The sequence below is a fragment of the Beta vulgaris genome, chromosome 8, assembly GCF_026745355.1.
Source record: "Beta vulgaris subsp. vulgaris cultivar EL10 chromosome 8, EL10.2, whole genome shotgun sequence".
Classification (NCBI taxonomy): Eukaryota; Viridiplantae; Streptophyta; class Magnoliopsida; order Caryophyllales; family Amaranthaceae; genus Beta; species Beta vulgaris.
The window spans coordinates 37,699,628-37,815,131 of NC_079209.1; the positions used below are offsets into that span (position 1 = coordinate 37,699,628).

At 36.0% G+C, this 115,504-nt stretch overlaps 3 protein-coding genes and 1 long non-coding RNA gene across 5 annotated transcripts; 2 read left to right on the forward strand and 2 right to left on the reverse strand.

Moving 5' to 3' along the window:
* The first annotated feature begins 37,368 nt into the window (after positions 1–37,368).
* On the forward strand, positions 37,369–39,252 carry LOC104901405 (mitogen-activated protein kinase kinase 5). Its single transcript, XM_010688977.4, has one exon. It carries the CDS (start codon positions 37,946–37,948, stop codon positions 39,059–39,061), a length of 1,116 nt encoding a protein of 371 aa, XP_010687279.1. The 5' UTR covers positions 37,369–37,945; the 3' UTR covers positions 39,062–39,252.
* An 11,928-nt stretch (positions 39,253–51,180) lies between these two features.
* LOC125492576 (uncharacterized) lies at positions 51,181–66,365 on the reverse strand. Its single transcript, XR_007269219.1, has 2 exons — positions 66,276–66,365; positions 51,181–51,440 (listed from the first exon to the last, which is right to left on the reverse strand). It is a non-coding gene; the product is annotated as an uncharacterized LOC125492576 (long non-coding RNA).
* An 8,142-nt stretch (positions 66,366–74,507) lies between these two features.
* On the reverse strand, positions 74,508–79,806 carry LOC104901406 (hypothetical protein). Of its 2 annotated transcripts, none has more exons than XM_010688979.4 (11): positions 79,661–79,806; positions 79,267–79,421; positions 78,914–78,974; positions 78,712–78,837; positions 78,455–78,549; positions 77,432–77,516; positions 77,261–77,320; positions 76,597–76,652; positions 75,323–75,428; positions 74,922–74,990; positions 74,508–74,816 (listed from the first exon to the last, which is right to left on the reverse strand). In XM_010688979.4, exons 2-11 carry the CDS (start codon positions 79,398–79,400, stop codon positions 74,754–74,756), a joined length of 855 nt encoding a protein of 284 aa, XP_010687281.1. In that variant the 5' UTR covers positions 79,401–79,421; positions 79,661–79,806; the 3' UTR covers positions 74,508–74,753. The 2 variants fall into 2 exon arrangements, with proteins under 2 accessions (XP_010687281.1, XP_010687282.1); XM_010688980.4 differs by having other exon boundaries at positions 79,657–79,759.
* An 8,233-nt stretch (positions 79,807–88,039) lies between these two features.
* On the forward strand, positions 88,040–91,393 carry LOC125492785 (uncharacterized). Its single transcript, XM_048635508.2, has 3 exons — positions 88,040–88,575; positions 89,226–89,282; positions 90,809–91,393. Exons 2-3 carry the CDS (start codon positions 89,253–89,255, stop codon positions 91,391–91,393), a joined length of 615 nt encoding a protein of 204 aa, XP_048491465.2. The 5' UTR covers positions 88,040–88,575; positions 89,226–89,252.
* Positions 91,394–115,504: the final 24,111 nt, after the last annotated feature.

The window sequence follows — 115,504 nt, forward strand, 5'->3', positions numbered from 1 at the left end:
TGAGACCTTTACGTCCCTAGATGTTGTGTATGGGAGAGCATCTCATATTTATGGTTTACAGTCGAGGAGGGATAACTAAAATGGGGTGGTAGGTGAGAAAAGGAAAGACTTCAATGCTGGGGGAAACCAAGGGAATTTCAAGAAAAACCGAAATGACAATGGATATTTCCAAGGGAGAAATAACCAGGATAACCATAACCAGGGTAGACCTGAAAGGACTTACAATTGTAAGAAGTGTAACAAAAATCATCCTGGGAAAGATTGTAAGGGAAACCTAGTGGTTTGCCAATAATGCCAAAAGAAGGGTCATAAGGAGTTCGAGTGTTATGCTAAGCATGGAAAAGATCAGAAGAGTCAAGGGAAAGATAACCAGGTTAGGTCATGGTCCAACTAGTCAGGAAACCAAGGTCCTAAGCCTGGAGGGCAGCAGAATAATCAGGGGAACTATAGTAAACCTGCAAGTGAGAACCCTAATCAGAATAAGCATGCGGGAAAGATGTACGTGATGAGTCAGAATGAAGCTGTGAAGTCTGTCGACGTAGTTACTGGTAATTTTTCTATTAACTCAGTCCTTGTTAAAACGTTATTTGATTCGGGAGCGACTTATTCTTTTATAACGTCATATGTCCTAAAGAGTCTGGGGTTAGTGGATTTTTTTTTTTTTTGGTAAAAATGTAAGCAATATATTACCAAAAAGAAACCCAAAACAGGGTCCTCAGATTTTTTACAACCTATTGAGCACCAACTCAATTTCTAACTACACATCATCATTCACAACTGTATTTTTTGTATCCAGGTCCTATCTTCACTCGACCATTTCATGTCTATACATGTTTGCACTTTTATTAAAACTTCATTTTGAATCTCTCTGATCACCAATTCAGGTCTTCTAATAGACTCCTTCCATAGTGCATGATTCCTACATCTCATATGTAGTATACACAGAGCAGCCAATACAGCATAGCTCACCTGCTGTTGTTTCTTCCTTCTGAATTTCCTTCCCCATCTCTTCCAGCTCGTGTATAGGTTTTCCTGGGGGTATTTTTTCACTCCTATCCATCTCATAACCCCTTGACATATGATGCTACTTACAGGACATTGAAAAAACAAATGAGAGCAGTTTCAGTGTCTTGTCCACATAAGAGGCACAGATCATCAGCACATACTCCAATCTTATACATCCTATCCTTAGTCTTCAATTTTCCTAACATAGCCATCCAGGAAATGAAAGCATGTTTAGGCTGGTTGAAACTGCTCCATACCCATTTATGCCATTCCACAACTATCTGTTGCCCTTTCAACCAGTGATATCCCTCCTTTATAGTGTATTTCTTCGATCCATCCTTCTGAGTGCCATTATAAGCTACCTTGAATTTTCTTTCATTTTACAGATAGTTTTCCACACCCAGCTAGCATTCTCAGGAGCTTTGTACTCCCATATATTCCATCTTTGATGTAAATGTTGTGAACCCATTTTATCCAAAGAATCTTCTTTCTGAGCCACTTGCCATACATACTTCCCTATTGCAGCTTCATTCCATACTTGGCAGTCCTGCACACCTAAGCCACCATATTTCTTAGGTCTGCAAATTAATTCCCATGCTACAGCAGGGCTTCTATTCAGAACAGTTTTTCCTTCCCATAAGAAAGCTCTACATAGTTGAGTAATCTTTTGCATCACACTTCTAGGCAGCAAGAAGACCTGAGCCCAGTATAGGTGAAGGCTCATTAGGACAGCATTCACTAGTACCCCTCTAGCTGCATAGGATAAGTGCCTTGTACTCCAGCACATGATTCTTTTCATAATCTTATCAATCAGCACATCACAATCAGCTCTACTAATCCTCTTTGAGGTGATAGGCACACCTAAATATCTGAATGGGAACTCACCCTTACTGATCTTTGTCATTTGAAATATCCTTGTCTGCACTTCCTCCTTCACATTGCCATAGTATATTGCTGATTTTTCCGGACTTGCTTCCAATCCAGATGCTCTAGCAAATGCTTTAAGAGATCTCACAAGCATTACAACTGATTTAACTTCCCCCTTACTAAACAACGTAAGGTCATCAGCAAAAATCAGGTGTGTTAATCTAAGCTGTTTACAATGATAATTGAAATTAAACATCTCTTTTTTACACATCTTTTTCATGATTCTAGTAAAATATTCCATAGCTAATACAAATAACAGAGGAGATAAGGGATCTCCCTGCCTTAACCCTCTTTTGCCTGCAAAGTAGCCACAAGTATAGCCATTTATGGTTAGTGAAAATGAAGGACTAGTTATGCATTCCATGATCCACTTCACAAACTGTTGAGGAAAGTTGAGGCCCTCTAACAGTCCCTGAATGAACTCCCAACTGAGGGAATCATATGATTTCTTCAAATCCACCTTTAGAGTACATCTTGCTGGTTGATTCTTTCTCTTATAGTGCTTGAGCATATCCTAACAGATTAGGATATTATGCATGATCTTCCTGTTTTCTACAAATGCACTTTGCACCTCATCCACAAGGCTAGGTAACACTACCTTTAACCTACTACATATCATTTTTGAGATAATCTTATATAAGACATTACAACAAGCAATAGGTCTAAATTGAGAAACATTGCTAGGTTGTTCTATCTTAGGAATAAGACACAAATTTGTTGCATTGATTTGTTTCAGCATTTTCCAGTTTGAAAAAAATTAAGAATAGCTTGACTTACATCTTCCCCTATGCATGACCAAGCTTCCTTGAAAAATTTGCTGTTATATCCATCAGGACCTGGGCTCTTATTTTCATCAATGGCCCATAATGCACTTTTCACATCCTCCTTAGTAAATCTCTCACACAGCCCCTGCCCCTGTGTATCATCTAACATAGGGCCCTCTTTGATGATTGTCTTACTGACCTTAGCCCCAGTAATATAAGTGCTACCCAGTAACTCCTTATAGTACTGAATAAATGCCTCTTCAATATCCTCCTGCTTCTCCTTCCACACCCCATTCTTATCTTGTATTCTACAAATCTGTTTCTGCACTCTTCTCTTTCTCAGGCAAGCATGGAAGTATCTACTGTTTTGATCCCCACTACTTATCCACTCTTGCTTCACTTTTTGTTTAATGAAGCTCATTCTAGCTTCATGCTTCTCCATGTAGTTCCTCCTAGCTTCAGCTTCTATTTGCTGTAAGTTACTGTGCATAGGCTCCTTATGTAATTGTATTTGAGCATCCACCAGCATAATTCTAGCCTCATCAGTAGCTTGTTTTATGTTTGAATAACGATCCTTATTCAACACCTTCAATCCTTTCTTCAACTGCTTCAATCTAGTGACCACCTTAAACATAGGCACTCCATTAGTCCTCTGTTGCCAGGCTTCTTGTACAGTGTTTAAAAACTCAGGAGCTTTAGTCCACATGTTAAAAAACCTAAAAGATCTAGGTCTCTTAGTAACTGCTTTATCCAGCTGAACCACACAAGGATTATGATCAGACACTCTCTCTGGCAAAAAACATGCAAGAGCATTCTCAAATTCTTTGCCCCACTCTTCATTTGCCATCACTCTATCTATTTTTTAGCATACTCTATTATCTCCCTCCTGATTATTCCTCCATGTGAAGAAAGGGCCAGTAGTACAGTGATCACTCAGCCCACACTCCCTCATACATTTCTAAATTTATCACTCCTCTAACATGACAGCTGATCCTAGTCTCTCATTGAGATTAAAAACATTATTGAAATCTCCACCTATTATCCATGGACCCTTCATTCTCTTGTGAATGGTTATCAACCCATTCCATAAACTCTCCCTTTCTTTAGCATCATAAAAACCATATATCACAGTAAGACTGAACTTCTTCCCAGTAGCTTTGTGTAGAATCTTTCCATGAATATACTGAGCATTACATTCAAGGATATCTACCTCAAACTTACTAGGACACCATATTAACCATATCCTACCACCCTGATGACTTTGGTAATTAGTCACAATACTCCAACTTGCACACACACCTCCATACACTTTCACAAAATTACTTTTCCTCACCCATGTTTCCAGCAATCCACACAACACATTATTGTGATTGAGAAACATTCTCACATCACTGTGTTTCAGAGGACTATTCAATCCTCTTACATTCTAGAATGCTATACTATCCATTTGGAGGTAATTGGTCCCCCTCTACCTGCATTGTACCTTTTCCTTTCTCAGGAGCAGCTGCTGTTGATGGAGCTGCCTTATCCTGTTCCCTCTCCATTACCTCCTGATCATTTACTTCTTCCTCTATTGTACCCAGCTCAGAGAGATGTTTTTTGTTATGCCCCTCCCTTGTTTCCGTCCTCTGTTGCCCCTTAGGCTCCTCCTGCTGATTCTCCACCTGCACCACATTAGGCTGCTGTACTATAGACCCTTCTCCACATCTTGGCTCTGCTTCTCACCAGATCTGCTTAGGTTTGATCTTCTTTGTTGAACTCAAACCTTTTTTGTCTACATTCTTCCTTGTTGTGTCCTATTCCTTTGCAATCATACAAAAAATAGGTTTAAACATTCATGATTACTGTTGTGCTGTCATCTTCGCCTGTTCATTCATGAAAATATCTCCTTTGGAAATTCCTGGTCTACTTTCACCTCCACAAGCACTCTTGCATATTCTAAAATTTCTTTTTGAGTTGTAGCTCTATCTGTTCGAATAGGTTTACCTATCCTACTAGCCAGTTTTGTCAATGTCTGTTGCCCCCAATATTTCAATGGCAGACTTGGAAACCTCACCCATGTTGGGACAATCTTCACATCCTCCGCTATCAGATCAAGCTCAGGTGACCATTGTTTCATAATGACTGGCTTCCTGCATATAAAATAGGTCCAGCTTCCTTGCCTTCACTTATCTCATTGTTCCTAAATCTCACCACAAACACTCCATGTTCATATTGAAACTCTATCAATCCCATATTTACCCCATACACGTCTTATGAATCCATCAATAATCCTGAATGGAGGTTTAACTCCCAGTATGTAACACACTATTGCAGATTTCCAATAGTCTATTTCAGGTTGAATCTCTTCAGCTTGAAATTTTAAGGCATCTCATTCTCCCCACTTCATCTCTTTCATTCTGATTTCCAATTCCACCCACAGTTAAATCAACACCCTCCTCCCTAATATTCTCAAATAACGTTTTACTCCATGGATTAGGATTATCTGGGTTACTTTCAAGTTGTTGCATCGGATGAGGAGAGGGGTTCACCATTCCACTACTAGTCGGTCGTTGTGGAGTTCTAATAGAAGCCACCCAACTCTCCATTCTACTCTGTCCAGCTTCAAAGTTAGCTCTATCCTGATTCGATGCCGCCTCATCCAAAGACGCAAGTGATTCTACTTCCTCTTCATCATCCTCCGATGTCCAACTTAGAGCTGAAACATCCTCAATATCATCCAAGTTCTTCTGCTTCCTAGCATCACCTGATTGTGGTACTCTCTTACTCTTATCTTGCTTTCCTTTATTCTTACTAGATTGATGAGTCTTCTTACTACCATTACCCTTCTTTGAACCCTTTGCCATAGCTTTAGCTTTACGCTGAGATTCAATGGAACAGTAACGCAGTTTTTTTAAAAAGCTAGAGAGAAGGAGGAGTTTCTCTCTCTAACACTCATCTTTTTTTTATTTTCCCGTGGGGTTAGTGGATTTTGAATCAATTGACTTGTCTATTAGTATTCCTACTGGAGAAGTCATAAGGTGCACCAAGATGTTTAAAAACCTGCCCTTGAAGATAAGAGATTATGTCTTTCCGTCTAATTTAATAGAATTTAGTTTGGGAGACCTGGATGTGATTCTTGGAATGAACTGGTTGAGTCTTTACAAGGCTAGTATCGATTGTTGGATTCAAAAGGTAGTGTTGAGAAATGCTTTGGGAAAATTAACCTCCTATAGACGTTTTGGGAAACCTAAGAAGTTTGGAGTTATCTCTACTATGCAAGTGAGGAAATTGATGAGGAAAGCGTGTGAATTATTTTTCTGTAGTGTGCAGGATGTGAGTAAGGGAGTCGAAGTAAAACTTTAGGATTTCCCAATTGTGAACGAGTTTATGGATGTGTTTCCAAACGAGATTTCAGGTATGCCACCTGCTAGAGCTGTTGAGTTCACCATAGACTTAGTTCTTGAAACTGCACCTATATCTAAGGCACCCTATAGAATGGCACCTCCTGAGATGAGTGAGCTAAAAATGCAATTGCAAGAGTTATTAGATAAAGGTTATGTTAGACCTAGTGCATCACCTTGGGGAGCTTCTGTGCTATTTGTGAAGAAAAAGGATGGAAGCATGAGGCTATGTATTGATTATAGGGAGTTGAATAATGTAATCATCAAAAACAAATACCCTTTGCCTAGAATAGATGACCTATTCGACCAATTGAATGGAGCGAGTGTGTTCTTAAAGATTGACTTACGTTCAGGATATCATCAACTGAGGGTAGGTGATAAGGATGTAACTAAGACTGCCTTTAGAACGTGTTATGGTCACTATGAGTTCACTATAATGCCATTTGGGTTAACCAATGCTCCTGCTATATTTATGGACTTAATGAATAGGATCTTTCATGAGTTTCTAGATAATTTGGTGGTTTTCATTGATGACATTCTAATATATTCGAGGAATGAAGCTAAGCATGATGACACTTGAGGATTATTTTGGAGACTTGAGGAAAAACCAATTATATGCCAAGTTCTCTAAGTGTGAGTTTCGTTTGGAGAAAGTAGCGTTTTTGGGTCACTAGTGTCTAAGGAAGGAGTCTCATAGATCCTGCTAAGATTCAAGCTGTGAGTGAGTGGCCAACTCCAAAGACGTTCGATAATTAGAAGTTTCTTAGGTCTAGTTGGCTATTATAGGAGATTTGTGAGAGATTTCTCGAAGATAGCGATGCCTATGACCAACTTGATGAAAAAGGAGTCCAAGTTGAGTGGGGTGAAAAGTATGACGAAGCTTTTCAGATTTTGAAGGAGCGTTTAACCTCTGCACCTGTTTTAACCCTGCCTGATAGGAATGAGGGATTTGAGGTATATAGTGACGCTTAGAATAATGGTCTAGGATGTGTGTCACAGCAGAATGGGGAAGGTAATAGCGCATGCGTCGCGTCAATTGAAGCCTTATTATGAGGCTAATTATACTACCCATGATCTAGAGTTAGCTGCCATAGTGTTTGCATTGAAAATTTGGAGACATTATCTTTATGGAGCAACTTGTAAGATATTTACATACCATAAGAGCTTGAAGTACATTTTCACCCAAAAAGACCTGAATATGAGGCAAAGAAGATGGCTAGAGTTGATTAAGGATTATGATCTAGATATCCAGTATCATGAGGGGAAAGCAACTATGGTTGTTGACGCCTTGAGTAGGAAATCGAGTCATAGCTTGAGTGCTTAGATAGTCCCCAAGGAGTTTTGTCGAGATATGCAAAGGTTGAGCCTAGAAATTTTAAATCCTGGGGAAAGTGAGGCAAGACTTAGTACCCTTTCTTTAGGTTTGTCAGTTTTCGACGAGATCATAGAGGGTCAAATTGTTTATGAGCACCTAGAGAAGATCAAGGAGAAAATGAAGCAAGGAAAGGAAGCTGATTTTAAGATTCATTATGATGGGAGTCTAAGGTTTAAAGGGAGGTGGTGTGTACCACATAAATGTAATGACCTTAAGAGACGCCTTATGGATGAGGGACATGATACCCCATATTCTGTGCACCCTGGGGGCGATAAATTGTATAAAGACCTTAAGGTTATCTATTGGTGGCCAAATATGAAGCGAGAGGTAGCAAAACATGTGTCTAAGTGCCTAACCTGTCAGATCGTCAAGATAGATCATAAGAGACCCATAGGGAAGGTTCAATCTTTAGAGGTTCCTGGATGGAAATGGGATTCTATTTCTGTGGATTTTGTGACTGCCCTACATAGGACGAGAAGTGGAAATGACACCATTTGGGTTATTGTGGATAGATTAACCAAAACTACCGTGTTTCTACCTATTAAGGAGACATGGAAAAAGAAGCAGCTCGCTAAGACTTACATTCAGCATGTGGTGAGACTACATGGAGTTCCAAAGGATATTATGTCAGACCGTGACTCTAGGTTTCTATCGAAATTTTGCAAAAAGGTCCAATTAAATCTTGGGACAACACTGAAAATGAGTACAGCCTTTCACCCTGCGACTGATGGCCAGACTGAGAGGACTAATTAAACTATGGAGGACATGTTAAGAGCTTGTGCGATTGATTTTCAAGGTAGTTGGGAGGACCAATTAAATTTGATTGAATTTTCTTACAACAATAGTCATCATGCGAGCATCAAAATGGCACCTTTTTAGGCCTTACATGGACGGAAATGTAGAAGTCCCATTTGTTGGAATGATTTTAGTGAGAATATCATCTTGGGAACAAAATTCATTGAGGAGACCGTTAAGAATGTCAGACTAATTCAGGCTAGAATTCAAGCTGCGCAAGATAGGCAGAAAAGTTATGCTGATTTGAAACGACACGAGGATGAGTTCGCTATAGGTGATAAGGTGTTCTTGAAACTATCACCCACTAAGGGCGTTATGAGATTTGGGGAAAAGGGCGAGCTAAGTTCTAAGTATGTAGGCCCATATGAGATTTTAGAGCGCATTGGAAAAGTAGCCTATCGATTTGCACTACCCATGGAGTTTGAAAAGATACATGATGTATTCCATATTTCCCAACGCTATATCCCTGATGAGCGTCATGTCCTAGAGCCTGAACGAGTTCAGATCGATAGTAGCCTCACATATGAGGAAAGACCTGTCAAGATTCTCCACAGGAAGGTGTGTAGTACACGCAATAAGGTTGTCCACATCGTGAAAGTACTTTGGTCTAACCACGAGTCTGAAGAGGCAACGTGAGAAGCCGAAGATGAAATGAGAAAGAAGTATCCAGTTCTATTCCTTGAGGTGAGTTACGAGGGCGTAACTCGTTTTCTTTAAGGGGGGTAGAATGCGATAAATTTCGTGCTTTTTGTCTATTTTATGAAATTTTCATTCATTTGTATGCCTATGTTGGGCAATTTGCACATGTTAGTGCAAAAGAAGTAGATTCTCTGCATAAGAAAAGGAGTTCATAAGTAACACGAGTGTTTTCAGACTGGGAAAAGTGCACAAGTGGCACAATTTTTTTAAAAAACTTCGGAAAAGATGAGTTCAAAATTTTGAAATTATGTGAGTTTTGTGTCAAGTTTCGCAACGAAACTTCTTTTAAGGGGGGCAGACTGTAATCCACCATAATTTTAAAGGACTTTATAAATATATTTTAGTATTTATATATTTATATTTAAACACAAAAGTTTTAAAATGATTTGACTATTTAAAAAGGTTGACTATTTTAAAAGTCAAATGAAATTATTTTCATGATTTAATAAAGTTGAACATATTTTAATTAAGCATGCTTTGGTAAAAGTTTTAAATACTAATTTATATTGAAAAAGAAGTCTAATGGAATTGGGGAACCTAAAAATCCTAAAAGGATGAAGGAAAAAAGAGTCATATTGATGATTAAAATCCCAAATCATTTATCTTGTTCATCATCAATTTTCATTAAACTTTATCTCTTTTCCCTAAGCCCAAAAAGGAAGCCTTTTTATAATATCCTAATACCCAAATTATTTTACCACACACAAGATTATTTTCTCTCTCTCTTTTTCACACGCCATTCACTTCTTCTTTTCGGTCTTTCTCTCTCCTCTTTGGACGTTCTTTTCTTCTCCTCTCAAACTCTTTTCTTCTTGTTCAAGTAACGTTTCTTATTCAACAAGAAACGTCACCAATTGTTCGAAAACACCCCTGCCACCGCCGGCTGCTGCTACTTCTGCGTCCTTTTGCTCGGCGCCTCCTTGTTCTCCTCCTTTGTTGGTTGTTTTCTTTTCTTCTTCCTCAAGATTCCATTAAAGACTATATTTTTATGCTTTCTTTTAATGTTAATCATGATTATTAGTTTAATTTTCTGTTTTAATAAGTAATCTTGATTTATATATAGTTTATATTATAAGAATGAAAATTCAGATTTGTTATTATGGTTAGATTGTAGTTTTAATCATGAAAACATGAATTTTTAGGGTTTTAATTGCTAGAAAACCATAGTAGCATATTAGATACTATGAGATTGATTTAGAATATGATTTTAAATATGTTTACATATGTTTAAAGAAGGTTTATTAATTTTTAAAGTTGTGGAATTTCAGAAACGTTTTTATTAATGGAGTTTTAAGAGTTTTAATTACTAGTATGGTAGTACTATGCTAGGAATTAAAAGTAATTAAAGTTTTGATATTAAAATCAACTTTTGAACATATTTAAAGGGGATTTTAAATATTTTAGAGTTGCTGTAATTTTTATTTAGGAGTATTAATTTCGGTTATATTGAATTCTAGCCGGAGAATATTTCGTAGGGGACTTTTAAGGGATTAAAAGTGGCCTGCAGACTAGTTTACACGAAGTACGTACATAATTGCGTGCTATGTGATTAGTATCATGATTTAAGGAGAAAGAATTCTAATATCATGTATAGGAACTTGTTATGTTCATAAATATATGATTTCTAGTATTTGATTGTTAGATGTTTTATGCCTGTGTGCAAGCATATGAATTGAGATTTATTATGAATACTAGATTATATGTTTGTATGGAATGTTTGATGCAAGCATGTGGAAGGGAATTGTTATTTATTATTTCGCTTGAGGAATTAATAGTTGTTGTAAGGATTGAATCATGGTTATTCATATGTTCCCTTATTTATTGTTTTCACTACTTTATGAGGATCGTGGGCCTTATTTGGTAAGTTAAAATTATGCCTATGTAAAGATAAGTTGGATTGTTGGCTGGGTTCAACAAATAAGATGGATTGGATTAAAGGAAAAATATTCTTGGGTTGTAAGTTGTGATCACTTATCAAATCCTAAGATAAAAGAAGTTCATTTGTGATTATCTGATTATTTCTGTGTTCTTGTATGTGTGTGTTATCACAAGTAATAATTGGTAATTAACGTAAAGTGTGACGAGAATAGTTGTAGACTTTAGACTAGTGCACGTCTAGAGTTGGACATTGGGAGTTGAAGTACATGGTGGTAGCCCATGGCTTTATCTAGGAATAGATTGATCACCATCCCTCTTTTATTTCAAAGGTTCCCCGATATCGCAGGTTATTCTGAAATACGTGGTAGCTCCCGTATTTCGTCTTCTTAGTGAAGGCACTATTGGTAGGACATCTCGGTCCAATAACTATTCCATTTAAAGTAATAAAAAGATGTTTAGAGTTTAGTTCAGTAAAAGTTGTCTGCAGAATGTTATATGATTATACTATTATTTATTCCTACATGTTATTTATTAGTATCATGTTAGGAATGCTTATGTTTTATTATGTAGTACTCGGCTTTGTTGATTACGTTCTTTGTGTGTGTGTGATCATGGTTTTGCCTTATTGATCATGTGATGATCCATTCTGGTGAGCAGATTTAGTATAGCATTGACATTCAGGTTCGCAGATGTACATCATTGGGAATCTGGAATGGAGGGGATGTGTAACTAGTATAGTTTACTTTCTGCATTTATTAAGAACATATTTTACTAAGTTTGTTTGAGTTGACTAAATTAGATTGTTTAAACACTTATTTACTTATTTATGGAGTTATAATGAAGTTAAAGGTTACTTAATTGTTTTCCGCTGCAAAATTCTGAATAAGCCGATACGTTATCACACGGGCGATAATACTTGGGCAATTCTCTACTTGTACATTATAAAAGTATTTTCTAAAAAGAGAGAATTGTCGGGGTGTTACAAAACAAATTTCATTCAAAAATTTACCTCCCATATCATCTAAAGGATGTTGATTTTCAAAACAATAGTCAACAGCCTTCCTTAAGAATATTGGAAGATCTTGCATCACATCTTCAAAATCCTTCATCATCTTTGAAAGATGAGTGAAAGGACCCTCAACTGCATATTCATCCAGTCTTAGAGTTGACTTGGCTGGACCCCTAGACAAAGTATTTTGGAAAACAGTCTGTGTATTCTCCTCCACGGACATCTCCTCACTTGCATCATAATAAACGTTGTTGACAACGTTCTCGATGATCTCATTGGTCTTCTGACTCATTTGAGTCACTATAAAGCTAGGGAACGCAGTAGTATAAGGATTAAACACCTCTTCCCAACCAGCTGGCAAATCCTTCACAACATATGCAATTGATACCATTTCATCAAAGTACTGATGATAAATTGAACTTGACAAAATTTTGTCAAGATCATCTTGGGAAGGATTATCAGAAGGAGGATTGCCAGCCACATAAGAGTCCTTCCAACTCTTTAATGAATCTATGTGGCAATGGGAGACAGATTCCAAATCCCTCTTCTACAGCAACCACATAGCATGAAGCTCCTACAAAAATCAAAACAAATTACTAATTTATAATACTCTATATGTAAACACTAAAAATACACTAGATGAAAAAAAAGACTAACTATATGAAAATAACACCAATTATATGAAAATAACACCAACTATATCATAACAGAAACACACCATCAGTACAACAGAACACATACACTATATCATTCAAAACTACACTATATCAAAACGGTACATTATTCAATTTTTACAACTATCAAATATTAAAACCACACACTATACCACATACATACACTATATCATATAGACCAACACTATATCAGTCTAAAATACACTATATTAAATTGTTCTAAATTTTTACACAAGTAACACACTATAGTCACATTATATCACATATAACACCACTATATCAAATACAACACCACTATATCAAATAAAAACATAATATCACATACCAGCATCACATAATCACACAATCACATAAAACCACACTATATCACATAAAACCAGACTATATCACTCAAAACTCTACTATATCCAAAATTTGAACTTACATCTCTAGCTTGAGTAGTAATTTCTTCATCAGTGAGACTTCCTGGTGGAAGCTCAAACTGAATATGAAGCTTGCGTTTCACCTTCCTCTTGGGCGCAGCCTTCTTTCCTACATCACTACCACTACTTCCACCACTTCCTGTATCATCACTCAATACAAGATGTGGTACATACTGAACTTCAATTTGTTTTCGAACCGGCTTCATCCAGCTCAAATCAACTTGCCCATCATCAGTGAAGTAAAACTTAGAACTTATTGGATAAGTTTCATCAAGCAAAACACTGCCAAAATTATCACATAATACTTCACAACGAATTCTCTTGGCTATTGACTCATTATCCCAATGAGCCAACAGAGGCAGTTGCGTTGGAGGCACCCCATAACCAATATGTAGGTGATGGAAGTAAATCAACTGTAACAAACTTATACAACCAGTATAATGCCCCCGAACACCTTTAGCAAACAGTGAATTCTTGAACGAACCATTCGCATGCATCAACCTATCAAAAATATATTTACACCAATTCAAACGAGGAATTCTCCGAACCTCATTTACAGCAAGAACAAGCCTCAAATCCAGTGTGCTATTTGCAACTGGAGCTAAAAAATAAGAAAGGCAAATAACACGTACAACTTTTTAAAAACCTCCCCACCATCAATAAAATTCCTTAACACAGAATAAACAACATTCAAAGGAATCTGCCCTTTCTCTCGATCAACTCCAAAGTACTCCCTCTAACTTGCTTTCAACTCAAAATGCGAATTCTCCGCATTAGGTCCCCTAGACACATCCACCACATCATGTCCTTCAACTAGAGGGAACTAAAGCACATCATACACATCAAATTGGTTAACCCTGAACTCTTTTCCATGACCAACCTTAAACATGCCAGAACCACCATCAAACCTCTCCACCAACCATCCACTCAAAGAATTATTAGTCCTAGAAATCTTTAAATCCAACAAAGATTCAAAACCAATTTTAATAACAACTTTTTTCTATTCAACAATAAAAGTTTCATTCAGCTCACAAAGCCTTTTACCACAGCAACTAGTTTTGAACAAGTTTACCCTCTTTCCTTGAGCATTAGTGCATATTTTCCTCTTCTTTGGAGCGTGGAAGGTATCCATCTAAGCTACACCTTTTACCCTCTTCTTGCTTTTTGCTGGTTCTTTTGTTACAATAGGATTACCAGCATCAGTTCCTTCATTACCAGGTTCTTTAGCGAAATCAATTCCTTCACTAACACCAGTATTAGCAGCATCACTTCTTCCATCTTGTTGTTCAATAGATGGATTACTAACAACTTGTCCAATGTGCTCTGCAACAAAAAACAATTGTACAGAACATACACTATATCAGCCTAATACACACTATATAATGTCAAAATATACTATATCATGGCCAAATACACTAACACAACACTGACATAATATCATGTAAAAATACACTATATCATCTTAAAATACACTATAATGTCAAAACACACTATATGATGTCAATATACACTATCATCCAAAACACTATCAAAGAACTATCACAGCAACGCTATCATTTCAAAATACACTATATCATCACAAAATACACTATATCATATCAAAATACAATATATTATATCAAAATACACTATATCATCTCAAAATACACTATAATGTCAAAACACACTATATGATATCAATATACACTTTCAAAAAATACACTATATTATTTTAAAATACACTATATCATATCAAAACACAATATACCATTTCAAAATATACCATCATTTCAAGACTAATAAAAAGTAGTATAATTACAATACACTATATAAACACAAAATAAACTATATCATGTCAAAATATACTATATCATCACGGGAATACACAATTATAAAGTATTAGAAATAAATAAACCTAAAAACATTCAGAACTCCAAATATCGCACAAAAATCAACATAAATTTATCATGTAAACAATAAAAATCGCACAAAAAGTGAACAAAGAGTAATTCAAACTAAAAAAAATCAGAACTCCAAAGATCGCACAAAAATCAACATAAATTTATCATGCAAACAATTAAAATCGCACAAAGAATGAAAGAATAATTCAAACTAAAAAACATCAAAAATCAAAAAATTATAAGAAACTATAGTAAAAACAAAAATCAACAACATAATTACCATCAATATGAGCAGTTCCACTAACACCTGTAAACTCCGATTCCTTTGCACGATCACCAAGAGAAGAACACAAACCTCTACGTTTTGGCAAATTCTGATTACCGATCGTCTTCTTTCCCATTGTTAAATTCAAGCGAGAAAATTACATAGAACTGAAAATGAAGAAGTTAGGGCTGAGTAGATTACACAAAACTGAGCTTGAAGAGAGAGAAAATGAAGAACTTAGGGCAAAGAAGATAATAAGTTACTAATGAGAGACAAAATGCAGAAGCTACAAGAGAACGAAGTAGTGCGAAAAAGTTATGATGAGAGAGAAAATCTAAGGAAATCGGAGGAGAGAGAAAATCTAAGGAGAGATAAAAACTGAAGGCGCCAAAAACTGGAAAGCGTAATCATTACTATCATAAACTCACGTGATATGGATCGAGTGCACACTAATTAGTGTGCACCGGGTTCGTATTAGTTTTTTATTTTAATAATATTTAACTTTGTGTGTGACTTTACTTGCTCATGGGATCAAGGTTTGACGACATATTTTGTGCGTTTTTGTATATGTTCATGGGAGCAGATTTAAGACTTTAATTTGTGTGCTCATTCTGCTTACTAGGAGAAGAATTTTCGAAACTGGCCTTTGCTTCCGCCAAAAGAGGCAACTTTTATGATATTTGCTTATTGTGGCCTATTTGTGTATCACTATTCTGCTTTTGGGAATAGCTTGTGTTTATGTGTTTTTGTCTCATGCATACATGTTATAGCAAACTAAAACGTCGACCCGTTTTGAAGTTGCTTTTCGAAACCACATTGTTTTCTAACTATTGTGTTATTGCCTTAATTTACATATATATAGAACATCTAGACACTTGTATTGTAAGTCAGATGACTTTAAAATCGGAATACCTTTTGATTCGTTCAATATCATTCACTATAAAATCACATGCATGTCAATATAATGTTAAATGATTCCAAAAATTCAACTACGTTATGAAAAAATAATAGAGCACCTAGGCCTGTTTCTTCCAATTCAGGTGCACAAAAATAGAAGCACCTCCCTAATCCCCCTCAAAAAGAGAAAACATCGATCCTAATTAAAATGGTCATTATCTTCCGATTCTTCTTCATCCACTTGTTTATATTCATCCACATATTTGATCCACAAGTCTCTGAGCTCATCAAGCTTATTTTGAGAAAATTCAATTATAACTCCGCCAAACTACTGCAAAGTATAAAACATTAAAAAGATAAACATACAAGCTGCAAAATATGCTACAACAAAATAATTTATCTACCCATCTAGGACTGAAATTTTTATCAGCTGACAGCGAGTCTGCAGTTGGACCATAAAGATCCTTTTCCAATTCTTGAGCTGCTCAAATGTATACGACAATAAAATTACATATTAGGTTGATAAGATAAGAACCGCAACAACATATGATTTTTTAAAAAACACCGTAGAAAAGGCTCAAAAAATAACGATTAACAGTAGAAAGCAGATAGCGCAATATAGCCCCAGAAGCAGGCTTTAGAAGAGCCAACCAATTATGCCAACTCTTATACCATAGCTTACTCATACCCTCGAGACAAAATTTAGTAAAGAAAACACCCATATCATTTCCCGTTTAAGGAGGGAGATTTAGAAGCAAATAAACTAAGTGAGTTTATTCTAGAATAATGGAGTAGATATAGGACATAGAGAAGAAACCTGACATAAATGAAGAGGAGAACGATAAATTTTAAACTAAAAAGAAGTAATTTTTCATACTTCACAAGGATATGCACATTTAGAGCATGAGCTTTGAAAACTAGATCATGGAACCAATTCACATAATCTTTACAAATGGGGCTAATAAATTCAGATACATTCAGATAATGACTGCAAGCTAATAAATTCACAGATAATGACTACAAGCTAATAAATTTGCAGTGATTTACACGATGCATTCACATATAGTTGTTGCTATAAAAAAAATTATATTCCTGTTACTTAGCTATTAAAAAAATATCTTCGTGTTACTTAGCTATAAAAAAATTATCCTTACACTTGTGCCTCATATTACTTAGCTATAGTAAGTCACTTATAGTTGTTGCTATGAAAAAAATTATCTTCCCGTTGTCTGATTTGTCTGATCTTTGGCTTGCATGATTTTTTATGGTTAATTGGCTGCAATTTATTTTTTGAACGGATAGTTTTCCAGGAAAAAGGATCTCCGGAATGAAACCATGTTTCTTAGTGCGTCTCCTTGATCAGTTTTCGAGCAAGGGAATGTTTATAAGTAGGAAGAACTTACAACTACTTGGCATAGCCTGCCTGACCTTGTCCATGAGAATTGAAGAGAATCAACCTTACAACAGGTGGTAATTGATGAATTTGGTCATCTAGGTGAAACAGAGTGATGTGTATCTGGTTTCCCATTCTTTAATAGCAAAGAACTATAACACTAGTAATATTCAAAAGAAAGAAGTCTTTTGAGGATGAAAAGGTAGCAACAAGGACAATAAGTTGGCTAGAGCTAAACCAAAATCTAGTAGAATGAACTGGAGGCCTGAGAAATCTTACTACTCAAGATCTTTTCTTTGAAACAGGCTCATCCTGCCATAGTTTTATTAAGAGGGTTACCCTTAAGAAAGATTCGATAGCCATAATAAAAAAAAATGCAGTTAGAGGGATAGAGCCATGTTTTCGTGTGTTGCTTCTTTGAGCAGAAGAAAAGTCCATTTTTAAAAGCAGAAGGATACTACCTAAATGCCAAAGACATCTATGGATCTACCTAAATGGAAGCCCTAAAAGGCACAAAAAATTCTAGTTGTGTAGCGAAATAGCACCAACGAATAAAATCCCCTGATTTCACAAGAAATTAAACTTCAAATTGATACAACTTTGTAGAATTTTCATTGAGAAGAGGTGAGAACATAGGGATAATAGCAATGACAGTTGGAGTTGAGGACGAGTCATGGTGATCATAAATCATGACATTTTTCCGGCGTAAAAACAAAGTAACAAGAACATAAAATTCAAGGTCACTGAGCTTAAATTCACCAAGTAACAAGAACATACAATTGAAGGTTACTGACTGTAAAAAAAATCTAGGAAGCAAAATCTTCAACGAATTTCGGAAAACACAATAAAATATCAACACCCTAATTCAACACGAAAACAAAAACACTTAAAAGAAAACAAAATTAGAACTTCACCAAAAAAAACCAACAAAAGTTTAGAGAAGAAATTGATACCCAGTTACTAGGAATTAGGATTATTAACTACATCCATATGACAACCTACAACTTTTCCGGGTTCAACCCTCGACTTCAACACCTCTAAAACAAATAAAAACACTATCAAACCAACGAAATCAGTCAATTACAAATCTAAATGAAACAAAATCGATTGATTTGACAGAAATTAATAAAGAGTAAAGAATCGCGGACGTAGATTATAGCAAACATTGTCGTAATTAGAGCACCGACGCTGAGTTCAACATTAAAGCCGGAAAAAGTTCGCTTTTGCTCCATCGTCGGGATTGAAAATGGAAAATGATGAATGTTTATTTCAGAGGAGGGAGAGGAGATGAGGAAGGCGTGTGAGATAGAGGATTGTTAGGATTTGTTCAAATTTCAGAGAGATAGAGAGGGAGATTGTTGAGAACAGTCGAATGAAAAAAAAAATATGGGTGCAGATGAAAGATGGTTCTTTCTAATCATTAATAATCTTAATAATGTTAGTTCTTTTCAGTTTGAGTCAAAAACATTTTCTCTCGGGTTTTATTCTTGGCGCAATATCGCAAAGGAAAATATATGGGTGCAGATGGTAGTCGTTGGATGTACTTGTGCGGTTGCAATAGGACGGTGTATGTTATTGATCCGTGTATTATTTTAAGTAAAGAGTAGTATATTTAGGGTTTTACTAGGTCACAAATGTGTGTGTTATTTTTTATAATTAATAATTAGTAATACAGTTATTATTGACTACCTGAAAACACGTATATAATATATGGAATTTTTTTTTAAAAAAAAAGATATAAAATAAAAATCACCAGTTAATAGGAATAAGTGATTTCTTTAATATTGAAAACTTTTGATAAGGTTGAAAAAATCACCTTTTTAAAGAAGATGTCTCCTTTATCATGTTATAACAGACCACCTTTCGAACGAATTAGGTTCTTTTTGCTGAATAATCACTTATTTCATTAAGGAGGTCTCTCATAGGTGATACTTTTGCACATATTTGTAGTAGTGCTCTTAAATAATTGGCATAACTAGCAAAAATATGATAGTTTATAGTTGGATAATTTAAATGAATTGCAACATTTTATTATAAAAACTCGAAGATTACAACTAATAAATAAGAGAAGTAACTTGCTTACAAAAAATGCTCTTCGAAAGTAATGGCAAAGTGCCTTAGTTAGACATCACAATCTTGTCAAATTGGTGTTTTGCTCCTTATGTTACCACTCTGAAATTGCCTTACTCTTGATTACACATGTTTGAATATGGTCCAATTCAAATTCCTTTTTGCGTTGCTGCATCCATATCTACCTAAGGAGCTGCTGGAAAACTTATCAAAGAGGTTGCTGAAGGATCTTGCCTAGGAAGTTGCTGGGAGTACTTGCTTAGGAAGTTGTTGGAGGGTCTTGACTAGGAACTAACCGAAGGATCTTGCCTAGAAAGTTGGTTCTGATGTGTCAGCCCCTTGTAAGATGGTTTATTAGACCTGGACCGTTGGTGTTCCGTCAGTCCCTCCGATACTTAAGTCAGTAAATCTTTATGGAGGAAAAGAAATAAAAAGCAAATTAATAAAATGACAATTTAGATTAAAAAGTCATAATGTTTCAGATGAGTTGCATTCCAGCTGCATGGAATTTGCACACCATTAAAGGTGATCAACATGTATGCTCTGTTGCCTACTACCTTTTCGATTTGGTATGGCCCTTCACAGTTTGCAACAAGTTTGCCTACCTTGGGATCTTTTGTATTCTGATACGTCTTTCTGAGGACCCAATCTCCAACTTGAAATTGCTTGACTTTGATGTGCTTGTTGTACTTTTGGCAACTGCTTATTGATAAGCTGTCATCCTTATTTTGGTGCGATCTCTAATTTCGTTAATGGTGTCCAAATCATACTTTAGTTCTGCATCGTTCTAATCTGCTGTTATCAGCCCATATCTTACAGTTGGAATGTACACTTCAGCTGGGATAACTACTTCACAACCAAAAACTAAAGAGTAAGGAGTTTGGTTAGTCGCATTTTTGGGAGTTGTCCTATCTGCCCAGAGGATTAGGGGTAACTCGTCATCCCATCCGTCGCCTACTTCATCAATCCGTTTCTTGATGTTGTTGACAACGATTTTGTTACTAGATTCAGCTTGCCCATTAGTTTGTGGTATCTTAGTGTTAAAGTGTCCAGCCTGATGTTCCATTTTTGGTAGAATTTGCGCGTCTTGCCACTTATGAATTGCGATCCATCGTCACAAATTATTTCTAAAGGGATGCCAAACCTGCATAATATGTTGTGCTTAATGAGAGATATTACCTTGGAGTCGGTGACGTTTTGGTATGCTTCTGCCTCAATCTATTTGGAGAAGTAATCTGTCATGGCTAGCATGAATACTCGTTAATCTGGAGCTTGCGGAAGTTTGTCAATGATATCCATTCGCATTTCAGGAATGGCCAAGGTGTCAAGATTGGGTGAAGTCTCTTAGCATGTTGATGTGAGACTTTAGCATGTTTTTGGCAAGCATCGCATTTCCTAGCATATTCCATGGCTTCTTTCCTCATAGTGGGCCGGACTTAGCCCATCCTGAGGGCTTCATTGTATAGACACCTACCTCCAGCGTGGTTGCCACATTCACCATCGTGTACTTATTCTCACAAGACAATTGGTACATCTTGCTTTTTGAGGCATCTTAAGTAGGGACCTGCAACTCACTTGTGAAATAGTATAATATCAATTAAGATGAAATCGAATGCTTTTACCTTGAAGGTTCATGAATCTCTAAGTTCTTGGGGTAAGATGCCTTCTTTTAGCCATTGAATGTACTCCTCCGTCCAGCCTGCGTCGTCACGGGAAACTTGAGCACTTTCTTCGTTTATTTGTTGCCTGTCTATTATAGGTTGCATGATGTGCACGATAGGAATTTTGCTGAAGTTGAGTGCTGCTGAGACCGAGCCTATGTTGGCTAAGGCGTCCGCTTCAACATTTTGCTCCCCTGGTATTTGCTTTATGATAAACTAATCGAACTTGCTGGCAACACTATTGGCTATGTTCGAGTATTTCGCCATTTTCTGATCTTTTGTTGCATAGGATCCATTAAAATGGTTGACAATTAACAAAGAGTCTCAACTTACCTCGATACATTTTACTTTGAGTTCTGCCGCAACATTGAGGGCAACAATCAAAGCTTCATATTCTTCCTCGTTGTTAGTTGCTTTGAATTAGCAATGCACAGCTTGGGCTATGATGTCCCCTTGTGGCGATTTTAGTACAAACCCAAGTCATGCTCCATTTGTGTTTGATGCTCCATCAGTCATAGTGTCCATTTAAGACTTGCAGTTTGTTCCAGTAGTTGCAAAAGTTCTTCGTCGGCCTCAGTTTGCATGTTTAAACTAAAATTTGCCACAAAGTCTGCCAAAGCTTGCGACTTAATAGTCGTCCTTGGTTTGTACCTGATTTCATAGCCATTGAGGTGCACTAGCCATTTGGCCATACTGCCTGACGACTCAGGTTTGTTCATTACAGATCTTATAGGATAGTTAGTTTTAACGCAAATAGAATGACATTCAAAGTAAGGGCGCAACTTAGTAGAAGACATAACCAAAGCAAGTATAAGTTACATCATCTTCTCTTACCAAAACAGCACTTATAGTTGCAATTGCTGCGGCTAAATAAAGTTGCAATTCTTCTTTGTCCTTTGGCTTTGCGAGGAGTGGTGGCGCCATCATGTAAGTTTTCAGGTTTTGAAACGCTTACTCATGTTGACTGGTCCATCCGAATGATTTGGTCTTCCTTAGCACATCATTGAATAGTTTGCATCTGTTTGACGACTTGGATATAAATCTGTTAAGCGCTGCAACTCGTCCGGTTAGTTTCTGCACATACTTGACTCATCTTGGGGACTATAAGTTGACAATGGCCTTAATCTGCTTTGGACTTGCTTCAACGCCTCTTTGGGTTACAACATATCCCAGTAATTTGCCGGAGGTGACGCCGAATGAACACTTGTATGGATTTAGCTTCATTTGGTAGCGCCTTAGGATTTCGAAAGCTTCTTCAATGTACTGGATGTGATCGCCGACTTTTTTGGACTTGACCCGCATGTCATCAACGTACACCTCCATGGTGTCCCTAATCCGCTTTTCAAACATTTTCTTTACCAACCTTTGATACGTTGCGTCGGAGTTCTTCAAGCCAAAGGTCATTACTTTGTAGTAATAGATGTCTCGATATGTGATAAATGTCATTTTTCTTGATCTTTAGGGTGCATGAAAATTTGGTGTACCCGCTAAATGTGTCCATAAAGGTGAGCATATCGTGGCCAGCAGTTCAGTCCACCATGGCGTCAATGTGAGGCAAGTGGAAATGGATCCTTTGGGCAAGCTTTGTTGAGATATGTGTAGTCGATGCAAACTCGCCATTTTCCATTCTTCTTTGGCTCTACTACCACGTTCACAAGCTAGTCGGGGTATTTTTCCTCTCGTATCTTGCCTGTTACTAGGAGGTTTTGCACTTCATCTTTGATAACTTGGTTGCATTCAGGTGCAAATTTCCTGCATTTTTGCTTGACATGCAAGTGATTAGGACTAACATTTAATTTATGTTTATTACCTCAGGGTTGATTCCAATCATGTCCGCATGGGACCAAGAGAAGCAGTCGGTGTTTTGCCTCAAAAATTCAATCAATCACTCTCGCAATTCGCGTTGCAAGTTTGCTCCAACCCTGACAGCTTGCTTAGGCTTAGACGGTTCAAGGATGATTTCATCATTTGGCTCCGCCTCTAGTTCAGCATATTCTTCAATGGTCCATCGTTGTTGTAATTGCTATGCAAGCATCGTGCGAGTTGCGGAAGGCTTCAACGCTATTTTGTAGCATTCCTTTGCCAACTTTTGATCATCTTTTATCTCTTGCACTCCCCATTTGGTGGGGAACTTGATGGTTTGGTGATAGGTGGATGGCACTACCTTCATGTCATGAATCCAAGGCCTGCCAACAATGACATTGTAAGATGATAGGCAATCAATTACTAGGAATTTTACCTGAATGTTGATGCCTTATGCATAAGTGGGCCAACTAATTTTGCCAAGTGTATGCTTGGCCTCGCCGCTGAAGCCTACGAGTACGGTAGATTTTTTGGTGATGTCTCTTTCACTTAGCCCCATATCTTTGAGCACATCTAGCATGATGATGTTCGCCGAATTGCCATTGTCCACGAGCACTCTTATAAGAAGGCAATTTCCAATTGTGAGTGAGGTGACAAGTCCATCATGGTGCGGATCTGCTAAATCTGCAGCATCTTCTTCATCAAAGGATATGGGCATGCAATCTGCCTTTAGTTTTCTGCATATGCCGACGGGTTTCTCCATTGTGCTCTCCTTAGCATGACGCTTTGCAGGTGAATATGTTAGGCCGCACACATCCGATCTACATGAAATAAGATTAACAATTCTAGAGGGTTATGAGGGAGTTAGCGACCATTCGGAAGTTGACGTTTCTTGCTGTATAGTTGCTTTGGCTTTATCGATAATGAGACCCTTCAAGAATCGTTTTCTGAGCAGATGGGTGTTTATGCTAAAATTTATCACTTACGGCGAAATTAAAGTTCGGGACGATTTAACCAGATTATGTTTAAGACAATGAGACAAACGAATGCAATGGGGATCAAAGGGGATGAACACACAAAAATGGTGACGCGGAAAACCCCAATGAAGGTGGGTAAAAACCGCGGGCGGATGGAGATCCACCAATCTACTATGGTTCACTGTCTTTCTTAGTGAGCGGCTGACGTTACAAAAGTACTTTTGTCTATAGTGTTCCTTCGATAATGATGCGTAAAAAATGACTAATGATCCTCTACCCCCTTTTGTATGCCTCTTTTTCCCCCTTGGCTTTTTCTCCACGAATACATAATAAATTCCCTAATTATTACATTAATTTCAGTCCTTCAATCGTGGGAGATCTTCCTCACTTACGCTCCAACGTCATGATCCTTGCTCTTTAACGGCTGAATTTATGCCTCATTACACTCCTTCCTTATTTAGAAGAACCGTTACCACTTAATGCTCTGCTTCAATCTCGCGTCCTTCGCTGTGTCTTCAAGTCATAATTACTTCGTCATCATGTCAGATGGCATCATGTCATCGAGTCATCACGTCATTGCGTCAGTGTCCTCCTGTCAAAAAATTCAGCCATAACAATGGGCAACTTCTCTTCGGAGAGCAATGCATTCGTCTTTTGTATAGCCAATATTGGCTTGGAAGTCGCACCATCTTGATGAGTCTTTTTTGACTGAGGGCTTGTCTGATTTCTTGGGCCATCTGACTGCATCTCCCAACTTGCCAATGCTGCTGACTAGTCCAACGGGATTGACATTGAAGTTATATTCACGGATTGGTAGAGGATGATTTGAGTCTGCGACGTTGACATTTTGCACAGAATCCTTGTGATACGGTTCATATTGGTTGTCCAACGATTGTTGTTGCTTGGGGCCTTTTTGCCGCCTTGATCCAACTCCGCTGCGCCTTTTCTCGTATCAACATCTTCCTCGAATCTGATTTGTGCAAGAGCCTTTGCTTGGGCATCTTCAAAGGTTGGGCTAGGATATTTGGTCAACTCCTCATATAACGCCAATTCTTCTAGCAAACCTCTTTGGAAAGCTTCGATGGCGGTGAGGGGCATCACATCTTGGAATGGAGAATTTTTCACAGGTGAATCTGTTGAGGTAGTCTCGCAGCGGTTCTACATATCATTGCATGACACGGAACAAATCGTTGGTTTGCTTTTCCAGGCGCCTGCTGCTGGACAACTAAAGATTGAAACATGTCTACCAAACCTGCAAAAGTCAAAATTGCACCTTTAGGTAGATTAATGAACCATTGAAGAGCAGGACCTGACAAAGTTGACCCAAAGCCCTTGTACATGCAAGCTTCACGCATCTCATGAGGATCTGGTATGGTGATCATCCTTTGCTTATATTGTGCGACATGCTCGTTAGGAGTTGTCGTTCCGTCGTACTTCGTGTCAGGAACAATGAAGCGCTTTGGGATTTCGACCAAGGCGATGGCATATGCAAATGGTGAATCGGCATAACTGGTCAAGGCAGCCTTCTACACGGGTCTTGACGCTCCAAGAATCTTGAGGATCATCTCTTCAACCTTCTTGAGGCGCTCGTACAAGGGATTTCTGATGACAGTAGATGGTGCAACTTTTGGCATGTTTGGCATGGGTTGCTTGCTTCGGGCATCTTGCACTAGTTGAGGGTGCTCCGCGGCTACTTTATATGGTGGCTCTTTCTGAGGTGGCTGGTCTAGCAACTTGCCAGTATCTTCTTCAAATGAGGAGATCCACTTATAGACAGTTTGGAAGTTCGAGATAGGATATTTGCTGGCAACTAACACTCCTTGCTCTAGCACGGCGTCCTCGTCATCATTGCGGATGGCATCTTCCATGCCAAGTTGTCTGACGACACTGTCAATATCACTTTGGCGTTGCTTGCGAGAATTGGATGCATTAGACGCATTGGAAAGCATCTAGGAACGGAGTTCCTTAGTCTCTTTCTTGAATTGTGCGCCTTGCGCAGCAATCTCGTCTCTGAGGGAATGTTTCATTTTGTCAATGGCTCTCATGATTTGATCCATGGCTTCTTGCCCTGGCACATCGACGGGCGACTCGGGGTTAACAGGCGATTCATTTGCATTGATTTCAGACATGGTGTATGACAGGTTGGTTGAGAGTTAGGATTGTTTTTAATTATCAGCCCCACGGTAGGCGTCATATTGTTTAGGGAAATTTTTACACTAGGGCTAATTTGCTTGGTGAGGGGGTTAACAATTAACTTGCGAATAATAGTAACTTGCGGAAAGTAAAGTTGCGAGAAATAAAGAAAGGAACGCAACAAGTTTTACATGGAAAACCCTTTGGAATTGAGGGAAAAACCACGAGAGGATTGGTATCCTGCTAATTCACTAAGTTGCTCGAGTTTGTGGGAGAATACAAGTGCTAAGCTAGAGAAGGAGTAGAGAGAGGTGGTAAGTGATGATTTTACAATATCTAAGCTAATGGACTATTTATACTAAACTAGAATAATGACGTTACTCCATGCCGTTTTTTCCCTTGATGTTGATTGGCCCAAATTTTTTTCTAATGGGACGTGCGCATATCCCATCCCTTATTAGTTATCTTTAGCTCACTTTCTTCTCCATTATATGTTAAGGATAATCCCCAACCTCCTGTCAAGTTAGCAATCCTTATTCCCTTAATACGTTCAATGAACTGCTACTACCTGGTCTTGGCGAAATAACACAACTTGGCCGCTACTTTAGAAGCCACGTCGGGATAATTTGACCCTTAACAAGCATTAAGATCACCCAATGATTAATGCCCTTTACAAGCAGTAAATATACACACTTCGGGTCTTTCAATAGTTGTTCTTTACCTATCTTATCATTGAAGCAATATACAAACAAACACTCAACTCGTGAGTTTGAAGCTCTATTATTATAAAAGTGATTTATCTTGTAATTAATATGACTTAACTCAAACTTTCTTAGAAGGTGGGGACTTGGCCATAATGATGCAAGGTATTATGATATGAACTAGCCTTGTCTGTACTTTTCTTTTGGTAATGGGCCCTTCAAATTAACGAATTTCTTTGTTGCTATTCTTTCCATGCATCTATACTACAATATAAAATAAAAAACAAGTGTTAGGGATGAATAAAGATGAAAAATTAGGAAACCTTTCAAAGATAGAAGGAATATGAGAAGTATCTTTCCGAAAATCTTAAAATATAAAACACATTAATCAACAATTCTTTTTTATTTTTTTATATTCTACGTTATACCCTTGTGTTTCTTCAATTTCTACGTTTTACCCTAGCTTTTTAAAAATTGCACACGGTACCCTCAAGTTTACCTTTTTTTAATGCACGATGCCAAACTGCTGATTATATGTCATTAATTTTATTATTTTTTAAAAAATTATTGGAACTAATTTCACTTATACATAGTTTAACCCTTAGAACGTTATTCACTAATTATATTCGTTCTACCCGATTATGAAAAGTAGACGAAATTAATGATGTATAATCAGCGGTAGGGGCATTGTCCGTTGAAAAAGATAAGTTTAAGGGTATTGTGTGGAATTTTGAAAAGCTTAGGGTACAATGTAGAAATTGAAAAAATACAAGGGTATAACGTAGAAAAACCCTAACATAAATTTTGGCAATAATTTTACGGTTTTTTCACCATATACCCTAACAATTTTTTTTGCACCATATACCCTTTCAACTTTTGGAATTCACCATATACCCTTCACTTTTCAAAAAATACATTGACGTACCCTTAATAACTAACGACGTTAAACTCCGTTAGTCATTAACCCTTAAACTCCCCTCTAATCCTAATTAACTAACACTAACCCTAACCTCTAATCTAATACTCTAACCCTAAACACCACTCCCCCACCCTAACCCTAACCCACCCTAACCTTAACCAGCCCTCCCCAGCGCCACCACCTAACCTCACCACCACCTGACCCCCACCAGCCCTCCCTAACGCCACCACCTGACACCCACTAGCCCCCTCCCCCCGTAGATCCGCCATTCCCTCCCCCTCTCTCGCACCCCCTACACATAGCAGCACCCTCGCCAGAAAAACGCACGCTCTCTCTCTCCTCTATTTTTCACCGGAAAACGCACCCCCACGCTCTCTCTCATTCGTCTATTTTATCAGTCCTCTGTTTTTTCGAAAGGGAGGGCTCTCGCATCTCTCTCCTCTGTTTCGTTGATCCTCTTTTTTCGAAGGGGAGGGGTCTCGCCTTTCTCTCCTCTATTTCGCCGGTCCTCTGCTTTTCAAAGGGGAGGGGTCTATGAGATTCGAAGGGGAGGGGGTATGTGGGAGGAGGATGTAGGCTGGGGGTGGTAGGAAGGGGGAGACGCGGCAGGCTAGGCGTGGTGGGGAAGGGGAGGTGCGGTAGGCTGGGGGTGGTGGGGAGGTGAGGCGCGACTGTAGGGAAGGGGGATGGGGCTGGAGTTGTCGGCTGGGGGTGGTGGACTGTGGGTTGTCGGTGGTGGGCTGTGGGTGGTGGGTTGGGGTGGGTAGGGGCTGGTGGGCTTTAGGGTTAGTTTTTTTGGTTAGTTAGGTTTAGGATTGAGGGTTATTTAGGGTTTAGGGTAGTTAATTAGGATTAAAGGAGAGATTAGGGGTTAGTGACTAATAGAAGTATAACACCATTAGTCAAAAGGGTAGTTTGATGTATTTTTTGAAAAGTGAAGGGTATATGGTAAATTTCAAAAGTCGGAAGGGTATATGGTGCAAAAAAAAAATTGTCAGGGGTATATGGTGAAAATACCGATGATGTTAATGCATTCTTTAGACTTTTATTCTCCACCAAAATTTTAAAAGATTGTGTATTAAGTGTAACATGTTACATCATAACTTACTGTGTAACACCATCACACACATGCATGTAGAGATGGCAGTGAGTAATGGACCCTACCCGGATCCGTGGATCTAGATCCATTTTTTGACCCTATGGATCCAGGTAGGATCTGGATCATCTTTGGAAAAACTGGATCTGGATTGAATCCTAAATAATTACCTAGATCCGAAACCCATTTACCCATTTTTATAATATTATTATTTAATATTACAATATTAGTAATTACATGTAATAACGGATTTTTGCTTGAATTTCAACTTATTATTCTAATTAATGTGTAATTTACTAGATGATTTAGTTCGAAAAATCGGTCTTTCAGAAATAGTTGATTAATCTACAGTTTGATAATTAAATAGTAGTAGATGGTTGCAATGGTTATTCTTCAAATTAAATTTGATTTTTGATTGATATTAGATGACTTTATTGTTAAAAATCTTTAATTATTGTGAAAATTAGGGTAGTTTGAACAAACTAGACAAGGATCCGTTTAGTACCCGGATCTGGATCTAGATCCTCATTCTTATTACCGAATGGATCAGGGTAGGATCCGAAATCTTGCCTAAAAACATATCTGGATGTGGATCCTAGAGGATGTTATCGCTCATTTATGTCGTTATTGGCATACGTCATACTCCATCTGTCCCATTTTATAATTCTCGTTTCACTTTGGGAACTGGAATTAAGAAAACAATAATTATGATGTACTTGCATAAGGAGTAGTTATTTTGTTTAAAATTATTGTCATAAAAAATGGGAACATTAAATGGGTGACATGTGAAAAGAAGAAAGAGAGAGTACAAAAATAATAATTTTTTTATATCCAACCAACGAGATTGAAGGAGTATTAAATGAAGGTATCAGAAACCCATGTGAAAAGGTGGAGAGAGAGAGAGCAAAAAGTGATATTTTAAAATGAAAACAGGAGAAATCGGAACAACATTTTGGGACACGTCAAAGTGGAATACGAGAACTACAAAATGGGACGGAGAGAGTGATCATATGAGAGATGTTTCATGTTATTTTTTATATATATTTGTTTCATGTTGATTATTAATAGAACTCTTTCATGTTGTGATTAGAAACTTTAATGACATTTTTCAGCAAACTAATATCATTTTGGAGCTATTTCATTTCATTCACCCGTATTTCATTATTATTTTGTCAACTACTTATATACCATATCTTTATTACTCATTTCAGTGTCATTTTTACTCATTTTTTAGCAAACTTGTATAATTTCCCCCTATCTTATTATTATTTGTCATCTCCTTATGTAACATATCATGATTACTTATTTCTATGTCACATTTCAACAAACTTGTATCATTTTACTCTATTTTATTACTGTTTGTCAACTCTTTATATACTTTGTCATTATTACTCATTTTTATGTCATTATTTTTACCAAACTTGTATCATTTTTCCGTATTTCGTTATTTTTTGTCAATTAATTATGTATTATATTATTATTACTCATTTTCATGTCATTATGACCCATTTTTATGTTACTTTTCAACAACCTTGTATCATTTTATTACCCTTAATTATTATATTGTCATTTGTCAACTCCTTATGTACCCTATCATTAAAACTCCTTTTTGTGCCATTTTTACTCATCATTTCTATGTTATTTTTCAGCAAACTTGTACTACTTTTCCTATTTGTTATAACGGACGTGAGAGAGAAACAAATTATGAATGCAAAAACAATAAAAACAGACAACAGATTTACGTGGTTCACTAATTTGGCTACATCCACGGCAGAGAGAGGGAAAATATTTTATTATGTGAGTAGAACAGATTACAGAGAGAATAGAGTGTTTTTCGTAGTCTAAATCCTAGGATATAAATAATATATTTACATCTCCGTTCAGAAAACGCGTTTCCACGTTTACCGGGCAGCCGCCCGATCGGGTCGGGCAAAACCCGCTCGATCGAGCGGTTTTTACTTTTCCCAGTTTTTGTAGCGCGCCCGATTGCGCGAAGCTCGCCCGGTCGTTGTTCGGTACTTCGCCTGATCGGGCGACCAAGCCCGATGGCGTCGGGCGCTTTTCCTTTCACTTCAATTCTCCAGCTCGTTACGGGCCCAATCGAGCGGTCTCGCCCGACACGATCGGGCGGTATCCCAAAACTTGCTTTCGACGCATTTCGTCGAACATATTCAAGGCATAACTCTTACAAATCTCCACCTTGACTTGAATCCTCTCACAATAACCAGAAAAACAGATGCATTGATCACAACGTCCAGAACCTCCCAAACACCAGATTTGTCCCCATGACAACGAGAACAGATTAGTCTCTAAGGACCCCAGAATAGCCCAAGGAGGGCAATTAACAATCACGAACATTGAGTAAGTCCAAATAGTGTTGAAACTTACTCTGCGAAACCGACTTGGTGAACATATCAGCAGGATTATCGGCAGTTCCTACCTTTTTTACCTTAATCCTAGTCTCACTCCTCAGAAAATGGTATCTCACATCAATATGTTTAGTCTTCTCATGATGGACTTGATCCTTAGTTAAGCATATTGCACTCAAGCTGTCACAATACACAGTAGCCTGATCGTGATGTAACCCGAGATCTAACTAGACCCTTTAGCCATATCCCCTCTTTAGCAGCTGCTGTCAATGCCATGTACTCTGCTTCAGTATTAGACAAAGTAACTATAGCCTGCAAAGTTGCCTTACAACTAACGACAGAACCATCAAGAGTAAATACATAACCAGTCATTGACCTCCTACTGTCAACATCTCCAGCATAATCAGAATCTGAATAACCAGTGACTAAACACTGAGTATCATTCCCATAGATGAGACCAACGTCAGATGTACCTCTTAGGTACCGAAAAATCCTCTTGACTGCCTGCCAATGCTCCTTACCAGGATCACCCATGAACCTACTAACAACACTGACTGCATGTGCAAGATCCGGCCTAGTGCAAACCATAGCGTACATTAACTCCCTACTGCACTAGCATAAGGAACCCGACTCATGTCTTTTCTCCTCAGCAATCGTGGGTGCAAAAGCCACAGACAAATGATTATTTGAAGCACTTGGAGTGTCTATAGGCTTTGCAGTTGTCATGCCAAACCTTGACAGAATCTTCTGAATATAACCTTTCTGTGACAAGAAAAGTTTCTTCTGATCTGTTTCCCTATAGATCTCTCCCCAAAATCTTCTTTGTAGCACCCAAATCTTTCATCTCAAACATAGCACTGAGAAGACCGTTCAACCTCTGAATATCATACTTAGCCTCAGCAGCTATAAGCATATCATCTACATACAGAACCATATATATGAAAGAACCATCACCCAGCTTGCTATGGTACACACAACAATCATACTCAACTCTGTTGTAGCCTAACTCAATCATGTAGCTGTCAAACCGCTTATACCACTGCCTAGGAGACTGCTTTAGTCCATACAAGGACTTCTTCAATCTGCAAACATAGTCTTCTTTTCCCGGAACTTGGAACCCATCTGGTTGTGTCATATAAATCTCCTCTTCCAATCCCCATGTAGGAAAGCTTTTTCACATCTAGTTGCTCAAGTTCAAATCCTGATGTCAACCATTGTTAGTAGCACCCTGATGGAAGTATGTCTGACTATAGGTGAGAAAATCTCATTATAATCTACTCCTTCCCTTTGTGTGAACCCTCTTGCAACAACCCGAGCTTTATACTTAACCCCCTCAGTAGGTGAAGATCCTTCTTTCTTCTTGAAGACCCATTTGCATGTTACAATCTTCCTCTCCTTAGGACGTTTGACTAACTCCCAAGTCTGATTCTTATCTAGAGACTCCATCTCATCTCCCATTGCAGCAAGCCATAAAGTAGACTCACTGCCAGAAACAGCTTCTTTATAGGTGGATGGCTCATTGTTTTCAACCTCCACCTCCTCAGCAACCTGAAAGTGCATAAGCCACCATGTCTTCAAAACCATACCTCTTTGGAGGCCCCACACCAACTCTTTAGCTCTATCAAGTGCTATGCTTGGTTGATGTATTTAGATGACTGATAGCTAGAAGACTCTTCAGTAGCACCATGTTGATCTTCTCCACCTTGGTGTTGTGATTCACTCTCAGCCTGAGTGACTTGCAGCTCCACCTGTTTATCAACATCTCCACTAACGGACACCACAGTAGACTTCACAGGAGAGTTAAGCATGGAATTTTCATCGAATATTACATTTCTACTAAGTATGACACGATTTTCAGAAGGTGACCATACTCTATAGCCCTTAACTCCACTTCCAAAACCCACAAATACACCCTTCTTAGCTCTAGGTTCTAATTTTCCCTCATTTACATGATAATAGACAGTAGAACCAAAAACTTCTCAGCAAAGAGTAATCTGCAGGCTTACCAGACCACACCTCATAAGGTTCTTACAGTCAATACCTGTATGGGGTCCCCGATGATCAGATAGCAAGCTGTACTTACAGCTTCTGCCCAAAACCTCCTAGCCATCCCAGCATTTGAGAGCATGCACCTTGCTCTCTCCAACAATGTCTGATTCATGCGTTCTGCAACTCCATTCTGTTGTGGCGTATTTTTAACAGAATAATGGTGAGCAATCCCTTCATTTTTGCAAAACTCGTCGACCATTATCAGTACGCAGTCTTTTGACCTTCCTTTCAACTTGATTTTCCACTAAAGCCTTCCACTGTTTGAAATTCTTGAAAGATCACTTTTATGCTTCATCATAATCACCCAAGTCATTCTTGAATAATCATCAATCATTGACACAAAATATCTGTGACCTCCAATAGATGCAACTCGGGAAGGTCCCCAACAATCAGAGTGATATAATCAAGAGTACCTTTAGTTGTATGAACGCCTTTGGAAACTTGCTGCGATGAAGCTTCCCAAACACACAGTTTACAAAACTCTAGATCTGCACCTTGTGCCCACATAGAAGATCCCTTTTTGACAGAATTTGCATCCCTCTTTCACCCATGTGCCCAAGTCTCATATGCCACAACTTGGTCAACTCCTCCTTGTGAATCTCAGATGATGCAATAGCAGCAGAACCTGTCACAGTAGACCCCTGAAGAATATATAAGGTACCAACTTTAATACCTTTCATAACCACCTTTGAACCCTTGTAGACACTCATAGCTCCACCTTCACCTTGAAAACTGAAACCCTTGCTATCTAGAAGACTCAAAGATATCAGATTATTTGTCATTAATGGAACATGCCTAACTTCGTTCAAGGTACAAATGTACCATCATGAGTCCTCACCCTGATAGAGCCTATTCCAACTACTTTGCAGGCAGCACTGTTGGCCATAGAAACATTGCCTCCATCTATCTGCTTGTAAGTTGAAAACCACTCCCTGCATGGACTACTATGATACGATGCCCCAGAATCAAGAACCCACACATCCCTACAATGTGACTGGCTATTAACTACTAGGGCCAGATCTTCCTCAGAATCACCTCCAGTTTCTGCCAGAGCAGCAGAACCTTCATTTTTATCCTGCTGTTTCTTTTTCTTAGGACATTCATTTTTCCAGTGTCCCTTCTCCTTACAGTAATTACAGATATCAGTAGTTTTAGGACCCTTAGAATTCGAATTTTTAAAGTTCGTCTTCTTTTTACCAGATTTCTTTTGTCCCTTTCCTCCAGTAACTACTAATCCAGATGCCTGATTCTCTGTACTAGACCCAGAAGCCTGATGACGGACTTCTCTAGTATGGAGAGCAGATCTTACTTCTTCTAACGACAGACTATCTTTCCCAACAATAAAGGAATCCACAAAATTCTCATATGATACAGGCAAAGATACCAACAATATTAAAGCAGCATCCTCATCATCTACTTTAACATCAATATTTCGCAGATCTAGCAAGATAGTATTTAACTTATCTAAGTGATCTCTTAGAGACGTACCTTCCTGCATACGCAGGCTGAACAGACGTTGCTTCAAAAGCAACTTGTTGGTTAGAGATTTCGTCATGTACAAACTCTCTAACTGCAACCACAAACCAGCAGTAGTGTCCTGCTCCGCAACTTCAGTAATTATGTCGTCAGACAGACACAACATAATTGTTGAATGCGCTTTTTCCTCCAGAGTTTCCATCTCAGCGGTAACTGAATCCGTTGCCTTCTTGGCCAACGGTGCCCACAACCCCTGTTGCTTCAGTAAAGCCCGCATCTTGATTTGCCACAGACTAAAACTATTCCTCCCAATAAATTTATCAATTTTGACATTCATCCCAGACATCTTTCTCACATAGATCGATCACCAAAGCTCTTGATACCAATTTGTTATACCAAAGCTCTTGATACCAATTTGTCATAACGGTCGTGAGAGAGAAACAAATTATGAATGCAAAAACAATAAAAACAGACAACAGATTTACGTGGTTCACCAATTTGGATACATCCACAGCAAAGAGAGGGAGAATATTTTATTATGTGAGAAGAACAGATTACAGAGAGAATATAGTGTTTTTCGTAGTCTAAAACCTAGGATATAAATAATATATTTATATCCCCGTTCAGAAAACGTGTTTCCGCGTTTACCGGGCAGCCAACCGATCGGGTAGGGCGAAACCCGCTCGATCTGGCGGTTTTTACTTTTCCCAGTTTTTGTTGCGCGCCCGATCAGGCGAAGCTCGCCCGGTCGTTGTTCGATACTTCACCCGATCGGGCGATCAAGCCCGATGGCGTCGGGCGCTTTTCCTTTCACTTCAATTCTCCAGCTCGTTACCGGCCTGATCGGGCGGCCTCGCCCGACCCGATCGGGTGGTATCCCAAAACTTGCTTTCGACGCATTTCGTCGAACATATTCAAGGCATAACTCTTACACTATTTTATTATTATTTGTCAACTATTTATATAGTATATAATTATTACTCACTTTTGTCTCATTTTTCAACAAACTTGTATTATTTTTTATATTTTCATTTGTATTTTTAACTCTTTATAATTATTATACATACTAATCATTTATAAAAGAAACGATATCATTATTGCTGACTTTTATATCATTTTTCACCACATTTATATTATATTTCACCAAAAGTGTTCCTTTCATACTTTGTTTTATATTATTTTCAATCCAAAATGTATATCATTTATCAAAAAACTTGTGTCATTTGTAAACTTATTTGTATCATTTTTTTAATTAATGTTTATCATTTTCAATTAGTCTTCTCTTAATCTCTTCACACATCTTTCCTCTTACCAGTTCCCCAACCTCCTTCACTCTCGTCTTACTTTTTTCTCTAATTAACCTCCTTCTTCGTCTGCCATATTCACCCCCAATTATCTCTAGTACTCCATATGCTTCGTGAAATCTGAAACTGGAAAATGATTAATAACTAGAGCTTTCTCTCTCCTTGATTTCCACTTTAAGAATGAGAGTTTCATTGAAAGAACAATTTAAATGGCGACAAGGTTGAGAGCAGCACCACTTTAAGACTGAACGCGCTTGAATGACTTCTTCTTTGATAGCTCTAAGTTTGACATCGCCATTGATAGATCCTTGAAAAACTCGAGAAAGTTGATTCACCATAACTTATGTCAATTCTTGCGTTTTTGTTATATTTGGTTTTATGTCGAACTCAACGATCTCGAGCATCTGAAGCCCCACCATGAGAATCGAAAGGAGGGAGACGTTAATTTTCACACGTGTGAAGCATCTGTTACACAATTACTTATGGTGTAACACTAACATCCAAGAATGCTTGATCTCAAAATTAACTCGCCATCGATATATGCTAGTTTCGAGACCAAGTTAAACCACACAAAAAGTGAAAAATGAAATGACACTTTATGATAAATCACATCACAAAAACGCATAAAATATTTTCTACCTTTAATTCCAAAACATACATAATAGAGACATACAATACTTTTTGAGTACTTACCAAACGGCATCAAACAAATATGTTACATAAATTATATAAATCCAATATTTCTTGTTGTATAAATAAATTTTTGCGTATCAAATTTTCAAGATTTTGGGATCGAATAAATACTATCAGGGTATCTCGAAATTGAAAGATCTTCGTACCCATCTCTATACCCTTAAGTTTAAAAAATCTAACCAAAAAAATTACTCTAATTGTCTCTACACAAATTTTCTAATCTTAAAATTCACTCACCATTCATCGATATAAGCTAGTGAGACCAAGTTAAACCACGCAAAAAGTTGAAAACACAGAACTACATCCTATGTTAAATCACATCACCAAACCGCATAAAATGTCTTATACCTTCAACTCCACAACATACATAATAGAGACAAATGATACTTTTCGAGTACTTAACAAACGACATCAAACAAATTCATTACTTAAAACATAAAAACCCAATATTGCTTATTGTATTAATAAACTTTTGCATATCATGGTTTCAAGATTTTGGGATAAAGTAAATTTTAATGGGAACATTTGTAAATTGAAAAATTCCCATACCCATCCCTTCACTTTGAAATTAAAATAATATAACAAAAAAAATACTCTAATTTTCTTTACCATAAAAATCTCTTCATCATAGCATAAAAAAAATCTAAAAACCAAGTGCATCACTCTAGCAATAAATTGTCTTTAAAAGTATCCACGAGATACTACACATCTCTTTCCCTATGACAAGTACAACACCCCTTTCCTTCTGAACCCTCTACACGCACACATTTACTTCCCTCACATTTTCCCCCCTTTCTCTACCATCATTGGCCAATCTTCATTTTTCCCCTCACTACTTTCTTTGGCGCGTGATGCCCGTCTATCCTCCACCCCTACCCCCACTACCTCCAGTCCTCCACCTTCTCTTTTGTTTTAAATCTGGATTCCCTTCTCCCTCTAATTGAACTTTTCTTTTACATTTCCTGCTTTTTTTTCCATTCACAAAATCTTTCCGCGAACCTTCTTCTCTTCTCCCCCTAAAAAGTAAACACGACTTGTTCTTCTTCTTGTTTTGGCTTTACCCATTTCACAAATTTGAAGAAATCAAACATTTGACACAAAACTCACAAACAACCGTGTTTGTGTTTGTCTTTAATGTTTTCCCCTCCTCCTCATTCTTTCGCTATGGCGTTCTGCCATTATATTCAACATCTTCATTATTAGTACATACACAAAATATATATATACACACACACAACAACAACAACACCAACATTTAATCCAATCAATTAAAATTGAAATTCCATTTCCATCCTATCTAGTATTTTACTATCTCTCTCCTCTTACAAATGAATCCCCCACCACCGAGTTCGGAGCGTGCAAACCGACCTCGACGTCGTCCAGACTTAACCCTTCCCTTACCAAAACGAGACCCATCTCTGGCTGTCCCCCTTCCTCTGCCACCCTCTTCTACATCCACCTCTACCTCCAACTCAAACTCAAACTCAAACTCAAACCCCAACTCAAACCCTACCTCTAACCCGACCACTTTAAGTTTCTCGGAGCTAGAACGCAAGAATCGGGTGGGTTCAGGCGCAGGAGGAACAGTATACCAAGTAATCCATCGCCCAACTTCTCGGATCTACGCTCTCAAAGTAATTTATGGCAACCACGAAGAGATGGTGCGGCGTCAGATCTGCCGAGAAATCGAGATTCTTCGAGACGTAGACAACCCTAACGTAGTCAAATGTTTTGATATGTTCGACCACAACGGTGAGATCCAAGTACTTTTAGAGTTTATGGACCGTGGTTCTTTAGAAGCTAAACACATCGATGATGAAACCTATTTAGCTGAGATCTCTCGACAGGTTCTTGCTGGTTTAGTCTATCTTCACCGAAGAAGGATTGTCCATCGGGATATTAAACCGTCTAATCTGCTAATCAATAGCAAGAAACAAGTCAAGATTGCGGATTTTGGTGTTAGTCGAATCTTAGCACAGACCATGGATCCTTGCAATTCTAGCGTTGGAACTATTGCGTATATGAGTCCTGAAAGGATTAATACGGATCTGAATCAAGGGATGTATGATGGATATGCGGGAGATATATGGAGTTTTGGGGTTAGTATATTGGAATTTTATCTAGGGAGGTTTCCTTTTAATGTGGGAAGACAAGGGGATTGGGCTAGCTTGATGTGTGCTATATGTATGAGTTCTCCACCGGAAGCCCCGATTTCGGCTTCCAGGGAGTTTAGGGATTTTATACGTTGTTGTTTACAGCGTGAGCCGGCTAAAAGGTGGACCGCAATCAGATTGTTAAGCCATCCGTTTATTGTTATGAACACGGCCTCAGTGGCCGCCGCTGCGGCTGCTGGTGCTAATCAGATGACTACTCAGAATCAGAACCATCAGGTTCATACTTCTTCTCTCAGACAAATGTTACCTCCTCCCCTCCCTCATTCTTGATTTTTTTTTTTTTTTTTTTTGTTCAATTGCAATTTTTGTTTTTGTGTTTTTTCAATGTAATTTTAATATGAACAAGAAGAAGATGGTGATTGATGGTGGTGGTAAAACAACCATTATAGAATATGAGCAGAGAATTGTAGTTCTTGTTGAGATTATGATCAATTATAATAGAATTAATCATCAATTACTTATTAGCTGTTGTTCCATTTTTTTTTTTTTTGGGATAGTGATGATTTATCAATGGCAAAAGAAGAAAAGAGAAAATGTTGTGTTTTCTCCATTATATTCTACTGTTTTGTGTATGTATGTATGTAGAGCAACTAATGTGTTTCATAACAAAGTTGTTTTGAAAAATGTTGATTTGAGACATAATATTTTGGTAATTTGGAGATGAAGCAACAAAAAATATGTGTCCGACATTGCATGAATTGAGGTGGTATCTTTGCTTATTAGGAGTAGTTTTAAGGTTGTCTTATGAGCAATGGGACAATGTTACATGGTTACTACTCTTGATACTTGTGTAACATAAAAGGTGTCATTATCTTTGTGATTTTTTAGGATGATATATACTCATGGAATGAAGGAAAGGAAATTCCAAGGATTTAATCAAACTTGGAAGTAGTGATTTTGTTGGGTTTGAGTTGGGTTGGTTGAGATCTAATTGCATGTCTATTTTTTTTTTATGCCTTCAACGGGAAAAAGATTCAAGTAGGGAATGTTGGGAGATAAAATAGGTGGGAAGAGGAGCAAATTAAGTAAATGAGGTAGCGATTTTTCTGTTGCTTTTTTGTCAACTAATGGTAGAACATATGATCTTGATGCACGTCATGGCATTTCTGGGTAATCTATATATATATATATAACAAGGTTCATTTTGCTTACGTGTCAAGCCAGCATTATTCAATATTCACTTTGCCTACGTGTCATGCTACTATTACATCTGCCACGTGTCATCGCCAAATTCGACACTCTATTATATACAAAAAATTTGATTTCACATGTCGTGATAATTTCCTTCCAAAAAAAACTACCTTGAAATCAAACAATGATATTAGTGTGGTAAGTTTCAAACAACTGCCTAAATTATAGCTACCGGTCAAATATAATTAAATGTTTTTTTATTTATTTAAAATTCAAAATTCACCCACCAAGAATTGTTATTATAGTTGCGAAAAAATAAAGGTAAAAAAGTTATTATATAAGATGTTTATGTAATCACACCCTAATATAAACTGATTGTCCAGAAAATTAGAATGTGCATTCATCCTAATTTCAATTTCAATTCTAATTCCTAAATGACAGTTATACTACTAATATATTAAATTAATTTTCACTAACTGTTAAAATTTAGAATCTTGATTTTTTCAATAGGTTTCTCACTCACTAACTGTAATATATTAGAATGTTTTTATAGATTGGCATATTCACTATTTCATTTCAACCTCATGTTATTGTTTCAAATAATTTGAATCTGATTCTTCTCACTCACTGTTATCAATTTTAGGAATTATATGACTCATTTTAGTATTATAATTATAAGATATAACTAATTGCTAAAAACTACATGCAAACATAAAATCATGGAAATTTCATCATAATTAGTCAAAAATCATTTTTTAAAAAATAAACTTACCAAATAATTCCAACCTATATTGACCCATTTAGAAAATTATTTCGAACTCCATTCAATCCAACTCCTTCACAGATTTGTGGTTTTGCATGCGGTCTTTAAATCTTCTTCACTTTGTAGATCGAATGATGTACACCTTGGTTGCATTAAGGGATTATAGTAACCATGCTTCAAATGCAAAGAACATAAAGATAATCAAAGGCTTAATTTCTTCACAAAACCCACATGCGTGAGTTTTATAATTGTTGTTGTTGCAAAAATCGATGACTTGAGAAGATAACAATTCAAATGTTGGAGTATAATTTTGATCGATAATTTGTGGCTTTAAAGTATAAAAATGTAGCTACTTATAAATGAGAGATTGTAATTTGATTTGCTTGAAGTCTCTAGATTTTAGAAGATGAGTAGGCGTATTTTTTGGACTTAATTTTTGGAGGTTTTTGATGGGAAATCCAAGAGGAAGAAGAATGGTGGTTGGTAATGGATAATTGTTCATTAAGAAGTTTAATATATGGCACATCAATATAAGAAAGAGGAAGAAATAATCTATTCATTTAAGTTCCCTGAATAATCTGAATACAAACAATTGTATAAGTTTGCTATAAAGTGTAACACCTTATAAAGTATTGTATATAAAGCTTGATATAAAGAGTTGAAAATAAAGTCTGATATCTTATTGTATAAGTTGATATTAAGGTTATATAAAAAAAACAATACAATTTTTAAACATATTACTATGGTTTTTATTTTTTGATGTATACATAACTAATTATAGGCAAAAAATTGGTTTTTCTTTTTGATGCATAATGTACGTACTTGATATATGATGTATGCTTTTAGATATAGTTGAAGAATATTTTTGTGGACTTGCTACATAAGAAAAAAACATTATACTGTTAACTCATAATGCCCTTTATTGGATATATCTAACAGTACGACCAATCAAAATTTCAGTACTAAAAATCATACAAGAGTTATTGACTTGGTGCTCGAAATCTAGATCTCAATTTCATAAGGAGTGTCTTAATGAAAGATATATAAATGAAATATATTGTCTATTTGATAAATAAACTCACATGTTTTTTTAAAAAAATGATGGAAAACGTAATCACTCTTTACTTTGATTAAATAATATTTAATACATAGGCTTAATTATAATATTTCGGTAAATATTTATGAACTTTACAACATATTTTTGGCGAAACTATCATAAAATCTTAAATTTATCATTCCCATGTAATTTGCAGGGGTCAAAAACCTATACTAAAAATTTTCGATCAAATTTATTAGTAGCATATATTATGTCCACTCACACATGAGAACCATGGTATTAGGGGGCTATACTTTTTTTTGTGTGTAAAGAAATTGATATAGACATTTAAAATTGACTATAAGGAACAATGGCATAAAATTACGTGAGTTTAAAGTATCTATGAGACAAGTTTTACCGCTAAAAAGTTAGTTAAAGTTAAATAAATGACTCTAAGCAGGTCCATTTTTTATAAGGCGTTCTAATAAAATAAGAACAATCATACTACTAATTATAGATAATTCACAAGTCATAATCTTACAGCACAAGGGTCGTAAGCCAGTTTTAAACTATTCTCATTACAAGATTCTAATTTTTTAATCACAAGCCATAATAAATATTTCAACCTAAAATTACGAGATACACCTCATTCACGAGTATGTTGGAATGTAAATATAGAAGTTTGAAATGTTCTACAATCAATTCTAAAAATCGAAAAGAATATGGAAAAAACAGGTCATATGGTGATTAAGAAATAAAAGGCAAATCAAGAAAAAAACCATATTTGTATAATTTTCTTGAGTGATTGTCTCTTTAAATTAATTTTTTCACTTAGAAATTTAGAGATAACCCCATTCCTTTGATGAAAATCATGCTATATAAACTTTGAGATTGTTTTTTAATACAATTTGGATAATCATATCATAAAAAAAAAATTGTAATAAGATAGTTTAATAAGAGAGAGGAGTTAGCGAAACTGCAGAAAGCAAGGAGTGAAAGTTGTTGCATATTGAGTGACAGTAGTGATTTGTTTTTATATGAGCCTCTGTATAAAACGATAGGCAGAACAAAAGCTTCTTCTTTAACTTTTTTTGTTTTAAGAAAGTTTTTTTTGCTAAGCAAGTAATTATATTAATTAGAGAAAACAGTTACAACCTAAAACCAACTAAGAGAAAGCAAACCTTTGCTAAGCAACAAAAAAAAAGCTGGTTGGTCACATGTTTTATCATGACATTAGCTACATCAATCACTGAACATACGGATCGTAAGTCGGTTTTAAAATTTATACGATATGATTATGAAAACTTGAAATCAACCAGCTACTATTCAAATCATGATTTTAGGAGAAACATCCTACAATCTTAAATTTATAAACAAAGTATTCCCCCGCATTTTAATGTATTTTGTTTCATTTACGTAATTATAAATGTATATATCACGATTACAACATTTTTAAAGTTCAAAATGTTGTAACAAAGGATTTTATTATATATTAAATATAATTTTACTTTTTATATTCTTTTAATCTTGAATATATGGATTCTAATAATCACGGATTCAATATATTTCGAATAAAAACAACTACTTAATATAAAAAATAATGTTGTCGTACATTATATACGGCTCCAAATCATTTCTACATAAACCCTCCCGTGCATTTTTGCACGGGTGGAAAGCTAGTAATACTAATAAATATGAGTAAATAATGCTACATCTAATCAGTTTGGTATTATCTGTAATAGATAGAGTTACACCATATAATAAAATATGATTTACATTAATATCTGTTTTTAGGTATGTTCTTTTTGATATAAAATGACTGAATTGAATTGATTGCAACTCAATTGAACTAATTATAACTCAATTGAACTGATTGTAACTCAATTTAACTGAATTGAATTGAAATGAATTAAATTACAATTAACAGAAATAATAATTGGAGATGAACTAAACTGATCGTAACTGAACTGAATTGAATCAAATTGATTGCAACTTAATTAAATTGAATTGAAAATAAGTTGGGTAATTTGTCCATCGAGTAAATAAACTTTTTCTTAATATGCAAACAAATAGGTTACTTCTTTAGTTATTTTCTAGTTTGTCCTAAATTAGGATCAAGATTTTAAATAGTACTTAATACAGTGTCATCTTTTTGGAATTTTATGAAAGATAATGGGTATTTTAGATATTTTACCAAAGCATAAAAGGGTGTTTTGGGTATTTTCACTTTTGTCCTGAAAATTACAATTTTTGTCTATGTAATTTACTATTTACAAATCCCAATAAGAATTAGTAGATTTTGCAATTTTAGTAGCCGAAGCGTAGTGTATTTTTGAAGTCTTTTTTTCTGAAGACTTCTGATGAGATTGTTGGATTTGCTCTTAATATTTCGTGTTGATGGTCTCATCACTCACCTCTGAATAAATTCTTGGATAAGTGTCACTAATAGACAATGATACTATAAGTTTCACTAATTACGCCATCATTATATGACTATATGAGTGAATTATTTTCATTCAGGCCATTGACTTCATTAATCATTGATTTGATTAGCTTATTGAAATTTTCCCTTTTCTAGTTTGATGTCATGGTGCCACCAACTAGTTTTCTTGTGACATGTTTATATTGTTGAATAATAAATCGGTAATAAACTAGTAACTTTGTTTAGAAAGTTGAGAGGTGAGTTATGTCTGTAGAGGGGATTACTTTTCTTTTATTTATAATAAACTAATTTTTAGACCTTGGTTACATCCTAGTAACTTTGTTTATAAACTTGAGAGGTGAGTTATGTCTATAAAGAGGATTACTTCTTTTATTTATAGCAAACTAGTTTTTAGGTTTTGGTTAAGTTTCGAGTTTTTTTATCTTTTATTTATCAATATTTAACTGTAGAATTATTGCACTAAATATCACTTCAACTAGTACTAAGACTTTAGTGTATAAGTTTGAAATTATGAGATCAAATCTTATAAAATTTACTCCCTCCGTTTCCTAAAGATCTTCCCACTTACTGTTCCTACAGATACCAAGGAAAATCAAGTTGTGTGGGGCATGGTGTGAGTAAAGTAGGAGAGAGAAAGGGGTTAAGATAAATAAACAAATAAAAAGGGTTAAAGTAGGAGAGAGAAAGGGAGTAAAATTGAATTAATAATGTAATGGTGTACCATATGATAGTGACATGAGAGGGTAAATAGGGAAATTTGTTTTGCCAAATAAGGAATAAAGCAAAAGAGGGGAGATCTTTTGGAAACACCCTTAAACGGAAAGAGGGAAGATCTTTAGGAAACGGAGGGAGTATTTATTAATTTTTTTTATAGTATGTGGATTATATGAAATAAAATACCTTAAGAAAATACTCTAATTTAATGAGGAGGGGAATGAGCTCCACTTTACAAAATCCTATATATGACATATAAGGGATTTCACAGACATAATATTTAGTAAAAATTATTAGTTCATATGGCAAATGTATACTAATTCTTACTAAGAGGTTATGGGTTCGATCTAAGACGTTAGCATATCTGTAATTGTTGATTAATTGCCCACATGGCAAAATTCATAGATATATCAAGTGGATTGTAAATACTAGATACTAAGGGTGCGTTCTCTTCTCCTGAATAACCCTGAACTTATTAGACTTGATTGGACTTGAATTAAACTTATTGGACCTGAACTGAACTTATTAGACCTGATTGGACCTAATTCAACTTATTGAACCTGATTGGAACTTATTAGACCTTATTGGACTTGATTTGAAACTTATTAGACCTTATTGGACTTGATTGAAACTTATTAAACCTTATTGGACCTAATTGGAACTTATTTAACCTTATTAGACAAAAAAATGATGAGTTATAACATAAAATTACCCTAACGTAAATATTACCTCTCAAAATTTATTATGAAATAATAATTATTAAAAGTTTTCGTTTTAACAAATAATTATTATTAATTATCTCTTACAATAAGCAATTTAACAAAAGAAAATATACTATATATATACTTGCCTATATAAAACTTCCACCACTAATATATCTAATAGTCTTGTTAATAGTAATATGAATAATAAAATAATAGACAATAATACAAGTATAATACTATATATTGTGGTAAATTTAATAATAACATAATCAACTAATAGTAATATGAATAATAAAATAATAGACAATAATGCAAATATTTAATAAAATAATAGACAATAATACAAGTATAATACAATATAATCATTACGGTACTTTAATTAAAATTCTAATAATAACATAATCACCTAAATAGTGATATGAATCCTAAAATAATGGACAATAATATAAATGTTTATTGATCATCGACTATTTGGACGTTATTGAAACTTATTGGACCTGATTAGACCAAATTCGAATTTATTGCACCTGATTGGAACTTGTTGAATCTTATTAGACCTGATTGAAATTTATCTGAACTGAACTGAAACTGAACCTAAATTTATTAAGGTGAAGAAAACGCACCTAAATATTCAAGGCATCCCTCGTCCTCCCTTATTTTATTCTAAAGCTCGTTTCCTTTTAAAAAGAAAAAAAAATAATTTCAAGGTGCGACATCTTCACGTCTCACTTCAAAGACTGGCTGCATCAAAGACACCACATATTCGTTCGAGCGAGTGTGTTTCATAAGCTGAATTTGATAAGCTAGTAGCCTAGCAGTGTCTTTATATCAAATTATAAGAAATTTCTGAATTTTTTCCTTGGATAATGCAAAAGTGGGTTTTAATTCCCAAAATATGTCCAAAAAAATTAAAATTCCCTGCGTATCGTCCACGTAGGACGACACGCGAGATTTTATATTTTTTAGTAAAACCGCTACTTGCAGTAGCGGTTTACAAGTGCCGAGAATTTTTTTTTTTCAACTTAGGTAAAACCGCTACTCGGAGTAGCGGTTTACATGAAAACTGATATCTGCTTACCATATTTTTCACAGGTAAACCGCTACTCAGAGTAGCGGTTTATATTTGTGCACCGCTACTCACTACTCAGAGTAGCGGTTTATATTTATAAACCGCTACTCAGAGTAGCGGTTTATTTTAAAATTAAACCGCTACTTTGAGTAGCGGTTTCCGTGGGTTAAAACAAAAAAAAAAAAAAAAACAATTTTCTCGCGTGCAGTCCTACGTCGACGGTACGCAGGAAATTTTAATTTTTTTGGGCATATTTTGGGAATTAAAACCCACTTTTGCATTATTCAAGGAAAAAATTCAGAAATTTCTTGATAAATCAATATGATTAAAGTTAATGGGACACCTTGTCCGTGTATTATTTTGAAAGAAAAGTAGTTCTGGAGGATTGCATAATTTTCAACTTTTTTGTGATATGCGAGACGGACATGCATCTAGAGAAAGATTTGGGACAAGTATGGCAGTGGGCAATTGTTAGGATGCTTTCGCTTTCTAAAGTAACATAGGGATAAGGGGTTATTGCAATGTGCAATCAGCAGTTATGAGCTTATTATTGGTGATTGAACACCTAATTACACCGTGAAATCTGCTTTTCTTCAACACAGTGCTGCTTTTTTTTTTTACCTCTTCAAAATTGCATTAATTAAAACTCGAAATAGAAAGTTGTTTTTTTAATATATATGTATTATTTTTGAAGTTTCTGCGTTGCACGTATTATTGTTTATTTTATTTTTACAATTTTTTTTGGTAATATTTTTGATATTTTTTTTCATTTGATTCTTCATTAGTTAATTATATATGCATTTAAAATAAATAATAAATAATACCTTATTGTTCATCTAAATAAATATATTTTCATAAGTTGTAAAATTATATTATATATGGAACTTATTTCGAAACATTCAAACACTCTCGATGTTAAAAAAAATATAATATTGCGAATTATGTAGCAAAAGCTATAATCAATTTACAAAGTTGGATAATTTGGGCTGTTTATTCAAAATCAGAGTGTAATCTTCACATATTAAAAACACCTTATATGTATTTATATCTATGTTAAACTATTTTTTTTGAAAAAAATAAAAATTAAAAAGAATGACATTTCATGCTTAGGTGGAGCTCTCTATAATATTCTAAGGTTCTTTTTTTCAAAATCATACTCTAACTTTTTCATCATATCACTATAGATTTTAATTTTTGTTGTAAAAATAAAATATCCTTAATAATTTTTGTTGGATACTAAATTGTTTTGGTTCAGTTGAGTAAGGTTGGTGTTTGGATCCCCTAGAGTTCTAAAAGAACTCTACAATATAGAGTTTGAGCAATATCGGTCATTGAATAAAAAATCAATAGCTCATATATTATCTTTTCAAAATTCACTCTATTTTTTCTCATTAAAATCCATCCCCTTATTTCCCTCCCTTTCACCAATACACGCTCTTGATTTTAAAATGTATGGTCATATACAACTATACCTTGTAGAATTTTATTAAAACTCTAGAGGATCCGGACTCGTAAAATTGAGGTTTTGAAAGATAATATGTTTAATCGTTTAAGTTGAGCCTATGATAAAATGCTATAGTCACATATAGTATGTTTGGGCCCACTTGCCCGTAATCCCAAGAGGGACCCAACATAAGGCATCCTGCCACGTGGTCATGGTGGGTCCCACCTTAGTTGACCTAGCTAAAGGTTTCGGGATCCACTAAAAGGGCCAGAAGGGGCCAAAAGATGAAAAGACATCATGGCCAATGATCCCAAGAAAGCTCATCCCATCAAAAAGGTCCCTGCCCAGGGATTCCCACAACTATAAATACTCAACAACTTCATCATTGAAAAGGTATTGAATTCTTACCTAATTAACTATAACTTCTCACTCTAGACTCTTTCTCTACCTCGATCATCAACTGACTTGAGCGTCGGAGAGGCAATCCCGGAACAACCCCCGGGGCAGTCTAACGTATTTAGAAGGATTCCGGTGAACAGATACCCAACTCAGAACAACATCCTTTGATACTATACCTGGTCAACATTAACTATTATCCTTAATTTCTAAACAGAAATACAGTACACTATAGTTATAACTATTATTATAATTGTCTAAAAGAAAGACTAAATAATGCCTTACCATTCAACTAGTTAAATATATTTTTATGAGCTGTAAAATTATATTATAAATGGGTTTTATTTTGAAGTATATTTCAAGCACTATCAAATGGTAAAAAATTATAATGTTTTGAATTAGGTAGCAGAAATTATATTCAATTTATATAATATAATAATTTAGGTTGTTTATTCAAAATGAAACTCTAATTTCTCGTTATCCACAACTCCTTTTATGTATTTAAACTAGTTATTATGCCCGGGCTACGCCCCGGGTAAGAAAATTTTCATTTATTAAAATTATAAATTAAGATGATAACACTAAATGTTATTTGGTCTAGTGGTTAAGACTTTAATATATGTTCTTGAGGTCTCGGGATCAAAACCTATACTACGCAATTTCTATTTTTTTAAATTGTTGTGGATTATAGGGAGTAAAACTCCCTTAGAGAGAGTGCCACGTGGCACCGTTTCTTGTGTGCGCACGCCTTTTAATATATTAGTATAGATATATGTAGGACTCTATTTTTTAGAATATTTAATATATAAATTAATGACATATATATATTCCAAATTATGTAGCAAAAGTTATACACAATTTACATGATATAATAATTTAGGTTGTTCATACAAAATAAAACGCTAATTTTAGCTTATCTAGAACTCGTTATGTGTATTTAAATCTATGTAGAACTCTATTTTTAAAAATATTTAAAATAAAAATTAATGATATGACAATCCTATGTGGCGCTCTCTATTTCATAAGTTGTAGAACTATATTGTAAATGGATCTTATTCAGCGCATATTTCGAGCACTATCCAATGGAACAAAAATTATAATATTCCGAATTATGTAGCACAAGTTCTACACAATATACATCATATAATAATTTAGGTTGTTCATGCAAAATCAAACTCTAATTTTAGCTTTTTTAGAACTCCTTATGTATTAAAATAAAATTTGATGACATGACAATCCTACATGGCATGCTCTATGCTCCCGAAAAGTTCCTCCTTTATATATACACTAGTTTTTAGACATGTGCAAAAATGCACGGGAAATAAATTGTTAAAAAAGACAATGACTTTTAATACTACAAAAAGTAGTGACTAAATTGTCAACTTATGCTAACATGATAATAAAAATAAACATAAATAATGTCAAATACACAATGTACGAAATTATACATTTTGTAAAACTTCTTTATAAACAACATTCGTCGTTGTTTTGCACAAATTATTCTCCGTATCACATAAGGATTTTTAGTCCTTTTTTGCTCGTGACTCTCGAAATTGCAACACAAAGCTGACTGTGGTTGAAAACATGTGTAGCTAGACATAACCCCACATGCGATAATGATTGTCCCTGACTTTTATTTATCGTCATAGCAAAGCACACCGCAATAGGAAATTGTTGTTTTTTAAATTTGATATGAAATTTTAGTGAGTCAAATGGTGTTAGTGTCATTCATGGAATGAATACCTTGTCACCAATATTGCTCCTTGAAATGACGGTAGCTTCAAGGACACGGTAGAATATATTTCATGAATTTTATGTTTAATAAGAATATGTATGTTCCAACAAAACTGAATACATACATATATTAATTCTATAATAAGAGTCAAAAGTTGATAAACTACAAGATATTGAATCATATATTTAATGATATTTCTCCTTAAATTAGGCTATGTAAATCTATAAAAGTGAATGAAATACTATATATAACTTCTCAAACAAAAAAATTGTACGTACAAAGTATACAATGTACTTTTACATTTATTTATTTGGCATGTTATTATATTTCAAACAATAAATTGCATGGCCATTTTCATGTAAACCCTCCCACTTTGATCAACGATTGTGCAATTTAGATCTATAAATTTTAATTACAGTAAATGACCCCTCATGTTTTGTTCAATGATTAATATTCACCTCATGTTTATAAAATGTTTAAAGATCTAAGAAAAAATTATAATAATTCTATTACATATAACTATACCTTTACCTACAAAAAATATGCATACTTACATTCCCACCTTTTTTCGCTATCATAATGTTAACTTTCACCAAACAAATTTAACGATAATCTTTTATATGGCAAGTTAAGTTTTCCCTATTTTACAAATTATGCAGCTTAGACCCGAAATTTTAGTCAGAGTAGATTGACACCCCCCCCCCCCCACACACACACATTTTGTTCAATGCTCAATATGATCTAACCCAATTTTATTATATGAACATTTAATATATTCATTTCTTTTTTGTAGAAGATTAATAAACAGATAATATTTTCTGGATTATATAATTGTAAGACATAAGTATACTTTTACCCATGAAAATATGTATAATATACAGGGGCGGAGCTAGACTTAACGAGGCCCCGTGCAATATCTAAATATTGGGCCCTCGATCATAACTTTTTTATATATATAAAAAAAACCATCTATTTTATTAACCCAGAATATCACATTGATGAAGTATAATTTCAGGTTACAGGATTTCCAAAAGCAATAATAATTCACTTAAAAAGTTACAAATTAAACAAACACAAACAATTATTGTAAATTCATAAGAGAGAGAGATAAGATAGCACCCGAAATTCAATGTTGTTGCAGAAATAGATAATTCAACTCCCTCAGACTTCTCAGTTGATTTGTTGGATATAATTAACAAGCTAATCTCAATAGCCTATATAAAGAACAAAAAAGCCACTATTAGAATATCAAATAAAGGATATAAAAAGTCAAAAAAAAAAAAAATGCAAAGTGCCAAAGTATAAAGCTTACCTTATTGTGTCGGGTATAACTACTAAAAAATTAAAGCCTCAAACATATCTTATATATCATCTTCTTCTCAACAATTTCAACTTGGACAATTTCTAACGGCTTAATCATCAATTCAGTGAAATTATTGAAGATTAATCCGTTGAATTGAGAATTGAAGTTCATCCCTTCAACTTCTCTTGAAAAGGGGCAATTTAATTTTGTAAAAACAAAAATAGTAATGAATGACTGAATGTGGAATTCGGAAAGATGCTTCGTAAATATTGAAGTAAGGAGAAAAGACAGTCTCGGTTGTCGTGTGAATTAAAACAATGAAAATAATAAATTGGACCCTTAAAAAAAAGGTTAAGGAGATTAGAACATGTGACCTGATGCATATGAGACTCTTTCATTACCACTAGTCCATTTAATCTACTTTGTATAATAAATCAACAATATAATAAAAAACACTATTTGAGGCCCTTTTATTTGGAGGCCCGGTGCGGTCGCCCACCCCGCACATGCCTAGAACCGCCCCTGATAATATACATAATACACTTTCCAAGTGTTTTCTCTCTGCAACATGAACTCTCACCCCAAAAATTTATGGTCATCTTTCATGATATTTTTCATGATTTTCGTGATTGATAATGTATCATATGATTCACTATATCATAAATGCTTTAAAATTTAGGGTGCGTTCTCTCAACCTGAATTCTCCTAAACCTAATTGAACTTCTCTTCGCCAAAATACACTTAACATTGAAGTACATGATGAATCCATACTTGAATTCCTATATACGATCATTGTATGAACTTTCAATGTTGTACTATGATTCTGTAACCCCAAAAATATGATCGTATATAGGAATTCGGTAGAGTACATGTCATTCATTCAAAGGGTTTTTGCGTTCGTTAGCTACTGTATCACGTCTTGATGGTAATACTTTGTTAAACAATATATGGAAACTTGTAGGCATATTATGTTGTGTTTAGTTCTCGATATTGCAACTTGCATATTACATAACCTAGAATTTTTTATAGCAATTCTTTTTCATATTATTATACCCACGATTTATTTACAGATGATGAAGTGTAGGAGAGCCACTCAATATCATTATCAAAACTGATATGCAATTACTATCATTTCTAAAATATACTTATCTTATTGGAAAGGAATGATAGATTATAAGGGTTGTTTTTCATTATTTTATACTTGATTTATGGAATAGGAATGTGAAGATAAAAAAGCAACAAACTATGAAATGTTGACACAAAATTTTTCTGGAATGGGGTAATAGACTGATAATGAAGCAACAAAATATGAATGATTCACCAAATGCTGCAGAGATTTATACAATTGTAATAACTTAATCAACGCCTCATATAATGTGATAGCATATGTGTTAATTTGACTAATGGGGAAAAAATTGAGTACTAATACAGTTATGCATATCTCACAATACCATTTATTATAAATTTATAAATACTAAACGCAACCTAATCTATAAAGTTAACTGAATTAGATGATAACGTAGGAACCGATCCGAACTGATTGGAATTGAACTATTTACAATCGAACTGAACTGAATTGAAATGAACTGAATCGAACTGAAATGAAAATAAGTTGGGGAGAACATACCCTAACATTCATAAGTTTTACAGCACAACCATCCATTTAAAGTCTTAGATTTATACCTTCCATTTTTATTGTAATTTTTTGTAGATCTAATTTACTTCAACAGTGTAACTAATTTCCAAGATTTTCTCTCTCTCTTGATCTACCTAATTACAAATTGTTTTGCTTATCACTGTAGAAAGCCGGTATTAGTTAGTTTCCTACAATCACATTTCAACCTCCATTGATAATTGCCAAACAAAATCAAGCGTCGGATGATTAATGTCCTTCAAATTAAGGGAGAGATTTGATTATTGATCAGAAGATGATATTGATGTTTATACTGATTCAAATTTGGAAAATTTATCAATCGTAGTATTATATGTTTGATAAAACTAAAGTCAACCTTATCAATGGTTGAGATCGATCAATTACAATAACTATAATGCTCTAGTGATACTTGTTTCTATGTTCTCTTCTCTCTTTTATTATCTGTTATATCAATTACAATAGCTCGATCTTTGTTAACAAAAGTTCAAAACCAAAAGTGCAAAAGTTGGTCTACAAATCTCGAGGATTAAGGGCGGATCCAGGAATTTGAATGAGGGATACCGTAATATTTATTGTGATAGTACCCGTTACAAAAAAAAACTATTGAAGTACAAATTAAGTGCTTGTTTGGTCCAACATCTGAAGTAGCTTTTTCCATTTTAGTTTTCACATGAACTTGTATTTTCTAGAAAGTGTATAACCTTATCTTTAACTTCCCTAAAGAATAAGTAAATTTCTCCATTTTACAGAAAGTTCTAAGTTTCATATTTTTTCAACCAAACAATACACTTTGGCTTCTTCTGCTTCCTAGAAAATCTCACTTTTCATGTTTTATTTAACCAACCAAACAATTAACAACACCAAAATTAAAAAAAGTTACAAAAGTGTCTTGCTTATAACACAAATATACAAAAAAAATCACAATTCACAACAGAATCTACAAAAAAAAAAAAAAAATCACAATTCAAAACAGAATCTACAAAAAAAGAAAAAAAATCAAAATTCACTACAGAAGTATTAAAAAAAAAATCAAAATTCACAACATTACAATTCTTGCCTATAGGTCTACAAATTTGGGTCCTTTTTTTTCCTCACTTCAAATACAAAAACAATAACTATTTTTTCCCCTCAATAAGTACAGTACTTTTAATTATGATTTTAAGAAATTATAATGATCTTTAGGGATATGTTAGTCAAGTCCACTTTTCTATTAATGGGTAACAATTAACATAGACTTTTCTAAATTTATTTCTAGTTGTCCATCATATTACTTTTAGATATTCTAGAAAATGATAATCTAGTTCGTAAATATTTGCCGTCATTGCAAATCTAATTCATTAATCTAATAGGAGTATTAGAAGTATACTTTTAGTTCCTCTTAATATCTCCTCTCTTTCTCCAAATTATATTTTTTCTCTCTCCTTACTACCAAGCACTGATGAAGCTTTAATGGAGAGTTCCTCCATAAAGTGACATCTTTAGCACCTCATTTCTTTCTTTCTCCTTGTGCTATCGGCCAAATTTGTGAAAAGTTGGTGGGAAAGTTTAATCTTTATTTCTAGAGGTTGGAGCTATATTTTTGTATCCCATCTCCGTCACCCGCCGTTAAACCTGAAAACTTGAAACCAAACCAAAAAGAACAGACCCAATATAGGAAAGCTCAAGATTAGCCAAAATAATTAATTTTCATTTTCATATCCTCAAATATTAACCACCCTCATTCCTAATTTTCATGTTACAGAAAATGCTATGAAGCCAATCCAACCTTTTCCATCTCTCACAATTTGTAACTAAGTTTTCCTTTTTCTTTTTGTTTAGATTATTAGATTAAGAAACCCAAAATTGGGTCCAACCCTCCTTCGACAGTCTGTCCTTCTGCTCTTCTGCTCTACCGCTGTTCATCGGAAGCACCAGTGCACCACAGGAAGGTGGAAGAGAAGGCAAAGGTAAGCCGACAACCGGTGGATTCAAAGTATACTGTGTTGGAGAGATTGGTGGATTTTTTTTTTTTGCTCATGATTTTGGAATAGGGCACGTTTTGGAGTAATGGTGAGCTATGACATGCTCTATATTTGTACTTGTAATATTGTATAGTTAATAGATTTTTTATTGACATTTTGGATCCCTTACCCCTAAGCTACGGTTGTAATATTAATCAATTAAATCAAAAATGGCAATGATTTATCAGTGATTTAAATTCATAAAGATTTGAGGATTCTAATTGCCTAATTAAAGTCATAAATCACCTAAAATTATGGTTGATTGACAATTAGCATAAATATTGATTGATTGATATTTTAATTTTATTACCATGTTAATAATTTTTTATTAATTTAGGATATTATCAATTTAAATTAAGTGATTGATTGACAATTACTAGGGGTGTTCATAAAAAATCGAAACCGAAATACCGTACCGAAATACCGAAAAACCGGTCTAAATGGGTGGTTATCGTACCGACAAAAAAAAGTTTGAACGGTACGGTTACCGAACCGAAAAAATTAGCGGTTAAACGGTACGGTTACGGTTATGATTTTTGAGTAAACGGTTAACCGAAATACCGAAATCTTTTTTTCTCTATTTAATTGTTGTGAAACATTTTCAAACAATTACATTAATTCTAATATTTGTTGCTAAGTTACAACAATTAGAGGAAGTATGTAATTTAGAAACTCTAGTACTAATATAAACATTGTAATTAGGAAATGAAGTGAATTCTTAGTGTTAGTTATGTTTTCCAATTGATTTATTATCCACTTTATAATACATTTTATCTTAGAGTATATATAATATTAAAATATATGCACAAAAAAATTGAAAATATATATTTACATTAAGTAAAACATAATAGTATAACTGAAACAACGGTTAATGGTTAACCGAAAAACCGTACCGAAAAACGGTTAACCGCTTAGGCGGTAACCGGTTTAAACGATTACAGTTACGGTTCGCAAAAAGAGCGTACCGAAACTTCCGGTTACCGAACCGAAATATTGTTTCGGGACTGTTAACCATCCATGAACACCCCTAACAATTACTATTAACGGAGGCAATAATGAAAATTGATTGATAATTTAAATTACTTGCCATGTTTAGTTGCTTAGTAAAATTTTCGAACATAACCAATATGACAACTAAAAATTCCGGCCACAAGTATATCAATTTGAGATTTCAATTACGTAATTGTAACCATAATTAACGTCAATCACATTAATATACTAATAATAATTTCCTTAATTATATCGATTATGTATCAATTTGATTGTGGATCTTACTGATTTCCTAATTTAGTTCAATCTCAAATCAATTATATGCACAATTATATGCGTGATTAAGGGCAAGTTTAATATAATTGACCGGTTGGAATTATTCTTTGATTTCATTGCCACGTGGACCATCTAATTGAGCTTTGAATGATTCTGAACAATGGAGCATGCCACATGGGCAGGAAAGCTCTAACTGAACGACACGCGCCCTGAAGGATATATATATATATTAATTTATTATATATATAATATATATATATATATATATTATATATATATATCTAGGATTTTTTAACTGGAATAATACAAACTTTGTCCCGTTCTCTCCCAATAATACAAATTTTTGATTATTTTTTAATAATACAAACTTTAGGCCAAATTCGTCCAATAGGTTAATACCGGTTGTTAACTTGTTGTAGGAGGTAACCAAGCTGACGTGGCACCTCTAGGACACGTGTCTTTATTTGATTGGCTAATTTTTTAAATTTTATTTTAAAATTTAAGAAAAAAAACCAAAATTTTCCTTTTTTTTCTTTCTTCTCCTGCTCACCCCTTCATTCTCTTTCTCACTACTCCACCCCACCGACCCCCACCCCTGGCCCCTGCCCCCAGCCCCTCCCTGCCTGCACACCGCATCCCTCCGACGACCAACCCCCATCTCTGGTCCTTCCCCGCCTGCACATCGCATCCCTCCGACGACCAACCCCCCATCTCTGGCCCCTCCCCACCCCGAAACCACACCACACCCCTCCGACGACCACCCCTGGCCCCTCCCCTACCCCTCCCCAACCCCTAAACCACACCACACCTCTTCGACAACCAACCCCCATTTCTGGCCCCTCCCCTCCACCCCGAAACCACACCGCACCCCTCCGACGACCATCACCTTCATCATATCTTCAACATCTCCAGTCAACTCCGACGCTATTCTCGATCGCTCAAATTCAGATCCTCTCCCGCAGAACAACAAGTCATCGTCGTCATCGTTGGAGGAGGAGGAGACGTCGTCGTTGTCGACGATTTCGCATAGTTACACGAGGACGTTCGCGGTTTGTGAGTTGAGAGAAGAGAGTTTGAGGGTGGTGGTGTAGGAGGTGGTGGTGAGTTTGAGGAGGTGGTAGTGAGGAATCGGTTCTTGTGGCGGAGAAACCCTAAACCATGGGGGTGGGTCTGGGGAAGTGGTTTCATGGTGGGGAATTTGAAGCGGTTTCGTGGTAAGGGAGTTTGAGGCAGTTTCGTGAGTGGTGAGTTTGAGGCAGTTTCGTGGGCGATGAGTTTGAGGCAGTTTCGTGGTGGGGGAGTTTGAGGCAGTTTCGTGGGTGGTGAATTTGAGGCAGTTTTGTAGGTGGTGAGTTTGAGGCGGTTTCGTGATGGGGGAGGGGGTGGTGATGGTGGTTTCATCCGTGGGGGTGGAGCTGTGGAGGTGAGGGTGGGGGAGGGGATGGGGGTGGAGCCGTGGAGGTGGGGGGAGGGGGTGGGAGTGGGATTTCAGATTTTCAGTTCGTTGGCTAGGGAAAGGAGGAAGAGATTTTGGAGTTAAAAAAAATCTACCTGTTTTATAGGTTAACGGTCAACTTGACCTATTGGAGGAATTTTGGCCTAAAGTTTGTATTATCAAAAAATAATCAAAAGTTTGTATTATTGCGAGAGAACAGGCCAAAGTTTGTATTATTCCAGTTAAAAAATCCTTGATTCTATCCATTTTATAAAGACTACTCATTTTTCATTTAGTAGGTTTCACGAAAACATATTCACTTCACTTTTCACTATTTTATATTTCCTCCTAAACCAAATACATATAACATTTGCGTATTAGCTACTTTTTTTTTTTGGATAAAACATAGTAGCTACTTATTTACCAATTTTATTCTATATTCTTCCACAAATGTACAAGAAAAATATAGTTAAGTGTGATTTAATTTGATTCTTATTATTGCACTTTCATGATATCAACTTTTCAAAATTGTATTTATACATATTTAAAGATAATAATGTACAAAGTAGTGTATTGAATAACGTTTGGACAGAAAACTAGTTCGTGTCCGGGGAATATGCCCCATATTATTTAATCCCCTTACGTTCCATCTGTATTACTTTATTTTTTCCTACTTGGAATATTGATACTATTCACAGCTAGAAAGAATATTCAAAATTATTTCCAATATATAAGTAAAAATATAGTCATGTGATGTCTTATTTAATTCGTGTTAATGAGTATTCTTTTACTATTCAATGGTTATAAGTTTTACTAATACATAATGAAAGATAATCAAAGTCAAATAAGTGCACTAGCAAACACGTATAATTAAAAAAGGAAGAAAAGAAAAAAGTACAAAGGGAGTACTTAAAAGAAATTAACCCAAAATTTGACAAGAGATGTTTTCAAAACGGACACGTCTTACATGATTAATGTAACTTTCATGCAAACAGATGTGGTTTTTCCTACAAACATAAATCAACTGAATTTAATAAGAGAGTAACTATTTTAATGAGACTGGTTGAACTAAAATTGTATGGGTCAAGCCTTAAGACGATGTAGCTAAACCGAGCTCATCTAAAAAGTGAATCAATTGCACCAGATAGAAACCGACAATGAAAAAGCTGGAACATAAACAATTCAGGGAAAAAATAATGAAAGTCAAATGAATTGAATTTCTTGGTTCGAACCACAATTGAACTAACAGACTGAATTGATACATTGATCTATTTTCATAGATCAAATAACCCTTTAACATTGTAATGAGATGTTATAAACAAAAGCTTGTAACGTGTAAACATATAATCGTGTCTCCCCATTTAAGTATCTTAATTGGTCCGACCTAAGGGGAGAGCAATGCGAAGAACCATTCCAGAATTATTTCAAAAAATGGTAAAGTCCTGTTTTAGAGCCCAATTATTTATTAATGATAATTAATTGTATGTTGAGCCCAATCCTTTGAAAAGCCCAAGTAATTAATTTATTTAAACAAAATAAATATTTTCAAAGATATTTTCATGATAAGATTTTATCCCGTAAAATCAAATTTTCTAACTTAAAAGATAAAAGAGAATCTTTAAAACATGTTTTATAAAAAGAACGTCAAAAGCAAGGCGGTGTGCTGAACGCACCAACGTGCACAAAACACACAATTTTGCCACGTAAGTGTGCGCCTAGCAGCACAAAACTGCCACATAGACTTATGTGTCATATATAGTCCTGCACCAAGCGCACTTCTCTGTGCGAGACACATCTTTTTCTTTGTTATCTTTTTCAAAGCGCGTACCACGTGTACACTTTCTACTAGGCATTCCGTGTCAGGCGCGCCGATCTGCGCCTAGCATGTGGACTTGCGTGTGACACATCAGCCTGCGCCTGGCTTAGTTGGCGTGTGAAGCATTGTTCCATTTTTCCTATAAATACACACTAGTGGAAAAAACCCTATATGTCACTTAGTAACAAATGCGGTTTTTACAAAACTGCATCAGAAAACCAATTAAAAAAATAGGAAGGAAAGTTGGGAAAGAATCTGATGTGGTCCTCTTCTGGACCGCATTAGATTAAAAAATTAATGCAATTTTGTTGAAATCTGATGCAGTTCTTAGAGTCGCATCATATTTTCTCATTTTTTTTAAAAAAAAATCAGAGATGTGTTGGCCCATTATTCTGCTGCCTATTTCTTTCCCTTATGACCCCCATAACCCCAGCCCATTTCCCGCCCTCTCAAACCCTAATCCCTCTCTCTCCCCTCTCCTCTCCTCACTCAGATCAAACCACGACATTCCCTCCTCTATCTCTCTCTCAAATCACGGCACCCTCCTATCTCTCTCCTCACTCAAACACTGTGTTGGCCCATTATTCTGCTGCCTATTTCTTTCCCTTATGACCCCCATAACCCTAGCCCATTTCCCGCTCTCTCAAACCCTAATCCCTCTCTCTCCCCTCTCCTCTCCTCACTCAAACCATGACATTCCCTCCTCTCTCTCTCAAACCACGACGCCCTCCTCTCTCTCTCCTCACTCAAACACTCGACCCTAATCCCTCCTCTCCCTCCTCTCAACGAACACCGTAGCAACGAACACCTCCTCCCCCTTCTCGTCGAATTCGTCGTCGTTCTCGTCGAATTCATCGTTGTTCTCGTCGTGCTTGTCGAATTTGTCGTCGTTCTCATCGTGCTCGTCAAATTCATCGTCGTTCATCATCGAATTCGTCGTCGTTCAAAGGCATCATCTTCACCAGACATCATTCGTTGTCCTTCAAATCTGATTTTTGTTTGCATCATCGAAATTCGTTTTTAAAGCTTTAGTTAATTATTTTAAATGTTAAATTAGTTTTGTTATTTATTTAGGCATTTAGGATGTGGTTTTGTCGCATAATGTTTTTGTAACGTTGTGCCTTGCACAATGCCTATGTTCAGGATGAGAGAAGATTTTTGTTGAACCCTAATTTTGATGATGACAAAGGAACAAAGATACAAATTAAGTATTGAATTAACAAGTTGTTAAGCGCATAAAGTTTTCGAGGTATCAATCAAAGGACAAAAGAGAATACTAAGTCAAAGAAGAAATCAAGTTTGGATTTTGAAGACTAAGTGAAGAAGCTCAAGGAATTGGTACTGGAGAAGCATTAGAATAGGAAGACCAAAGCAAGGCTTTTTGTTTCTAGTTCCAATGTAAAGGAACGAGTAAGAATTGGGAAGGAACCGTGGCAATTTAGAATGAGAATGAACGTTTGTTGCTTTGTAAGGAACATACGAACTGACAGGATGATATTAACTTAACGAACTAACTATTAAAAGGAACTTAGACTTAGGATGAAGTAGTACAACGGTTAATAATGTCGCTTGAGTGATTTCTGCTTAGATTCTAGGAAATCATTTTATTTAAGTAAAAATCTGAATTTAAGAAATATTTTTTTAAGGAAAAGATTTTATTTATATAAGATAAACAAAATCCTTTTTGGTTTTTAGAAAATTATTTTTAATAATAATATTTTGGTAAAAGGATTTTTTTATTTCGGTTTTACTAATTAATTTTTTTTAATTAAATCAAAATTTTGATTTACAACTTAAGTGGTTGCTAAAATTAAGGAACCAAAAACATTTTTATCTCCCACGTTTAACAGAGGCCATGGGTGTAAAAAAGGAACGTGTTCCTTTAGTTGAGGAACATCATGGGATAATATTTGTACCACTAACTCATGTTTTAGTCCCACGTTCTAAGTAATCCATACTATAAATACTAATGTCTAATTAAGTACCAATTTGTGTCTGACTAAGTGATTTAGTGAGTTTAACTATGTAAAATGTCAGTGCTTTCATTCTCTCATAAAAGCCATTTGTTCTTTGCCTTCTTACTGTATTCTAGTACGCTATTATTGATCATTATAATTTTGGTTTTGGGGTAAGGGGACTTAGAGTGAAGTTCTATAAGAGAGAAGCTTTGAGTGAAGCGAGTTAAATTGAGAAAGCTTCAAGTGAAGTTGAGAGGAACAACGGTTAAGGTAACATTTGTTTAGGAACTTGAGTTTAGGAACTCAAGGTGTGGCCTTTGAGTAGAGTTAGGTTGTCACAAAGTTGTTTGGCTTAATTAATTAGTGAAAGTGTTGAGTTTAAAATCCCTAGTAGTCGAGGTTGTTTCTTCTTGTTGGGCCTAAAAAGTTTTTCATCGTAAAATTCCCTTGTGTTCCTTTAGCTTGTTTCTTTGTTTAACTTCTATAATTCCTGAAAAATATACTTTTATTTCTATAAATACAATTCACCCACATCTTGTATCTAGTGAAAGACCAATTGGTACTAGATTTAGATCTCACGCAAAATAGAAAATCCTATTGAGAAAAAGATCCAAGGAACAATGAACATCGTCGAGAAACTTGAGGTTGGTTACTCAACGCAAAGGCCTCCCATGTTCAATTGAAAATTTTATTCTTACTGGAATGAAGGCCGAAAACTACCAGGTATGGAGAGTAATTGAAGTTGGTGATTTTGAGGTAACAACTATTACTGACAAAAATGAGGTAATTCCTAAACCTTTCTCTAAATATGACAAAGCTGATTTTGAAAAAATGGAAGTAAATGCCATGGTTGTTAAACTACTGCATTGTGGATTTGGACACCATGAACACAATAGGATCATGGGATGCAAATCCACAAAGCAAATATGGAATTTTGTTGAAGTAACCCATGAAGGAACTAATGAAGTCAAAAGATCTAAAATTGATTTACTAATGAATCAATATGAACTGTTCTCCATGAAGGCTAAGGAAAGCATACAAGAGATGTTTACTTGTTTTACTAACATTATTAATGAGTTACCTTCTCTTGATAAGTTTATTTCATCAAAGGAACAAGTTCGAAAATTTCTTAGGAGTCTTCCTAAGGATAGATGGATGGCTAAGGTCACTGCTTTATAAGAAACAAAAGACTTCACTAAGTTCAACTTGGAACAACTTGTTGGATCACTTATGACTCATGAGCTTCACCTTGATATTGAGTATGATGAAAGCTCTAAGTCAAAATCCATTGCCCTAAAAGCAGATGATGAAGATGACTCCGACTCATAAGAAGAGGAAGCATCGCTCGTGGTCCGAAAATTTCAAAAGATGTATAGGAACATGAATAATAGGAACTTCAAAGGTAAAACTAAAAAGTTTTCTAACAAAGCTGTTTGTCATAAATGTGATAGTACAAATCACTTCATCAAGGAATGTCCATTTTGAGAAAACGACAAGACCAAAAAAAGGAATAAGGAACGCTTTGCTGAAAGGAACAAGAAAGCTAATGCAACTTTCTCTAAAGCGAACGTTCGAGAGGCGATGATAGCAGCTTAGGGAGATTCAGAGACTAAAGAGGAAGAGGATCAACAAAATGAAGAAATTGCAAATCTTCACCTCATGGCGAACACTGACATAAAAGAAGATGAAGAAAATGTTGAGGTAATCCAACATATACTTGAATCAGACTTAGATGGAAAAACTAGGACAAAATTTATGATCTTCTTTATGATGCAATTCTTGAATGTAGAGATGAACGTGAAAAACGTGAACAAACTGAACAAGTTTTTAAAGTTTGTAAAGAACATATAGAACGACTTAAGAAAATGAGAACGGATGTTGAAAGTAGGTTCTTTGACTTGTTTGATAAAAACTTAAAAATTAAGGAACTGTATGAGAGTTTGAAAAATGAAAATTATCTAATCAATTTAAAAATCCTATACCTAAAAGAATTTATTCCTGTTATAAGTTCCTTTGATATAAGATCAACCCCTTTGAAAGATTACATATCTGAGACCGAAAATTTGAATAAAGATTAAATATCACTAAAGGAACAGATTAATAATCTCAAGAAGGAACTTGTTGTGGCAAGGAACATAGGCAAAGTGATGCCTGTTCCTAAGTGGATCGAGAGACCACAGAATAAAAGAAAAGAAGTTCATGGTTTTGGAAACCACAAGAAAAGGAACAAGCCTAAGAAATATATTGACCTACCTAGTAGAGATGGCAATATCCAGTGGATCACCCGTCCACCCGGTCCACCCGCCTTAATGGACGGGTGAAAAACCCGGTTTAAACGGATGCTAGACGGGTGATGGGTTAACGGATGCGGGTGACGGATCGGATTCGGGTGGACAATTTTCATTCATCACCCGACCCGTTAACCCGACCCATCACCCGTTTAGTTCAAAAAACCTTTATTTTTTTTAGGTCAGCCTAAAGGGCAAAGGCCCACAACCCACTATCTAATTTCACAATCTCACTTTCTCTCTCTTATGCCGCTATTTCTTACTCTTCCATGTAGATCTCACTCGTTTTGGGCCTGTGTGTCTGTGTGACATGCTGAAAATTTCTTCTTCTTGCTTTCTCAGTCTTCGTCCACTTAACACCACCACCACCACTTCAGTTTCTCTCTTCAAACTCAAACCCCTCTCTTTCTCTCTCCTCTCACACAAATTCCATTTTTCTGCAATCTTGAAGCTTCGAGCTATGTCTTCTCCCCCCTCCGCTTTCGACGCTCTCATGTCCGGCGCACGCCAAGCTGCTGCTTCTAAGAAGAAATCGCAAAACAACAACAATACTCCTTCTTCTTCTTCCCCAATAAAACGAAAAAAAAACTCTAGACCAATCTCTCCCCATTTCAGAAAACCCTAATTCCGTACCCCTAGAATCCAATTCGAAAGTAGAACTAGCTACCCAAAACAACGAATTGAAAAACCCAGCTGTCAAAAAAGCTAAACGTGATGGTGCTAATGTGGGTGATTTTGTTGCCAATTCGAAGAAAAAGCTGGCGGATATGGAAAACCCTAATTCCACACCCCAAGAATCCAATTCGATAGTGGAACCAGCTACTCAAAAGAATGAATTGCGAAACCCTTTTGCAAAGAAAGCTAAAGTTAGTATTAATTATGGAGGCTGATTTTGTGTATTCAAGTGTTGTAAATCATTGCTCTTTGTTGGTGGTTTTCGGAGGTGTTTAGGGTTCATAATTTTTTTCATACAAGTAATTTTTGTTAATTAGAACAGTTTAATGATTTCGAGTTTAGTGTTGTAGCATGAGTGAGCAGTTTTTATTTCCCAATATATTAATTAATTTCACCCGTTAACCACCCGATCCATCCGTTTCACCCGTTAAAAATGGATGGATGGATTCGTGTGAAGATTAAACCGGGTGATGGATGGATCGGGTGGGGCGGATGGATGCGGGTGAAGCATCACCCGCCCCGAACCCGATCCATTTACATCTCTACTACCTAATGACAAAATTTGCATGTATTGTGGAAAGATAGGTCATTACATAACTCAATGTTAACAAAGAACAGGGACGATTGGCAAGAATGTGAAATTGAGCAACATAAAATGGGTTCCTAAGACCAATGCGAATCAAGAACAGGAACCCACTAATGAAGGGGTTCTTACAACTAACAACTAGTTGATTAGTTGTCAAAGATGTATTTTTGCGTCGCTTCTACTCTATCTGCTTGAATTTTAAGCCTGATGTTATGTTTTTGGTAATATCTCATTGATTATCTTCAAGTAAGCAAGCCAATTCATGAACCTAAAGGGGAAAAAAAAAAGCTAAATCCAAATCAAAGATTGGATCCTACTTGGGGACTCACCAACATCAGTTTTTGATAAATATAATTAATTAACCAACATTTACAACTCCAAATTACCCCCACCAAGATTAGTGATCATCACCATTTTGCCTATGCTTGACAAATTGATGAGGAAATGAGGATCAAACAAAATATATACTTTCTCTTTTTTATAATAAGTGAAACATAGGATTGTACAAAACATTTAATAAACATTACTTTTAAAACCAAAAAGTCATAGATACCTTTTACATTATCAAAAAGAGGAGAGAGAAAAAGCAAACCACAAATTTCTGATGTGTACTCTTGTCATTTTGTCACTTTCTTTTTTCATTTAAGGTATGTTTTAATCCCTCCGTCCCAAATTATTTGCTACATTTGCTTTATCACAAAGACCAAGGAGGGAGTGGGGACCATTGCCATAACAAGAATTAATAAAAAAGCAAATAGGTAAATTGTGGGACCTATGTACTATATATGGAAATATTTACAAAAACCAAGGAGGGAGTGATGGAAAATTTGTAAATAAAGTGTGGGACCAATGTACTATATATGGAAATAGTTGCAAATGTAGCAAATAAATTGGGACACACCTAAATGGCAAAATGTAGCAAATAAATTGGGACGGAGGGAGTACTTATTTTGAAACGTTTTGAAATATTAAGTGTCACTTATTATGGAACGGAGAAAGTATTTAATTTAAAGTTAAAATATATTCAAAAGAAAAACTTTTCATAGGTGATTGTCTGCAAACACTTACAAATTCTGAAAATTTCAGGTTCGGCCCGGCACGGTCCACCATTCATGGGCTCAGGCCCGGCCCATGCCTAGGTTTAACTGCACCATTTCGTTTTCGACACTATTCATCAATCAATTTTTTTAAGCTATCTTGCATCATTTTATAAGAAGAAACATAGTCAAGTGGGTTACTTATGCCCAATTAAAGATATTGATGTTCAAATAAGTTTTTCGACAAACGTGAAAAACGAAATGTTGCAACAAAAAAACATTGGAAATATAAAATAGCTAATAAGATGGGTGTGGAGTAATTTATTGTACAATGGAGGAATGTGCTGCCTTAAATTAGGTATTCCTATACGAAATAACCCATTTAAGATAAAAAGTTACCAAATGGAGTGACTTTTTCACCTAAATGAATCATTTTTATTTATATTACAAAGGATCCATATAAGGTTAAAGTTACCTCTTTTGACATAAAAAGTTACTCATTTTGACTTAAAAGTGACTCATTTCAGCTAAATGTTCTCTCGCCTGATAATAAATTTCATGTACACACAATATTAGTTTATTAAATTATTACTTTGATACACAATTAGTATAATCAAATATCACAATGTCAAATTGTGATTTTAATGAAATAGTCAAACTTTTCAAAACACTCCTTATTTTGATTTAAAATAAACTCCCTTGTGCATGATATCTGTACCTTGCATTCAATATTAATGAAGAATCAAGGATCCAAAGCCCATCACAAAGAGGAAAACTTCACTAACAATAACCAATAACAACTAAGATTTACCTTTCCGTACATATCTAATCATATAATACTTCCTTTATTTTTTTAGTTGCACCATTTGGTTTTTCACGTATGTCAATACATTTTTTTGAGCGTTAATATCTCTAACTATATATAAGTAAAAATTATTCCCTCTGTCCCATTTTAGTTGTCATATATACTTTGGGATACAAATTATTGGAAAGACGATCTCATGTTAGTGTTAACGTGATACTAATTGATGTCATGCTAATAGTGGAATTATTTAAGCACTTGGACCTATTAGTTATGCTAGTAAAATCATCACATTTCCACTCAATTTATATTTTCTCTCTCCTCTGCCAACCCTCATTTCTCTCTCCTACGCCCCTCTCCTCTACCAACTCTCATTTCTCTCTCCACTAACCCTCCCGTTTCTCACTCCTCCACACTACCATTTTTCTCTACTCCACCAAACTTCCAGCACTCTCTAAAGCCTAATCTCTTACTTTTTTTGTTCTTTTTAAAAAATTTGAAACTTTCAACTAAAATTATTTTCGTGTCTTCTTCAATCTTGATAAGAGAATTGGATGATGCTTCATATAGTTTCTACCGCTTGAACAACGACATTGTTGCATCAAAGTCAAGTAGGTATATTGTTAATTTCCCTAAAAAAGAGAGTATATTCTTAATTGTCAAAGCTCATTTTTTTCCTCTATCAATGGGGTCTAAACTCTAATGTCTCTCTTATATGAGTTATGATTTTTAGGTAGATAGTTACAGTTTTCGTTGTAATACATGTTTCGGGTAAATAGTTATGGTAATCTGGTAATAAGTTATCATTTCTAGGTAAATAGTTATGGTTATGCGTAAATAGTTATATTTGTAAATATTTATAGTTTTTATTTATTAGTAATTGTCTACACATTATTATTTATAGTTTTAATGTTATTAGTTATTGTTATGTTTCTTGGTAAATGGTTATATTTGTTAAATTTTAATAGTTATGGACTTTAGTTATTAGTAATTGTTTACACATTATTAGTTAGGAAAAATTATTTTTAAAAAGTTAAGTTTTTGTTGATCTTCTCAAAATAAGTCAGTCTTTGTATTGTATTAGAATAAGTTAACTTTGTATCTACTTTTGCTATAAATAAGTTATATCACAATGTCATCCTATTAAAATGTGACACGTATCATAATTTCAATGTCATTAGCTCGTTTACGGCAGAAGAAGATACAAGGTTACCTTATTCTAAGATAATCAAAAGATTGACTTATTTTGAGAAGATCAACCAAAGGTAGACTTATTAAAACAATTTTTCCTATTAGTTATAGTTTTCATGTTATAAGTTATAGTTTCGAGACAAAATATGGTCTTGGGTGGATATTAAATAATTAAGGTTTTTCGGTTAATAGTTGAAAAATTAATGTCAACAATCCAAACTATGCATCATCTGCCATTACTAGTCCCAACTATTGATTATTCCTGAATGATCCCAACTATGATACCCATCTTTCAAAAATGATCTCATTTACCTAGTAACCTGCTACAACATGTAAAATCATGTGACTTGCTGATGACTTCTAATGAAAATTTTTTTTTCTCTGATTTCAACCTTTGAATTTTAACTTTTTTTCTTCATTGGTCTTTTTTTTTTCCTCCATGACTTTTTCCCATTTCACTATCCACCATCCCCCCAACGACAGCACCACCATCAACACCACCACAAGCAGTCCCTTGCCATGGAACACTACTCCAACCACCCAAAAAGCACCACCACCAAATCGACCACCGCTCTGAAACCACCCCCACGGCCCCACCTACACCTGAGGCCATACAAAATTGACGATAGGGGTCTGACCTTGGGTAATAATTTTTAAAATGTTTGAAATATTGATTAACTTGTGTAGGTCCCAACTCTAGAGGGTCTTAACTTTTAGTGGGCATGAGTGACTTGAAACTGACTTTATAAGGCATAACTTGTAAAACGCAGGTCACACCGGAAGGGTTAATTGAGGGAGATATGTCGGAACTAGGTGAGATTATTAAACAAAATCGTCAGTTTCAATTCGTTGAGGCCCACTAAAAGTTAAGACCCCCTAAAGTACACACATACACATGTTAATCAATAGTTCAGAACTTTTAAAAGTTATCGCCTAAAAAAACCCCTATTGTTAATTTTCCCCCACCCTTATACCCACCCGAAAAACCCTACAAAATGATTGTCTTCTACACCACCGAACACTCTCTCTCCTCAACCCTATTCAACTCCCCACCTTTCAGTCCTTCACCATCTTCCTCCTCGAAGCCTTCCAAACCCTCCTTAATTACCCCTCCATCACCTTCCTTTTCTCTCTCTCTCTCTCTCTCTCTCTCTCTCTCTCTCTCTCTCTCTCTCTCTCTCTCTCTCTCTCTTCTAACCCACCCACAAGACCATCCACCACACGATCCTGAGGACTCCTTTTTCTGGATCGATGAAGGGTCGTTTGTCCTCTGTCCGAGTTAGAGGGTTTGTTCATGAAGGAGATTGCCAATTAGGCGGTCAGGTTGAGTGGTGTGTGCTTGAATGGAATGTGAATGTGATTAGCTTGCGTGAGAAGATTGGGGTCGAGGTGGATGATTATATGACAAGACAGAAGAGTCGAAGAAGTTGATGGATGAAGGTGATTGTGGGTGACTTTGATGTAGGGAACGAAAGAGAAGGGTGGGAGGTGGGAGAGTGGAGAGAGCGGAGAGAGTGGAGAGAGAAAGAGGTTAAGTGAGATGAGAGGAAAAAATAATAGGAAAAAAGCTAAATAAAGAAAAGGAAAAGGAAAACAAATCATTAAAAGTCACGTGATCACGGTTTAATCTACTGCAATAGGTTATCAGGTTAAGGGGGTAAATTTTGGAAGATGGGTACCATAGTTGGGACCAATCAAGGATAAAAAATGCCTGGGACCAATCAAGGATAATCAATAGTTGGGACTGGTAATAGAAAATAGCGCATAGTTGGAATTGGTGGCGACAATTTTTCCTAATAGTTATTGTTTTGGATTTTAGTTATAAGTTTAGATAAAAATTTATCATTTTGGGTTATAGATAGAGTGGTTTGGTTGATGATATGATATTAGGTTTATAATTATGGGTTTATCGGATAATAGTAATGAGTTTTAATCTATTAGTTAACATAGTTTCATTAAAGTTATTCCGTAAAAATAGTTGCACTTTTTTGCAATCAATTAACATATTTATAGTTTAGTTAAATAACACTCTTAGACCATAATCAAACGCGTATGAATCATCACGTCTCAGTTAGTCTTAATGTGAGATCGTCTTTTCATAGATTTACTGCTTTCAGAAAATAAAGGCACATCATTTATATTATTTTTGACCAATAAACATTGAGTTTAGTGGCACATAAAATGTTCTCTTGTTTAATGATGGAAACTTGACAACCATTTTGTGACTTCCAAAGGAAATTTTGTTAATTGAAATGGGACAAGAAGAGTATTATAAAAGTTGATATATGCAATCTTCGCATTCTGACGGATTTAACAAGATTTCACTTTACTATGTTTTTTTTTCTTATATAATAAAGACAAAGTTTGTCGAAATTGGTTGATCAATAATACCCGAATGTCAAATGGTGCAACCAAAAAGAACAAAATACTTTTATAAAAGCAAGTTCAATTAGGAATCAACACTTGACGTTTCTTTTTCATGACAACCATCACCTATTTCAAGAAAACAACATATAATGCAGTGTATGGTAAATCTTCGATACCACTTACTGTATATTTTCTCCATTTCTAAATAAGTGCAACATTTCCCATTTTAGAAAATGTCATAATAAGTACAAAATAGCTCAAAATGAAAGGTCTTACCTTTTATTTACATAAATGTCATTACTTAATTCTATCAACCACTTAATGAATTCATCATCTACCAACTAAACAACATTAATTAAGTAACTCACCCCCCCCCCCCCTCATGTAGTCATGTCAACCACATCTCCCAACCCACCCACCTCTCTCTCCTCAACTCAACCTTCCCCTCTGTATCCTTTCCTCAACCTAAATCAACCGACCAACACCACCACAACTCCACCAGCACTACAACTCGACACCACCACCAGCCCGACACGAGTATCGACACTACCAATCTTACACAACCACCAACACTACCAACCCGACACCACAACCCACACCTTTCTCATCTTCAGCCACCAACGACAATACAACTCTTCCCCTTCGCCCATATCGTCCTCACACTCGCCTCATGCACCGCCTTTCTCCTTCACCACCGGACTCCGTGCACTTCGCCCCTGTAAACTCCGCCATAAGGGTCTCCCTCCTCCTCTCCCGGATTGCCTTATTACTCCACCTCCTTCGCGTTCTCAACACAAGATAGAATTCTTCATCGGAAAACCCTAACTCAATCAAAAGCCCCAAATAATCAAATGTACACAGAATCAAAACCCTAATTGCCCAAAATCCACATCGATGAAATCGAAAATTGAAATGGATTCATCGAAAAATGGAGTCACAGCTCGCCTTACAGCGAAGTGCAGAACCCTAGTTCAAGGAGAAGAGAGGAATTATGTGAGTAAACCCTAAACTCTAATTTCTATATGAGCTAATGTAAGGGGAATATATGGGTCACAAGGTGGAGATTGGTGGAGGCACGTTTGAGCAACACGAGAAATTCATAAGAAAAAGAAAGATAAGAAGTCACGGGTAGTTTCCGGTGGCCAAGGGTAGGGGAGTCGAGTTTTCCGATGGGTAGGGGTGGGGGAGGAACAATGAGGTTTTACCAATGGCAGTGGCAATGGTTAGTAGTGGCGGCAATGTCTGGTGGTGGCGACGGTGGTTGAGGTAGGTGGAAGGTGTGGGGATATAAAGTTGATGGGTAATTAGTGTAGATGTTAAATTTTATTAAGTTGTTTAATCCCTCTTTTAAGTATGGTCCCCCTACTTTCTCTTTTTAGGTGCATTGGTCTGTGTGACACTTCTCTGCGTTGCACTTATTTAAAAATGGAAGAAGTGTAATATTTATTGATTTCTTAAGTAAACATAGTAAATAAAATTGTTCAAATTATATGGAAAGTAGTTGGATATTTCTAATCATATGTAAGAAATCCACAATGTATGATTTCAATCAACTATTTATACAAAAATCGGACTTGTATGGACTCGGTTCATGTTAACTTTCGTGTGCACCAAGCAAAAAGCACGTATTATTTTTGAATAATCCACTATATCATCTAGAAACTCACTACATCATTCAGATTTCCAGTATATCATCCAGAAAATACATCGTTTCTAAAAAAAATCCACCAAATCATCCAAACACTCACTATATCCTTTAGAAACTCACTATATAATTCAGACACCCACTATATCATGGAGAAACTACATCTTTCTATATGTTAAATCACATGTCATAATATATACTACATAACCTATATTTTCCTGCATGCTCGATCCTTAAAATGAAATTCTCCACTATAATGCATATAACTTCACTATATGTTTTCGTTAATAAAATCCACTATATTGTATATATAAGTTCACTATATCTCTATAAAACTCACTATATAATTTAGTATCAATTTTAGAACTCGATCCATATTAAATTAGTGTGCACCGAGTCCATTTAAGTTTTTTTTTTTTTACAATTATTTTGATTATGTACTAAAAATTATGATTTCAATCAACACTTGACGTTTCTTTTTCATGTCAAGCATCACTTATTTCAAGAAAACGACAAATATTGCAGTGTATGGAAAATCTTCGATACCACTTACCATATATAATACTAGCAATTTATGCACGAAATGCGTGACTCACTTTTTTAGAACATAATTTATAACTTTTTGGGCATAAATAAAGGTAAAATTTGAACATTAGACATGTTTTCTGGGCTAGCTAATTTTGTTGATTAAGCCTATATCACTTAACCAAACCCGTCTTTTATTATTTATTTTATTTATACTTTCTTTAAGATTTTTAAAATTAAAACTGATGAGCGATAAAAGAATGTTACGTAGATTTATTAAGGACTTCTTATATTTTTATCAACAAAGTATTTTGTTTTAATTAAATCATTTCACTTTGTTAATTGATTGTATTTTCCTTTTTGATTTACTACTTGGTTGTGTATTGATTGATCAAATATTTGATTGATATAATTTTCTTTGTTAATTTTCTGATGCTATATTTGAGTTCGATTTTTTTTTCATCTTTTTTTGCTAGAATAGTTGATTTACTAAGGGGTAATTAAGTAAATATATTGGGAGACATCATAGCTCTCCCTTTCTCTTATGTAATAGAGATTTCTTGATTTCTTATGTAAGCTTAGTAAATAGAATTGTTCAAATTATATAAAGAGTAGTTGGATAGTTCTAATCATATTTAAGAAATCGGCAATGTATGATTTCAATCAACTATTTTTACAATTATTTTGATTATGTACTAAAAATTATAATCTCTTCTCAATAAGGAAATATATATTTCAAATAAAAAACTATTGATCCCATGTATGAAGTCAAAAGTAAGGATGGCAATCCAATCCAAATTTGACTCTAGTTTGCTCTGATCTAAAGGAAAAAATCCGAGCCAATTCCGGCAAAAAAGTAATCGACATCCAACTCCGTTAAAACATCCGATTCCAAGTTGGAGGAGGGTCGGAGTCGAATCCCATAAAAAACCCGACATCCGAATCCGACTCCGACTTTAAGGCAATTGATCAGTTTTTATTTATATTAATGTGTTGTAGATGTATAATCAGACTCTAGCTTTGAGGCAATTGTATTATATAAGACTTTCCGCTGAAGAAATGATTGTTAAAGATGATAGTAATGTTTAAATTATTTGTAAGATTTTCATATGTTATTAAAAAAAAATAGTATTAATTAGATTATTTGTATTATACTCTCTTTGTTTTTTTTATTTGCTACATTACTGTTTTCATTAGATTTTAGGAGATATCCCTTTTAATCTTTTTGTGTACCTTTTGACCCCTTTAGCAATGAATGGTGTTAGAAAAGGTGAAAAGTAATACTTTTGGGTGCAAAAAGATAAACAAATATAATAGTATTACTTTTTGATTGAAAAAGAGAGAAATAAATATAATAAGGAAAATGATATACATAACCCTTAGGGCTATGTATAAGAAGCTTAAAATAGAAATAAAAATTTGAATCAAGCATTTATTACCTCAAATGATGTGAAATTTGGTCATGAATTCATAAACTATTTTCATTTTAAGACATGTATTGAATGCTTATATGTAGCCCTTAGGGCTACATATAACATTACCCTAAAAACAAATGAGACGAAAAACAAAGTCAAATTAGATCGGAGTCGAATGTTCGGATTTTATGTCGGTTCGGAGTCAGATTTTTGAAGTCAAATCTAAAATCCGACTTCTTGTAGGGCCGGAGTCGAATTATGCATAATCCGATCCAAGTCTGACGTGTTGTCATCCCGAATCACAAGTCTAATAAGTGATTTAATGTCAAAAAGATTCTGCATAAACTTTTTGTGGTAGTAAATTTCCCATGTATACAATGACCAAAAGTTTACATAAATCACTTTACGGAAGCTGATACATGAATCGTGTATTCAAAAAAATGCGCTTGTTTTCTACATCTTAATTGATAATTCCACAACACTTGCAGCCCAGAATAGCTACAATACTTGAACCATAACAAGATAATACCTGTTATATTAGATTTCATTGGTTTTTCAGCGCAGTTAAAAACTTGCGTCCTCTGTAGTTGGCCGTCTCAAGAAGTACCGCAGACTATTTCCAACAACCTAAGAAATTTTATCTAGTTAGACTTACTTTTACTTTAACATTTTTTTGTGGTAAAGCATCATAAACATTACCAAAGAATCTAATGCCGTTTGCCAAACTTTTACCTGCTGGAGAGGTTTTATAAGCGCTCTACCGCGATAGCTGACATGAAATTTGGCCTTTGCAAGTAAGCCCTGTACATTGATTGCAAGAGCTTATCAAGCTATACTCTTCATTGTCCCATTCAAAAGGACAGATAAAAAAATAACACCAAATGGAGGAACTAATGTATGTACAGTAAAACACAGTTGATTTTAATGAATGAGAACCTCAAAATTGAAAAGACTTTCTGCTTTAGTGCTTTATGCATGCCAATACAGTACTGTATATTGCATCATAGCAAGGGACGCAAAGATTCTTGTGTGCAACAAGATAATTTATTTTCAAACACAAATGTTTAGAGAGAAGAAAAGGAGAAAGAAAAAGCAAAAGGAGCGTAGGAAGATGAGAAAGTTAAAGTTATCACCTCAGTGTCAAATTCTCCAGATTCAACAGCAACATTAATGTCAGTAATCACTTTGACGAGATCCACCAGTAGTCCAGGATGATCAGCAGTTTCAACATACAGCAAGCTGCAACATGTTCATAACTTTGTTACATAACCTCGTTTTCAGATAAATCTCCAGTAATCTGCTGTGCTATCAAAGTTAATTAGATGACTAGGAGATTATGATGATCAGCCAATAGATGCACATAACTCTGTTACATAATTGCTTTTGTAGGTAAAGATCTGTAGCTTAAGGCTTAAGCACACATTAACATAGTAAATTAGATGCTTTTATACTCGAGCAATAGTGTCTTCACCTCATTAAAATAATACAAATTAAAAAAAGAGATGAGGGACCACATGGGGGTAAATGGGGAAGTCAAGGGAAATCTCATGAGAGAAAAGTTAGCAGCAAGGCAATACTCCCAAGCCAAACTCCCCTTAATGGTACCATCCATCAAACATCACAAAATATGTACGCAACTATACAGCTTCACAGCCTTGACCCTAAAAGGATGAGGTTGGCTGCAGTAAATAGGATGGTATTCCAATGAGTCACTTGCGCAAATAATACTATGGACATGTCACACTTCTATCCAATGCAATATGATATATATGACCCAATGGATCACAGTCATCACACAACTATGCAATTTCGCAGTATACATTAAGTATTGATGTGTATATAATGGAGGAGATTATGGTAGCCTTGGGAAGGACTCCAAGAACTGGATAATGAATGCAGAGTAATAAGCATGAGGCCTCAAAGAAATGGTATCCCTGCTCACTGAAACTCAAGCTTGGAGCAACGATTTGAAGACGTAATCATACATCATTGGAGTTCTGGATTTAATAAGGTATATTGCATTTTGGTGCGTAAAAGTGTAAATCTAATGGAATGTAAGCAATTCAAAAGCTTTTCACGGCTCACTACAAGGGACTAAAATTTTATCGAAATCATATCTCTGGATTTCTGATCAAACAGTTTATATATATTACTGGTCTCTTTACTTTTTCACAGTTCTTTTCCAAAATGATATTGAAAACTGTTGAAATTACTAATAACCCTTTTAATTCAAACAAATTCTGATACATTCCCTGGTTTCCTGTGGAGAGAAAAGAAGGAAATCCAACAACCTTTTCCGATCCACAATTTTAGTTCGTCAAATTACAGCAGACATCCACTTTTTGGTAAAGTTACTCAAATTAATACCTAATCAGTGTAACACATATATTGGACATGTGAGCATTACCTGCGGTTAGGCCCATCATCAACAACACTTATGTGTGTTGCTATATCCACATCAACCTGATAAATTTTAGAATTAGTTAAGGAGAAAAGGACGAGATTAAACATTAAACAAAAGGTATATATTTTCTGCAATGCCACTCTGGGGACCTAAGTTACACATGAGCATCCTTAGTAAACTAAAGGATAAAGATGTCTGAACACCTTAACATTGTAAACCAGATAATATTGGACAACAAAGAAACAACGAAGAGATAATTAACTAATCCATGCAGGGTGATGATACTACGAGATGCTCTTGTTTGAAAACCAAACTGCTAAGCAGTTGATGTTACGTTTCTTCGACATCCTGCACTAGGTTAATCACATAGGGTGCTTGACTGTATAAATATTTGAGTGTTCTCACATTGAAACAGGTTTTTCTAAGAAAAGTCTCTTAGTTCGCTGAACAAGTAAGACTCCTAAACTTAAAAAACATTAAAAAAAAAAAGAGATACGGAAAGATGACAAAGAAAGTGAGAGAATACAAAAGGGGGAAAAAAAAGAGAGAGAAAGAGTGTGTTTGACTGATAAGGTCAATTAAGTAGTACTTACTGTCAAATACTATAGGGACAATGTTTAGACCCAGACAGAATTATTGAGAAGAAATCAAGAGTAAGATGAGCTACCTCTATTTTTGGAGGTGTAATTCCAAAAGCTGCTCCCATCGCTAATTGAGCACTTGACTCCTGGGGGGAAAAAAGAAACAGAATCGCGCAATGAAGAAATGTGTAACAGTTACTTCCCGTATGCTGTCAAAATGTATCTCATACTTGAGATAAGTTGGGATAGATAACTACCGGGTGATATTCAAGCAAATTGTTAATAATAGTCAAGCGAATGGATTCCAGCAACTCCGGATCATCAACCTTTCTTCCCGTATCCCTACAAGAAATTCACCCGCAATATATAAATTGGGACGCGGTTCGCCTTGCAGAAAAATCATAGGAAAAGCAAATTAGAGAACAGAACGGCACTCTGTCTAAAGCATGAAGATAGCTTTTCTCACAAATTAGAATGGTTCCCATTCCAAAGCCTTTCAATGGCAGGCTATACTAATTACAAGTACATGAACTCAAAGCGTATGAGACATTCAGTTGATAAGAATATAAAAGAACATATCACAAAGAGCTTGCAGAATTCCCCCAATAGAAAAAGGGAGCCTTGTTCTGAAACACTGGAAACAGATGTAAAGGTGCAACTTCACAAGTACTGTATATAACACATGAACACCTAAGAGCTTGAAACAGCTCATCTGGGATCAATCCATGTTTTAATACTTATATATTGAGCACAGAGATATAAATAAATCGTAAACTAATTGCCAGAAGTTGTTAACTGCCAACTCATACTTCCTCCGTTTCTTTTTAATCTATCCACTTTCCTTTTTGGTTTGTTTCTTTTTAATCTACACGCCGTTGCTTTTTCTAATTTTGGTAACATGTTACATCTACTTTCTCATCTTTTTCAACCCATGTCATTCACTTTTTAATATTTTAACTTACTTTTTAGTTTCTCTCACTTTTCAGTTTCTTTCTCCAACTTTTAAGTTTTTCTTTCATACTTTTGTACTTCCTCCTTAGTTTTCCCTCAAAATGAAGTGAGTAAATTACAAAGAAACGAAGGGAGTAACACGATAGTGATGGCACACAAGCAGCGAACAAACAGATAGAAAACTTGCAAACATAAACATAGCGACGAAACATATAAAGACCAATAAAAAATTGGTAGTCAGCTTGCGAAAAAGATGGAAATAACAATATTAACAATTATGATGAGTTTATATACAGAAAAATAGAATCCTTTAACAGCACCAGACATACGCTTTAGTGATGGCGAAGGAGTTGTGCTTCCCAGATGAATCCAGAAAGACATTTGCCTTCACCACATTGAGCCCAAGGTTTTTCAGTGCATTCATCTGGAAACCAGATTGTAGATGGTCACATGATAGTCACACAAGAGCCATACAGTCGTAATTACAGTAACTCCATATAGTAAATCAGAAACAAAACCATTTTAAAAGTCAGACAGATATGAGTGTGTTAGCATCAAAAATAAACATGTTTATTTGGTAACATACAGTATCAAGAAGAGCACCCAAACGATCACCAAAAGTTATCTCTACAACAGTTGCATTTGGGTCCGTATCCTGATCAATTATAACTTTTGGGGTCGGAACATCTTCAGTTTCGCGGTAGCTTCCATCCTAACAACACCCGAAAGCTAATTCAGGAAGCTGAAGGTGAAAAAATTAAACTCATAAACATATATTCAGTAAATACCTCCACAGTTGCAGACAAGGATGCTTGAGGACTAGTAATAGGCATTTTTAAACCTGATAATCTGATTCAAAACGAATTTGTATTAAATACTAATTCAAAACCAATATACAATAATAATAAAGAAAAAGACTGATATAAAAAATCAATGCTCAATTAAGCAGCATAACAATTAAAACTGATAATCTAACTGAACTAATTTTAAGCTTTTCAACACAGATCTTTCTCAAAGTTAGCAAAATTATTCTACACTACCTACTATATCAACATTATGCTAAAAACCCAAATCGTATAATTACAAACTAAAGATAATAATTCTGAATAAATCGAATACTATATTAAAAAAAGGAACATACTTTTGCCTGGGTAAAATGCAGAGTTTCCGAGCAGAGAAACCAAACACGGCCTTAGCAGAAAAAGGGATTTCATTACTTCTACAAAGAGTGTGAGCTCCTGCTGCTAAACTCCCAGAAGCCATAGCAACCGCCATTTATGCTAATTTGATAATTAGCTGTTTATTGAAATATAACAAGAAAAATCAGCGTTTAAGATCTACAAAAAAAAAATCAGTGAGAAGAAATAAAAATGAGGTGGGGATTTCTAGAAAAGAAGAAGGAAGATTTTGAAGAAGTTGTGGGAAGAATATGAAGTGTAGTTGGATGATGTTGTATTATCCGCCATGAATGAGTGCGTGTAAGAGAGAGAAAGAAGAAAAAGACTTTTAGAGAGAGAAAGAGAGGTCTTACGTACAAGTTACATGGATGTTTCGTCGTTTGTTTGGTAAGAAGAAAAACCCAAAAAGAAAAAGAGAAATGAGATTTTGTTTATTGAATGGGATTATTTCCAGCGCCAGTTGCATTTCTCAGTAAATTTTGTTTGTGATAAGGATTAAGGTTTGAAGAAAGATGAGAAAACAGTGACGCGTTCGGTGGGCATTGGGCAACCCAATTGTCTTAAAAGTTAAACCTAGGAGCATCCACGCACATTTAGGCTTCGACCAAATATAACTCTATTTACTCCCTTGGTTCCGAATTAAATGCAACAAATTCAGTTGTACGCATGCCGAGATATTATTTTAGACAAAATTTTCAAAAAGACGACCTCACATTAGTCTTAATGTGAGACCCGCTAGCTCAAGAAATATATATATTTTTAGAAAACGGATCGGGTCTCACAAATTCTCACGATAATATTGTAGCAAATTAGTTAATATTTTTGGTGAATTAGTTTAGTATTTTAGCACAATAATTTAGAGTTGGTAATCTTTATATAGACTTCCATTGTTTTTTAGTTAACATATTCAATACATTAGTTAGTATTGTTCTATAATTAGTTAAGATTAATTGAACATTATTTTGGTTTCTAAAAAACGAAGAAACAATTTTTTTACAAAGCTAAAATGTCATATACAAAAGACAACCTGAAAAAATAACTTAAAACAACCTAGCATTTGGAGTTTATTGTACCAATTTCAGTTTGGTTCTTGGAATTTATTTTTTTAGTCTTCTCAAAATGACCTTTCTTTCTTGCACTTCCTCTCTTTGTTTTTGAACCATACGGGTATAAACTAACCAATGTAGTTGTACTTGATGAGCATCATTCTTCTAGGACTGGTTTTGTAGTTAAGACTCTGTTTATAATTGCAGTAGTATTTTCGTAGACTTCTTGGAGTGCCTTTCTTGCATCTTTATTATCTTGACTTTTGAGAATGAGATTGTATAACTAATTTTGTCACGGTTTCATCTCGCCATGGGGTTACATTGGTTTATCTATTCATTTCTCTTTTTCAAACTTTCCTATTTACATATCTAATCCACCTTTTTGCACATATACTTATGTAGTATTTTTGTGATTGAACATATGTGCATCATTCTCAAGGCATGAAAATACAACAATCCTAGCAGCATAACTATTACTTCATACTATTTAACTATTACAAATCAATTAATAACTAATAACATTTAGGTACTAGTTATGTTTTTCAAATAAAAAGTTAAACTTTCAAATGCAAAAGTTAAGTTTTCGGTACCAAAAGTGATCTGATTTGTTTCTTCAAAGTTTTTGCAAGTGTAAATTATCATCTAACAATGGGCAGTATATCTTACCCTTTGTGATGAATATGTGACAAATTCTTCTTTCACTTCAAACATGATAAACATTATCTTATCAGGTGAAAAAATAAAGTAATTGATTATGGACATTGTCATTGCAAACTCGTGCTCAAATATTTTACTTATATTCAAATTAAACATCTAAATGGAGGTTGTATGCAAGAGGATGGAGGAGGAAATAATAAAGGTTTTAGGGCGTCTCAATGGATTAGAGAAGAAAGAGAGAATGTTTATGGGTGATACTGAAGTTAGGGTCAATAAAATGCATTATAATATGGAATATATGATATAACTAATATACTTTAGCACTTAACTAATATACTTCAGCGCTTAACTAATTCATCCAGAAGCAATTTAAGGCTAGCATAACTAATAGGGGGAAACGCTTAGCTAATTCTACTACTGGTTTGATGCACGCGAGTGATTCAGCATGACATCAGCGGTCTCACGTTAAAACTAACGTGAGATCGTCTCTTCAAAAACAGACTCATTATTTTAACCACAAATATCTATAATTACATATAAGTAAAAATTAGAAAAATTACGTTTTATGAAAGTACGTCACGAGATGAATCTAACAAGATCCCGCTGATTATATTTTTCATTATGTATAAATCGCAAATCTTAGTCAAAATAAAAAGTGTGAATAGTAAAAAAAAATGAAATTGTTGCATTTAATTCGGAACGGAGGAAGTATATCTAAGACCAATAGACATGTTGTATGTGTCCCCTTTAAGCAATTGATACAAATTAAACAACGAAATGGTGTGTGTTAAGACTCGCACGCACACCCTCTCCTTTGAAGTACAAATACGCTAACCAATTAATCTACAATCTCATATTGATTTTTATTGTAAGTAAAATTAAGTATGCTTCTTAGAGCATTCTTGATGCGGATCCAAAGGCATCAAGTCAAGTAGAGCCAATTTCACTTCTTATGGAACACATGGGATTCAATTTAAAGTACAACAATGCATTTGTATCATGTGTTACTTGGCTCGAAGAAGAAGATTAGTTAGCATTTTAACTTAGTGTCATTATTAGTTAAAATGTTAGTTAAAGTAGTTGAGTTGTTAAATCTTCAATAAGTCCGAAAATACTAGGAGAATTTCGGATTCCTTAGTCTTAATATCTTGGTTGTATATTAGGAAAGAGGTGTCTTAGCATAGAAGAATGTTAGGCGTGTGAAATAGGCGTGTGATCCATGTAATTAAGGAAGATTTGCTATCTTTCCTTAAAGCTTTTATTTCCTTAAGTTCTAGCTAGATTCTAGGCTAGAATCAAGGGAGAAATTTCTAAAATACTCTATGTTCCGAATGGCTAGGTTGATTGGAGGGCAAGTTGATTCTTGTCATTATAAATAAACATGTCATGCTACCTTACAAGAGCATGAATGATTTAGACAAAAACCTTTGTTATTGATTTTAATTGTGCCTTTACAATTATTTTCATCCACTAATTAATTCTCATGAGTGTTAATTAACTAGTGTTTAATCTACTTAATTCCAGGAGTGGTTTGAGTGAGATTAAGAGTTAACTAAAATATTAAGGAGTGTTTATTTTAATTTTCATATCCAAAATTCATTGTGTTGTTCGAAACTTTTGAGTGTTCAACTATCCTAGTTGTGCATTCATATCAAGTGGTATCAGATTTTCCAGGAGGGTGAGGATAAGGGATTCTACTCTCTCAAGATCCAAGTAAGTTGTTACTTTCACTCTTTAAAATTTCAAACTTTCGTGGGTTGGGTTATTGTGCTTCTTCTGGGCGTATTGTTGGCACTGTATTGTTTGTGTGGCGTACTGTTGGTGGCAGATTGATATGGAACGTGAGTTGGAGAAAATCACAAAGGCTCTTGCTGATTAACTAAGCAAAATTTGATTTTCAAATTAAGTATAATGCGGATTCTATAATGTTAGTAGACTTGAAACTAGAATGGATGCTATAGCTTCTATAATCACAAAGAAGCTAGATAAAAATAGTATTGAGTACATAGGGAACTCGGATGGGAAGATGTTGAGGAAGTAAAGGTTGTAAAACCTAATTTCAATGATGATAGAGGGTTGAAATTGAGGACTTTACAGGAGATACTAATCCAGAAGATTTGCTTGAATGGATTAGACAATTGGAGAAGGTGTTGATTATAGGGGATTTGATGATGAAAGGAGGTTCAAGATTGCTTCGGTTAGGTTAACCAAGTATGCTGGAATTTGTCTTGAAAATTTGAAGGCCAAGCGTGCTATGAGAGGAAAGGAGAAGCTTAGTAGTTGGACTAAGCTAAAGGAGAAACTCAAGGAGAAGTTTCACCAAGTGATTTCGAGCAAAAGCAATACATCAAGTTGACTGCTTTGTGCCAAGATACTTGAGTGTACATGAGTACACTATGGAGTTTGACAAGCTATGCCTTGTTTGTGACTTGGACGAAAAGGAAGCTCTCAAAATTGCTCGTTACATCAAGGGTTTGAACCGTGCCATAGCAAGGAAGATAGAGGTGTCTAGCTATCACACTTTCGAGGATGTATGTAGGTTGGCTCTCAAATTGAAGCTCATGAGAAGGAGGAGAGGCCGAAAGTTTCCTATGCAAAAACTGGTAATTCTTTTAAACCTTCTTCATCTTATCATTCTTATTCATCTTCTAAATTACGAGGGTTCTAAAAAGGATAATACACCTAAAGATGATAAAAGGGTGGAAAAACAAAAGGTTTTCGTGCCTAAGGAGAAATTTGAAGAGAAATAGAAAATGTTTTAAGTGCCAAGGAGAGGACATATTGCTAGTAATTGTCCAACTAAGAAAGCACTCACCATGAGACAATATATGACCTTGAATGAAGAAGAGGAGATGTATGAGTTCGTACCTCAAGAAGAAGGAGATGGTGAATATAGTGAGGAGGATGCATATGCCGAAGATGATGGAAGCTTAATTGGTGTTGTTAGGAGGGTTTTACATGTTGATTGCCTTCCAAGCAAAGAACAAAGGGAAAACTTGTTTCATACTCGTTGCAAGTGGGAAAAACACACTTGTAACATGATCATTGATAGTGGTTCTTGCACCAATGTAGTGGCGGCAGATGTGGTGAAAAATTGAACCTTAGTGTGAGGGAACATCCACACCCTTACAAACTAAGTTGGCTTGATGACACAGGGCTAAAGGTGAAGAAACAAGCACTACTTTCTTTTTCCATTGGAAGCTACAAAGATGACTATGGTGTGATGTACTTCCTATGAGTGCTTGTCATGTTTTACTAGGAGACCATGGCAATTTGATAGAAAGGTGATTCATGAAGGAGATTCCAATGTGTATTCTGTTTTGGTTGGAACAAAAAGGGTAAGGTTACATCCTTTGGCTCCTAGTGAAGTGATTCACAAGAAGAAGAAAAAGGGTAATGTGTTGCTTTCATACAAAGAGTTCGAGAAAGAGGTGGAAGAAGAAGGACTGTGCTATGCTCTGTTGTACAGCATGCTGTGAGGGATGAAAAAACATCATGTGATCTGAAACTTGATGGAGGAGTTTAGGGATGTGTTTCCAGAAGAACTTCCACAAGGGTTACCACCTTTGAGAGGGATTGAGCATGCTATAGACTTGGTTCCAGGAGCTCCTCTACCTAACAAACCAGCTTATAGTGTGATCCAAGTGCTTCAAGGGAATTACAAAAACAAATTGAGGAGTTGATTGAAAGAGGGTATGTGAGAGAAAGTATGAGTCCATGTGCGGTTCCTGCTTTACTTGTGCCAAAGAAAGATGGAACATGGAGGATGTGTATTGATAGTAGGGCTGTGAATAACATCACTGTGAAGTATAGGTTTCCCATGCCTAGATTGGAGGATATGCTTGATGAGCTTAATGGAGCTTCGGTTTTTTCGAAGATTGATCTTAGGAGTGGATATCATCAGATGAGGATTAGAGAAGGGGATGAGTGGAAAACAGCATTCAAGACTAAGCAAGGTCTTTATGAGTGGATGGTGATGCCCTTTGGTTATGCAATGCCCCAGTTCTTTCATGAGACTCATGAATGAGGTACTTCGTTCCTTTTTAAACAAGTTGTTGTTGTTTACTTAGATGATATCCTTGTTTATAGTAAAAATGTTGATGATCACTTAATGCACTTGAGAAGTTTGTTTGAGAAACTTAGGGAACAAAAATTGTATGGCAAGATGGAAAAGTGTGAGTTCCTTGTTTCAAGCATTGCATTCCTTGGTTACATAGTGTCGAAAGAAGGTGTACATGTGGATCCTTCAAAAGTCCAAGCAATTTCTTCATGGAAAGCTCCTACTAATGCTCATGAGTGTCGAAGCTTTCATGGTTTGGCTTCCTTCTATAGAAGATTCATCCGAAACTTCTCAACTATCATGGCTCCTATCACTGCTTTGTTGAAGAAAGGAGAGTTTGAATGGTCTATTTAGCTCAAAAGGCCTTTGAAGAAGTGAAAGAGAAGCTATGTAGTGCTCCCATACTAGCTTTACCAGATTTCAATAAGCTCTTTGAGGTGGAGTGTGATGCAAGTGGAGTAGGAATTGGTGCGGTTCTACTTCAAGAAAGAGACCTATTTCTTATTTCAGTGAGAAGCTTAATGGTGCTAAGCTAAACTACTCCAACTATGACCGAGAGTTTTATGCTATTGTTCGAGCTTTGGACCATTGGTCACACTACTTGAGGCCTAAACCTTTCATTCTACATTCAGATCATGAGGCACTCAAGCATATTCATGGACAACAAAAACTCAACCATAGGCACGCCAAGTGGGTTGAATTTCTACAATCTTTCACTTTCTCATCCAAGTACCAGGAAGGAAAAGTAATGTGGTGGCAGATGCTTTCAAGAGATCTTACTTGTTGGCCATGGTAGATGCAAGAGTATTGGGGTTTGAACATCTTAAGGAGTACTACAAAGATGATGAAGAGTTTAGTTCCATGGTTGCTGCACCTAAGGGTATGTTTGTGCTTCAAGATGGTTTCCTCTTCAAGGGAAACAAACTTTGTGTACCAAAGTGTGGAGTGAGAGAACTTTTGGTTCGAGAAGTTCATGGAGGAGGCGTGGCTGGCACTTTGGCATACAAAAGACACTTGATACTTTGAGTGAGAGTTTCTATTGGCCTAGCATGATTAAGGATGTTCATATGGTGGTGAGTAAGTGTGCTACTTGCCAACGTGCCAAAAGCACATTTCATAAAGGACTCTACACTCCTTTACCTGTTCCGGATCTTCCATGGGATAGTGTGAGCATGGATTTCATTGTGGGGTTGCCTAGGACTCAAAGAGGCAAGGATGCTATCATGGTGTGGTGGATAGATTTTCAAAGATGGCTCACTTCATTCCCATGCATAAAACAGATGATGCTTCACATGTTGCTGATTTGTACTTTAAGGAGGTGATTAGGCTACATGGAATCCCTAGAAGTATTGTATCAGATAGGGACTCAAAGTTCCTTAGCCACTTTTGGAGATGCTTATGGAAGATGGTGGGAACAAAGCTCCTCTTTAGCACTAGTCATCATCCTCAAACTGATGGCCAAACAGAGGTAACAAATCGACTCTTGGCTCCTTGTTGCGTGGCTTGGTGAGTAAAACTCAAAAGATTGGGATGTGAAGTTAGCTCATGCAGAGTTTCTTATAATCGTTCTCACTCATCAACTACCTTACGTTCTCCATTTGAGGTAGTTTATGGTGTTAATCCTTTCTCCCCATTGATCTTGTTTCTCTTCTAAAATGAGATTCATGCGGATTCAAAGAAGAGTTGGAAGCTTTTAACAAGACTTGTTCTCAAGTAAAAGCTCAAATTGAGAAGATGAACACACAATACAAGGAGAGGGCTAACAACATAGGCGCCAACCTAAATTCAAAGAAGGTGACTTGGTGTGGATTCATTGAGGAAAGAAGGTTTCCAAGCAAGAGAAGAACAATTAGCCTAGGGCCAACGGTCCATTTGAAGTCATTGGAGTCATTGGTGATGGAGCTTACAAGATAGACTTACCTAGTGACTATGGAGGGGTAAGTGCTACTTTCAATGTTGGTGATCTTTCTCCATATCATGATGATGAGAGATTTGAGGGCAAATTCTTTTGAAGAAGGGGAGAATGATGCGGATCCAAAGGCATCAAGTCAAGTAGAGCCAATTTCACTTCTTATGGAACACATGGGATTCAATTTAAGACAACAATGCATTTGTATCATGTGTACTTGGCTCGAAGAAGAAGATTAGTTAGCATTTTAACTTAGTGTCATTATTAGTTAAAATGTTAGTTAAAGTAGTTGAGTTGTTAAACTTCAATAAGTCCGAAAATACTAGGAGAATTTCGGATTCCTTAGTCTTAATATCTGGTTGTATTTTAGGAAAGAGTGCCTTAGCATAGAAGAATGTTAGGCGTGTGAATAGGCGTGTGATCCATGTAATTAAGGAAGATTTGCTATCTTTCCTTAAAGCTTTTGTTTCCTTAAGTTCTAGCTAGATTCTAGGCTAGAATCAAGGAAGAAATCTTTCCTAAAATACTCTATGTTGGCCGAATGGCTAGGTTGATTGGAGGGCAAGTTGATTCTTGTCATTATAAATAAACATGTCATGCTACTTACAAGAGCATGAATGATTTAGACAAAAACCTTTGTTATTGATTTTAATTGTGCCTTTACAATTATTTTCGTCCACTAATTAATTCTCAGGAGTGTTAATTAACTAGTGTTTAATCTACTTAATTCCAGGAGTGGTTTGAGTGAGATTAAGAGTTAACTAAAATATTCAGGAGTGTTTATTTTAGTTTTTGTAATACTCCGTATTTTTAGTAGTAATTTCGTATTAATTAAGAAAATATAAAGAATTAATAAAAAGGTATTTTAGATTATTTACAAAATAATAGGAGTAAATTATTGTTAATACGAATAGGCTTAGGAAATTTTCGGAGTTTTGTTAAGATTAAACTGATCTTTACTTGACCTAGGGTTACTACTTTTTGAAGGGAGTATAAAAAGAAAAGGAGATGGAATTTCAGAAAACCCTAAAACCCTTTTCTCTCTCCCAGCCGACTTTTCTCTCTCTCCTCAGCCGATTTCTTTCTCTCCCTCTCTCTCAGAATTTTCTTTCTCTCTCTCGGATTCCCTCTCAAGCTCTCGCTGATTCTTCCTCTCGCCTCCTCCCTCTCGTCGCCTGTGGTTGTGCGAATTGTCGAGAGTTGTGGTGCGAAGGGTTCCGACGAGGGTTGCGAGAGAGTGGTTCGAGGGTTTGTTCGGGGTTTTGTGCGAAGAGCGTTCGGGTTTTGAGCGAAGTTATTCGAGGGTTGTGCGAGTTCAGACGAGGGTCGTTGTGCGTTGTTCGAGGGTTTTGCTCGAGAGTTTGGTGCGAAGAGATTTTGTGCGAGTTTGTCGAGGGTTTTGTTCGAGATTTTCATGCGACGAGTTGTGCGAAGGTTGTGCGAGTGGTGCGAAAAGGTCGAGGGTGTTGTGCGAGACCGTGCTGCGACGAGGGTCGCGTGGTGTAGTGTGTGTGCGTCGTGCGAAGCAGTAGCGCGAGCGTGCGTGGCAGCAAGGGTCGCCGGAATTCGTCATCGGTGTTTATCGCCGGTAAATTTAGCGGTATACCCTATTATGTACCTAAAATATTATATCAGTTTTATTATTTATATTTACAGTTTTCGTAATTATGTAAGGTTTGTAATTAATAATTAGTAATTAAAGTTGTTTAGTAAATTATTAGATTGTTTAACTAGTTAAGTTATTATTCTGTTTTTAAGTTAAAATTCTGGTTAGGTTTGTAATTGGAATAAGTTGAAAGTAGGAAAAGTGTGTTCTATTATTAGTTAAAGTTATTATCGTTTCATGAGTGACCTGTTTCATGGAACCTGATTTTGGGACATATGACTTACCTTTTTGGACATGGAACTTATCTTTTGGACATGGAACTTACCTTTTGGACATATGACTTACTTTTGGACATATGACTTACTTTTGGACATATGACTTAACTTCTGGACATAAGACATGTTGGACTTATGACCCTTTTGGTTTGGTAAAATAGTGGACTAATAACGCTAACGAACTTAGTTACTCACTAACTTTGACTTCTAAAAGACGTTAAATCCACTAGACTAGAAATATAACGAAAGTTCTGGAATAAGGTTTTAACTATCGTTTAATTCAAATCGTTAGATCGTTATGGTCTTAGTACATAGTAGTTGTTAGTGTTATCAAGGATGTAACACTAAAGCTTTGTATTAACGGTTTAGGTCCCAATTTCATAAGCGGCTCGTTCAATGAAGTCAGCGAAAATTCTCCGCTACAAGGTACGTACGCGTACCAGTTTACTTTCAAGTTTAGTATCATGATTAGGTTGCAGTTCATTTTATTGGAACCTAGTACCATGATAGGGAACATTTGATTGTGATTGTTTGGTTAGACGTTTATAACGTGAAATCAATATGATGCATTGAAATATGTTGCATCGAAATGCGAAGTTCTATCGTAGTGTAACATCAGCATTATTAATCTGATCTATAGAGTAACGAGAGTGTTACCAGAGATAAGATTGAGTTTGGTAATTAAGAGAGCATGTAAATGACTCTTTGAAGTTATAAAAAGAATAGTTAGTAGTAAAAGAAGATTATGGCAATAGCTTGTAGTTGGATTCCCTACAAGTATAGAACAATGGGGGGAGTGTGGGACTTGTTCTACACTCCTACGCAGGCCTACTGTGACGACAGTAGTGTCCTTATATTTTGATAACTCAAGTAGGCGGAAGGTTCCGTTCGATCTTGGGGGTATGCATACTAAGGTGATGGGTGTGAGACGGAACAAAACCGTATTTGCATTTCATATAATAGACCAAGTTGTCTATTAAGGATTCAGTAGCCCGTATGATTCTAGTAAGATGACGGTGCCCGTTCGATGCCAAATAATGAAAGATTAAAGGATGTGAGATAACGTAGTTTCATATAGCAGTTTGTAAGGTGTGCATCATTTATGTTCATATAGTTTCAATGGTTCATTACGTACTCAGCATAGCTGACTCTGTGTGTTATTATGTGTTTGTTGACCTGTGATGAACCATTGACACTTCAATGGGGAGCAGACTAGGTGAGCTGGTGCTGCTGCATGATATCAAGCATAAGGGGGGTAGTCTGTAGTTTGAAGTTAAACTTTTGGTTTAAGTATTACTGAATTTTATAGAACATTGTTAAATGGTTTGAGTTTGAATAAAGAGGAGTCATCTATGATTCCCGAGTTGTATTTACATTTTCTATTCCGCTGCAATTTGGTTTTGAGACAATGAATTTGAGTTACCGTATTTCTAGTTATGTCTTGCGTTCCATCACGGCGGTAACACTCCCAAAGTCGATGCGACGTAGCATTAGACATGTATGGATTTTGGGGGTGTTACAAAACTGGATTCAGAGCCAGAAGCTCCTATTTTCAAAGACGTTTTCAAAACGATTTCAAAACGAGTAGTATGGGATAGAAGCATATAGATCATGTCATGTGCATTAAGTCATAAGAATGATATCATTGCAATTCTGTTCGTATCTTGAACTTGTATGTGCTCTTGGTGTAATTGAAATTGTGAAAGATTCTCGAAATCTTCAAATGTGACTAGATTAAGAGAGTGTACAAGGATAGGTCTAAATTGATGTTAGACTCAAAACTTATTTTAGTATAAAACTATTTTATTGATCGAAATGAGCTTGATCTCACTTGTGGATTTCAAAGTTAAAATGAGCATTTTACCTCTTAAACATGTATTCCTATAACATATGTTTTGAACCCTATTATATACAAAAACTTAGACTATTCTATTTTGTTTTTATTTTCGCAGATGGTTCACGACATAGGTTGTAAAGACTATTTGATGAAACAAGTAAGGGAGGACTGGGATGTTTGGTTTTTTAAGATGAAGTCTGCTATGGATTATAGAATTATGCAAGGGGAGCAGTGGTTACGATCTGAGGGCTCTAGGATACACTTCATGCTTCGATATGTTCCAGACATAGAGCCATATAGATTCGTTCATCGTAGGTATGGAGATATGTGGACTACAGAGGGGTATTTCAATAGGAATAAGCATACCTACGGATACCAGAACCTTCCTTCTGAAAAACACTTCCTCACTGACCTTAAATACTGCGAGAATGAGTGGAGGGTTCGTGAAACGAGAGGTCAACACCCTTCTACTTCATCTAAAAGGGAAAGTTCGGGTAATAGGACCGTAGATGGAAATTCTGAGGACCCAGGGGTCATACCTAAACCACCATCGGCAGCCGATGACTTTCAAAATCTTAGGACAGTCACTTATGTCTCGGACGATGAGAGAAACAATAGGACCTTCATTATAGTGTTGGACGGGGTTCAGCCTGCACCAGGGTTAGATGGGGGAATGATGATGACGAGCCACCCCCACTAGAGGATATACCATTTGAGGAAGAAGACCCTGCTGAGAATGAAGACCCTGTTGAGGAAGTGAATCCTGTTCAGGAAGAGGATCCCATTGAGGAGGACGATCCCATTGAGGAGGAGGATCCCATTAAGGAGGAGGATCCCATCGAGGAAGAAGACCCCGAGGAAGACCAAGGACCCCTACTAGAGGATATACTCTTTGAGGACGACGAGCCTGATGCAGAAGAGATCGATATCAATGAGGGGATAGAGGATCCTGAATCAGAGGATGAAGCTCGCCGCCTTAGTCCATAGTTCTTTTGAGCGTATATGTAGGATTAGGACTTTTGTTCTATTTTGGTCGTTTTTATTCATTTGTTTATTTCAGTGCTAATAAGGCTTGCATGCCGATTAGGGAGTAGCATTACTTAATTTATATATATATATATATATAGTATTTCTTTACAAATATTACATTCCCATTTTCAATAATAGTACATCGTGTTATCTTTTATTGTTAATTGTGGCATCCTATTTTGGATGATTGTAATGCAAGTCAATACAGACTTAAAAGTGTGCGCAATATATGTTTATATATGAAATGTGTATTCGCTGAATGAGTTGAAAATTATGTGTAAGTCACTGAAATAGCTACTATGTTAATTTCAGCGCAGAATGGTTCGATCGGAGGCACCCCTGAAACCTCTCTCAATATCGAGCAATCGATACGTGACCTGGTACAAATCACTGCCAACTTAGCCCAAGGTCACAACCGGGATGGGGATCTATCTGAAAAAGTGGCCCGTAGAAACCCACCTGTACTAAATGGAAAAGGGGGACCTGAAGAGTTGGAGAACTGGGTTGGGGAATTTGATAAACTTTTCTTCACCCTATCCTGCCCTGATGAGAAAACCGTGCCCTTAGCTAGCTACTATCTGCAGGGGGATGCCCATTTCTGGTGGACCTAAGCTAAGGACAACCTTCTGAGTCAACCTGGTTTTGGGTGGGAGACTTTCAAAAAGGCCCTAAGAGACAAGTACTACCCTCCATATCTTAAGAAACAAAAAGCCCAGGAGTTTATGATGCTGGAGCAAGGGACCATGTCTGTGGAGGAGTATTATCGAAAATTCATTGAACTAATGAGGTTTGCCCCGGAGATTGCCCCTACAGAGGAGGCTAAGGCCTCACGTTTCGAATTGGGACTTACCCTTGACCTGCAGGGTAGACTGGGGAGAGATACATTCACCTCTCTAGACCATGTGTTTGGCAAAGCTGTCCACCTTTATGCTATCAGGAAAAGGGAGGAAGGGGGTAAGCTTGGCGAGAAACATAAGGATAACCCAAACCCTGAGGGACAGAAGTTCGAGAATAAGCATCATGGGAACCAGAACAATCAAAACCCTCAAAGGAATTTTGGTAAGGGACCCAATAACAATTCTAATCCCAACAACACCAACCGCAATAACGACACCAATAACCGCAGACCTGAGCGTGTATATAGGTGTCGAAAGTGCCCTAACAACCATCCTGGTAAAGACTGTGAGGGTAACAAGGTTGAATGTCGAGAATGCGGGAAGATGGGACATAGAGCCTATGAATGTTATTCGAAGAACAAACTGAACCCCAATGGCCAAAAGAAGGGGAATTATGGGGACAAGCCCCGAAATGGGAATGGAAACGGGAATGGAAACGGGGGAAGTAATTACAATGGGAATTCTAACTATTCCAAGCCCGCGACCAACACCAGTAACCAAGTCTCTAATGGGAACAATGCAACTAGTTCCCAAGATAAGGGCAAAGGGAAGTTGTACATGATGACAGCTAGAGAAGAAGAGGCTCGTAGAGATGTTGTCACGGGTACATTTTCTATCAACTCCACTCCTGTTAAAGTATTATTTGATTCTGGAGCATCCTTGTCATTTATTGCCCATGCAACTGTTAGAACTTTAGCATTGGTCGAGTCTGAGTCGATTTCTATGCCTATAGTCATTCCATCTGGGGAGACTGTTAACTGTTCTAAAAGATTTCTAAAATTGCCATTAAAGATAAGTGGGGGATACTTTCCCTCTGATCTGATAGAGTGTAACTTATCGAACCTAGATATTATTCTGGGATGGATTGGCTTGGGAAGTACATGGCTAAGATAGATTGCGATACGCAGAAAGTGGAACTAAGGGACCCTTCGGGAAAAAGAGTGTCATATAGGAGAATACCTCGAGAACCCGGGATTAAAGTGATCAATGCTTTACAACTTAAGAACTACGTAGACAAGGGTTGGCCCCTATCTATGTATTCAGTGAGAAGAGTTGAGGATGATCCGTTGAGGCCTGAAGATGTGCCCATAGTCCGAGAGTTCCAGGATGTCTTTCCTGAGGAAATACCTGGTATGCCTCCGAGGAGAGATGTAGAGTTCACCATTGACCTAGTACCTGGGACTGGACCCATTTCAAAAGCCCCATATCGAATGGCTCCGGCAGAAATGAATGAGTTGAAGAACCAGTTACAGGAACTACTAGACAAAGGGTATATTAGACCTAGCATGTCGCCATGGGGAGCACCCGTCTTATTTGTGAAAAAGAAGGATGGTAGCTTGAGGTTATGTATAGACTACCGGGAGTTGCACAATGTCACTGTGAAAAACAAGTACCCATTATCTAGGATTGATGACTTGTTCGACCAACTTCAAGGTGCGGGGATGTTCTCCAAAATAGACTTAAGGTCTGGTTACCATCAGTTGAGGATTATTGATCATGATATACCTAAGACTGCCTTTCGAACCAGATATGGCCACTATGAGTTTACGGTTATGCCTTTTGGGTTAACCAATGCACCTGCAGTTTTCATGGACCTTATGAATAGAATTTTCCGACCCTACCTCGACAAATTTGTCGTGGTATTCATAGACGATATCCTGTTCTATTCTAAGAACAAGGAGGAACATGAGGATCACTTGAGAGTCATTCTACAGGCACTCAGGGACAACCAACTCTATGCGAAGTTTTCGAAATGTGAATTTTGGTTGGAAAGGGTATCATTTTTGGGTCATTTTATCTCTAAGGAGGGTGAATCAGTAGATCCTGTGAAGATCAAAGCCGTGAGTGAATGGCCTACCCCAAAGAATGTCACGGATATAAGAAGTTTCTTGGGTTTAGCCGGTTACTATAGGAGATTTGTGAAAGACTTCTCCAAAATAGCAAAACCTATGACAAACCTGATGAAGAAGGATTGTAGGTTTACCTGGAATGAGGACAGTGAGAAGGCCTTTCAAACGCTCAAAGAGAGGTTAACATCAGCCCCTGTCCTAATCTTGCCTAACGGGAACGAGGGATATGATGTGTATAGTGATGCATCCAAAAATGGGTTGGGTTGTGTTCTGATGCAAAACGGGAAGGTTATAGCTTATGCGTCCCGACAGTTGAAGCCATATGAAGTCAATTACCCAACACATGACCTAGAATTGGCCGCCATAGTATTTGCACTCAAAATCTGGAGACACTACCTCTACGGGGTAACCTGCCGTATCTTCACTGATCACAAAAGCCTTAAATACATCTTCACCCAGAAGGACCTCAACATAAGACAGCGCCGATGGTTAGAGCTCATCAAGGACTATGACTTAGACATCCAGTACCATGAGGGTAAAGCCAACGTCGTTGCTGATGCGTTAAGTCGCAAGTCTAGCCATAGCCTGAATAAATCAGTCGTTGCCGACAAACTTTGTGAGGAATTCTCTAGACTTCAGATAGAAGTTGTTCATGAAGGGGAGGTAGAAAGATTGCTGAGTGCCCTAACCATCGAACCCAACTTCCTAGACGAGATAAGGCTTGAGCGAGTCAAGGCAAAGCTTAAGGAGGGCAAAGCAGAGGGGTTTGCGATCCATGAGGATGGAAGCATACGATATAAGGGTAGGTGGTGCGTGCCACAAAAGTGTGACGAGCTGAAACAGAAGATAATGAGTGAGGGTCATAACACGACGTATTCCGTCCACCCAGGGGGGATAAGTTGTATAAGGACCTCAAGAAGATGTTTTGGTGGCCTGGTATGAAGAGAGCAGTAGCTGAGTTTGTTTCCAAATGCCTAACGTGCCAGAAAGTCAAAAGTGAACACAAGAGACCTCCAAACGAAAATAATACAGAAGAAAAGAGAAATGAAACGAAAATAAACCCAAAACAAAAAAAAGAACGAAACAAAAATGAAAAAAAGGAACAAAAACTAATATACATAAGAGAAGAAATTATAGATCTGAAAATACAAATTAATCAAAATGAATATGAAAATACAAGAACATTAATCAAAATAAAGAGAAGTATACAAGAACATTAAATCAAAACAAAGAGAAGTATACAAGAACATTAATCAAAACAAAGAGAAGTATACAAGATCTATAGATCTAAAAATACAAGAACTACCTCCAAACATTAACCTAATAATGTTTAAATACATAAAACAAAACCCTAATACATAATTAAGGAAAAAAAAATTCAAAAAAACTTAAAATGGCTATTTGGAGCCTTAAACGAACTCGGATGGCTTAAAAAGCCTAAACGTCACGGCATAGCGGTGCGTTTGACTCGTTGGCCCGTTCCGCTTCCGAAAAGGTATCACAATAGGCAATCGGACTCCGTCGGCATGATTCGTGCAAATCATTTCAGGCTTTTTGTCTTGTTTGTCGCATTTTCTGGGAGTTTTTGAGAGAGAAGAGAGGATGAGAGAGAAGGAGGAAAAGGAGGAGGGTCGTGAGAGAGGAGAGAGGAGGAAAATGGATGAGGGACGTGAGAGAGGAGAGAGAAGGAGGGATAATATATCTGAAGCCCGCTCAATGTTTCAAAGCCCGCGATTATTTTATTTCAATTTTTTTTAAGAAGGGCTGCGCTTTTCTTCAAAAGCGCAACCCTACTTAGTCAGAAGGGCTGCGCTTTTTCTAAACTTTTGTACTTAGTCAGCAGCTCCAACATTCACCGAAAACATGTGTATTTCACTTTTACGTTTTGTAGACCTCTAAGTCATAATTGTAGTGTGCTTTTTACATGTTTTATTGTAGTATCATTGTAGTTGGTTAACTCTTATAAACTAGGTAACTCCTTCGATATTGTCCGCTTTGTGCCTAATCTACACGGATTTGTTTTTGAGCTCCTTTCCAAAAGATCTCATACAAATTTAGTTGGTGAAATCTTAAAAAAGAAAAGGTAGTTCCTCCTTATCTCTCCTATGTGGGACTTTAGGGATGTATACCCAACAAGGGGCAAGGGCTGCTCAACTCAGGAGGGTGGATTAAGCTAATAATAATTGATTGTAACTATAGTTAGCTGAAACAATATTTCTGTGACACTTATTGAATTACCATGCTTTCAGAAATCACAGTGTGTGGACTATACATAATTTACAGTTTTCGAAAATGTGCCGAAAAATCACAAAACTCAGACGAATCTATAATAGTATGTCAAGAACAATCAATTAATTAGCTCACCTTATGTCCAAATTCCGAGCACACACACGTACTTTCCTAAATACTACACCAATTAACAATGAATCATGGAGAACACAGAGTAACAACAAAAACACATATAGCAGCACACTGACAAGAACATAGCATAAGCTCGATAGTATAGGATGGAATTAGTACCTGGGAGGTCGAATCACAAAATTGATGAATTGCTCTATCATGTGTTGCAGTGATAATAATATGGGTGATTAAGTGATTACCATATTCATATCCTCATTTGCTATTGCAAGATCAGAAGGATACTATCTTCCTGAATCGATACGAGCTTTTTTTCGAGTGATATGATAACAGTAAGGGTAGCAACAGCTAAGTTTAAAACTCTTTAACTTATGGAAATTAACAAGAGAAGCACATTTCCTGAATTTGCACAAACCAGATAGCCATAAAATTGGCTATCAAATCGAAACCAAAAAATACCTCATTGCGTAATTTACCATCAAGAAAAGGACGAGCCTCTAAAGAACATCATAGCCCTTCCATAAGAAAACAACAATTCTGAAAAAACACGAGCAATATGATGTAATTCTCTACTTGACATAAAATGAGTAACATTGAATTTAGACAACAATCCTCCTAAATAGTCAACCAGTCAAGAAACTCACATCAGAATTGAGTTTGGCTAAAATAAAATCGCCATACATATTTTCAGCCAAGATACATCTATTTATATAGATGATGACATTTACTTGCTCCTCGATTGTTATACGGTACTGAAATTTCAATCAATGAAAATGAATGGCGAAAAATAATTAATCTTTAAGAAAGCTTGTATTACATGAGATATTCCACATGATAAAAAAAAAGGATAAAAGTTGACATAGCTAACCATGATATTACTCACATCATTTTGTTCCTCAGTACCCTGAGGACCTCTGGGCAGCATGGTTTGCATATTTCGAGAATTGGAGTTTTCTATTGTTGAAGAACAGATTATGGGTCTACTAATGAAGGTTGTTGTATGACTTGTATCCGCTGATGAACAAACATACAATGGCTTCACAATCAAACTAATACTCCTACTAAAATAAAGAACATTATCAAACAAATTGCCAATATTGTAATTCAAAATTGGTTTAGATAACCTAATTAACAACATAGATTGAATCTAATATGGAAAAGAAACTAACTCAGATTCTTTTCCCCACCTCTTTCTCTCTTCTCTTAGTTGTTCCGGCGAAAAGCCTTCCTCTATGCAATTGTCGCGGCGACGGTTAGGAGAAGTCGACGAGCAGTACACCGGATTCCCCTTCGCACGCAGTTATCCCGGCGGGGGATAAAAGAAGCCGACGAGTACGAGAAGTTCAGGTTCGAATTAGGGATTGCCCTTAGTCTTTGATAGTGTGTGTTGTGGTTGTGTGCGGGAGGAAAAAAAAAGTATTAGGGATAGGGAGGGACATCAATAGTCAGCGCGGGTATGGGTCGTATTGCTAAAAAATTTAGACTTTAGCTCTTGGATCGATCGTTGCAATAGATTAAACGGTTTTTTCACCAAATACCCCCGACAAATCAAAAAATTCACAATATAACCTCAATGTTTCAACAATTCACCGTATACCCTTGAGTTTTCGAAAACGTGCACCAGATACCAATTTTCTTAACTACCGTTAACCCACCGTTAGCTTTATTTACATTTTTGCCATTATTAAACCCTAACCCTAATCTAACCTAGCCCTAATCCTAATTCAACCCTAATCCTTCCCCTAAACCCTAACCCTAACCCTACCTCTTTGGCATCCCTACCCCTCCCCTCCACCCCACCCCAGCCCCTACCCTTCCCCCTCCCCCTCCCCCGGCCTCCCCCACCGTCGGCCTCCCCCACTGTCGGCCTCCCCCACCGCCGACCTCCCCCACCGCCGGCCTTCCCCACTGTATGTGCGTCTGTCACCGCTGGCTTCCCCTCACCCATTCCCCGCTGATTTCCCCGGCGATTTCCCAGCCCCTACCCTAACCGCCGATTCCCAGCCACCGACTTCCCAACCCCGTCGATTTCCCAGCCCCGATTTTACAACCCTTCGAAAAATCCCACCCCTCCCCCTCGAACGCTAAACCCCCACCCCATCGATTTTCCCGCTCGCCGGAGCTTTACTTCCTCGGGTTGTGTCGCTGCTTCGCCGTAGATTTTACAACCCTTCGAGAAATTGACGGCGAAGGAGTAGGGGAGGGGTTGCAAGGCTTGCGACGGTAGAGGCGGTGGAGGGGGAGGGGAGAGGGAGCGTGCTGCGGCGGTGGGGGAGGGGGATGGGGAGGGGGAGGGGTGGGGGCTGGGTGGGGTGGGGGCTGGTGTAGGGGAGGGAGTGGGTTAGGGTTTGGATTTTAGGGTTAGGTTTAGATGTTAGGGATTAGGGTTTAAATTAGGGTTAGTGAATAATGATGGCAAAATTGTAAATAAAGCAAACGGCAGCCTAACGTCCGTTAGAAAAAGGGTATAGGGTGCACAAAAATGAAAAGTCAGGGGTATATGGTGAATTGTTGAAACATTGAGGGTATATTGTGAATTTTTTGATTTGTCAGGGGTATTTGGTGAAATAACCGTAGATTAAATTGATGTTGCAGTTAACCTCTCTAATGCAACGGTTCACTTTAACCGTTGCAATAAGTCGTTGCAATAGCACTACCTGTTGCAATAGTCGTCGCAATAGTACTGTCTGTTGCATAAAGGTGTTGCATTACCACATGTTGCTGCAATAGATCGTTGCTTTATGGTCAACTGTTGCATTAAACCGTTGCAATTGCTTTAAAATGTAGTAGTGTATCAAACATCTTTTAAATCATATTATGAATTAAATGAATCATATCAAACATCTTTTAAATCATATTATGATTTAAAAGAATCATATCAGACATCTTTCCAATCCATATTATCAACTAAAAGAATCATAACAAACATCTTTTAAATCATATTATGAATTAAAATAATCATATCAAACATCTTTTAAATCATATTATGATTTACAAGAATCATATCAGACATCTTTCGAATCCATATTATCAACTAAAATAATCATATCAAACATCTTTTAAATCATATTATGAACTAAAAGAATCATATCAAACATCTTTTAAATCATATTATGAGTAAAAATAATCAAATCAGACATCTTTCGAATCCATATTATCAACTAAAATAATCATATCAAACATCTTTCGAATCCATATTATAAACTAAAAGAATCATATCAAACATCTTTTAAATCATATTATGAGTAGAAATAATCATATCATCAAACATCTTTTGAAGCATATTATGAATTAAATGATTCATATCAAACATCTTTTAAATCCATATTATGAATTCAGTGATGAAAGATCTAAGTATTATAAATGAAATATTATGAATTACAACCTAACTCCAACTTCTAATAATTATTTACATGGTTCACAGTATTACCTCAATTAATGAATAAATCAATAGTATGTAAAGAATAACGTTTTCCAATTCATCATGTATTAGGTTGACTAATAATTCACTACAACTATTGGTTTAACACAATGTACTTTTGGATTGAAAGAATGAGGTAAGACCACTTACAAATCATATTATGTATCAACAAGTTACAAATTATATTATAAATAAGGTGAAACAACGTACAAATCAAACTGTCCAAAACATGTCACACAACTCACATATCGTATTATAAAGTGAAGCAACCTTGTCAAAGTACGTACAAATCATATTATGGCCTATTTATGGCCTATTTCACTCACCCATGTTTTCTAAAAATGAAAGATTTGGAATTATAACGTCCAAAATAGGAGTAATTAATTCACTACAGCTATAGGTTTAATTGTAATAACACTTTTAATGATAGAAAAATATCGATGAAGGATCACCTTCCATAGGATGCATCACCAAATCACCAACTCCTTTACGATTGATAACATAAGGAACCAAAGTGGATATCATATCATTGATATAAGGTTTCAGTTTATATATGATGGATATCATATCAAAGATTTAAGGCATCATGTTAGAACATAATTTAACATGAAAATGGATATAAATTGTAGAACATATTACATAATACATCTGAAAGTTCAATACTACAGATATGAATGAAACAAAGTACGTTCCATCTTCCCGACAAAAAAACCAAAAGTACATTCCATCTACTAAGCAAAAATAAACAACATAACAATTAACACAAAGCATATAGCTATCAACATCTTCTCCCTCCCCACCATGGCATCCAGTCTATGTTGGAGTTGGTTTTTTTCATTTCGCAATTCAACTCTCGTTTCATTCAATTTAACCACCCTTGCTTCCAATTCTTCGCAAATCCATGAGCTATTGAATAACAGCATCTCTGTTCTTCAATAGTTCATCCATCAATGGAGTCTTTACCTGATCTTCCCAGAGGAAGAAGCCACAGTCATCATCCTTAAAAAAACATAAATTGTTCTAAGTTTGAGTAGAAAGGAAGAAAGTAACAACTTACAAATTGAATAGAAATTATAAAGGTAGATTATTACCGGCCAAGAAGAACAACTGAAAAAATTTCTGCCCGCGTTTGTTCTATCGTTAGCGGTTCGAATTCTGGCTTGCTGGCGGTGGTAACATCTCAGAACGTTCCTTCTCCGACCACCGGAAAATGCGCTAGAGGAGGACTCTTGCATAGTGTTCCCACAAAATTTTCTTTCTTTTTCAAAATACTTGGGGGGTGGGATTTCAAATAAGTAAATGGAGTTTTTCACATTTATTATAATGGTTATACGGGGGAGGCCTTCATTATACCATATTATAACATTAATTATAATAACATATAAGTAACTTTAACAATATCCTTCAAATCATTAAATTTGATAATAACATAACGATAATAACCAACCTAGAATTTAAACTAAAAACGTGACATCACGTTACATAAAAAACACAAAACATATATAATAGCCGATAAAACCCGCTTCATGCATCCAAAATTTTTTGTCGGAATTTCTTTCTCATCGTCCCTATACAAGAAATTATGTTAGCCAATATTCTATATATGTATTTTATGATAGATGATAAACCACAATTACCTTAAGCACAACCTTCATCCTTGTATCCTCCATATCATTCACGGGAATGGTGGTGAAGTCAAATTTAGTTGGATCCCACATAACAACACTCCCCCGGCTATGTCGATATCCGGGTGCATGGAGCCATTGCATGTTTCTTCAGTTCCCCCCCTAATGTCACACATGTGAAATTTAAATAACATATGGGTAATTGATGTTATATTTATTATATCAATGTATTTGTCTAACAATTTATTATAAATTTGATTTTAATAATATATATTTTTATTTTTTAAAAATTAAGTCAATAAAATAATTTATTTTATGTTTCTTAATTTATATATTTACATCCAATTGCATTTATATACCATATGCCCAAATAATATCTTACAGCCACTTCCAGATTTTAAAAAATAAAAAGATTTATTTTAGCCCAATTGCACATCAATTACATTTATACTTTTGTGTTTTACGGTCAACTTTGTTAGCCCATCTGGCCTTCTGTCCACTGCAAAAGTGGAAATACTTCCTCCTGGACTTGCGTGTGGGCATTAAAGCCTACAAAGAGGTGCAGGCCTATGATTAGACAACTTAGCTTGGGCTTGTATTTTATTTTTTGTCGTTTGCAAAGTTCTTATTCTTTGCGTGTCTGGCAGGCCAAGAGGTACAAGTGGGCTTTGGGGTATTTATTTGATCCGCCTTCAACACTTCGACCTATGAGCCCAATTTATCTCACTTTCGTTATTGCTTCCTTCCCTCCTCTCGTTTTATAGAGTTTTAGCCCACTTGTATAAATAATATTACTTGATATCTCTACATTATTTTACTTAATAGTTTTACTTGATGCATTTGCCTATGTCAATGAATCGTAAAATATCTCTACATTGTCCTGCAATTGATGAATTACTTAACGGCGGCATTGATACTGCCTCCATTACTGAAGTTTGTGGCGAAAGTTCAACTGGTAAAACACAATTATGCCTACAAGCTACACTATTACTGTGTGCACAATTCCCACCTACACTTGGTGGACTGTACTGTGGATCTATCTACTTAAACACATGTGGTCCATTTCCTTCAAGTAGATCTAACACATTAGCCACCTCATGTCGCAGGATTTATGATTCAGGTGAGAACCCCTTGGACAATATAATTGTTAAAAAAATATATCACCCCGATGAAATGCTTATCGTTCTAGATAATCTTAAAACTCTCATGTCTGCCTCTCTAGATACTCCTCGACATATACGCTTAATCATAGTCGATTCAATCACGGCCCTATGCCGCTCTTACTTTAGCAGTAATGATTTAACATCTAGGAATATTTTCCTACGAAAAGTCGGTACAACTCTAACTGAATTAGCTATTGCATACAACTCCGCTATCATCATCACAAATGAGGTTTCCGACGTTATTACAAGTTCAACGACCACCACTCCCTTTCATCAAGTTCGCTCAAGTGGTAGGATGGTGCAACCAAGTCTAGGTATGTATTGGATCGATCTAATTAACACCCGTATGTTCCTAACAAAAGAGGCTACGGATGGTAGAACGCGTAGAGAGGCACGTGTTGTACTATCTACCACTCTACCACTTAATATGGCAGAATTTGCCATAGGTACTTTTGGCTTATTCTCCAACATACAAACAGTTCGTATTTACTAGTATCTTTAGTTGTAGTATTAAATATGAACATGTGTCTTACTTCTTACGTATTACTATTATGCGATTTGTATTCTCAACATATTTGTTTATTACTTTTATGCAATTTACTATTACGCATTTTGTATATTACCATCAGAATCATATTTCGCAATCATTTAGAGTAATAGGAGAGAAGATACATTACTAGTAAGTTTAACACAATACTTTCATTTCTAATATGATTCAACTCCTCGAAAATATGTTTTAAGTCCTTCAAAATATGATTTCTAATGTCGATGACCTGATTCGGACAATTCCTAATATGAATAAGTAGTATAATATTACTTGACATCACTACACAAATACATTACATACTTAATATTGTAACTTACTATAACTTCACATAATACATACTCAGAACATACTTAATATTACTTAACATACTACAAACGCAACATACTTAATATTACTTAACATACTACAAACGCAACATACTTAAGATTACTTAACATACTGGTACAAAGAATCAGGTCAGAGAACTTACAAATCATATTATAACAACAAAGAATCAGGTCAGATAACTTACAAATCATATTATAAATTCAAAGATTCATGTCAGAGAACTTACAAATCATATTATAAATTCAAAGATTCATGTCAGAGAACTTACAAATCATATTATAAATTAAAACAATCAGGCCAGAGAACTCACAAATCATATTATAAATTAAATTAATCAGGTCAGAGAATTTACAAATCATATTGTAAACTGAAATATATAATCAGGTCAGAGAACTAACAAATCATATTGTAAATTGAAATAATCAGGTCAGAGAAAAATAACATAGAAATCATATTGTAATAACAGTTACATATCAAATTATATATTGAAAGCATCGAACTAATCAAATTTTGCAAAATGTTTGATCAACAATACACAACATTCAATTACAGACAACAATACTAAGATCTTTTATACATAAACAAAACGGTTACTTTACAAGTTCCCCAAAAAATTTATATATACATATCATCTACAAAAAATGTTTTCACTACTCCAATTCCAATTCAATACAAGTCCATCCAAGCTTAGTGACTCTCACCCAAATCATTTTTTACCTACTCCTTCCACACATTCTTTAACAACATCCCTCACTTCGTTCAATTCACATAGTAGATCTTCTGTTAATAACCAGTTTTTCTCGTCCTTAATGTTTCCTGCCTACAATTACAATAATTTAATGTCATACGACACACGTGTAACTAATAACAAAATATCAATTTAAGACATTCATCAACACTAAATACTTTACCATTATAATCTCAAACTTCAGCCTGGCAGCACATCCCTTGATACACAGCAACATGTGAATCCCTGAGCATAAACCGTGCTTTCTTCCCCCTATCGCAACAAACGACCTTCGCCATTGGGTAGTCTTTCCGCTAACCCACTCATCATCCAACTTAGAAAAAAACAAATCCGCACCCATCAACTACACCACGACACTTCCAAATCAATTTCAGACACTTTAATCATACTTTAAAAAACATAAGATGAAACTACTTACAATTCTATCTATTATTCGAGCGTGATCCTCGGTTCTGTATGGATTGGAGTCAAGTACCCACACTTCCTCTGTGTTTACACATAATGCAACACACCACCACTTCGTGTCATCCAACACCGGAAAAAATACCTTTAATACATACGAACAAACCCGAATATTATAAGTTTTAGCCACTTTGCACAAATTTTTCAAGAAAACATAATTTACTAAGAGAATAGAGAACATTAAATAAATTTACCACAAAAATCCTATTTGGCTTAACACCCGACAATTGTTCAGCACACCTTCTTGCAACGCATTTTGCATCATTCCAAGTTTCAGGATCCCCAGACTCTCCTAGAATACTCGACTTCAACATATCCTATTTTAGTATTCACAATTATAAATTAACTCTACCACACCATATGTATAAACATGAGTAATAACTTACAACAAACGTAGGGTCCATGAAGTATTGCATGCTTCCATTGACAAACTTCTTCACCCACAAGCGCGTATACATCGCGGCAACAACTCTAACATACTAATACACACATACATAGCACATCCAATGAATATATTACTAATATTAACAATATTAACCAATCAATTGAAAACAACATTATTAACAAACCAAGATATTAAGTCTACACTTACATTAGTTGATACTTCAACTTTTGGATTTAAAACTGAACAACAATTAGACATGCTTGTTGTTAACTCACCAACTTTCACCATTAACTTATTATCGGTCCTACACAACAAAATAGCCACATTACTTCTCAAATACATTTCATAAAATACTTATTTACAATTATACACACTTTACTTACTGTTTTGTCATGTCATATTCTGAAAGAAGTCGCACTAGCCATGTTCTGTAGTTTGGATACATCCTCGGTATTGACTCAACTTCGAAATCATCATCCCTCACTTTACGACTCGGCCTCGTACAACGTCGTCTCCTACTTCTCTTCAATTCCTCCACGACCCCTAAACTTGTTTGTGACATAGACCCTGACACCTCTTCCATGTAAGGAACCTGAATTCCATCCCCACTCATATTGTTACCTTGCTTCTCACCATCTCCATACTTAAATGTACACGAGCCCCACTCGTACCTACTCTTCTCAATATCAGGTGTACTCCCGGCAATCCCAACGGTAAGCTTCTCTATCAAGCTACTAACAGATGTTATTGATTTCTCTGACCGTGTACCACTAATATCACTCAACCTCTGCTCACCTTCTACATCATGGTGTTCATTTCCATCCTCACCATCCCCAACTCTTTCCCCCCATCTCCCTGCCCCTCCTGCTGTCCCTCCCCATCTCTCTGTTCCTTCTGCTATCACTCCCCATCTCTCTATCCCTCATGTTGTCCCTCCCCATCTCTTTGTCCCTCCTTCTGTCCCCCCATCTCCCTGCCCCTCCTGCTGTCCCTCCCCCTCTCCCTGTCCCTCCTGTTGTCCCTCCCCCTCTCCCAGCCCCTCCTCATGTCCCTCCCTCTCTCCCAGCCCCTCCTCATGTCCCTCCCCCTCTCCCTGCCCCTCACATTGCTGCCCCTGCTCATCCCCATCCCCCTGTTACCCCTGCTGTCCCTCCCCCTCATAATGCTGCCCCCTGCTGATCCCCATCCCCCTACTGCTGCCCTTCCCCCTCCTCCTGCTCCTGCTCACCATGCAGCTCATGACCCTGCCCCTCCTCCTCCTCCTCATCCCCATCACCTTGCTCACCATGCCCCTCCTTATCCCCATCACCTTGCTCACCATGCCCCTCCTCCTCCTCATCCTCGTCGCCATCAGCCTGCTCACCATAGCCCTCCTCCTCCTTATCCTCGTCGCCATCAGCCTGCTCACCATGGCCCTACCACTCATTGTCACTCCTCCTCAATCTTCCATCCACATTATCACCACAATCCCTTCCACCTCTCCTCAGCTTCTTCCGCTGATATGGGTTCAGCTGGTCCCTAGGGCCCCTTCGCCGTAACCCATATCCTTCACCATCAGATGCCGACACCGCGGGTACATTAACACCACCCTACACTAACACCACCCACACCACCGGGTAACTCAATACCCATTCCCCTTAAGACTATACTTGCAATCTGCACCCATATTACACAATAATACTTAAAGTTCGGTTTCCAATTTCTCCTCAATAAATAAAGTTTGGTTGTTTTCAAACTCATAAGTTAAATACAAAAAGACCATATACATAATTTTTTGGTTTTTTAGAAAGTCAACGTCAATAATAACACTGAAGTTAATTATAAAAACACCGTATACATACCTTTTTTTCAAACTCAATAATAACACTTAACAACAATAAGTAACTACCTCATAAGCCATCGACTGAGGACCTACACTGTCTCTCGCCATCAAAGGATGTCTTTCCCCATAAGCTAAATCTATGCACTGTCCATCACAACACAAAGACATTATAAGCATCAACACAATAAACTAAATACATAGTATTACCAGTTCAGTAAATTACCCCTATTCTCCCATAATCTCCATCACCAAATTGATCTTCAGATTTCACCAAATTCACAACTTATAACGACCATGCCTTACATCTTGGAAACAAACCCCATTTAGTAGGAGGCCAGTTAAGCCTATCAAGATACATAATCTACAAATCATAAATAAATTTAGCCATGTTCAAAGGAAGTATGTCCATACATTACCATATTATTAACAATATATATTACTTCTTATTATAAGAATTTATTATACATTACTCACAGCAAGAAAGTATGTGCAGCCTCCACAACCCTTTGCATACCCATGCTTATAAAACTTCTCCGCAAAATGTCGAGCATGTACTAAAAGCTTTTCAAGCACCAGGGACGACCAATCATAATCCTTTGCATCCATAGCAAGAGTTGCGGCAACGACAAGATCATTCTCTAGCCTTCGGCATGTCGTAGGACATAAAAAATCACACAAAACCAATATAAGAAATGCAGTCTTGAATTCATACTCTCCAGAATTATCACATACTCCCTCAACTATCTCCAACACTTTCACCATCGAAATCCCAACACCCAACCCATACTTCCTCCTAATGTTTGCTACTACCATCTTGCTATCATCATCCCGTGCAACCTTCGGCATCACCCTCTTCGGACCAACCGGGGTGCCTAAAACCCAGTGCACCTGACTCCTATCCAACGGATAATCCACACCACCAGGCAACATCAACACCTTCTTCTCTGTGTCAACCAAAGTCATCAACCAATAACATAACGAACGCGGCAATCTCCTACGCTTCAACTCCAACAAACCTCCAAAACCCATTTCCATAACCCACTCAGCTTTCATTGCATTAAATCCACCCACAACTTTCCCTAACGTGTCGACCCTACAATTCACATTAGGATGTGCACCTTTGCACTTTACTAGTGGCGTTTTACAAACCTCACCCCGTGATCTCACTGCACCACATTCACTTAGACCACTCACCCTAAACATATCTGTTGAAAATTTAAATTTCCTCCCACTACATTCGCTTCCAATCTGCAATTGCACATTTTAAAACAATTCATAATAATTCATTGCTAATAATACAAAATAAAACATACTATACAATAAGAAATCATATATATTAGACCTACAAATTATTCACCAAGTTCCTACCTCTTCAGCCACACGTTTCAACCTCTTCTTCCTCTTACTTCCTCTCAAATTCTTCTTCCTCTTTAATCCACCTCCCTACTCCAATATAAATTATATTTGTTACATTCTATTTTTAATAAATACATCATCCTAATCTAATAAACATTTTTACTAAATTACCTGCTCCAAACATTCTGCTTCCGACTCGTACTCATCTGAAAAAGTATTGTCATTCTAACCACTCATATCTATACAATTCCCACATTCATAATCAATACCAATATACTAAATCCATCTTGTTGACCCTTGAGTTTTGAAAATGACCTAACCACAAAAGACATAGTATATTTTATTTATGTTGTTGCAAGGTAATTCATGCTCGAGCTAAGAGAATACTTGATTGAAGATTAAAGCGGAGAATTAATCAAGATCGAAGTAAAGATGTTCGAGAAATGAAGAATCAAGCATGGAATGAAGATTAGAATACATTAGGGTATTTATTAATCTTCTTGTTAAGGTTGAGTAATAGCATTATTAAGTTCGTGGTGAATTCTCAAAGGAACTTGGTTCTGTTCCCATGAAAGGAACAGACCTGGCACTATAGGAACAAGGCTTAGGAACAAGACTTAATAATTAGGGAATAAGACTTTAAAACTAATTTAGGAACTTCTAAGTGACTAATATTGTGCGCCTAAGATAATTGAGTGCCCAATATAGTTGTTAGAGTTTTTAGGGATATTTTGACTAAGATCCATAATTTTAGGAAGTTAGTTTAAGTTTGTTAGGAAAAGATTTTAAATAGATTTTCTGATTTTAAAATAACTGATTTTCAAATCTTATCTTTTTAAAATATATATTTTATCTTTTATATTTTATTTAAAAGATTTAGTTTTCGAAAAATATATTATTTCCGGTTTTCAAAATGTTTCGGATTTTTTGAAATACAAATACTGTTTTCCGGTTTTTATAAAAGATTTTGAAAAAGATATTTTTCCTAAAAACTAGCTAAAGGATTTTATTTATTTATTTCCTAAATTCTAGTTTACACGCCTAAGATTTACTGCTACATGTTTATGTAGTTAGTGGATTTAGTGGCTTAAGTTAATTATCCTCCAAGTATTTAATTAAATTAAATAAGATTAATTATTCTCCAAGTTTGCAAAACCACGTAATATGTTACTGCTTCTATGAAGTGAAGTAGTGGATTAGTGGATGTTTACATGACATGAAATAATTAATTTAATTTAATTAATTAATTAAACATCATGGAGAACATGTGATAATGGTCTAAGTTAGTGGAAATCATGTCTTGTCTTAATGGTCTATAAATAGGCGCCTAATTCATTTGAGTAAAATTGTGTCTGACTTTTATTCGTCACACCATGTGTGTCTGACTTAGTTAATTTGTCTTAAGTTATCTAAGAGAATTCATACTTACATTAATCGAGTTTTTATTACTCTTCCATTATTTTACAAAGTGTATTTTTGAGAAAAAGGGTTTGAGTGAACTCTTGTAAGTGTGAGAAAGCTTTGAGTGAAGCAAGAGAAAGAGAAAGAGAAAGAGAAAGGAACTTCTAGTGAAGTTTGAGAGAAAACGTCAGTTGTTGGGAACTGTCGTTGGGAACTTGAGTTGAGTGACTTAAGTTGAGAATCGAGAGAAAAGTAATAGGTTGTAATCAGAGTTGTTTTGGCCTATTATAGTGGAAAGTTGTTTAAAATCCCTTGTGGTCGAGGTTGTTTCTTCCTACTAGGCCTAGGAAATTTTTCCTCGTAAAATCTCTCGTGTTCCCATTGTTTGTTCCCAAGTTTACTTTTAATTCCGCAAAAAGTAGTGCTTATTCTCTCACTATAATTCACCCCCCTCTTATAGTGCTCATATTATACAACAATTGGTATCAGAGCGGGAACTCTAATATTCAGGAAACCCTGTTGAGTTCAAGATCTTGAAAAATATGAATACTAAAGAGAAACTGGAAGAAGGGTACTCTACGCAGAGGCCACCTATGTTCAATGGTAAGTTTTACACTTATTGGAAGAACAGAATGGAGATCTTTATCAAAGCCGACAATTACCAGGTATGGAGAGTCATAGAGGTAGGTGATTTTGAAGCCACTACCACTAATGACAAAAATGAGGTAATTCCTAAATCTATATCTGATTTTGATAAAGCTGATTTCGAAAAGATGGAAATTAATGCTCTTGCTATAAAATTGCTTCATTGTGGTCTTGGTCCTCATAAACCCAATCGTGTCATGGGATGTATAACCGCAAAACAAATTTGGGATCTTCTTGAAGTCACTCATGAAGGTACGAGTGAAGTTAAGAGATCAAAAATAGATCTTTTGATGAATCAATATGAACTTTTTCAAATGAAATCAAAAGAGTCTATCCAAGACATGTTTACACGCTTTACTAATATAATTAATGAGCTAACATCTCTTGGTAAAGTGATTACATCTGAGGAACAGGTACGAAAGGTCCTAAGGAGCCTTCCTAGGGATCGTTGGATGGCTAAAGTAACTGCCTTACAGGAAACTAAGGACTTTACTAAGTTCAATTTGGAACAACTTGCTGGTTCCCTCATGACTCATGAGTTGCAATTGGACAATGAGAATGGAGACATGTCCAAGCAAAAGTCGATTGCCTTAAAAGCTGATGAAATTGAAGGCTCAGAAACAGATGAAGAAGAATCTGCTCTCATGGTCCGAAAATTCAAAAGAATGTTTAGGAACATGAAGAAAGGTGATTACAAAGGTAAGAATAAGAAATATTCTAACAAACTTGTTTGTCATAAGTGTGGCAGTTCTGAGCACTTCATCAAGGATTGTCCCAATGGAACAAGAAAAAGGCAAAGGAAGGGAACAGAGCAGAGATAGGAACAAAGAATACAAAAACTCCTATACTCGATCTGACATGAAGAAAGCTATGGTTGCTGCATGGGGAGACTCTGACTCTGAGGAAGAAGATGATCCTCAACCAAATGAGGAGACTGCAAACTTCTGTCTTATGGCTCTTGACAATTCCGAATCTGATGAAGAGATTGAATCTCTTGAGGTTGGAGTGAGGGGGAACAACACATGGTACCTAGACAGTGGTTGTTCTAAGCATATGACTGGAGATAAATCAAGATTTCTCTTACTCTCAGCCTATAATGGTGGAAGTGTGACTTTTGGTGACAACAAGAAAGGTAACATAGTTGCCATTGGAAAAGTTGGAATCATGAAGAAGCTCTCACTGATGCTGATTGGATCGTAGCTATGCAGGATGAACTTCATCAATTTGAAAGAAACAAAGTTTGGCACCTTGAACCTAAGCCTAAACATAACAAGGTTATTGGTTTAAAGTGGGTGTTTCGAAACAAATTAGATGAGTTCGGAACTATCATAAGAAACAAGGCCAGGTTAGTTGTGAAAGGATACAATCAACAGGAAGGCATTGATTATGAAGAAACTTTTGCTCCAGTTGCAAGACTGGAAGCAATTAGAATCTTCATAGCTTTTGCTGCCTTCATGGGTTTCAAATTGTATCAAATGGATGTAAAATGTGCTTTTCTAAATGGTTATCTTAATGAGGAGGTATTTGTAGAACAACCTCCAGGTTTTGAAAATAAAGAATTTCCTAATCATGTCTTTAAGCTTGACAAAGCTCTTTATGGGTTAAAGCAAGCTCCAAGAGCATGGTATGAAAGACTTTCTAAGTTCCTTCTTGAAAATGAGTTTAAAAGAGGAAAATTGGATCGAACCTTGTTTTTAAAATCAAAAGGAAAACATTTATTAGTTGTTCAAATATATGTTGATGATATTATATTTGGTGCCACTAATGAATCTTTGTGCAAGGACTTTGCTAATCTCATGAGTAAAGAATTTGAAATGAGTATGATGGGTGAGCTCAACTTCTTCTTGGGGTTGCAAATCAAGCAAACAGAAGAAGGAATCTACATCCATCAACAAAATACATAAAGGAACTATTGAAAAAGTATGGTTTGGAAGCATCCAAAGTAAATCATACACCTATGGGAATCTCAACCAGATTGGATGAAGATTCTATAGGAATAAGTGTGGATCAAACCAAATATCGAGGTATGATTGGCTCATTACTATATCTAACTGCAAGTCGTCCTGATATTGCTTTCAGTGTAGGGTTATGTGCAAGGTTTCAAGCCAATCCAAAGGAATCTCATCTCACAGCTGTGAAGAGAATCCTAAGATACCTCAAGGGAACAGATGATTTAAGCCTATTCTATTCGAGAGTGATACCTTTGAATTGAAAGGATTTGCGGATGCTGACTATGCAGGAGATCTGGTCAATAAAAGAGTACATCAGGTATGGTTCAGTTCCTTAGTCATAGTTTAGTTTCTTGGAGCACCAAGAAGCAAAACACAGTTGCTTTATCTACAGCAGAGGCTGAATATGTTGCAGCAGCAGCATGTTGTTCCCAAATGCTATGGATAAAACAACAACTACGTGACTATGGAATCTACTTTGAATGTGTTCCCATCTATTGTGATAATACTAGTGCTATTAGTATTTCTAAAGATCCCGTACATCATTCAAGAGTCAAACACATCCATATTAGGCATCACTTTCTGAAAGATAATGTTGAAAAGGGTCTTATTAAAATGGAATTCTGTGAGACTGAACGTCAAATTGCAGACATCTTGACAAAACCCTTAAATAGAGATAGGTTTGAGAAATTGAGACTTGAACTTGGCTTAATTAAATTGAAATGATTGCTACATTATTCCCCTTTGTGTTAATTCTTTGGCATTATGTCTTGATGTGCATTTTTGATGTTTTTATTTGCTTAAATACATCACAATTCTTATATGATTATTTCATATGTATAAGTAAAAATGTCTGAAAACTGCTCACCAATGTCCAATAATATTCCCCTTATTGTTCATAGGACAATTCTATGCCTTAAGTGATGACAAAGGATTAAAAGAATTAATGGAGTTCCAAAGTAGCAAAATTTCATTGTTCATCATTGTTCCCAAACGCTGTTCCCAATTCCCAGCGTATTAGAGTTAGATTTTTTTCTTTTCAAAATTCGAAAAACCAAAAATATTCTGTTCAGATTTTATTTCCTAAAAATCTGATTTTTCCTTATATCTCTCAAGTTAGTTGAAGATATTTTTTTAGAAGATTTTTTTTAAAAACGTGTAAATACACGGTTTTATATTATTCTTTCCTTAAACAAAACAAATTTTTTTCCTTCCTTCTCATAAAACCGAAAATTCTCCACAAAACTGACTACCAAAAACACTTATCACTCTCTCTCCTCCCACAAAGCCGAAAAACCCTCTCCTTCATCCTCTAAAATTGAATCACCAACACCCATGGATATTTCCCCAATTCTTCATCAAGAATTCTAAGGAAAAGGAAGAAACAAGAAGAATCGGTTGAAATGGAGGTTGAAGAAGCTCATGCAACTAGTGAGGGGAATCAGATGTTCCCGAGAGAGGAACAACTCGTGTTGTTCGAAAAAATTCCACGGCAACTAGGTATGTGCATGGACTTTTTATTGATGTTTCTTGGTGCAAAAGAGTAAACTTTCGTCAATTGCTTAATATGATTAAGTTTCAAGGTTGGGAAAATCTTTTTGTGAAATGTTATGGAAATAGTTTGATTCCTAAATTGATGGACGAATTTTGTGAAAACTTTTCCATGGATGAAGAAGGAAATTGTTCCACCTTGGTGAAAGGAACTCAAATAGATTTTAATGCAAAATTTTTTTGGGTAAACTGCTTGGTGTTCCCGTGAGAGGAACAGAGTTTATTTCAAGAAACAACGTGGTTATATCCATTTTCGGACATTTCTTTTGATCAATTGATTGTTAAGTATGGTGGTCAAAAGGGAAAAACTTTCTTGATCATAATCTCCTTTTCCCTTATCACAAAATTTTGTTTCACATCCTCAAGAAAGCTTTATTGCCTCGTCTTTCCAAACGTGCTCAAGTTAGCATGTTGGATTTAATTTACATTCATTGTTTAGCCTCTCACAAACACATAAACTTTCCCTCTTTAATGATTCAACATTTGAGTCATTGCATTGAAAATGGATTTGTTGTTGGATATGGAGCTTTAGTAACCGAAATTCTACTTAAGTTTAAAGTGAAAATTTCGGGAACTCAGTCCATTGGAGTATCACGGGAAATATGTTGAATGTGCGTGCCTTGAATAACTTGAATGTTTGTGTTGTGAATGGAGAAGTTATTAAGGGACGTGCTAATCTTGATGATGATGAGGATGATAGATGTGGATGATGAAGTAAGAAGAAGAAGAAGAAAGAAGTTGAAGAAAGAAAAATGAAAAGGGCGAAAAAGAAAAAGAAAAGAAAAATCAAAAAGAAAAGAAAAAATGAAAAAGAAAAAGAAGAAGTTAAAAAGAAAGGGAAGAAGGTGGTTGATGAGGTGGTGAAACCGGTTTGAAAAGCACTAGAGCTAGTCAAAGGGTTCAAAATATGAAAGTGCTTAATTTTCCTTTGCTTGATGCCGAGGAAAGTTTTGAGGAAGATGAAGTAAAGGTGATTGATAGGGAAGATTATGAATCTAACCTACCTCCTTCTAGGGAACCGACTCCTGTTCCCATGGAAACCAATCCTCCTTTTCCTCCATCTCCACAAAAATCTGCCTCACCCTCTACCCTAGCACCACACAAGATGATCCTATCCCTCCCTCTACCTCAAAACCCTCCTGTTCTGTTCCTAAAGCTAAGGAAACAGGTGGTGTTCCCATTCTAGAGGAACAACCTGCTGTTCCCAAACCTAAGGAACAAACCGCAACCCCAAGCCTTCTCAAGCTCCCTCGTCTTCTCAAAATCCTACCATTGG

Coding starts and splice junctions, on each gene's coding strand:
- LOC104901405 (XM_010688977.4), top strand. CDS start 37,946: ATGAATCCCCCACCACCGAGTTCGGAGCGTGCAAACCGACCTCGACGT.
- LOC104901406 (XM_010688979.4), bottom strand. CDS start 79,400: ATGGCGGTTGCTATGGCTTCTGGGAGTTTAGCAGCAGGAGCTCACACT. Junction 78,975..79,266: donor TGCATTTTACCCAGGCAAAA/GTATGTTCCTTT, acceptor GTTTTGAATCAG/ATTATCAGGTTTAAAAATGC. Junction 77,321..77,431: donor ATTTGCTTGAATATCACCCG/GTAGTTATCTAT, acceptor TTTTCCCCCCAG/GAGTCAAGTGCTCAATTAGC.
- LOC125492785 (XM_048635508.2), top strand. CDS start 89,253: ATGAAGTCAGCGAAAATTCTCCGCTACAAG. Junction 89,283..90,808: donor CGAAAATTCTCCGCTACAAG/GTACGTACGCGT, acceptor TTATTTTCGCAG/ATGGTTCACGACATAGGTTG.